The following is a 121,896-nucleotide window of genomic DNA, read 5'->3' as shown; positions in this document are numbered from 1 at the left end:
GGATCTCTTCAGATCCCGTGCAGCCATCAGCACCCACTCTCCATCGCAAGCCAAGAAGCACTTGCCTGTGCTGAGCCCAGGGAGCTCCACAATCCCTTTCCTGGAGGAGCTGATGCTGGTGGGACCCGCTGGTGCTGGAGACCTTCACACCTGGGTTGGTGGCGAGGCCATTCCAGGTAACATTACAGAATCATCTCGGTTGGAAAAGACCTTGAAGCTCCTCCAGTCCAACCATGAACCTCACCCTGACCGTTCTCAACTCCACCAGATCCCTCAGCGCTGGGTCAACCCGACTCTTCAACCCCTCCAGGGATGGGGACTCCCCCCCTGCCCTGGGCAGCCCATTCCAACGCCCAACAGCCCCTTCTGCAAAGAAATCCTTCCTAAGAGCCAGTCTGACCCTGCCCTGGCGCAGCTTGAGGCCATTCCCTCTTGTCCTGGCGCTGGTTCCTTGGCTCAAGAGACTCATCCCCCCTCTCTGCACCCTCCTTTCAGGGAGTTGTAGAGGGCCATGAGGTCTCCCCTCAGCCTCCTCCAGACTACACATCACCCACCCTCAACGCTATGGTGGTCTCTGGGTTGGTGCCAGGCTGTAATCCATGTGCTTGAAGACCCCCCGAGCAGCCCTTGAGCCACAGCCAGCCCTGCTCCCCCGCTGCCTGTGCATCATGTCCTGCCCAGCACCTCCCCAGCACCTTCCCAGCTGGGCACTGAGCTCTGGGAGGTGCTGGGATTCAGGAGAGGAGCACCCAACCACGGGGTTGGGCCCTGTGCGCCTTCCACCCCGGCCTGCAGCACGAGAGGAAGAGAGCCAGAGGCAGCACTTGGCACAAACAAACGTTGACGCTTTATTAGGAGGTGGGGTGCCTTGCTTCCAGCTCGGCCCCTTGCCGGCTCTGCCGAGCTCATCGTGCCAGGAGCAGCACCCAGCGAAGGGATCCCTCCGGCACTGGCTCTAACCCTGAGAAACAACGTAGTCGATCCAGTTTCGGAACAGGCTTACGCGGGTGTAGATGGCCGGCGTGCGGACGTTACAGTTGCTGTTTCCGAAGGAGACGATGCCGATCAAGGTCCAGACGTTCCCGTTCTGGTACACCAGAGGTCCGCCAGAGTCACCCTGGGGAGAAGACAACCTCCTGCTTCATCGTTCTGACACATGCTCCAGACAGGTCCCTGCCACCTGGTCCCCTGCTCACACCCGGGTGCTGCTCTAGGTTAAATCTTTGGCTCCACAGAGGCAAGACCCCGTGTCCTCCTCCTCCTCCTCCTCCTCCTCCTCCTCCTCCCCCCCGCGGTGCAGTGGGAGCTCAGCTCCTTACCTGGCAGGAGGAGGCGCCGACCCCGCCAGCACAGAGCATGGAGTTGGTGATGCGGTTGCCCCAGTACTGCATGCACTGGCTCGAGGAGATCAAGGGCAGCGTTACCTGCTGCAGGCGCGTTGCCAAGGCTTGGGCTAGGGGAAAGAAGCACCATTAAATCACCCCGGTCCTGGTGGGTCTCCTGGGGCCCTCAGGAGCGCACAGGCACCCTGGGCAAGCTCCCAAACACACGGGTGCTGCCGTGCAAAGCGCCTGGCCCCTCCACACCAATGTGCCCCATCTTCCCAGGTGGGATCGTCTCGTGCAAGCTTGTGCCCGCGCACACTCATCCCTGGGGCTTGCACGCATCCCCCTCCTAAGCACGCACCTACACCCGTGCTTGCACCAGCGCACACCTATGCACGCTTGTATGTGCGCAGACAGGGCTACTCAACCACCCGACTGCCCCCCTGCCCTGTCCCATGCACACAAGGTGTCACCCCCAGGGGCACCCCTGGCCCCTGCGGAGCCCCCAGGAGGGATGGCAGCCGCAAGCAGCCCTGCGCGAGGCTGCGGAGTACGTACAGTTGGGGTTGGTGCGTCCCCAGCCCGTGGTGACACACTGGAGGTTGGTGGGCAGCACCAGGTTGGCGGGGGGCAGGCAGACGGGGGACACACGGGGGCCCAGCTGGGCGGGTGAGGAGAGCCTCAGCAGGGTGATGTCGCTGTTGAAGGTGTTGGCGTTCCAGTTGGGGTTCGTGATGGCCTGCAGAGAGATACCGTAGCACTTCATTGCTGCCCTGCGGGAGCAGCCACAGCACAGAGCTGCAGCTCCGTCCCAGGACCGTGGCAGCGTCAGCCCGGCTCACCCTAGACACGGTCTTCACTTGAGTGGACTCTGAGTTGGAGTTGAGATTATATTCCCCGAGGACGACGACGTGGGAGTACGGGCTGTGAGAGGGAAAGGGAGTCAGGGGGATGCACGGCAACCAGCACCCGGGGCCAGGAGCAGCACCGGGGCCTGCCCGCGCACAATGCGCTGTGTCCCCACCATGAGGACAGCCGGGCAGGGAGCCCCGGGCTGCTCAGTTCCGCAGGTGCTGGTTTTAGGGGCTGTCCCAAACGCTGCTCGGTGGTGCCCAGCGTGCCCCAAGCGCCTGCCCTGGCTGGGTGGCACTGGCGTGGGCTGGCCAGGCATTGCTCCTCACTTGAAATTGCAGTGGGCAGCCGTGACGACCCAGTTCTCGTTGATCAAGGAGCCACCGCAGAAGTGGGATCCTGAGCGGGTCTGGGGGGGAAAAAGGGAGGAAGAGCTGGGGCTGGGCAGGCTGAGACCCCCCCAAAGGACAGGCAGAGGGTGTCGTGGCTCCCCTTGGTGCCTGCCCACCTCCCAGCCACAGCACCCGCTCGCCGTGCCGTGCCGCTGCGGTGCTGAGGACACCGACGCTGGGGAGCGGGACGGTGCTGTACCTGCAGGGACACCTGCCAGGGCCATGAGCCGGGCACCGCGTTCTGCCCGTTGACGATCCTCTCGCTGTAGTACACCGAGGGGCTGATGGCGGGCACCCCGCAGCCTGTGGGAGAGGCAAAGGGGCACAAGGGTGACCCCAACAGCTCTGGGCTCACACCTGGGGGCTGCCTGTGCTGGTGTGGGCGGCTCGGTGTCACCATCCCCAGGGTGCCCTGGTGCTGCTGCACCCTGAGACGTCCCCGTGCCTGCGGGCAGCACTTACCTGAGACAGTTGTGGCAAGGGCCAGGCAGGCAACTGCCCACAGAAACGCCATCCTGGCAGGAGACAGGGCCGTGTCCCCAGGGCCATGAGCTTTATAGCAGCCGGGAGCTGTGTGGCTCGTAGCCAGGCAGGGCAAGGTCCCCCTGCTGCTTTCTGCCAGCTGCAGGCAGCAGCGCCGGGCCAAACCTGGCACCTACCTTGTCGCATGCAAGTGGGGACGTGGGAACGTGCTGCCAAAAGGCACCCTGGGGTGCCTGGGCTATCGCCGTAATGAGTTGTGTCAGTTCTTACTACAGCCTGCGGAGCTGGAGAGGGGAGCACTGCAGGGCTGTGATGGGGGGCACAGGGGGCTGCTTGTGGGCACACAGCTGGGGTAGCAATGGGGCTGGATGTGCTGGGACAGGTGCCACTGCCTGGGGTGTGGGAGGTCACCCCATCCCCAGGTCTGTTTCAGATCTGTTGGCACCAGAGCTGTTTTCCCATGTGGCTGTGACACCCCAGCCTGGGAGAGCCCCGGTTCCAGCTGGCCATTCCCAGGGCCCAGGGCCACCCCTTGAACCTGGCCCTGGTGCAGGTGAGCCTGTCCCAGAGCCAGCGAGGGCAGGTGGGGAGGGCAGACGCCTTCCCAGGCAGGCTGGGAACTGTGGCCAGCGTGGCAAGCTGGGCAAGCACAGTGCGAGCCCCAGGCAGGCCAGTGGGCACCTCCCTGAGCTGAGGTTGAGCCCCACACTGCTGCAGCTGGGGGAACAGTACAGTCCTCTCCATCCGGGGGTGTACGTAGTGTCTCCATCATCCCCCGTGTCCCCGGGTGATGCTCCCGAGGTGGCACTGGGTGTAGGGAGCCATCTCTGGGGTGATGCTGTGCATGAGGATCAACCCCCCCCCCGCCTCTGTGTCACCCACGTGCCCCAATCCCTGCCCTGACCCACTGGGGAGCAGAGCCTGGACGCTGGTGAGTGATGGCAGAGCCTTTATTTCTGGCCGTGGTGCCACACAGGGACAGCAGGATCCAGCCCGCCACGAGGCAGGAAGCGTGGCAGAGCGTGGAGTGCGGCAGGGGCTGGCCATAAGGATGCAGGCAGAGACAGGCTTTGCTCCTGATCTTCACGTGGCACCTGGGGAGGAGATGACCAAGGGCTGGACAGCAGCAGAGGATGGAGGAAGAGCCTCCAGAGCGGTGCTGACCGTCATGGAGGAACCTTGGGACAGGAGGATGTCACATGCCAGACACAACCATGTGCTCCGAGAGGTTCGGCCTCCAGTCCTGTCTTGGATGCTGACAAAAAAGCTGGGGCCAGGAGTTGGGCAGGTCAGCAGGAACGTGGAGCTGCCCCTTCCCCCCGGCCAGGACAGGGCTGACGGTGCTACCCAGGGTGGTGAGACCCCCTTGTGCCATTCTCCTCTGCGGCCATGAGCCACGGTGAGCTGGCTGAGCCGCTCTCTGCGCTCTGTGCAGGGCCTGGGCTGGTGGAGATGCAACACCAGACCTCTGGGCTGAGCCAAAACAGAGGAAGACTTCCCGGGGCTAAAATCCTCCTGCAAGGCTGGGTCTAGCAAGGCTCCAGTCTGCCTTGGAGCTGGCGTGGTAACACGCTGGCTCAGCGGGTTGTCTGGAGACTCGGGGAAACCCAAATATCTCTGCAGCCCCATGGAGACGTGGGACTCAGCCCCGCTGCAGACTCCTGTCCTCTGATCTGCAGCTCCTCTTTCTTCTTCAGGCTATTAATAGGCCAGACTGGAGCAGCCCTCAATTACTGCCTCAGCAGGCCAGCTAAATAGCTATGGGTTGATTTTCTCCTGACCTGGGGCTCCCGGGACTGATCACAGAATCACAGAATCGCTCAGGTTGGAAAAGCCCCTCGGGATCATCGAGTCCAACCCTCAGCCCGACTCTACAAAGTTCTCCCCTACACCACATCCCCCCACAGCTCATCCAAACGACCCTTAAACACACCCAGGGGTGGTGACTCCACCCCCTCCCTGGGCAGCCTGTTCCACTCTCTGACCACTCTTTCTGGGAAACATTTTTTCCTCATGTCCAGTCTGAACCTCCCCTGTTGCAGTTTAAAGCCGTTCCCTCTTGTTCTGTCACTAATCACCTGTGAGAAGAGACCAGCACCAACCTCTCTACAATGTCCTTTCAGGGAGCTGTAGAGAGTGATGAGGTCTCCCCTCACCTTCTCCTCCTCACACTGAACAGTCCCAGCTCCTTCAGTCTCTCCTCACAGGATTTATTCTCCAGGCCCTTCCCCAGCCTCGTTGCCCTCCTCTGCCCTCGCTCCAGACCTCGAGATCTCTCTTGTGTTGAGGTGCCCAAAACTGGACACAACCCTCCAGGTGTGGCCTCACCAGTGCAGAGCACAGGGGGACTGTCACCTCCCTGCTTCTGCTGGTCACACTATTTCTAATCCAAGCCAGGATGCCGTTGGCTTTCTTGGCCACCTGGGCACACTGCTGGCTCATGGTCAGCTGCTTGTCAGTTAGAACCCCCAGATCCTTCTCTTCCAGACAGCTCCAGCCACACCTCCCCAAGCCTGTAGCCATGCAGGGGGTTGTTGCGCTCACAAGGGACAGTCGGCTTAGTGAGGCAAGACCAGAGGGTGGCACGTATCCAGACTGTCCCCAACACAGGGCAAGGTGCTGCACGCAGGGGATGCCACGTGCCATTTCCGTTCTCCCCACGTGCAGCCTCAGAGATGTCCCACGCGGTCCGTACGCCCGTGGGGCGCAGCGTCAGGCACACTTGCCCTTGCGAAGGCAGAGGGGCAGCTCCGGCGGGGGGACCAGGATGGTGCTGAAGATGGGCCGGTAACTCTCGGGCAGGACCTGGGGGTGCTGCGTCATCATGTCCAGCACCATGTGCCGCACCTCCTTGGAGACGTCGCCCCGGAGATCCAGCAAGGTGGAGATGTGCTCATCACTGGGCAGAGAGCGAGAGGTGAGTCTGGGTGCTGCTGGCCCACGGCACCGTCCACAGTGCTCGTGTCCTGCCTGCAAACCCCCCATGATCCAGAGAAGCTGAGCTGAGGCCAGGGGAGAGCTGGTACTTTGCACCAACCAAACTTTAAAATTTGTTTGAAAAAAAACCCTGACAAACTTTGTGACTTTGGTTTTGACATTTCATGGGTTTCGGCTGATTCTGACATTTCCAATTTGGTGATTTGTGATTTCTCACACTTTGTTTGGCCACCAAACACCGATAGGTGAATGCCACAGCAGAACTGCTTTCTCCTTTACATCTTTGCCCTTGGGACCTTGCAAGAACCCCTCAAATCTGGAGCAGGGGAAAGGAAACCTCAGGAAGGAGGGGGAAAAAGCCCAGGTTTCTGCCTGCTCTGCAGCACAACCTCATGGGGTCCAGCCCCAGCCTGGCTCCCCTGGGCAGACTCACACCTACCACATGTCGTGGGAGAGCCGAGCTGGGCTTCTTACCTGACATCAGGGTACTTGGTGACGAAGCCCAGCACCTCCAGGCTGAGTAGTGTCGGGTCTTTGAGGCAGATCAGCTCCCTCAGGGCAAAAACCGCCTCCAGGCTCTGCTGGCTCCGGTCCAGGCCCTGGGAAGGAGAGTGGCCAACGTGCGAGACTGGGAGGAGGCCACCGCGGTGGCTGGTGAGCTGCAGCCCAGTCCTCAGTGCCCACGTGGAGACCTTGTGGCTGGTGTCTCTAGCGTGTCCCCCGGGGCGAGAGGAAGGCTGTGCAGCCCTGCTGACCTGCTCTGCGCAGGGTGAGCGGTCCCATGAGTCCCTAATCCAGGCAGTTCCTGCTGTCTTGGCCTCACAACTGCCCAAGTGTAACAGCCCTGTCTTGTCTGTGGGCTGATAAACCCACCCCGTCTGCTGTGGGCCAGAGGGGAGCGGGAGGGTGACGGAGGTGAGCGATGAGCTCCTTGCACCCACCTCGCTGTGTGATACTCCCCTCCCGTGGCCCAGCCCCGGCTCCCCACTGCACCCGGGCACCTCTCACCAGGCCACAGAAGAGCTCCCGGAGCTGCGTGGCGTCCTGCAGCAGGCGGTCGCAGAGCTGGCCCCGCTCCTCCTTGCTCTTGCACACCATCTTCTTCTGCATGAGCGCCCGCAGGTACTGGCTCGCCACCAGGAACTCACTCTCCATCAGCAGGAGCTGGGCAGGGGAGAGCTGTTAGCACTGGGCACCGCCTGGGTGTTGGATCCCCATGGCCCAGGGAAGGAAGGGAAAGGGGCTGGATACGACACCAAGCTGTGGGGACAACCTGCTGGGAAGCCCCCTGGCCAGAGGAACAGAGAAAGTAGCTGAATTTGAGGGAAACTCTGCGTGGTGGTATCCTCTGGAGGATACAGGCTCTCCAGCAAACCCAGCAGCAACTGCACCCCAGCACGGCACCCAACTGCCCAACCTCCCTGCCCTGCAGACAAGCAGACATTTGAAGGACACCCCGCAGCAACCGTACCGTGAAGACAGGTTTCCTGACGCGGGAGAAGTCCTTTGCATACTTGTCAATCACTTCACACATGCTGCTGACAAGCTGGGACCCCGAGAGCCACTTGCGGGAAGGCAGCTGCAGGCAGAGGGGCTGAAAGGAGCAGAGGAGCAGCGTAGGGTGCCCGGCCTCGCGTCGCGCTCGCAGCAGCTGCCAGCTGCAGGGCGACACGACCTCCCGCAGCCCCTGCCTGCCTGCTGCCTGCCTGCTGCCTGCCAGCACAGCCACTTTGCCTTGCAACACCCCCAAGCACCCGCTGCCAGCCAAAAGTCAACATAAAAATAGAAAGAGTGGTCTAAATTAGGAAATTATGAAAATACCCAGGGGTTGCCCCTCCCTGACACCACGTTTCAGGGCTTTATCTGGGTCGTGATGCCCCGTTTGTGGGCAGCACCTGAGGTCTGGGCAGCAAGCTGCTCCTTGCACACTCGCTTTTGGCCTGTCCTGCTGTGATTTTATTTTTAATTTTCACTCCACTTCCCTTGCGTAGACATAACATGGTTTTGGTCAAGGGCTTTGACCTCCTCCTCCTCTGCTGTCTTTGCCTGTCTTCCTGCCTGCAGGCAGACATTCCCTCTGTGTCTCTGCTGGGGCCATGGCAGTCTCCAAGCTGCCTGTGAGCATTTCACCCTTTAGCTGCTCCTTTGTTCTTGTGGCATTCAAGCCCTAAATAGCAATGCCGTTAATTATTCCAGATTTTTGGTCCAGACTCCAGGAAAGCTAAATTTGACTACACTGGCAGGAAATGACTCGGGCAGTCACACATGGGCTTGCATCCTCCACACAGACATTGCCTCTCTCCTGTTGGTTTTCTGCCATGAAACAGCCATAAAAAGGAGCGTGAGGCAGCCGGGGGGGGCTGTGGCTCCTGGGCTTAGTTGGTAAATGGTTTGGGGGCCACAAGCCATCTCCCCCAGCAATATAGGGCAGTGCTGGCTGGCGACAGACGTTGGGTGAGCCGCAGACAATTTATCAAGGTCTGGGAGCCAGGCTGGCAGAGGTGGCTGCAGGATGATAGCAGGCCATGGGGTGCATGGCGGGGGTCCTGGGCAGGATTAAACCCATGCCTGGGGGTGTAGCAGTAGGGCTGTTCTTGCTGGGGCTGGGTTTGTTGCAGCCCTGCCAGCCTCAGAGGCTGGGGACAAATGTACCTGCAGGTCCAGGAGCAGCTCTTCCAGCAGCAGCTGGCAGGCTTTCTTCTGCATCCTGTCTAGAGCAGCCTGGAGGGATGCGGGGACTTCTCTGTGGGCCGTGTTGGGGTGCAGGGAGGAGACAGAGGAGCTAGGAGAGAAGAAAGGAGGGGACAGGTAGCCTGGGAATCATGGTGGGGACACTGGTCCTGCAGGGGGATGGGGAGGACATGTCTTCCTTGTGGGTGGTGGGGTTGCTACAAGAGCTACAAGGTGCTGGTGCACATTACCTGAGAGCCAGGTTGTTGTTGAGCATGGCCAGCAGGTAAGAGACATAGTACTTGGGTATGGTACGGTCCCTCTGGTGCTCCTTCCCACACTGCATGAGGGCTTCCCGCAGACTGCAACACAGCGAGTCAGTCACCGTGGGTGGGCAGAGCCCCAGACGTCTCGCCACAAGGACCTGGGGCTGCTCCGGGGGACACATGGACCTCCCACAACCCTCCCAGCTCACAGAATCACAGAATCATCTCAGTTGGGAAAGACCTTGAAGCTCCTCCAGTCCAACCATGAACCTCACACTGACCGTTCCCAACTCCACCAGATCCCTCAGCGCTGGGTCAACCCGACTCTTCAACCCCTCCAGGGATGGGGACTCCCCCCCTGCCCTGGGCAACCCATTCCAACGCCCAACAGCCCCTTCTGCAAAGAAATCCTTCCTAAGAGCCAGTCTGACCCTGCCCTGGCGCAGCTTGAGGCCATTCCCTCTTGTCCTGGTGCTGGTTCCTTGGCTCAAGAGACTCATCCCCCCTCTCTGCACCCTCCTTTCAGGCAGTTGTAGAGGGCCATGAGGTCTCCCCTCAGCCTCCTCTTCTCCAGACTAAACCCCCCCAGTTCCCTCAGCTGCTCCCCATCAGACCTGTGCTCCAGACCCTGCACCAGCTTCGTTGCCCTTCTCTGGACATGCTCAAGTCATTCTATGAGCTCACTTGGCTCTTTCCAGGTCCTGCCATTGGGTTGGAGAGTGACAGGTTGTTGGGCAGGGTGGGACAGTGGGACCCACTGTGGACCCCTTGGGAAAGCAGGGCTCAGCGCTATGGGAGAGGCACCTAGGGCAGCAAGCCCTGGGAGCTGGTGGCCCCAAGGCTGAGACAGTAGCCCTGTGGGTGGACAGGCTGCTGAGCCTTCCGGGAGCTGGGTGAGCACAGGATTCGCCACGGCAGGTCTCCACCATCAGCCTGTGGTGCTTGACCATGGGACCCAGGGTCTGTGAGGATGGGCAGGGGTGCGAGGGGCTTCACTGACCGGCCCAGAAATGCCTCGAGCTCCTCCAAGGCCATGTTGTAGATCTTCTGCTGCAGAGAGTCTGTGATCAAGGAGGCTACCTGGATATTCTCATTCAGCATCTGCAGAGGGAGAGAGGAGTGGAGGTGAGTCACTGAGAGGCTGCAGGCCACAGCCCTGTTTTGGGGGGCTCTCAGCATGGCCGTACCCCAGCTGCACCCACCTGCATGACAATGACAGGCAGGGCTGACTGGAAGAAGCCCTGATGGTCCGTCTCAGGTTCCTCTTCCCTGAACCACTCCTTGAACTCCACCTCCAGGGTCCTCTGCATCCACTCAAGCACACTAGCCTGTGGGATGGACACCCACCACGGTCAGCCCAAGAAGTCAGATACCAACTCCCCTGAGACCCAGCACATGGCACAGCAGTGAGTCCTGGGCCTTGTGCCACAGGCTCATGGTCTCCTGTTGCTCTCAGAGCAGATGCTGGCTCAGTGGTGGTCGCTGGGTCTCTGTACCCCTTTGACTGTCCCGCTCACTCACCTTGACTTTCACCACGTATTTCCTCTCTGTCTGATCCACGAGCTCAGGGGACATCAAGGGACCCAGAGCAGAAACGTCCACTTCTGGGAGAAGGTCAGGGTGACCCATCATCTCTGGGCTGGAGGGCAGAGGTGGGACAGGGCTGGGAAGATCTGTGTTTTCCAGCAGTTCCTACCTCTCCCTCTGCCCTCCCCGTGGTCAGCCCCAGGCAGCTGGGCTCTCCCAACCCACCCGTGTGCTGGAGGACAACCCTGTTCTCCACAACATCCCCTGCTTGGTTGGTGCTGGGCTGGGTGCTGACCTGTGGTACACACGAAGCGTCCACTCGAGGAGGAGGAAAAGCGCCTGTTTGTCCAGGTCCTCTCGGAGGATGTCCTGGAGGTGGCTGGTGAGGGCCTGGTGGTAGGTGGCAGTGCAGACGCTGAGGATGTTGTAGTGAGCTGGGACACACTGGACCATCAGGTCCTTCACCACACGCAGCTCAGACACGATGTCCTTCTGCAGCGCTGTCAGGTGCCTGGCCAGCCCTGGCCCCTCAGCGTCCATGCGGGCAGCATGAAAGTGGGCTCCTGTGATGGTCTCCTGGAGAACGTGGTAAAACTTCTGCCTCCAGCCCTTTGGGCGGCCAGGGGGCAGGAAGGTGGCCTCCAGGAGCAGCGTATCGTCTATTTTCTCCTCCCGCTCGATGATCCTTACAGCGGTGACGAAGAGAACTGGGTCCTCGCGCACCAGCCGCAGGCTGCTGCCCACGATGTCCCACAGCTGCTTGGCCAGGCTCTCATTGAGCTCCTGCAGGCCACCAAAGTAGGACAGCACAGTTGCCTGGGCACTGGAGAGCCCGCGGAGGTGCAGCTGGGAGAGGATGTCATCCCGGAGGTGCTCCATCATCATGAGCTCCGCGTGGGCCTCCAGGAGGTGCTGCCCACGGAGCAGCTGCAGGGTATGGGAAAAAACCTCGTGGACTGTGGGAGAGGGAGGAGAGATGCCAGGATTGAGTGCGGGGGGGCGAAGGGGCTTGGCAGCAGGGGCACGGGTGCAGGTTAGCAGGGAGATGGTGAGGGGAAGGGTCTGAGATGTGGGGCTCTGGGTCAGGCCCTGGGGAGGCAGTGGCACCTCCATCCACCCAACCAGAGCAACCTGCTCTAGCTTTGCTGCCAGTCCTGCGCAGAGCCTGGTGTTGGAGTGATGTTCTCCCCAGTGCCCTCCAGCCCAAATCCACGAGGACTGGGCCAGTACCTTACCTGAGAAGAGCTGGGGCAGCACCTGGACCACCGAGGCCAGCTGCACATGCTCCGCCATCAGCGCCCGCATCTGCTGGAGGCCCTGGAAGCGGTCCGCACCATCGAGCAGGGCCCACCGCGCAGCCCCCAGGTCCTGGCACACGCTCTGCACCTCCTGAGCCGCCGACCGCAGCTGCTCCAGCCCCGCATTTACCCCCTCCAGGTAGGACTGGACAGTTGACTGGGGAGCAGAAGAGGATGGAGGGGCAGTGGAGCAGCTCCCAAAGGCTGGAGGCCTCGCAGGCTCTTTGCCCCAGCCCTGCAAGGTCTCTCTTGCGTGCACTCTCCCAGCCCCACAGGGTCACACCTGCTTCTGCCATCACACGATTACATCCCTCAGATCTTTTGTGATGACCCCATTCCATCGGACCCAGCTTCAAGAAACCCGCTCTAGCAGCAGGAATGGCTCATATGGGGTTGGGGGAGATGGGGGGGGGTGGGGGCAGGCAGTTGCTGCTGTGCCTGAGGTGGGAGAAGGGCATCACTTTGAGGTGGCCAAGGCAGCAGGGTAAGCAGTAACCAGACGTCTCCTTTCATTTTTAAAAGATTACTTTGCTTTTGCAAAAGATTAGCAGGCCACAGGGCCCCCGTGTACCCCCCCCAAGGCATATTAATGGCATGAAGCGCCTCAGTGGCCAAATGAACCCTCCTCCCAAATGGATTTCCATCTTTTCCAGCCCTGCAGTGGCACTGGCACATCTCCATGCCCTGTCCGCCCATTTAACTCCTGGCGCCAAGAAGCACTTTTACCCAGTGTCACCAGAAGCAAGTTCTTTTCTCTGAGGCCACATCACTTGAAACAAGTTGCCTCCTGGACAATTCACCCGCATTCAGGTAGGAGAAACCATCTCCAAAATAATCAGGAGAAGGTTGGGGTGCTCAGATCGATCGGGTCCTGAGGTTAATCATTCCTCAGGTTATGCAAAAAGGGTCGCCCTGAGCAGGGAGGTGTGCCTGGGGACCGGGGACAGCCCTTCCTGATGTGTGTAGAGATGGAGTTTCTCCTGCAGGGATCTGCAGGCAGGGGCAGGCTGGAGCTCCCAGCCACGAGGAAGGGGCAGGTTGGAGCTCCCAGCCACGAGGAAGGGGCAGGTTGGAGCTCCCAGCCACGAGGAAGGGGCAGGTTGGAGCTCCCAGCCACGAGGAAGGGGCAGGTTGGAGCTCCCAGCCACGAGGAAGGGGCAGGTTGGAGCTCCCAGCCACGAGGAAGGGGCAGGTTGGAGCTCCCAGCCACGAGGAAGGGGCAGGTTGGAGCTCCCAGCCACGAGGAAGGGGCAGGTTGGAGCTCCCAGCCACGAGGAAGGGGAGCTTTCGGTGCTGGGGTGGGATGGTGCTGGGGAGCGCTGACTCCCGCACACAGGACACGCTGAACACCCTCGGGGTTTTGTTTTGAAGGATGGTCACGGGAGACTCATTTTAACACTTCAGACACTGCCCAGGGGTAGGGCAGGGAGTGGTGGTGGAGTTTGCCAGATCTTTTCCCCCAAACAATTGCATTTCTCCCACCAAGTGCCAACCAAAGGACAAGATTTTGCCAGAAGTGGACACAAAGATGATCCAACGCAGAAGAGGGGACCCTGGCTGGGATCCCTGCTTGGGTACCCATGGGGTGGGCTGTGGCAAACACCCACCTTCAGCCGGGACTGGATGGAGCGGTTCCTCTGTGTCTCTCGGTTCCGGTACTGCCCGAGCCCCTCCAGCTTCTCGGGGCGGTAAAACACCCCTGAAGCCCATTTCAGAGCAGCTCCTCTGGCCAACTTCTCAGCCTTCTCTGCTTCCGGCCACTCCTCATCTGGGGATGAAGCCAGGCGTTAATGAGCACAACGAAGCCTCTCCCGGTGGGGCAGGAAGGGCCCCTGAGGCCAGAGGCAGGAAGCTGGCTGCCAGCGCACTTCCAAGCACACCCAGATGTGGGAAACCAGACAGCGTGGCAGCAAGCAGGTCTTTCCGTGGGGCCCCCCCTGAGGTACCACCGCGGTGGACCAGGGTTGTCACAGTGGCTGTGGCAGCGAGAAGGCTGCCCCGACGAGCTGCCACCCAGCCTGCCAGCTCGGGCTGTCCCCCAGGCTGAGCGCGCATCCCCAGCGCTCCCCCCAAACACAAGGCTGCGTTGTCTGAGGGGGGTCTGATGGCACCTGGAGAGCCCTCAGCGGGGCTGAGGCTTTGGCAGTGAGTCAGCAGGAGGGATGGAGAGATGGCAGCTCTCGCATGAAGGAGAGGCAGGCTGCGGTGAGGACGGGAGGCTCACAGTCTCCTGAAAGCCCCCTCGCAGCTGTGGGGGGACCACGGTGTCCCCCTTGGCACAGGGTCCGAAGCCATGCCAAAGGCCGCCTGGCCAGAGCAGAGAGCTGAGAACCAGCACAGTTATCACATGCCAGCCCCCATCCCCAGCGCCCGGTTTCATCGTTTCCCCCTGCCCCATCCCCAGCAACTCTCTGCAGCCCTGCGAGGATGTCACCCAGTGCCAAGCCAGGCTCCACTCTGCTGGGGAGCGTGCCTGCACGGGCACCCTTGGGGACTGGGGGGCTTCAGAGGAGGTCAGTGGCTTTGAGGACGAGTTGTGCAGTGAGCAGCGCTGCCCCTGGCGCCGTTATCACCATCAGGAAGCAGAGCCGGGCTTCCATCCCCACAAGAGCACAAGGCACCAACCCCAGCACAGGGAAAAGGTCCAGGGGGTGGTGAGGCAGAGGGCAGGGGAGCCCCCAAAATGTGCTGCAAGCAGTAGCATCCCTCCCCTGCCCAGTGCAGCCAGCTCCCCGGGGAGTGACCGCAGCGTCCCCGTTACCTCTGGGGCTCGCGGCGTGCTCGTCCTCCGCAGACATGCCCATGGTCTCCAGGCTGTGTGAGCTGCGGGGGCCAGGGCAGGGCTGTGCGGAGGAAGCCGGCAGCCGTTTCCTCAGCCAGAGCAGCCGCGCTCCTCAGGGCCTCATTGTGTTCCCGCAGCCGCGCTCAGGACGTCAGGAACGGGGGGCGGAGGGGGGGGACACAGGGGAAGGCGTCGCGGCTGTCGCAGGCCTCGGGAGCCGACATCACACCCTGCGTGCCCTTGCCAGCACCCCCCCGCTTCCCGCCAGGCACACAGCCCCTCTCTGTGCCCCCCACCCACAGCCAGCCTGCCTCGGGGAGGACAGACAAGTGCCCAGGGTGCCCCTGACGGACACCGGCCCAGCGCTTTCGCTCCGCTGTCCACACCCACAGCGGGGACAGAGCAGCCGGGGAGGGTCCACGACAGCCCGACACGAAGGCGAGCGCGGGGAAGCAGGGATGGACCCTTCCCGGTTGGGGACGGACCTGGAGACATCTCCCCGCCACAAACCGCCTTCCCCAGGCACAGGCCGGAAGGATTCGCCCTCACGCTGGATGTTTTAGAGCTGTGGGCAAACCGCTCGTTTCCCTCGGGCGGGGGCTCAGGGATGGAGGTCAGGGTCAGGGTACCCCAGGGCGGCGAGGGGATGGAGCGATAGACGCACACCCCGGTTTGACCCTGGGGAGCCCCCCGGGGCTGCCCGAGGCAGACGGGGCCTCAGTGGGGGGGAGGAAGCCGCAGCGGGAGGCGCCGGGCCCGCACGGAGGGCGCCGGGTCCCCTCAGGTAGCCGCTGAGGGGCGCCCCCGCCCCGCGCCCGCCCCGGAAGTTCCCGTCGTGCCCCGCGGCCCGGAAGCGGAAGCGCGGCGGGGCCGGAGCCGGCGGCGGGCAGATGGCGGAGTGCGGGCCGCAGCCCCCCGGGGGTGGGAGCGGGGCTGCGGGGGCGCCGAGCCGGCACGAGAAGAGTCTGGGGCTGCTGACCACCAAGTTCGTGTCGCTGCTGCAGGAGGCTAAGGACGGCGTGCTCGACCTCAAGCTGGTGCGGGGGCTGCCGGCGGGGCGGGGGGGGGAGAGGGCCCCGCCGCCCCGGGGCTGGGCTCTGCCGGAGCGCCCGCCGCGGCCCGGGCTCCTCCCGCTGGGGAGCGGAGCTCCGGCGAGCCCGGTCCGCCGGGGGTTGAAGCAGGTTTTGAGTGGGGAAGTCGGGTCACGGCAGCGCCCGGTGCAAGCAGGTGCGGGGAAAGCGGGGTCCCCGGGGGTGCGGCGGGCAGAGGGACTCAGCACCTGCCGCCCGAATGGTCCCTCCCGCTGCTTCCTTCTGAGCAGTCGTCTCCAGCCGCTCTGCTTTCCCCAGAACGGAGGAGGCAGCGGGCCTTGCCTGACAGTGCAGGCGTTTGTGTGCTTCACTCGGCTGTCCTGTTCCCTTCTGCGTTCAAGCCCCACACCAAGGTGCTCCTTGGTCACCAGCACTGTAATGATCTAGCCCTACAAAACCTCTGAGACCTATAGAAGCAGATAACCTATAGAAACTGTTCCTTCCGACTGCCCTTTTCCCCCTGGCGTACAGGAAGGGGAGTGTGGTCAGATTCATCTCTGCCAAAGGTTGTCCCTGATGCCTTTAGGCTGTGGAGAAGTGCCCTGTGAACGTGCCTTGCTTCTGCATTTTGAAAATCTTCACCTAGAGGAAATAACTCTGGCCTTGTGGCACGTACGATGCTTAAACCTAGGTGTTTTCTCTAGGTGAAGTTCCTTCGCTGTGGTTTATACAAATACCTCTTAGGTGGGTACGTGTGCAAGGATGCTCTGACCCTCCACAGGCAGCAGGCAAATGCCAAAAAGCCCTGAAGGTGCAAGGGCTGTGGGCTTCTGTCCTCTGCTGTGCCAAATTGTTGTCTCTTTGGATTTGGACAATATTTTCCTGCTTAAAATGTCCATTAAGTGCATTTTTATTTGTTAGCGTGATTTGATCTGTTGTGCAGTGTCAGGTCTCCAGAGTCCCTGTCTGTTAGTGGTTGGTGAGGGGGAACTGATGCTGTTGGTCCTGGCGATGCCAGCATGCCGGTGCAGCACACGGTAACTCTGGCCGGTGCTAGGCTGTGGACACAAGCATCTGGGCACAGTCTGGTGTGTCCTGAAACCCGAGGGGAGGAGAGTCAGGTGAGCAAGGCAGGGAAGTCCCAGGGCTGCTCAGGAGCTCCTCCCTTACAGCCGTGCTTGCTCGTCTCCTGGCGTCATGTCTTTCAAACAGAGGAATCTGCCTCTTGAAAAGGTGTTGATTCTCTATCAAGCAGCATCAGATCAGATTTAGAAAAGACCTTTTGAATGTCAGCTCAGCTAAGCTGTTCTCAGTTTGTCAGTCGTGCAGGGAGCTCCCTGCATTCCTCTCTCTGTCCCCACCTCTTTTACCCTGAAGGAGCACTGAATTTTTAGGCTGCGAGACTGGTGTCTTCCAGCACTGCTTTGCTGCTGAGGAATGGTGATTTTGGGACCCGCTGTGAGTGAGATGGCTGGAATTTAGTTTGTGCTTAGTGGGGAGGTGGCTGGGTAAGAAAAGGAATGAAGGGTCAGTGGCTTCTTCTCGTGGTTGTAATGACGCTGAGAACACGGCTTTGTAATTTGAGGCGCTGGGACATGAGAGGTATGAGATGGTGAGCAGGGTGCTTGGCCAGGAATTAATCTGACAGGCAGGAAGGAGCAAAACATGACTGAGAGTTTGGAGTTCAGTGTCTAACCTTTTTGCAGGCTGCGGATACCTTGGCTGTGCGACAGAAGCGACGGATCTACGATATCACAAATGTCCTGGAAGGCATCGGGTTGATCGAGAAGAAATCCAAGAACAGTATCCAGTGGAAGTGAGTGCAAAGAAGGTCTAAATCTTTCACAGATCCCTTCTAGTCCAGGTCTTAGTGACACACTGGGGTTAAAATGCCCTGCTCAGAGCACAGTTCCTCAGTGGTCCGTGCATGCTTGTAGTTCCCCCAGCTGAGGGGGAGTAGTAAGGAGGAAAGCTGAAATATGTATGGCGTGTCTCTTTTTACAGTGGAGCTGTTATTTTGGTACAAACGAAGTATTTGCAGCACCTTGGGCTAGAAAAGATGCCTGTCATGGCACGGGAGATGGGGGAGAGCCCTGCCAGTCTGTGGGATGTAGGAAGATGTACCCAGCGTTGCTGTGCTGGAAGGTGGGGATCTAGATGAGGCTTTCTGGGTGATCTGGCCTTGACATATGACAGGGGTGGCACTAAGGGAGGTGACAGCCTCTCTGAGAGGTCGGGACTGGTCTGGGTGCCTCCAGAGGCTGATGCACGTCACTCCTTTTTACTTTGCCCAGAGGGGTGGGTCCTGGCTGCAACACACGTGAAATAGCTCACAAACTTATCGAGCTGAAGGCAGACATAGAGGACCTGGAGCAGCGGGAACAGGAGCTGGAGCAGCAGAAGATGTGGGTTCAGCAGAGCATCAAAAACGTTACAGAAGATGTGCAGAACAGTCGATATCCTTTGTGTGAACCAATTACTCTGTGTTCGCTTGCTGGGTTGGAAAGCAGAGACCTGAGGGCTGGGTTGGTGCTGCCCTGCTCAGGGCAGAGGGGTGGTGGTGACCTGTTGCTGCTGAAGGATCTGCACTGAAAGGGTCAAGAGGCAGTGTCTGACTTTGAAATTAGGGTAACTGTCTGGCATGGGAACCAGCTTTCTCTGTGGTGCACAGCTTCTTGTCTGTCTTTTTGAAGTAAAAAACACTGTAGTGTTTACCGTGATGAGAAAAGGGCTTCTTTCTGAGTCACAGGTGCCACTTTCTCGAGCGCAGGGCTGCTCTTGTGGCTTGCCTATCTTAGGATGTCAGCTCTGACTAGAAATGTAGCTTGCAGACCACTTCAGAGTGTGGCACAGAGAGCCTTCTGGGAATGGCATTTCTTGTGCTCAGGAAGGAAACACCAGGTGCCCTTTGAGTTCTTTGTCTGCATGGGAAGCTGCAGCCTTTCTCCTTAACCTTGGAAACATTAGCATATGTGACACATGAAGATATCTGCAAGTGCTTCACAGGTGAGGAAAGGGTGCTCTGTCAGAAAGACGTAACGCTGCAGTCCTGTCAGGCTGTCCCAGCTGCTCTCCTTCAGGAGAGAGGAGGCAGCGGACCACGGGCTGCCCAACAGCATCAAGTTAAATGTAGTGCAAGCTCTGATGCCATCCTGGGTTTGTGTACCACTGAGTTAGAGCTTTCTTGTCACCATCAGAGGGGGCAGGCAGTTTCTTTTACTTGTGCTTGAAGGAACATAGCTGCTATTGCTAAGGAAGTCTTTTTGCTGAGTGTCACCATGTGTGTGTTATGTTAGAAGCCCTCGATTTTAAGGGTTTGGGTGAGCAATATTCTAACAATCAGAAGCAAATTTTATTGCATGGTAGAAATCTGGGTGAAAATAATATAAAAAGTGGTCCCTCGGCTGTGTCATGCCCTCTACCAACAAGAGTGCAAGAGGGAGGTAGTGAACAGCAGGACAGAAGGGAATACACCGCTTGCTATGACCTCGCTCCCTTGTTTGTGTGCTATCTTCCTAAAGCTGTGAGGTGCCTTTATAAAAAGCTGTAGTGGAGCAAAAGTGAAGAAAACCCACAGGAGTCTCTGTTTCTTCTCTATTGCCAATTTTAATGATAGCTGTAGGACCAAAAAAAAGAAAAAATCCCCAGTGGCCAGCGTGCAGTACAGCAGCCTGCAGTCCCTAAACTGTTCTCAGCTGTGGCGGTGTGGAGTCACAGCTCCTTTCTGCTTCGGTGGGCACCTGACCCCTCCTGACCCCTGCATCTGCTTGCTTGAGCAGAGATTGAAGCTACTTACGCTGACCTCCCCCAGCCACGCGTAATCTCACCCTTGTCTGACTTTCTTCTCCTCTCTTCCAAGCCCTCTTCTCACTCTACACTTCATCAGTTCTTCTATTTTCATCTTTACCTTTGTGTGCTTTCTGTGCTCACCAGACTTTCCACTGCTCAGGTTCCTGCTGGTAACTTCTGCATCGCTGCTCCCTTTGCTTTACTGTTTCTTCTGATTTAAGGTAGTGCTTTTTAGGGGGCAGGGATTGTTTTCAGTTTGACAGTGCTTGGCGCCAGATAACTCATAACAGTCTGGAAGAGTTTACTGGAGACCAGCAGACAGCTTATTGCTTGGTTGATTGAGTGTTTTGCATTTTATTGCACCTGTTTTTTGTAAACTGTTTTGCATCTGAAGACAGACCTCACCAAAATGCAGAGATTAGATCTTACTGAGGAGGGCAGATCTGAATTCCTTCTAGAACAGAGGCTTGATCCATGTTTTTCCATTGTCTGTTCACTTTTCCTGTATGATTGTGCCTTACGTGACTTTTCCTCTGCTGACCATCTGGGCCTTGCGGAGATTCTTTGTTGAATCGCTTGTGTTCTTGAGCTATGGTGCAGGCTGAATTTCAGCTCCTGGTTTTTCTGACTGCTGTTGAATTCGCTTTCTCAAAGTGAGTTAGGGCTTGAAGATTTCCATGCTTGGAATCTTGTCAAATATGGATTTGTTATTTGTATTAATTAAAAAATAAAAAAAAAGGTAAGAATATGTTAGTTTTTAGTGACTGGGCAACGTAATTTTCCCATCTGTTGCTGTGATGCATTTTTCACTTGCAGAATCAAAAAGAAGTGGAAACACACTGTACACTGTTTTGTAAAAGTATTTGGGACGTAGCTATCAAGGGAGCTAGAAACAGGGCACCTGCATTTGAAACTAACAGGTCTTACAGCTTGAGCTTGTGTCTCTGAGCTTAATAAAGCATTTTTAGTGTCTCTTAACAATATTTGTCCTAAGTGCAGATTTGTTAAAAGAATCCCATCTTATTGACAAATGCTCTGGTATTTTTAATCCCTGTACCTTTTGCTGATCTGATCTTTGATTGCCTGCCTGAAATTAAAAGACACGCTCTTCTGCTGTCCACTCTCTCTCATCGCTCTGGGGATCTTCTGTCTTAATTATCAAGTGAAGCTTAGTGCAGAATACTGGTGAAGTGTGAATACTAACCACACTAAAGCTTAAACATTCAAAGCGAAAGCTGCTAACTGCTCGCTCTGAATATGTCTAATGTTCACAGTGCTGGTATTTCTCTGTTCACGTTTCTCTAAACCCAGATACGGACTGGAAGCTGCTCGCCCATGACTGTTGTGTTCTTAGGGGCGCAGGTCTTAAGGAGCTGCAGGGCTTGAAAAGGAAAGATGCTGCCAGCCTGGCTCTCAGCCCCACACATGCTGGGCTCTCTGCAGGGTCCAGTACAACTAATGCCAGGCAGCTCATGCCGTTAGAGGCTGGGGAGTGTTGGTTTCAGGTATTGGTACTTCACCATGAGGTTGCTATGCTGTTGGCAACCTGGCTCCTCAGCCTAGTTTGACACCATCTCCGCTGGCAGTGCAGCTCTTTGCGTGCTCTTTTGTTTATAATTCACATCTAAAAGCTTGTGACAACACGAAGGATCCTTCCTTTAGGAATCAGATGTTTTTAAGAGTGAATTTAAGCCAGCCCTTCTGAAGGAAAGAAAGCTTAGTCCGATTAAGGATGCTGCTAAAAACTTTAGGGTTGCTTTGGGAGCAACTTCGCAGGTTCTTTGTGCCCTGGGCATTTGGCACGTTGGCAGTTGTATGATAAGCTCAGATGGGTGTAAATGTCAGTCCTCCGGGGAAGGGAGCACAGGAGACAGGGGGCTTTGAGGAGGGGCTCTTTGTCAGTGCGTAATTATCGTTATCGTCAGGACAGTTTGTGCCCGCTGAGTGCTGACCAGTCTGTTTTCACAGGAGACACCCTCCTTGCGATTCGAGCCCCATCAGGCACGCGTTTGGAGGTTCCCATCCCTGAGGTGGGTGATAAATGTGTGAGCAGAGTGCAGGAGTGTGCGCGCGTGTGTGTGTGTCGGGGCGGGGGTTGTTCCTGGATTGACTAGGCTGGGAGTTGACAGTCAGGGGGTTGATGAAGTCAGAGGAACTGGCAATCCAAGATATTAAATAATTGCGAGGAAACTGTTGTTTGGAAGTACATGAGTAATTGCTGGAGCACCAGGGGAGAGGATAGTCCTGGGAGTCAGCGGAATTGCGTGTGGACCCATGCTGAACTGTCTGGACAGCATGTCTTGCCTCCGGGAAATTCCTGTTCTGTTTGAAAAGCACATTTAATGTATGGTTGTGTTTTGCTTTTGGCTTTTCTCAGGGCCTAAATGGGCAGAAGAAATACCAGATCCATCTGAAGAGCACAAGTGGTCCTATTGATGTTCTCTTAGTAAACAAAGATGCTTGGAGTTCTCCTCCTGTCGTACTACCTGTCCCTCCCCCTGAAGACCTCATTCAGTGCCAGGCAGTTGCACCCTCAAAACCACAGATACCACCACTCGCCCACTTCCAGGAGGCATCTGTTCCCAGCAGCACCCAGCCCTCTACACCGACACCCACCAGCACTCAGGACCACAGCCCTCCCACGCAGAAAGCCGCAGGCACGGGTGAGAGGAAGGCAGAAACAGGATGGTGGCTGACAAAGGAGGGTACATTCCTTGGCCTGGCTGGGGCTGGCACTGCTGGTCGTGCAGCGTTGTCAGCTCCTGGCAAAGGGGGTACCTCTGCCTTTGCTGCTGTGAGCCTTTTCTTTTTGTCTTGGTTAGCGGGACTGGCTCTGTTAATGAAAATAAGACACTTGGCTTGAGGGGGTAGTGCCAGCCTGTAGAAGCAGTGGTGGGATCCCACTGATCATGCAGATTCATCGATTAGCAGAAGTTTGTAAAAGGGTCTTTTCGAGCCTCAAGTTCAACTTTCAGTTTGAAAAAAGACTCAAAAATACTAGATTAGGTTGGTTTTGGCTTTGTCCAGCTAAAGTATGAAAGCCTCCAGCAGTGGAGATCCCCAGCTTCCTTGGTGAGCTCTTCCAGGGCTGCAGCACCCTCTCAGTGAATTCTTTTTCCTGAGGCCTGAATCCTTTGAGATGCATCTCCTGCCTGTTGTGCATGTTATATTGTTTGGCACCGCTGAAAGTTCTTTATTTTTATAACTGCCTTTTGGGTAGCTGCAAGCTACTGTTAGATTGCCCTTAGACTTCTCTTTGCCTGACTGAACAAGCCCAGCTCCTTGTAGGCCATGTGCCCTAGACCCTTGGCCAACCTGGTAGCCCTCAGCTGGATCTTCTCCACATCTTTCTTGAACTGGAGGATGGCCAGAGCTGGACACGGTATTCCAAGTGCAGCCTCAGCCCCAAGCAGGCAGATAGTAACTTCCCTCAGTGTGCTGGCCACACTTCTGGTGTAGCTTACTACCTGGCTTGTGTTAATTGCCATGAGAGCATGTTCTTGGCTTATGTGCAGCCTGGCACCACTAAGGCTGCTCTCCAACAGGACCTGGGAGTTTTTGCTACATGAAAGCAAGAAGCCTTCTTCCTGTGTCTTGTGCTTGGCCAACATTGCCAGTGAGGCTTGAGTCCGTGCTGCGGCTGCTTGCTTTGGGGCTGGTGGGAGATGACATTCCTGTGTGTGTCTGTGGCTCTTTCCAGAATGTGGTGTCTCGGCGGCAGAGTCCAAGAGCAGCGGCGACTTCGAGCCCCTGGGCAGCGCCGGGTTGGATACGCAGCCGCTGCAGTCCTCTGCCTCGCTGGACAGCGGCTCCATCCTACCCAGCCCCTCTACCTCCTTTGAGCCCATCAAACCTGACCCCACAGGAAGTGAGTATGCACCCTCCTTGCATGTGTCGCTCCAAAAGCCTGCTGCTTGGAGTGAGGGAAAGGCTGCTGGGCCTGGAGGAGGGACCTCAACTCCGTTCTACCTTTTCTGTCAGCCAGACTCTGCAAGGGATGAGTAGGCATTTCCCTGTGAGGGCACTGGGGAACCTGGTGAGAAGGTGACTGTGTCGTGTCTAGTGTCCTGCCACTTTCTGGGACATCAGTACTAGAAAATCTGCGAGGGACACTCGCATGACACGTGTCTCTGCTGTTACATGTAGGATTATTCCCTTTCGGTCCCTTTTTGAGACCACATGAAGCTATAGAATTTCCAGCTGTCACTGAGAGCACCTTTGTAACTCATGGGGAGTTTTCCTTTACTAGGAGAGTTCTTGTCTCTGTTTTCCTCCTTTGCTCAGGAATACTTCATCTATCTTTAGTGATCTTCTGGTCTTAATGATCTCGCAGTGTATATTTGGGGAGCTCCTTGATGTGCTTGGTGAGGTGAAATGGGCTTTAAAAAGGGAACATTTGAGCTTTATGCCAGGAAATGGCAGGCTGGCCCAAGGAGGGAAAAGCATCCTCTAGGTAAGACACACTACAGAAACACTCTAGGTTAGAGGGTTATGCTTAGAAGAGGAAATCGTACTCAAATGTAGCTCACGCGGTGCTTTTTTCACAGTTCTGCTGCTAGCGTGTCTGTGAGAAGCACGAACTGTCTGTCTTCATCTGGGAGTAGTCTTGATTGTGGAGTTAGGCCTTTGCTGTGTGCCTGGCTTACCGTGTCCCAGTGGGCCTGTGCTGACTCGAGGCATGCCCTCGCCTGACACAAGATGAATCGAGGTGGTGTACGGAAGCTGACACTGTGTGTGGCTTACATACAGGCAGTTACTCGAGAGCTGCTGACTGTGATAACTCCTGGGGCTCCTACAGATTTATTTTAAAGTAGTCGAGCTAAAGTATTGCTTATCACTTCAGCAGCAATATGTGACATGGGGTGTGGGAGCAGAGTTTTGTATCGCATGGATGATTTGGGTGTGTAAGGAGTGCACTAGGACAGTCGGTGATTACGCTGTAAAGCATTTCAGACTTCATGTAACAATGCAAACCATTTGGTTTGTTGTATTTGCAGTACTGGAACTTCCCAAAGAGCTGTCAGAGATGTTTGATCCAACGAGAGGTATGTTCACTCCCTGACCACAGCTTTGTTCTGTGCCCATCTCCGCGCAGAAGTGGGACAGTTTGGTTTATTCACTCCCTTTTGGATTGTTTTGGGGTTGTGGTTTTGTAAGGTGCTTGTGGTTGTCGGTGGCTGCTGGCTCTCTACTTGTAGTTAGGCACTGTTAAAATTACTGGTTTTGGTATGTATTTTTCTGTCTTCATGTTGCCAGCAACCTCTGTTAGAGTTTGCCCTACAGTGTGCAGATGAGAGCTTTCCTGTCCCCGTGCCAACGCTAATCTGTGCTCTGGCTTCCCATGCTCCTTCTCCAACTTGACTGCACCACGTAAAAGAAAAATCCCTGTTAGTCTTGATTCAGCTGTAGCCTGCCTGAGGCTAATCAAAGCAAATAATCTAGGGAAATAGTCTCTCTTTGAAATGTCCCTCAGTGGTTTTGGTGGTGCTAGTAATTTTGGAGCAGCAGAGGAGGGGATGCTGTTACTTGTGTTAGGGATTCTGCCTTTGCCCAAGGAATGTCAGGGTGTCGCTGCCTAACAATGGGACAGACTCTGGACTAAGGGCAGAGGAGGTGAAGAAATCAGGTCTAACGTGAGCCTGAACTGGGAAACGCTTTATCTGCACATTTATTCCCCTTCAGTGCTGGCGAAATACTTTCTAGCCCCGCAGCTAGGCAGAGCCGAGTACACGGAAGCACTTTTGTGGTGGTGACAGGGTATGTACAACAACAGTCCCTAGTTCTGTGCTCGAGCAGGTGCTTTGTGAAAGCGCTGCCTTAGTGTAAGAACCCCACAGTCCCAAATGCACGTGCGTGAGCCCCTGATCTGCGTGCTGGGAGCGCAGGGCTCTGCAGTCAGCCTGGAGAACACTCTTCCTCCTTGCTCAGCACCCGCTTCTCTAGGTAGTGGATGAGGTCTTGGTAATGACTGAGTACACCCGCAGAGTAAATTTGACTTCGCAGTGTGAGACATAAACTGCTGCAAGGCAGCCCGTGTAGAAGATCTAGCTTAACCCAAACTAACTGTATTATGTGACTTTGTGGACACTATTAAAAAGGAGATGTTTGCTGTCTACGGTAACGTATGTTGTTTTATCTTGCCCATTTGGAGGATGAAGGTAGAGATCCAGGAGTGAAGGACAACATGACGTGGCAAAGTCAGATTTTAACTGTGAGCCACTATTGAATTGTGAATGAAAGCGGTGTTCTGCAAGACAGAGTCAACAGCTACTGAGGCAAAGCTCAGAAAACCTCAGGACTGTAAAAAAAGCAACACTGCAGAGCTCAGAGAAATGGGCCTTGCAGCACTCTCCATGCAGCCTCTTTCCCCCCTGTGCGATCCCAGTGATGTTGCCCTGGCACTGGCAGCTGCTTTAAGGCCATGCAGTTTAAGCTGCAAGAGCCTGGATTTCTTCCTTAGGGTTTTGTTTGGGAATCACTTTCTCCGCGTGGTTTTCTCTCTCTTTTAAATGGGTGCTTGATAACTGCTTGTTTTAAACTCATATCCTGGGAAAACCCTGAATTTCAACACACACATATACACACCCTGCGATATTACCAGCCCTGATCTAAGAATGCAGGTTCTGCATTTAATTGCTATTTATTGAAGCTGGTGTTAGTCCTGTCTAGTCACTTGGTGTTAAAATTCTCATCTCACGCCACTGAATTAGACAGGTAGGTTCCTGTCCTCTAGGAAATGGCCTGCTGCGGATAAGTGTCTTGAAAATGGGCTCATCTGAGTTTCTTTTGTGAAAACTTATTTCAAGTGGAGGTAGTCTCATGAACCAGTTAGACTGAGTTAGATACTCACTGCTTTAACTTGGTAAAGTGAGAGAGGTATTCAGAAAGCTGTTTCCAACGCTTAGTTTCTTAAATAAAAGGGCTTGACTTGCACATACTTTGTCTGGGTGCTTGTCTGTCTACCCTTCAAGTCCCTCGTGAAGCTGCTAGCCAAGAGGAACAACCCTGGAGGAAGGAATTGCCTTTCAGAGATAATTTTTTTCCAGTTTTGTGCAGGCAGTAGAGGGGAGAGCAGAGTTACTGGCCCATTAAGGAAGGATATGCAGAGCTCAGATGTTCATTCTGTTTGGCAGTGGGCAGCTGGTGAATCTGCCAGGGCCTGTGGCTGGATTAGCCACAGCAGAGCTGTGGGACAAGGGGAGCAAATCAGGGGGACAAAGGACGAATCTGGAGGAAACTGGAGGCTTGTTAGTTCTACTGCTCCTGGAACAGCTCATTTGTTTTTTTCATTTTTTTCCCCACTCTTAGCAAAGTTGGGTATTTGAGGACTGTGAATACGTCAGGCTTTACCAGCTGAATTTCAGGTGCACGTTGAAGAGTTTCCCTTGGAGGAGTCTGGGGCACCAGCTAGCGTGGCAGTACAGGGCTAAGGCACAGCCTGTCACAGAAAGGAGACTGGTGTGTGGTTGAGCTAAAGAAAACAGAAACCTCATGCAGAATTTTTGGATGTGGCTTGAGTTGTCTGACACAGATTGCCCTTTGCCCGTGGCAAGAGGCCCAAGCCTCCTTCCGCCACTGCCTGCTGCACACGCCAGAGAAGGGATAACAAGGGTGAGGAGCACCCCGGGAAGGGTGGGGAACTACACAGGAACAGAGCAGGAAAGCAGAGTGCATTGCTAAACCATGCTTGTCTCTTCCCCAGAATGTATGAACTCTGAGCTGCTGGAAGAGCTGATGTCATCTGAAGGTGAGTCTTTGAGTCTCCCACTCATGGTGTGGCCTTCCCAGGGGAGGAAGACCATGCCGTGGGACTTTACCGAGCTGACAGCTTTGTGACTGCAGGCTCACCCTCCTCTTTCCTGGGCTCTGGACACAGACTGTGTTCTCACCGTCCTGCCAGTCGCCAAGAGAGGTGTGAGAACCAGAAGAGCCTGTCTCTTCCGTATCGCAAGGCTGATTTGAAGTAACCTCAGAGACTCTGAGGTGGCCTCCTCCTGGCTCTGCAGCTCAGCGCCCGTTGGCAGCTCTTGGCTCGGTGTGGAAATGCTGAATTTTGTAACCAACCGTGGGCTTCTCTTTCCCCAGTGTTTGCTCCCTTGCTCCGCCTCTCCCCTCCACCTGGAGATCATGACTACATCTACAACCTGGATGAGAGCGAAGGCGTCTGTGACCTCTTTGACGTGCCTGTCCTCAACCTCTGACTTCTCAGCGCGGCTGTGAGCCTCGCAAACACAGACAGTTTTGTAACTCTTTGCAAAGTGTCTATTTTTGGATTCCTTTTGTGCTAGAGCTCGATGAGTGAGCGATTCAGAGATGCTCTCATATGGACTCAGAACCAAGAGATGTGGACTTGCAGGCTGGGAGCCTTCCCGTAGCTTCTTCCTCTTCCTCTGTTGCACGCGCAAGGTGCATGTGCAACTCGCCCCGCCGCACCTCTCTCTCCACTGGATCCTGGGCCTCACTTCAAAGGGTCTGTGTTTTGAGTGTTCCCAGTTCACCCGTAGAGTTTGCCCGTGTGCCTCTCTGAGCTTCCTCAAATCTGCATGCCTTGGTTTTTCCTGCACTCCCAGAGGCACTTTGCACCTCCTAGGTACCAGCTGCTACAAGGAGCCCTGATATCGTGGTCAGTTCACAAGCCCGGAGGTAGTTAGCTAGATATCTCAATGTGAGCAGTTCAGATTGGGGTGGTTTTATTTCTGAATGACAACGAGGAAAAAAAAAAAATGGCACCAAAGTGTCCATTTCTTCCAGTGACTTCAGACCAAGCTAGTATGTTTTACAAGAAAAAGCACTTTTTTTAGCCAGCTGTGCCTCCTAGTGGGACTCAGGAGTTGAGCGTTCCTAGTAGGACCCAGGGGCTGAGCCTTTCCCTGCTTGTGCAGCAGCAGGAGCGCTGGTTCTGTGTTTGCCAGCCTGCTGATGCATGAGCCCAGGGGCTCAGCTCCTTGTACAGCAGCTGGGCTGTTTCTACAGGGCTAAAGAAGAGGTGCCAGTATGGCTTTTTAATTTTTATTTGTTTTTGCCTGAGTGAAGAGATGTTCGAAAGGATAAGACTGCTCCAGCTGGTGCCTGTAAGGTACTCCAGGCACATCAGAGCCTGCTCATATTTGCAAGTAGCTGTCTTCTCCAACCATTGCACTTGAGCCTTCAGCTGTCTAAAAGGCGACCAAGCAGTAACAATTCAGTAGTGCTTTGCTGTGGTAAGTTACATAGGTGTTGTCAAAATAGTGCTTTCCCCCCCACCACCCCTTTTTCTCTCAGCATCTGCTCAGGATCAGGCTTTCTGTATATTTGAATTTGCTCCCCTAGTGTCCCTACCCACACTCCCAATTGCTGATCCTGTGGCAGGTCGCCACTTACCGTGATGCTTTCTCTGCATCTTTTTTCCACAAGATTTTCTTCACTGCTTTCTCCATACCTTCTTCCATTGTAATGGAAGGTCTGCGGTTGGGTTATGATGGTCAGGTGGTACCAGTCTTAGACCCTGTGCAGTTTAGTTGGAGTAGAACGCCCTGACGGATTTGTGTTGTATTTTACAAGCCCCAACTTTGGGTTTTGGTCAGATTGTGTATTTTGAGTGTCCTGAGTTTTGCACATCTTCCTGCCAACGAGGTGGTAGCAGCTGTCCTGCCTCTCCTGCCTGGCACACTGCCGAGGAGAGGGCCAGGCCAGGAGCGTGGCTGGCTATTGCAGAGAGGTAGCTCGCAGCCATCCACGTAACCAGCTGATGTTTTAAGTTCTCTGCTTAGCTGCTCACCGCCTGTGAACCACACAACCAGCTGGAGCACCAGGAATAAGGGATGTAAAGTCTTCAATTCTTGGAGCCCACAGAGGTGAGAAGAGTATATGCCTGGGACCCGTGTCCCCGAGGTGGCTCCTCGGGCCATCCTGTTCTGCGTGGGCCTCCCCCAGAAGAGCTGTTCCTCTCTGCAGCCCCGAAGCACCGGCGGCCTCTTTGGGGAAAAGCCTGAAGAATTCAGGAGGAACAACGGGACGCTCTCTAGTTTGGCAGCAAGCAGCTGCAGGCAGGCAGCCGTGGTGTGGGACCCCGCCGGGGGGTGGAACCCTCCAGCCCGCATGCAGCCAGACCCCAAACCTTCCCCCCTTCGCATGGAAGCTGAAATCCCTCGGCCCCGCGCGCGCGTTAGCTAGGCTCCGTGGCTTTGGTGTAGTTTGAGCTCTCCGTGTACTGCCTGGCCCTCGCCCTCCTCCCACGTGTTCGTGTTCGCCACCAGTTAGACGACCTTGGGAAAAGGAATAATTTACAGTTGCAAATGAACTTTTGATTCATATATAAAGATTATTTTTATACTTTTTTTGCAAGGAAAGAAAATTGCCTGTAATATTTGTACAGTGTTCTCTGACGTGAATAAACAAAAAAAACTTTGCAGAGTTTCCCACCTCGCCTTGGCCTGCGCCTCCCTTCTGCTGAGCCCCCTCAGGGGAGGGGATGTCCCCGAAAAGCGGGGTGCCGGCCGGGCCCTTTACCGGCGGGAGGCCCCGGAGGTGGGTCCCGCCGAACCCGCGTCAGCTCAGGTGAGGGGGCCGGGCCTGCTCGGGGCTGGGTCCGGCACCGCCATCGAGACCGGCGGCGGTGGGGCCTCGGGGCCGGCAGCGGGGGCCCCTCCGGGAGGAGGCGGCGGCGGCGGCGACCCGGAACTGCGGCGCGGCGGGGCGGGGAGCCGTGCCGAGGGGTGACGGTGCGGCCGCGGGAGCCATGCCGCCGCCCAAGGACGTGGTGAAGATCGCCATCCAGATGGTGGGAGCCATCCCGCAGCTCATCGAGCTCCAGCAGGTACCGCCCGGGCCCCCCCAGGCCCCCCGCACCCCTGACCCCCAGCTCATGGCCGACCTCTCTCTTGCAGACCAAGCCCCTCGCCTCGGTGCTCAAGGACGTCTGCGACGCGTGAGTACCGGCACCCGCGGCTCCCCTCTTCCTCACAGCAAAGGCCAAAACTTCCCACCGGCTCGTGACAGCCGCAACTGGGCTGCCGCTGGCCCGGTGGCGACCGGCGGTAGCCACACGGTGCTGTGACCAGCCACCCGTCCCCACAGGTGGAGCCTGCCCAACGCCGAGCACTACGCCCTGCAGTACGTGGATGGACGGCAGACCTACATCACCGAGTCGGTGAGACACCCCCTGAGCTCTCCCCGGCCCCACCGGTGTGGCACTCACGGGCTCACCGCTTCCTTTCTCCTTACAGAATCGCGGGGAGATTAAGAACGGGAGCATTTTACGGCTGACCACCTCCCCGGTACATCCCTCTGTCCCCCCGTCTCCTTCTCTGCCGCGTGCTCTGGTGGGATGTCGCCCTGCAATGGGGCAGTGGGGTGCTCCGAGCCCTCTGCCGCTGCCTCGCTTGGTGACTTCTGGCTCATGATGGCTCCTCTCGGTGCCTCAGACCCAGCAGAAGTAACGCAGGGAGGAAACCTGTCTCGAGCTTCATTCTCCCTCGACAGAGCTTGGGGGAGTTTGAAGAGAAACTGAATCATCTTGAGATGCTTTGGACGTGTGGGCCAACTCATCAAGCATTCTTAGCGTCGCGCCAGCTTGACCTCCTTCCTCACCTCTTCCTGGTCTCTGCTCTGGTGGCTCTATCTCGGTCCAGCTCCTCACTGGGGCCGCTCTAGCCTGAGCCTCCTTCCAAAACTTGTGCTTAAGCTCTTCCAACCTTCTCCAAGCTTGCCGCTGTCTTTTGATGAGCACCTTTGGCTAGATTCTTTCCTTCCTGGTAGGACCAAGAAGCGGAGCGATTGTACAGCGGGATCCAGAGCAACAACTCGGATGTGAAGACTGACTCTCTGAAGAAGCTAGCAAACCTCTCCCAAGATGTAACCTTTGCTCAGGAGTTCATCAACAGGAATGGCTTGAAACAAATCTTCTATATTGTGGAAGAAGGGAACGAGTGAGTATCAGGAAAGGACTTTTCTTGCAGTTCTTGACTTTTCTTCTCCCTTGCTAATGCTGCGTGAGCTCTAAGGTGGGCATTGGAGTGGACTCTCTTCGTGGTCCTGGCTTGCTGATCCCTCTGCCTGCAGGGCAGTGCTGGCAGCAGGGCACTTGGCTCTGCAGGCTCCTTACCTCCAGGTACATGTGTCCCTGCACGTCGGCAGCCGGGGGAAGGTCCCCACGGGTCTGTGGTCCTGACCTCTCGTGAATGTGCCCAGACTTGAACCTCCTGGGTCATCTGCAGTCTCATGGGTTTTGCTACCAGGAAACCTCCTGTGATGATCCCACCCTCCACTGCTGCTCATTTTGCCACCCTGAATAGTCCCTCTGCCCCGAGGTTTTAGCTGTGAGAGAGCTACAGGCAGCTCGAGAAAACCCTGGATGCCAGATACTAGTGCTTACTTGACTCTTCCAGGATGTGATGGCACATCTCCTTCGAGCTCCTTACCTCACAGAGGGTGTGGAGCCTAACACCAGGCAGCACAGTGTGTGTTTCTTGGAAGCAGGGGGAGGGATTTGGGGTGGCTTGCCTTTCCCAAGGCCTTGACTGCAGTGATCTTTGTACCGTGGTAACGCAGCTTTCTAGAAACTGTGGAACTTCCCCTGCCTTGACTTCCTGGGATGACTAAGCGAGAGTCTGATTTCTTACCAGTCTCTTTCCTTTCTTCTCCTGCTCGCTGCTCCTCGAGCTGTTTCTAATGTACCCCCCAACATGCAGCTGTGCTCCCCTCTTATTGTGGTGACTGATGGTGGGGTATCTGGAGACATCCTCACTGCGTTTGCTTGTCTGTCCCTCCAGTACAGGGGAGATGCTAGCTCACACCCTGAAGGCCTTCATGGAGCTGATGGAGCATGATTTTGTTTCCTGGGAGACTCTTAGTGCAGCCTTCATCAAGAAGGTAAGCGCCTTCTGCAGGCTCCGCAGCCTGTACCCTTGGAATTCCTTGTTGGCCTTGTCACCGAGGCTCAGCCTGCCATTGACAGGTGGTTTTGTGTCTCATAGATAGTGAGTTACGTCAATATGAACATGGTGGATGCATCTGTCCAGCAGCTCTCCTTGTCCATCTTGGAGAACATGGTGCCTACCAGTTGCCTGCTCTTTGAACTAGTTAAAAAAGAAGTGACGCTGGATCGTCTTCTCACCCACCTGCAGGTGTAAGTGGAGAGGCCAGAGCACTGTTTGCCCCATCCCAAAGCCAGTGGGGATGAGACAGTGGAGGGGATTTCTCCGGGTCTTGGTGATTATCCCTGGCACAGTGTTGTATTGTCCCTTCCTAAACAACTTGTGAGTGGGCAATGAGTCCTGTCCCGCTGCTGGGGGAGGGATGGACCGTCCTGAAAACCATCCTGTTTCCAGGTCAGATTCCTTCATGGCTTCATTCGTGGCCTGCTTTGCTCAGATATCCTGGTTCTTTAGCCAGCTGGCATTTTTTCTGGCGTTGGCTCTTCCTTCCCTTTCCCCAGTGTATTTAGGAGCAGTAGTAGGTTCCCTGCAACTTGGGAGGGGTGATGCTGTACTGACCAAAGTTTGTTAAATCCCTCAGCTAAGGTGGGTTCTCTGTTCCCTCATCTGCATCTCTTCAGTTTGAAGGTTTTTCTTTCTAGAAAATAGAGAGGCTCATGCCCAGGGCTCCTGCCAGAGGGGAGTCTTCTGCTCATCCTGGGTTTTCCTGCAGCTCCAAAATGCTACACCCATGGGTGTGTGCAGAGCAGTATTTGATCCTTCTGTGGGTGCTCTGCAGTCACAGCTCCCTGCGAGGAGACCACCTCACTCCTAGCCCTGTTGTCGGCAGCTGCTTACTCATGGCTCTGGCCTCTCTGGGTCCCCCAGCTCTGTGCAGTGGGGTCCAGCAGTGAAGTGGGGAGAGGACTCTGCCTTGGGGAGGGCAAGACTACCCTCAGAGCTGGTGACTCTCCTCATCCTCCTCATCCTCCTCCTGCAGGACAAATGCCCAACTGCAGCTGAAGGCCATGGCCCTGCTGATTGCGCTGCTGCTGGCTGCGACCGACATTGAGCGGCGGGTAAGGGGCTGCTCTCTGCCCGTGGGCAGTAGCCAGGACCAGGTGATGGCAGGGTGGTGGGTGCTGCACATCCAGGCACCACCATGCCCCTGTCATGGGGGTGCTCTGCTGAGAGACCTCAGCTGGCTCACACCCCTTGGAGTAATTTGGGGGGGATGCAAGATCTCAAATGACAGAAGTATCATGGCTGGTGGTGGCACAGTGACCATGATGGCCCAGACCCAGTGCCTGGCACATCTGGGCCATCACAGCTGGGCCCCGCTGTGAGGTGGGGTCTTGGGCAGCTGGGTCCTCCGCTGTAGTGTTTGTGTTCTCTGGGATGGTGGGACTGAGAGAGGTGCCCGGAGAGGTTTCAATTCAGTGTCCTCTCTCTGCCTCTTCTCCTTGACTGACACAACCTGTCCTGGCAGCCTGGTGAGGCAGGGTCTGTTTGAGCTCCCCTGGGGTGGGCTAGGGCAGTGGAAGCTGGGGGCAGATCTCCTGCTCACCGGTGTCACTCCTGAGACTGCTGGTTCCTTTCTGTTCCCACCCTGCCTGTGGCCCCACGCCAAGCTTAGTGGGGATGTGAGGGCTGCAAAGGGAACACGGGTTTTTTTAGGAGAGAGTGGTGTGTGGAGCTGGAGAATGTCTCATAGCCTCTTCACTTCCTAGGACATGATGGACTACCTGAGGGAGAAGAACATCAGGCAGTTTATCCACAAGGTGAGGAGCTGGGGTTGTGCTTCGTCCTCCGCCCTTTCCTCCCCAGCCTCTGTCTCCTCAGCCCCAGCCTTTGGTGACCGTGCCTGGCTGGGTTGCCTGTGTGCCCCACACCCCTTCCTTGATGCTTCCTATGGGTGCTGCCACCCACGTGCCCAGGGTTGCACCCCTGGTTGCCCTGTGGTTCGGTGCACCCAGCTTTTGCTCAACCCTGAGGGGAGCTGCCCACTTCCTAACACCCCGTTGAGCAACAGGACCTGCCGGGCTTTGGCTGTTGGGCCCTGGGCTTGGAGGAACTGGGAGCAGCAGCCTGGGGGAAACCTTCTCACTCGCGGTCTCCTGTAGAACATCATCCACAGCTCGGAGCCACTGGGGGACGAGATGGCTCATTACCTGTACGTGCTGCAGTCTGTCAGCCTCAACCTGTGCGAGCGCCGCATGAGGACCTCCATGGATCCCTACTCACAGGTCTGCGAGCAGTCTGGCCCTGGGCTCTTCCACCAGTGGAAGTAGAGGCGGGTGAAGGTTCACCTTTGGGTGAACCCAGCACATCTGATTTCATTCCTGGTTTGTCCTGGGAGAACCTGCTTGTGGGGCACTCACCAGCACCCCCTCGTCTCCGCTCTCCCTCCAGGAACAGCGGGAGCTCCTCCAGTCGCTGCGTCAAACAGCCTTTGAGTCGGAGAGCGAGGCACCCGCCAGCAACTTCAGCACCGAGCGCCGGCGATCCCTGTGCGCCAAGGAGTTCCGCAAGCTGGGCTTCACGGTGCGTCCCCCACGTGTCCCCTCCCCAGCCTCACGCTGGATCCGCCACCCGGCCTCGGCAGCACCTCCTGATGGCTCCCCTAAGCCTGGTGTCCCTGTCGATGCCACCATGCAGTACCTGCCTTCCGCTCCCTCGGTACTCCTAAGTGCTGCGGAGCTGCTGCGGCTCGAAAGACGAACCCCATGACTGCGTCTCTGCTGCTCGGAGAAGAAAGCAGCAGTTGCTAAACTGCATCCTTTTGTGTCCTCCCAGAACAACAGTAACCCAGCAGAGGACCTCCGCCGTGCCCCGCCAGGACTCCTCGCCCTCGACAACATGGTGTATTTCTCCAGGCACACCCCCAACGCCTATAGCAGGGTGCGTGCTCTCTGCTGGAGAGCAACCTGGTGGAGAGGTGCTGGTGGATTTCCCCCTTTCTCCCCCCCTTTCTCCCCCCCTTTCTCCCCCCCTTTCTCCCCCCCTTTCTCCCCCCCTTCCTCCCCCCTTCCTCCCCCCCTTTCTCCCCCCCTTTCTCCCCCCCTTCCTCCCCCCTTCCTCCCCCCTTCCTCCCCCCTTCCTCCCCCCCTTCCTCCCCCCCTTCCTCCCCCCCTTCCTCCCCCCCTTCCTCCCCCCCTTCCTCCCCCCCTTCCCCCCCTTTCTCCCCCCCTTCCCCCCCTTTCTCCCCCCTTTCCCCCCCTTCCCCTGCCCCCCTTCCCCCCTTTCTCCCCCTTTCTCCCCCTTCCCCCCCCTTTCCCCCCTTTCCCCCCTACCTTCCCCCCCCTTCCTCCCCCTTCCCCCCTACCTTCCTCCCCCTTTCCCCCCCTTTCCCCCCCTTCCCCCCCTTCCCCCCCCTTTCCCCCCCTTCCCCCCCCTTTCCCCCCCTTTCCCCCCCTTTTCCCCCCTTTCCCCCCCCTTTCCCCCTTCCCCCCCTTTCTCCCCCCCCTTTCTCCCCCCCCTTTTTCCCCCCCTTTCCCCCCCACCTGTCCTTGGCCAAAGCCAGGCGAGGATGTCCCTGTTGGGCAGGTGTCCTACTGTTGCCCTGTTTCAGATGAAGCCAAGTCGTCCCTGTGGGTAGGAGCAGCTGTTTGAAGGCTGGTGGCACTGAAGAGTCCCCATAATTTTTAGTGTTTTGCCCACAGCTGGGTTTCCAGGCCTTGTTCGTGTCTGAGCAGACCAGGGCAATTTGGGCAAAACCAGCAGAGCGTGAGCCACGCTTCAACCTGCTGTGTCTGGGATCAGCTCCTGCACGGCGGCGGGGGAAGGAGGAGGCTGGGGCTGGACTTCGGGGCGAGATAACTACTTCTGTTAGGGGTGGCTTCACCTGGGGGGGACAGTTCAACTAGGAATTTCAGGAGGAGCATGGGATGCCTGAGCCCCGCCACTGGGGCAGCTTCCTGAGTCCATGGCCCATGTAACACAAAGCAACGGCCCTCTCCTCCAGTTTGTCCTCGAGAACAGCAGCCGGGAAGACAAACACGAATGCCCCTTTGCTCGGAGCAGCATCCAGCTCACCCTGATCCTCTGTGAGATCCTGCACGTTGGAGAGCCGTGTATGTGTGTGCCCCAGCTTGCCCACCTCCCTGCCCTGCTGCCGGCCGGCTGGCAGGAGCAGGAACAAGCTGCCAGGGCAGGAGACTGTGCATCTGGTGTGGCCGACAGCAGGGGAAGGGGAAGGAGGGCTGGGAAATGTCCTGGTTCTTCTGGGCACTGAAATCCCCTGGAAAAACTGGGGAGTCTGGCATCATCTGTCCTTTTCATCACAGGCTCGGAGACGGCTCAGGCCTTTTACCCTATGTTCTTCGGGCAGGACCATTTCTTTGAAGAGCTCTTCTGCATCTGCATCCAGCTGGTGAACAAGACCTGGAAGGAAATGCGTGCTACCCAGGAGGACTTTGACAAGGTGCGGGGGGATGCTGGGGCCTTGGGCTGTGCACAAATTCAGAGGCTCTGGGGAGCGTTACCAGACTGGGGGTGGTGTCCTGGGCCCCCGCAGGTGCTGCAGGTGGTGCGGGAGCAGATCACCAGGACCCTGTCCCTCAAGCCCACCTCCCTGGAGTTATTCAAGACCAGAGTGAACGCGCTGAACTACAGCGAGATCCTGAAGCTGCGGCAAACCGAGCGGCTGCACCAGGAGGAGACGCTGGCTGTGCCTGTGCTGTGAGTGGGCTGCGGGCAGGGAGCCGGAGCTGCGGTGTGGGACTGGGGTGTGGGGGAGACGCCGTGGGGCTGGGGAGGTCAGCGGGCACCCGTTGAAGTGGCCGTGCTCCCCTTCTGCTGGCTTCTGTCCTAGGGAGTTGCGTGAGAGGCTGAAGCCGGAGCTCCTGGAGCTGATCCGACAGCAGCGCCTGCTGCACCTCTGCAAGGGCACCCTCTTCCGCAAGATCAGCAGCCGCCGCAGGCAGGGTGGGTGCCAGCCCTCTGCTCCTGCGGGTCCTGGGAGGGGGGTAAAGGCTTGTCCCCACGTCCCCTGACGCTGGGAAAATCACAATTAATCTGTGGGGAGTACCGTGCCCGGCTCCCTGGACGGCTGGTGTGGGCTCGCCTATGGGGTGGGACGAGTGGGGTGTGCTCCGTCCACTCGGGGAGGGGGGGGACCTCAGCGGCAGGGGGCTGAGCATTTCCGAACGGCCCTTCTGCTGCAGACAAGCTCTGGTACTGCCGCCTGTCACCCAACCACAAAGTGCTGCACTATGGGGACGTGGAGGAGGGGGTGCACTCTCCCCCCATCGAGAGCCTGCCAGAGAAAAGTAGGTGATGGAGAGAAAGAGGGGGTGGGAAGGAGGGAGGGGAGCCCTCTGCCCACCCCAGCTCTGACGTGCTGGGCGTGCCTTAAGGTGGGAGTTGCCCCTCTGCCTGGCTGCCTGGCCCAATGCCCACTGGTACCATGGGTCTGGGAGCTGTGGGAGTTCAGGCTGGGGCAGGCTGGCTCTCCAAAGGACGCTGCAGAGTGGCTTGAGCCCCCCTCCCTGAGTTGCTGGTGGCTGTGAGCCCCCACACTTGGGCTCTGCGCACTGGAGACCTGGGGGAGAGGAGAGGAGAGTGGGTGCTCACGGATCCTCCGCTTGCCCCAGTTCCTGTGGTGGACATGAAGATGCTGCTCATGGGGAAGGAGTGTCCACACATGAAGGAGAAGAGCTCTGGGAAGCAGAACAAGGTCAGCACCTCCCACCCCGCCTTGCACAGGGGGCCCTGCACCCTCCCCTCTCCAGCTGCTGCTGATTTTTGGTGGTGGGTGGACGGTGACAGGTTGGGTGGTTTCACAGACCGTGGCAGGTTTTTCACGTGGCTTGAGGTTGGAGACCTCTTGAGTCTTCTGGGGCGCAGAGGAGGAGGCTGGGAGGCAGCTCCTGCTCTGAACCCCACTGGGGCTGGAGAGAATCCAGCTGAGAAGCTGGCTACCCACTGTGCTGTCCCCACAGGACGTCCTGGAGCTGGCCTTCTCCATCGTGTATGACGTGGAGGAATACTGCCTCAACTTCATTGCCCCCACCCGGTACGAGGTGAGGTCCAAGGGCCCCCTGGGGAGGCACACTGCGGCCAGACGTCCTTGCCAGGGGACAGCAGGCGGGGAAGGGAGTCATGTGTGCCCCCCAGCCCACCTTCCTGGGCTTCCCTGGGGTGGGACCCACGGACAGGGAAGAGGTGGGCTCTCCAGCTGCCCAGGGCTGGTGCCAGAGATGCCCGTGCTCTGCTTCCCTAGTTCTGCCTCTGGACGGATGGACTGAACGTGCTCCTGGGCAAGGAGATGACGAGCGAGCGAACACAGACGGACCTTGATGTCCTGCTGTCCATGGAGCTCAAGCTGCGGCTCCTGGACCTGGAGAACATCAGCATCCCTGACACCCCCCCTCCTGTCCCAAAGCCCCCCAGCAACTTAAACTTCTGCTACGACTTCAGCCACACAGAGCAGTGAGTTCCTCCCTGTGCCCCATTGCCCCCTCTACACCCCCCAAAATCAACCCCAGGCTCTGTCCTCCCATCTCCTGCCCAAAGGGGCGAGCTCAGATGCTGGCTGGGGGCTGGGGTGTGTGCTGCCTGCACCTTGCCCATCCCAGGGCAAACCTCCCACCCTTCCCTGCCTGTGTCCTGCCCTCCTGCAAGAGCTACTGAGCCTCAGACTCCTATTCGAGGAGGGGTGACCCAGCTGCTTTGCTCCCCTGCCACTGGCAGGTGAGACAAAATACTTTCCAGACAGCCGAGCCCCTCTGTGGTGGCACTGACCCCCCCCTCCACAGTCAGGCTTTGGGCACAGAGGGCGACCATATGGGCAGGAATAAAGGTAAAGGCAGCCCTGGACAGCTGGAGTGGGGGCAGCGCTACAACGGTACGAATCCGCATGGCCTGGTTCTTCTCGTCAGTGTAGGGGATCCTTTCTGACCAAGAAGGGGGTTAGAAGAAGGATAAAACACCCTTTCTGCTCAGTTTGACGAGCAGACAGCATCTCCAGAGCATGGTGTGCCTGCCCAGCCAGGCCTGTGCCGCACTGAAACGTTTTTCTGTGCTCCCACTCCTGGAAGGGGGCTGTTTAGGGTACAAGCCCCCTCTCCCAGTGCCATTCCAGCTGGGCGGGGGCTCGCTGCTGCTGTGCCTGGTGTGAGGAGGAGACCCTGGTCTGCCCTTGCTGCCCAGCACTGCGGCGCTCGTGCCAATCCTGGTGCCTTCCCCCGCCCCGGGCGGGTACTTGCACACTTCAGCCATCATGCTGCTGCACTACTGCACCACGACAAGCTACCTCCTTCCTGGCCCCCACGGCTCCCACCCTGGCACCCTGCACCTTCTTGTGCCTACAGCTTCTCCCAGGGGTGTTGTGGTAACAACTGCAGCCGCAGGTCGCTGGGGCTCCGACCGTGCCTCTGCCTCCCGTCTGTTGGGCCAATAAACGCTCGTGGAGAACTCGGGGCTGTGTCCTTTCCAAAGGTTTGGGGGTCAGGCTGACTGCGGGGCAAAAAGAGGCCAAAGCGGGCAGGACTGGGACTGTGCTGCAGTGCTGGAGGAGGGTGGAGAAGCCTGGAGGATGGGTGGCAGGAAGGTTTTGTTCCCGGTGCTGAGTAGAGGAGCAGGCATGGAGTCATGTCACCTCTGAGGATGGTGGCCCGAGGCTACAGCCAAGGCTCTTACCAGCCCAGGAAGGCTTAGGAACACTGCAGGTGGTCCCGGTGGCAAGTTGGGACAGGCTCAGCTCCTGCAGGTGGGCCAGTGCTTCTTGGGCTTGGAAAGCAGCAGGCCAGCCCTAAAAAAGGCTGTTATGAGGAAAGGTGAGGCTGCTGAAGGCGGCCTGTGGGGCTGCTGCCCTGCAGGGCCGGGCTCTGCGGCTGCACACGCTGAGCCCCTCCCTGCAGCCAGTGGAGGTAACTGAGGGAAGTGAGGGCAACGCGGCTCACGGGGGTTCAGGTCAGGCTCCCGCTGGCTGGGGTGCGCTGGGACATCTTCTGAGAGCCAAGGGAAGGCACCAGGGGCCGTCCGGGGAGGGGCTGAGGCGGGAAGGGCAGGCGCCGGCACCCCGAGCCGCAGTGGGGCCAGGGGAAAGGCCTCAGGGGGCTGGGACCCGCACAGCCTCCCGGGGATGGCCTGCAGGCACTCGAGCGGACCGCCGGGGCCTGGGGAGGAGGAGCCCGGGGCCAGGAGCGGGAGAGCCCCTTGGCTCAGGGCCGCCCCTTGGCTCAGGGTCTGCCCGCCCCGGCCCCGCCCTTCCTGTCCCGCCCCTTCCCGGGATCACTTCCGGTGGGGACCGGAAGTGGAGCGCGGAGCCGGCGCGGCCATGGCGGTGAGTGGCGGGGCGGGGGGTGCGGGGGCCCGGGGCCGGCCGGGGGCACTGACCGGCAATCTTGGCTCCGCAGCCCAAGGGGAAGGCGGGCACCAAGGGGAAGAAGCAGATCTTCGAGGAGAACCGGGAGACGCTGCGCTTCTACCTCCGCATCATCCTGGGGGCCTCCGTGAGTGCGGGCGGGGAGGGCCCCGGCGGGGCGCGGGGTCGGGCCGCGGGCAGGGCCGGGCCGGGCAGACAAGCCGTGCTGTGCTCTCTCCGCAGGCCGTCTACGCCGTGGTGAACCTGGTGATCTTCTACCCCGCTGCCTCCGCCTGGACGTGGGTGAGCGCCCGGCCCGCTGCCAGCAGGGCACCGTCTCCTGCCCCGGCCAGGGGCGCCTGGGCCTGTCCGGGCGGAAAGCTGGATCCTTTCCCGGTTATCGCGACAGGCAAGGCCGGCAGGCCCCTGCCGCTCTGCCCTGGGGGTTGTGGCTTTTGCGTCTGACAGCTCTTTTCTTGTTGCAGGTAGCGTTTGTCTTCAGCTCGGTCGTCTATGGCACCAGCTACCGGTCCATGAACTCCATGGCAAAGCCGTCTTTCACAGACGATGGCAGCCTTGCCGACGGGGGAATTGACCTGAATATGGAGCAGGGGATGGCAGAGTGAGTGTCCTCACCCGCACGAGTCCAGGTGAGCAGGACCTGCTGCCTGAGCGTGCACGCAGAGCTAGGAGAAGGCCAGGCCTCCGTGCCCACCTCAGCTTGCCCACTGGCGCAGGCGTCAGGGGAGCTGGAAGCCTGTAGCCATTTTTTCCAAGAACATACCTAAACTGTCCTTGTTATCTGAATTCTTGGCCTGGCGTGCGCTAGTCGTGAGCCATTGTGTGGGTATGTCAGCCTGGAACGGTCACTGTCCTTAGGGCTGAGGTGCACAAGATCCCAGATGGACCAGCTGGAGCAGCTTACAGCCGTCTTTCAGTGAAGAAGCAGCGCTGACACTGTGCATGCTTCTACAACACGCAGAGATATATGTTTTCTTTTTAAACCAGCGCTGCGTGTAGTGCTTGACAGAGCAGAAGGGCACACACTGCCAGTTACCCCATCCTCGCTGCAAGCTGCTTGTGTCTTGAACTACACTGAAAAACCTCTGTGTGTCTTACCCAGCTCCTCTCACCTCCTCAGCCTGTTCTGCCTCTTGTGCTTGTTCATTCCTTGTGTCTGTCCACAGACAGCACCAAATGTTGGACTGTGCAGTGTTCTTGGCGATGCTGTAACTTTTCCTCAGTCAAGGAACACACAACACTAATTCCTGCAAAGTGCTGATAAGTAGAATAAGGAGATGACAGTACTGAAGCAGCAGAAATACCTTCTAGATGTGTTTTCTAACAGCGAGCCTCAAACTAGTTACAGAAGACTTCTGGGCAGTTGTGGACACGTCAAGCTTTGCTCTCTGTCCTCCCTGCACTCAGCCTTCGTCTGTTGGCCCAGCTTTTGCTGGGGCTCTTCAGCATGTGCTCAGTGAGGTACCTGGGGTACTCGGCCCCTTCCCCCTGATGCCCTTGGCCAACTTTAAACTTTCACTGGTCGCCAGGCTTTTGAAACACAGCGGGGTCTTGTTTCTGGCAGAGCCCTCTGCATCACGTCAGTTCTTCTTGTGCTGGAAGAGCTGTGTATTGATTTATATGTTTTTATTTTTCTTAACAAGTTTTATTTCTGCAGCCAGCAGGTGCTGGGGGATGTTACCAGCAGGCAGACCAACTTGTGAGGCACAGAACGCACAGGATGAGCTCTCATCTTGTGTGTTTGTTAGTGGAGTAGTAAATTTTCTACCTGTAGCCAGAGTGACTCAGGTGTGCTGTGCAGAAGACTCAGCTGAGGGGCGAGGTGGCTGGGAAGAGAGAAAAGTATTTCTAGTGTGATTTGGGAGCCTGGTGCTTTACACCCTGTTCATCCTGTAGTGACTTCTCTTTCCTGCTGGTCAGCTGAGCATTTTTTCTCTTGTTTTACACTGCTTTGGGTCTCCTGGGTAGAAGCGTAGAGTATTTTGAATACATGGGACAGTTGAGTAAGGAAAATACAGAAGTTTGATGTTGTCTGGGGTATCCTCCCAGTTGTGAGAGATGCTCTTGGGAGGTGTGTGAGGCACTGAAGCAGTGTGAGTGCCCCAATAACTGCCCCGTGCGTGCGTGTGATGGCACGGTCAGGGGAAACGATTGACAGGTGTTAGCTGGGGGATCCCGTTACCTGCTGTGGAAAGGTGTCAGGCACAGTTGTAGCACTGCTGCAGTCCTGGTTGCAGACATCATCTTTCCCTTGCTACCAGGGCTCTGAGGCTTTTCTGCCTGAGCAGCACCCCGTTGGGGTGAGTTTTATGACACATTAAAATTAATTGATGCTTGTCAGAAGCACCGGCTGTGCAAAACACGGAGGAGGCAGAGCTATAAAAACAAAACCTGCACAGCTGAGTTCCCATCCTTACTCTGTACCTTTGTACCTGAGCCTGTGCAGAGCCCTCAGACATGAGAGTGCAAGTCTCATTAGTTTAACCCCGGTGTTAATGAACACTGGGTGCCTCTCCCTCTGACTGTGTCAGTTTGTCAGGTGAAGTGCTCTAAATTACCCCTCTGGGGATCGGGGCTCATTTACTTTCAGAAAGCAGGGGATGTTTTCCTGCCTCTTGGCTGAGCGTCCCGCAGCGTTTGCTCTTTTGGAGCCGCTTCTGGAACAGTGTGGATTTGACAGCGTTGCCCTCGTGCTGTCTGTAACTGAAACAGATGCTGTGTGTTGCTTTGGGGTTGAGGAAGGCTGATCCTGCTGGTCTCTGGGAGAGCTGGGTTCGGTGGGAGCTCCGCCGTGGCCCCTCTGTGGCTGCTGGTGATGCACAAGGTTTTGGAACCTCAGTGTCTTGTCATAGAGCTGGTGGTGGTGGATTCTGTAGTGTCTTGTGCTGATGACAGTCTCCCAGCCTAAACCAGTTGTTTCTGGTTGCTTTGCTTTGCACTGTGCTGCCCAGAATGAGAAGAGCTATTTCCATTGCCTTTGCCTTTGTTTTCCTGACTCCATTCCTTGCTGTGACTCGAGCGTTTTCACTCCAGCGGATGATGATTTAATGGAGTGAAGGAGTTGGTGTTTTTTCTAACCCACCATGGCACTCCCTGGGGCTTGTGTTGAAAACCCACCGCCTGTTTACCTCTCCTGGGTGGGTGGTGGCTGAGGCGTGGGCTGCTTGTTCCCCTCCACAGCTGCTCTCAGCTCTGCCTCGTGCTGGAGCGGAAGACCCTGGAGTCAGATAAGCAGGAGGGGAGGGGAGGGGGAGCTGTCTGCTGCTGTAGCTCAGCTTGCTGGCTTGTCCTTGCGGCACCCCAGCGCTTTGGTGACCCTGAGTGCGTCTGTCAGCCTGTGAAATGGCACAGGGGAGATTCGTGCTTCCCTTTAGTGCACCCAGCCGTGAGCAGCTATACTTTATGCCATGATATGTGTCAAACCAGTGGGTGCTGGCTGCTGTTGCAGGCTGCGGGGGTGGTGGTTTTGCTGCTGACTTCCACCCCCCCCTGCATTCCTCAGCTTTCTCAATGTCCCTTTTCAGAGGGAGCCTAGCTTTAACTCATCAGACTTTTGTTTACTGCTCTGATTCTTCTAGATTACAGCGTGTGGCCAAGCATAGCTGCAGGGACAGTCCTTCGGTTGCGCCGGGCAGGGTCGCTCCCCAGAGGTGGTGCAGATGGGCTGCGTTGGCAGAGGAGCTGGTGTGTTTGGCTGGGGCTGGAATGGAAGGTTAATGTTTTGCTTTTCTTCCCTCAGGCACCTGAAGGATGTGATCCTGCTGACAGCTATAGTCCAAGTGCTGAGCTGCTTCTCGCTCTATGTCTGGTACTTCTGGCTCTTGGTACGTAACTTCTGGCTCCTTGTTGCTCTACGTTGTCTTCAGGGCCAAGGACATTATTTGTCTATGTCATTTCATGGTGTCCTGTTTCAGGCCAAAGCTATTTGCTGATAAATTTTTTAATCTCCCTGTCAAATCTTGTTAAAAATGAGGCTGTACAAGGGAAAGAAGTCCTGATCCCTTTGAGTCAACCATGCAAAAACTAGGCTGGCCTTGGCCTTTCTCTCTGGTCCTGTGAAAGGGCAACAAGAAACATGAGGCAGATCAAAGCCATCTTTGTGCGTAGAGCCTTTTTGTGACTGTGACAAACAGACTGTGCTGCTGCTTGTTTGGTTTTCTCAGTCATTCACCAGCACGGACTGAGGCTGGGAATTGCTGGACACTGTGCCCCTTGGTAGATCAAATGCTGTAGGCTTTGATTTCCCCTTAACACACCAGACTCTTTCTACTCCTGAAACATTTGTCATGTGCCTCCAGCTAAAACTGCTTTTGCAGAAGGACAAAAAATCTCCAGTTAGTTAAAAAGATCCCACAGTTGCTTTGAGTATATCCCACAAAGGTGTATAAGGCAATCTTGGGAGCATAGAAAGTCATCTCATTTCAGTCCTTGCTCACACGTTCCTTTCTAGCTGGCCTGGCAGAGGGCAGCCTAGACTCTTGACTATCCCCTGGAGACCATCTGGATCGCTTTTTTTTTTTTTTTTTTTAAATTCAAAGAAATATGGGTGTGTTTTTTGAAGGAGGGAGAGGCAGAATGTCTGGGCAGTTGGATATTTCTGGCTAATTCGGACCTGATGCTGAGATTTCCATATATGAAGCGTAAGTGGTGCATACGTATGCAAGTTCCTAAACCATATGAAATCAGGCCATTTATTTTGGATGCCTGCCACTGCCTTTGATTTCCGTGCATCCTGTGATGCCCCTGATCCAGCCTGTAGAGATATTCCAGCTCCTATGACTTCCACAGTAGGACCAGCCCTGCCCGGAGCTGACCCCTGAGTGCCAGAGTTTGTGCCCCACGTGTTTTGCAGGCTCCGGGGCGCGCTCTCTACCTCCTCTGGGTGAACATCCTGGGGCCCTGGTTTACAGCTGACTCTTCGCCTGCCGGTCAGGAACCAAATGAGAAGAAGCAACGCCGACAAGAACGCCGCCAGATGAAGCGCTTCTAGCCCTGGCTGGGGAGATAGATGAACGCTGTCTCTCGTCTCCATGCTGTTATTTCATCAGGGAAGCAATCGAAACCATCGCAGTAGCTATGTTGCCCTCTGTCATTGCTGCCATTCCGCTAGAAAGGCCGCAAGAGACTTCCCTTGGTTGGCTCTTAGCGCCAGTCGAGGCCTTGCTCCTTGGGATGACAAGGAGGGGGTGATGCTGGGACGTGTGTAAATACCTTTTTAAAGCAGGGGCTGTATCGCATTTTAGGTCGGGGATTGCAATGTTGGAGGAAACAGTACATTAAAGAGCAGAGTCGAATTCACTGTGTTGGCAGTGTGTTCATACAGGGGTGCTTGCGGAGGGGAGCTCTTAAAAATGCCCAGAGGAAAGCAAAAATCCTCCAAGACAAGTGGTCTCATCCCTTCCCAAGCTGTGCTGCCCTGCCTGCAGCAGCATCTATACCCTGCACAAGGCTGCAGCTGCCCTGAGAGAGTGGGAGCGTGGGCAGCTGGGGGTGCTGTGAACTGGGCTTGTGGCCAAGCTCAGAGCTTTTGGGATTGAGCCTGGGCTCTCTGGAGCAAGGAATTGGCCTGTGCTACCTTTGGGTGAGCTCAGTGGCGTGGAAGGCAACAAGCAGCTAAAACCAAATCTGTGGGGTGGGTGGGTTGGTTTGTTTTTTTTTAAAAAAGGGCTCTCCCAGGGATGGTACAGCTGGAATGCCACGACTGCTGTAGAGACCATGTGTTAGAGACCAGGAACAGCTCAGAGCAGCTTCTGCTTTTGCCTACTTTGATTTATTAATGTTGGCCCTGCCCAGTGTGTTGTTTTAAACTCCAGTGACCCCTTCCAGCCCCTGACGCACCAGCTCGGAGCTTTGCCTGTGCAAGCGAGATGCAGGGTCAGTGTTCGCAGGGGTGCCAGCCTGGCTTTTGCTGCTCCACAACCTTTTGCCCACATGTTGTTTCCATTACATTGTTTTTATTACACGCTTTTTCCTTACATCAAGCCCGATCCCCACCTCGAATCCTCCTGTGCCTCAGAGCCAGGCAGAGTGGCTGTAGTTGGGGTGCAGAGCGATGGTTAATTGCAGGCAAATATCTACCGGAGGGGGGAGACCAGAGATTGGTATTGGGGGGATTAAAGTCCTTCCTGCTGCTGGTGGGGGGCATGAGGGAAGGAGGTGGGAGCAGGAAATGCATGCACAGGGTGATGGGTGGGTATGAGCCAGCCCTTATTCCCTGCCAGGGCTGCCAGGCACAGCCCAGAGCCCCCAGCCCTGTCTGTGGGCCCTGAGTAGGTGCCCCCTGCTCTGCTGGGAGCACCCCCTGGTAACCCTAAGGGCATATCCCCCCCCTCCCCGCCATTGCAACTACCCCAGCACAGCCTCCTGCACCTCTGGGGGACCAGCACATCTCCCCAGCTCTGCCCTCGCTCCCTCTGAACCCTCTTCTCCGGCTCCCCAAAGCCACGCGGAGCCGCGCAGCCGTCCCCAGAACGCACAGGGGACGGTGTGGGGGGGGGGGAAACACATCAACACTAACCACACCGGCCCTCTGGGCCGCGCTACCCTACACAGCGGTACATGCACAGTGGCCGCCCAGGCGCGGGGGGAGGCCCAGGCTCTGCCCCCTCCTCCAGGCTCCACCCCCAATAAATATCCAATAAATGGCACCAGTTACACCCTTGGGACGCTGGTTTGGGGGGGGGGATGCCCCTCAGTCAGGCAGCAGCTGCTCCAGCTCCTCCTCGTTCAGGCCATTGGTGGTGACGATGTGGTCCAGCTGCTTCATGTATCGCTCCAGGTCCTGCATGAAATGGGGGATTCGGGCCTTCTCCAGGACCCCAAATTTCTTCAGCCGATTCACATCTTCATAGGAGACCTGATGGGAAGCAGGGAGATGGGGTCAGCCCTCCCCCATCCCAAACCATGGCAGAGGGCATCTGGCCCTGCTGCAGCACACCTGGGTTCCCCCCTCCACTGCCCAAACACTCCTCCTGCCTGTGGGGAGGCACCAGCAGAGCTACCTGGGGGTGGGGAAGTTGTAGCAATTTGTGATTTTTTGGTCATTTTTTTGTCACTGCAGGAGTGCTGTGGCCGAGGCAGAGGGCCAGCAGCATGGCCAGCTGCCCAGGGTTAAGCCTCTCTGTGAAGGTCTCCTATGGAGGAGCAAGGATTGTCCCATCTTCCCTTGCATCCTACCCAGCCTCTCCTTGCCCCACCGAGACCCGTAAGCGCAGGGAAATGCCAAGAGCTGGTGGGCTGCCACAGCCCAGGGCTTGTTTTCAGGAAGCTGTGAGACCAGGGGAGCCCAGGTGAGCTTTGGGAGGGGATGGGGCTCAGGGATCAGCTACCCCCCCCACACCCAGCCATTACCTTTCCAAGCGCAGCCAGCAGCGGGAAGTCGATGGTCTGCCGATGGCGCAGGATGCGGAGAATCCCGTCCAGGTAAACCTGGTCCTTACTGAAACACCCTGGAAGAGCAGGAGAGGCCGGGGAGCGGGAGCCTGGCTCCCCACCACCCTCCACTCGCCCGAATGTCTCCCAACTGCGAAAACCAGAGCAATGGTGCTGGACTGAGGTGACACGAGCGTGAGCTGGAGCCACAGCCAGGAGCACAAGCGACCCGCGTGCTGGGAACGGCAGAGGCAGCTGGGTGCAGCAAGAGTCCAGGCACAGGGATGACAAAATATCTCACCAGGATGCTTTTACCCTTCCTCCTAGTGGATTTTTTTAATGGTAAACCACTGCAAGAATCTAAAGACATCCCCAGAAATGCTCATTTTTTTCCTCTCCTTTAGCTGCTGCCTCCCTGGGAGCTTGTGTGAGTCATTCCCATCACACTGCAACCACGTTATGGGGCTCCCAGCGAGGTGCCCATCCATCCCCACCTGACCCTGAGCAGCCAAAGAGCTGATGTGCCAGGACTGCGTGTGAAAAAAAAATAAATCACAAAGCATAAACCCATAGGAGAGCGACACCAGGGATGGGGAGGGATGCAGCGGGGCGCAGAGCCGTTTCAAAGGCTGCCATGGCCACAGGCACCCAGCAGCAAAACACGTCTGCCTACCTCTTTTTTTTTTTTTTTTTTTTAAATAAAATCCTTTCCAAAACCTGAAGGCTTTGCAGTACCTGGCTGTGAGGTGTCGGTCTGGCCCCGCTTGGCCCGCACGCAGTATTCCCACCGGACGCCGGCGTCCTGGACGTACTGCTCCAGGTCCTGGAAGAGGGCGGAGAAGGAGAGGCGGCTGGCTCGCTCGATGGTGTAGTAGAGCAGGGCTGCCCGCCACAGGAAGGGCTGCTTGCGGAAGAGGACGCTGTGCAGGCTGGCCAAGCCTTCCTCCGTGGGGTTGGCGGGCTTCAGGCTGTACTGCTTGCGGCCCTCGGAGCTGTGCCAGGGCTGGCGGGTGTTGTTCACCCCCCGGATGTAGTGGGTGCCTGGGGAGGGGGGATGGGAGCGAACGCCGTCGGCCACAGCCTCCAAAAAGCTCGACCCCTGGCCCCCTCCCTGAGTCGCTGGGGTTGGGGCTGAGACCCAGCACCCATGGGTGCCAGCTCCAGTCTCAGCTGGAGATGCTACCGTGGGACATCTGCTTGCTCTGGTGCCCAGGGCAAGGGGCAGACACCTTACTGATTGTTACTGATTTGTTATTAATTTGAGTTGATGATTTTTGGAGATTTTGATAAGGAATGATTAGGACTAATCAATTAAATGGAATCTCACAAAAATACCCATTTTTGTAGAAGCTAGTGGTGTAATGTTTTACGTAGTCACAGAGCTGTTGTGTTTCATTTAAAGTAACCATACAACCAGTTACGCTGCTGGATGAGGTACCATTGTTAGACTGTTTAGTAAGGATGATTTAGCGTCCTGGAGACTGGGTGTTTTAAAAGTTGTATTGTGAAAGGGCCTCGAGGCGTGTTAAAATTGCAATGTGAGCCAAAGTCCTTGAGTCAAGGACATTGGAGGGTCTTTCTTTTAGGTCAGCAGTCCGTGGCGGTGGGAAAAGCAGCTCCCTGACTCATTTCAGGACTCAAGTGTGCGTGACCGGAAAGAGGTGGGAATATGAACATGAGTTACAGGTATTGGCATGTTTATGTATGAGGACTTGATTAATATGTATGAGTGTGTCCAATATAATCAGCATGTTACACCAGTTAGGTGTGTGTTGGTGAGACGACTCCCCTGCGCACCCGGCTGTTCATAAAGGAGTGTCTGCTCATCTACATCCCATTGGGGTCAATAAGTTCTTTTATCCCGCTTTGGTCACAGACACATGGGTGCATGGGTGGGTGCCCGACACCCCCTGCCCCACACGCAGAGGGCCTCAGCTCCTTCTGAGACCTGCCCAGGAGCCCCCCCCCCTCCCCAGGATGCCTCCGTCAGGACATGGTGGGTATCCCCCGGCCCAGTGGTCCCCACAGCTCCCAGGCTGTTACCCCAGTGACAGCCCACAGCACCCCCCCGGCTCTGCCCGTCACCCACAGCCACCCCCCCACTGACCTATCTCGTGGCGCAGCATCCCCTCCAGCCAGTGCTGCCGGGCTCCGGCTAGGTTGATGGCCAGCGTCGGCCGGCTGTCCTCCACCATCATCACCGCCTGGGACAGCAGGTCATCGGTGAGCTGCACCACCACCTGCAGAGGAAGAAGAAGAAGGAGGCAACTGCCATCAGCACTGCTGCGGGAGGAGATGCTCAGAGGGCTCTTGGCTCTAAGCAGAGGCTGAGATGGTGGCGGAGGGTCACAAAAAGCCACCAACACCATGGGTGGCAGAGTCCGGCCCTGCTGCACCATCACCAGCTTGTGCTGCAGCTCCCCAAAGAAACACAGACAGCAGGAGCAGGCAGGGAGGGCGCTGCCGGCACTGAGGGGGTGCCAAGGGGAAAGAGATGATCCTACAGGGGGATAAAATAACTCCTTTAATGTCTTTACAGCCAGTAAAACCTGAGCGGGCACGTCCTGAGCAGCCCCCTCCAGCATCCCTCTGGCTCCAGCACTGCCCCCCCCTCCCCACCCCCGCACCCCCAGCTCCTTCCCACAGGCTCCCCACAACTTTATGGCCACACACGATGGACATCCTCCAGAGACCTGCCTGGTCCCACTCCTGCATCCCCACTAGCAACGGGACGGCGCAGTAAATTTGGTCACCAAAACAACCCTGCTCTAAACAACCACTCTCTACGACTCCCCAGTAAACATCCCACGAGGGACTCAAGGCTCTGGCTCCATTTTCACGGACACTCCTGCGGATTCTCCCTTTCAAGGCTCACGAGCAGTGAGGATGGATCCACGCCAGCCCACCCTCGCAGAAGGAACGGTGCATGCCAACCCACAGTTCACAGCAGGGACAGGCAACGCATGCGCAGGACTAGTGAATATCTTTAAAAAACTCAGCTATTTTGGGAAATCTGGCTATTGCAAGCACTGGAGCCAAGACAGCTGCTCTACGTTAACATGAGTTAATGTGCCATCCAAGCAGCATTTTTCTGACCATCCAACTTCAGCCGCAGCATCACCAGAGGAGACAGCCCCAGGATCTCTTGCATCCGAGTTTCGGCCGTGGCAATGCTCAGGACCTTCGGGCATGTACCAATTTAATCTCAAAACCATTCTGCCACATCCATACTAACTCTAAAAAAACCCATCTATTATTTCACAGCTGACATTTTTCAGGATGAAAATGTGCACACATGTTACCACACGACAATTCTTTTCTCTTATTTAAAAAAAAAAAAGGAGAGGAGTCTGAATGGGTTTGCTTTACCCCAGATTTATTATTGTGCAAAGCTGCTCATGAAAGCCAAAAGTGCAACGTAACAGAGCAGTCTACCAGTGGACAAACAGCCAGCATAAAATACTTACGGTGCAATTGCTTACCTGGATTAAAATATACCAGTGTGTGCATCCTTGAGCTTTATTTCTGCTCCAGTAAGCAAGTCAAAATAAGTAAGGGTTGCAGTTTCGCTGCCCTCTCCCACGTCCAGCCACAAACCTTGGTCAGCTGGGACAAACTGAGGCAGGGAACTGATCCGAACTAAAATTGGTTTTATGCTCTAGGTTAGTTTCCAGCAAGATCATCACCCTCGGCCACATGAGCTCCCATGGGGGGCTCTTGGCAGGGAGAAGATTTTTGGCAGCAGCACCAGCTTCTGCCAACAGCCCCGACTGGAGTTACAACAGGCAGGGAAGGTTACAGCTTCACCGCAAGCAGAAATAAGGAGGCACGAATGAGCCACATTTTGGTATGATTTTAACCAATTCCTGTCTCTTAGGTCAGCTCTGTGTGATGGGAATAGAGCCTGGACATCTGACATGGCAATCCCAAATGCAACTAGCGGAGGCTGAAATCCTGGGATGAGGGGAAGAGGAGAGCCAGGGAACAGAGTTTAAACCAAAAGAAAGATGTGGAATACATCTCATAGTTGCAGCACTCTTCCTGCTCCCCCGGAGATGCTGCAGCACGGAACTGGTGCCCTGGAACCTGCGACAGTCCCTGGTCCCCAGGTCTTTGCTGCCCAATCTCCAGCTCTCGCAGGGAGCGCTGGAGACGATGCACTGTGCCAGCCAGAGCTCAAACACCAGGATACAGGATGCTTGGCTGCCTGGGAGTGGTCCACAAGGCCAGGTCCACAACTTGCTGTCTTGTCATGCTTCATTGCCCCTATACAGGGAAAAAAATAAACCCCAAGGAGGTTGGAATTTAAGATACTAGATGCAGAAAAACTAAGCTCTTCCCTAGGATAAATGCTCATTCTTACACCTGCTTTCCCCCAACCTATTAAAAATAAATACCACCCCCCCAGAGTTCCTCCTCTCTGCTTTTTTCCATTTTCCAGTTGCTCACTCTTGGCTGTGTTATGCTGGATTCCTCCAGGCACCATCCCCCGGTGACAGGGATTCAGCAGCTCCAGGTCCCCTGTACCTGCTGCGGTGGGGTCAGCCCAGCCGGTGGGTTTTGGGAGGCTGGTGTTCGCTTGGCAGCCCCCCAACAGTTCAAGTTTCCCTCATGCAATTTCAAAAGCCATCTCTGAAAACAACACTCAGAGCACCCACGCAAGTGAAATATTGCATAAACCCAGGAGTTTAACTATACTGAGTGTTACATGGATAAATGCTCCACACAGCTCATCTCTGCTGTTCTGGTGACCTCCAGCTCTCCCTTCCCATCTGCACTGGCACCTTAATTCCCACCTCTTTTATTATAATCTGTCCATCACTTGTCCACGGCTTTTACCTCTGCTGTACTGGGAATGCCATGTCTCGCATCCTACACTGCATCTTCCCTGTGTTACCCAGGCCAGCACCCTGCCAGGACTGCACTTGTCTAAAGTAGAGATACTCCCCTCATTAAAAAGTGTTAAGCAACATTTGAGTGCTCTGCCTTTAAAAGAGCTGATTTTTATATTTTTTGGGGGGGTGGGGTGGGGTGGGTGGTTTATGCTGTCAATGGTCACCAGGCTGGGCATTCCTATCTTGTGATGGCACAGGGCTCCAGTGCTGAAGCCACAGCATCAATGATCTGCTCACACAACTCAATGTCAGCACCAAACGAGCCTAGCCGAATTGTGCAAAGGCAATTGCTGGCCCTCAACCTTCACTATTGTGCCTGAACAGTCCAAAACCAATTTTTTCCCATTTTCTTTCCCTATCTGATATCACCACGCACAAAGCGAGCAAAGAGAAACGCAGCAAACAGCTGGAAAATAAGAGGCGTCCGTGGATGCTGAGGATGTGATGCTCAGCACTGAAACCAGGTCTTGCATGAGTTCTTTTTAGGCAAGGCAGCAAGAGCTGAAATGAAGACTGAAGCATTCCCTGGGATATAGCATCTGGAGAAAGATCCAAGGGCACAGAATTCAGTTTGCAACAAGGTGGGACACTGCTGAAGGCTGAGCACAGAGGGAAGGGTGTAGCTGATGCAACTGATCTGTGTTTTCAGGAATCAAGGAAAACTCCACACAAAAACATCCCAGAGCCTTTAGAGGAAGAATTTAAGTCAGAGGAAGAACTGTCGATTTTTTTTTTTCCTCTCTAATGGTGAAGAAAAGGTAAAGGCAACACAGAAACAGCAACACTCAATGATATGGAATGGAAACTATCTTTCCCTGTACAAGAGCTCAACGGCATCAAGTGAAGTGATTAGGAAGCAGATTCAGGATGAGGAAGAATCAACAAACAGCGCAACCCACTGTATGAGGTTTGTGACAGTTCACGATCAAGTAGGCAAATTAACGGCAGGGCTTTTGCAGGCAGAAACATCCCCTGACTCAGGAAGACACAGGGCTGCCGTGGCCCGAAAGAAATTCCCTATCCCTGTTCTAAGGATCCTGGGACAGAGCTGGGCAGGGGAATGAGGGATGGAAAGGGACTGATCCAGGGGTTGGGAAACAGGATTAGACACTGCTTGGAGAGGCTGAGAGCTCCTGCAGCCACGGGTACAGCTGCAGGTTGCAGTCCCCCCATGAGAGCCAAAGATATGGATGCACCCAGGGGCCGCCACGGCGAGAAGATGACGGGCACAACCCCATGATGTCATTCTTCAGATGTCACTCTGATGACTTCTTAGAGGCATTGGCTTGGGTTATTTGATTTTTTTCGCCTTATTTGATATTGTGGTGATACAGTGTTGTCATTTAAACAGAGGTGCCAAGAACGGCCTTATGCCAAGCCAGACATCTGGGAGTGATGGGAAGGGACCCACAGCATCCCCAGACTGCAGCTTCACACACCTCCACTAAGCTGCAGCCCTTCTCCAGCTGCAGCAGCCCATCTGCCTGCTGAGCAGCACCACTTGCCTTATTTTGGGACCCTCCAGCTTTGCAGATGCTGTTACAACAGGGGCTGCGACTTCAGCCAAAGTCTTATTCCTGGAGCAACGCCAGCTTTCCAGGACTGTGACCTCTCTCGTTCCGAGCAGCATCCCCAGCGCATCCTCGTGGTCCGTGAAGCTTCTGCGCAGCTTTTGTGGATGTAATGGAGAAAGAGCTTGACCCCAGGAACCACGGGAAGGCTGCTGACGGCCCCCACAGCACCAGGGCACGGGCTCCTGCCTCTGCCCAGCATCCCGGCGCTGCTCAGGACCTCGCGTGCCAAGAAAGCGCCACCACTGAGCAGCTCAGAGGTGGAAGGGCACGACCGGTGGGATCCCAGGAGATGCTAGCTAGTGCTATTTAGGCTAACAGCATTTCACAACCCCAGGGGATGCAGCACTTACCAACGGGGCCAGGCGTTTCTCTGCTGCAAGCTGGGAGCTCACCAAAATCCATGTGGAGAAGTCTGAGCTCCAGCAGCGTCACCTCGGCCCTGAGCCAGAAGAAAAGCAGAAGAGCTTCAGGATCTGCAGCTCAGACCCCAACAAAGAAGCTTTTGAAGACAGAAAGTTAATTATAGTGCAAATACTTACCCACAAGCATGCTGCCTGCGGTGCCGGAAAGCGGGATCCTGCCTTCGCCAATCGGCGCCGGGGACAAAGGGCAGCTGTCTGCCACCAGCCTGGCCGGACTGCCTGCCAGGACTGCCTGCAGGCAGCACAGGCAGCTGACACATCAGCTGGTTGGTCTCTGGGCTAATGCAACCCCCTGCAGTAGAGTTTTTTGGGTTTGTTTTGGTTTTTGTTGGGGTTTTTTTTGAAGAAGAAAGCCATCACGCTTAGTACGTATCACGGAAGCAAATGGCACGGCAGCACAGACCAGGCACAGCAGGTGAAAGTCAGGAATTACAGAATTACAGAGGGAGATACACGTCTGAAACCACCCAGTTCCCCAACAGGGTGTTAAGTTACCAGCGACACAGAAGTTTCAGCCAAGTTTTTGTCCTGTACGGGGAGCAAGCTTTGCCAACATCACTGTATCGAGAGCAGATGAAACCCTTCCCTCTTCCCTGCCCCGGAGAAATTCAGCAAAATTTGTAATGGGTGTGAATGAACAAACCAATGCTTTAATGGTTTTCAGAGCACTTACCAAAAGTTTTGGATAAAAGGGCCGCGTATCTCGCACGCTGATGTGCAAACATAATTACTGAACCCTGTGTTCCCTTGAGCAAAGGGAAAATTACACAGGGCTGGAAGGAAGCCAGTTGTACACCAATAGGTAAGAAAAAAGATGGCTTTCTGCCCAGCCAGAGCTCGTTTCAGGCTAGATTAATGGAGAAGAGCAAAACAGCTGAATTTAATCAGTTAATAAAAATCAAGAGATAGACCACAACTAGCAAGCCATGAGCGTAGGTCTGTAAGTAAGACTGGCCAGCTGTTAGGTTGGGTATTAGGAATGGTTCTGGGTACTAAAAGGCAGCTGAATAGGAATATACAGATATAGGAAGAGATTTGCAGAGACCTTTTCCATCCCAAGCAAAGGCTTAGGAGGACCAAGGTGCCAAATCCACATCCCAGGGACACATCCAGGAGGGATCAGAGCAAACCAAGGGGACTGGAGGAGGAACATCCCCTGACCAGGTGACACCTCGGGAACTGCTCACTCCTGCTTTTGCAGGCATGAAACGTGCTGGGTACCACTGAGCAAGTTGATGCTTCAGGGAAATGCTTGTGAATAACCCTGTTTGGAGATGGAGGTGAAAAATCAGAGCTAGGAGAAACAGTCTGGCCAAGAGGCAGTGGTGAGGAAGCCCCTCACAGCCGCCAGCACTGCATGGCCTTCTGCCCTGCAGCCAACAGCCAAAGGCAGTCCTGCAAGCCAAAATAACCTAAGCCAGGTCCAGAAATCCTTCTCAGCACTTGAACCTAGGACGGTGGAAGTGTTTTGCCCACACCTTGCTGGCAGAAGAGGAAAGAAAGCCCCTTAACCGAAGCTGCAGGACATCCCACGCTGGATGCTGCTGGGGGCACAGACAAACCAGATTAAGAGATGATGAACTTACCCCTGCCTCCATCCTGCATGGCTACTGTTCTATCTTAACCACATATTTCCCAGCCTTAAAACCTGAGCTTGTGGTTTCAAAGCCCCGTAACCCGGCACATCCCGCAGGACAGCAGGAAATCTCTCCCCCCAGTTTTGGTTTTGGACATGTGAATGAAGGCAGCTGTTGGAGATGTCTGCCATACCACTGCTAACAGCAAGGTAATTGATGCCTCAGGCATGCAGCAAAAGGCTTCTCGCACAGCCACGCAGAAAAGCAGCAGCTCCTCTCTCTCTCTCAAGCATAAAAGGGAAAGAAAAGATCAGGGAAATTGGTGGGGAACCAGCACCCACATCCTAACGCTGGGTACAGCGAACAGAGCCAAGCTAGAGATGAAAGGACCCCACAGCTCAGAGTAGAAAAGTTTCTTCTCTGTACCCAAAACACTTCTCAATCTGAGTCCTTTTTATCAGAAAATAAGTATTTTGCAGCTGTATCACTTATAACAAGTGATAATGCAGGGACGCAGATTACCTCTCCCAGGCAGCCTTCCTTCTGCATGTACTTTCGGATCACGGACCAGATCTGGCACTTGCTCAGCAGCCTCCCACCCGTGGCGACTTCGAAGCTCTCGTAGGTCCCGTACTTCTCCAGGACAGCACGAATGATCCTGATTGCCTGTCGCACACAGAAACGAAACATCAGGGCAAACACCCTCCCCGCTTATAAACACATCTTAAAAAAATGCAATAAAACCCAGCGGAGATAATCCCTGATAAATGCCTATAAAGTGAGATGTGGTTTTGCAATACCTAAAAAACCGAGGAGGCTGAGCCAGCTGGAGGTGCTCACCAAGACAGATGGACACATAATGCAATCAGCATGACCCACAGTATATTCTTTCTGCTTTTTATCACCCTTGCAAGCATCTGTTGTGGGAACTGGGAGAAGCAGAAGTGAAACAGCATCATCACAGCATGCTGCCTCTGGACGTTAAAGCTGTGATTATTTTCATCTTTTCTGCTCTCGGTTCTCCTTTCAAACCCTAGTGCTTGCACAAAGAGGTCTCGCTTATCATCTTGCTTCTTTACTCTGAGAGTTTCTTATTGCAGTGCTGGATTGCAAGCCTGGCTCTAAGGCTGGGCATCCCCCTTTGCTGCGACGCCGCTTCCTCTTCAGCCAGGGCCTCAGCACAACCAGCCTGCTGCACACCAACAGCCTTCTAATAAAAGCAGCACGTGCTATTTTATTAGCATTAACATTTATGGAGCATCTATAAAATACGAGCAATTATTAGCACATTTCCTTCCCCAAAAGTGAGTTTTCATGATAGACATTTTCAAGCAATGACTTTCTCCAGCCTATTAATATATATTCTAAAGCAGATGACGATGACTTTGAACCAGTTCTGGAGTTTTTCCAGCAGTTTTATTGCATCTGTAAACCTGGCTGAGCTGCTGCCGAGCGTCCCAGCCCAGGACCAAGCACTACTGCTCCTGAACGGTGAGTGTTTTACCTCCTCCTGCCGAGCAAACCCCCTTTGCTCTTATCCAGGCTCCGGGCAGCAGCTGGAGCCCTGCAGAGGAGGTCCCATCCCCTCCCTCATCCTAAGGCCACCCAGGAGCAGGAGATGGGTGCTCACCACCAGTACCAGCGCTCAAACCACCCCACACCCCGCAGAGGGGCTCCGTGGTCTGCGTCTGGTAAGCACAGTCCCTTACCCCAGCAGAAGGTCCTGATTTTTCCATCCCCAAAGTTTTCTCTGTACAGCTGTTTTTTATTCTTGAGTCACTTATGGTGCCTTTCCAGGAGAAGCTGTGCAGGGTTTTTTTGTGTTGTTGAGTTTTGGGTTTGGGGTTTTTTTTTGGGGGGTGGGGGGGTGTTTGTGTTGTTTGCTGAACAATCAGGGTTGGTTTTGCAGTGCCACAAGGTACCTCCTGCTGACAGCAGCAGCAAAAGGACCATTTCTTTCTACCACCTCTGCTCAGCCACTTGCTTTCTGCTCCCAGGGGACCTAAAGCACCGAGCCAAGAGAAACCCAGCACAGCTGGTGCCCAGGAGTAACAACCAACGGGCACACTCCCTGCTGACCTCCAGCACATGTCCCGGCCAGCAAAATTCCTAAAATACCAAGTTTAGTGTTCTGAGAGGCTGCTGAGCATCCCCAGGCAGCCTGAAATCATGCACCCACCATATGCAGTGGGATAACAAATCCTCCAGCCCCAGCTCCATGCTGGTGCTGCTCACATTCCCATGACAAACCAGGGATGTGATCTCCAGAGTGATGAGCCTCCACAGGGCTAGAAGAATCCTTCCGGTTTATTTAAATTTTCTATTAAAAAAATAAAACAATCCCACCCAGCATGTGCAGAGCAGCTGGTGGAGCAGCAAGCTGGAAGCAGGGAGCTGGTGTTGGTTTGTCTACTCTTGTCCAAGGATGCTGGCTTAGCAAAATGTCTTGTTTATTCAAGCTTCATGATAAGTGCAAAGTTTTAAAATAAAAGCAGTTTATAGCTAATAGTTAGCTGGTAATGAAAAAGGTCTCCCAAAATGAAAGAGACTGGAAGGAGGTTACTGCAGGGTATGAGCAAAGGAACAGTAACACAAATACCATCTGATCGCAGTGACACCAGAGGACTTGGGGAAACATTGGTAGAAATGCTCAACACTTGGTATCTCTTGCAAAGGGTTTTAGGATCCAGGATGAGACCATTCACGCTGGTTATGAACACTTAATTTCATTCATTCAAAGTAATGCACAGGGCAAAATAATCTCAATTACTAACCTTTTACTACATGGTAAGTCAACTGTACCGAAAGAGAAAACAAGGGGGGAAACTGCTCCGAGCGACTCCTTTTACCACATTACTCAGAGGATAGAATGCACTTAAATGCAGGAAGAAAACACTGAAAAGCCAGTGAGGTCTTTATAGAAGTCAGACAGCCTTCCCTGCAACAGTATCGCTGGCACCAGTTTATCGGGGGCAGAGGTAGGGCAGGCACTGGAAATGACTAACTGCTTAGGAAGCTGTTTACAGAAAGAGCCTGAATCATCTGGATAATAATTCAGGCAGAGATATAGGAAGTAATAGAAGAATAAGAAAACATTCAAAACCCAATAAATGAATCGGTGACTAAGTTGTTATTTGAAACACCAGCCAAGTAGGAGACACCTCTTGCGTGCAACCCTGAATTCGGGGTAAGAGGGTTTTTTATCTGCTCACTCGGATGTGAGCGCCTTAAGCGGAGTCTACACCAACTATTACCATTACTAACCACGCTTGCTGATGTCTTAAGGATGCTGCCACGCAAGATGGCCTTCCAGAAAACAAGCCAGACTTAACCCACCAAGGTTCTCCAGGCTAAGGACCGCTTCCCACACGGTGACCCACACGCTCCAGCTCCTTGTGTGTTATTTCTACAGCAAAAAGTGTAAAAAAAAAAAAAAAAAATAACAGCAAGGTGTCCCTGATGGAGCATCAGCTCCTGGCCGCCAAGGGGCATCCGTAAGCAAGAGCCAGTTTGATGCTGGTAGCATCACTCAGCACCAGTATGACCATCACCCAGGTCAACCATGGGGCATGTACGATTCCTGCAGGTGCGTGGGTAAGTAAAGAAGAGTTTAAGGAATAACAGGGCGAGCGTGCTGAGGGCAGGCTACAAAAGACAGTAAGCGGAGCAAGATGGGGCGGCAGAAGCTGGGGAGGAAGGCAGGCCACGAGGTTCCGTGTGGACCACGGACCAGATCCGGGCTGGTCCGACCATGGAGCTGTCCTGTCACGATACATCCCACTGGCACCCAGCGGGTGACACCGCCCTACGCGAGGACACCCACACCTTCACACCCGCCGGGCTGCTGCCCTCCCGGGGCGGGAGGAAGGCGGGAGCGGGCGATCCGGCATCCCCCGGTTCCTCCTCCTCCCCCGCGGGCCAAGCATCCCACCCCGGGTAGCAGCTCAGCAGGCAGCAGTAGGAACGGAGGCACCGGGGGCTCCGGCAGCTGCCCGCAGCGATGCGCGCCCCGCGCAGGCAGGAGGACACACCCAGGCGCGGGCAGCGCGTGACCCGCCGGCCCCGCCTCACCTGAGCCACGAAGCGATCGGAGGCGGCTCCGTACTTATCCAGCACGGCGGCGGGCACCGGCTCGGCGTACTCGAACTGCGGGTCGTAGGCGAAGCTGGCGCGGAAGAACCGCTCCCGTTCCGCCTCCACGTTGCGGGGCCGCAGCGCCACGAGCAGGCAGGGGCTCCGCCGCCCGCCGCCCTCCTCGCCCCCCCGCCCCCGGGCGATGTGGGGCAGGGAGGCGGCAGCGCGCATCCCCCCGCGCCCCCCCGCGCTTTCGCCCCGCCGCATCCCGGCGCCGGTTTCCGACAGACGCCGGGTTCCCCGCGGGTAGCGGGGCGCGGGTGGCGGTGCCGGCGGCGGCGGGAGGGGGGTGGGGGGGGACGCCGGGCAGGAGCAGAGCGGCGGGTCATGGCGGTGGGGCAGGCGCGGGGCGGCGCTGGCGCCCAGCCCCGCAGCCGCCGCCGCCCCCGGGTCCAGCACCATGGCCTCCAGCGCGGCGGCGGCGGCACGTGGGCTGCGCCGGGCCGACCCCCGCGCCGCCGCCCCGAGCACGCGCCGCGCCCCGCCAATCGGCGCCGCGCCCGGCGCGCCGCAGCCAATGGGAGAGCAGCGCGTTAGGGAAAGGCCCGCCTCTCCGCGCCGCGCCGCGCCCCGCCCCGCCCCGCTCCGCGCGGAGCCCGCCCTGACCGCGGAGGGGAGCGGAGAGGGGCGGAGGGGAGCGGAGAGGGGCGGTGGGGGGCGGAGGGGAGCGGTGGGGGGCGGAGGGGAGCGGTGGGGGGCGGAGGGGAGCGGAGAGGGGCGGAGGGGAGCGGTGGGGGGCGGAGGGGAGCGGTGGGGGGCGGAGGGGAGCGGTGGGGGGCGGTGTCAGAGCCGGGCCGGGCAGCGCCGGAGCGCTGCGTTCCGTAACGGGGGGCTCGGGGCGGCCCCGTCGCGTCGCCAGTCCCGGCTGCGTGGCTGCCCGGGTTGCACCGCCACCTTCGGCTGCATCGCCAGCCCCGGCTGCACCGCTGCCCCGCTTGCATCGCCAACCTCAGTTGCATGGCCATCCCCAGCAGCATCACCGGTCCCGGTTGTACCGCCCGTCCCTGTCACATCGCCATCCCGGGTGTACCACCCGTCCCTGTCACATCGCCATCCCAGTTGCTTTACCAGCCCCAGTTGCATCACCAAGCTGGCTGCATCCCCATCCCCAGCTGCATTGCTGCCCCAGTTGCACCCCCAGCCCCAGTTGCATCGCCACCCTGTTTGCATCACCAACCCTGTGTCCCCAGTCCCAGTTGCATTGCCACCCCGGTGACATCGCCAACCCCAGCTGCATCACCACCCCCAGCGATGTCACCAGCCCTGGTTGTGCCGGCAGTCCCAGCTGCATTGCCAAGCCCATTGTGCTGCCATCCCAGTTGCATCGCCAGCCCCAGTTCCATCACCAACCCCAGTTGCGTTGGCCAACATGTGGCTTTTCCCAAAGCCCCAGCCCCTGGGGTGCTGCCGAGCAGTGAGCGCCTCCATTTTTGGTTACAACTGGCTTTACTAACCCGCCGTGCAAGGACAAGGCAGGCTCAGCGCTCAGAAGCAAAGTGTGTTTATTTTGTAAATCTGCTGATTTTGAGTCGGTCTTGCCCGAGGAGCCTAGCTTGCTGCCTGCATGCTGGCAGCTGGCAGAGGTGCTCTCGTAAGCCACACCTACCGTGCCACCCCCGTGCCACCGCCGTGACCGCCCCAGTAAGTCAGAGCCCGCGCTCGTTACGTGAGTTGCTCTGTCTCAAGTGAGCAGAGGCTACAGCACCGTGGGCTCCGTAGCCTCTAAAGTGCCTAAACGTGGCTTGCTAGCGACGAGGGCTTGTGCATACGCCATAATTCACAAGTGGGATGTTAATGAGCTAGCAGCGCAGTTAATTATCCACCCGCTAGTGGGAAGTTACAAGCCTCTGAAGTATAATTAATCGCTGTTCCCGAAAGAAAAAACAGTCAGTGTGGAAGTGGGTGCCAGCCCATCCACCTGAGCTGTTCGTCTTGCTCCTTTTCCTTCCAAACTCAGCTCCGAGTCCTTTGCTCCCCTGCATGGCAGCTTCTGGTGGCTACCAGCACAGAGGGAAGCTGGCCCTCATTCCTTTCAGTTCTTTTTGGGCTCCTTAAGGAACTTCCACCCAGGTAGGATCTTCCCCACCTTCCCTGCCCCTGGGCTGAATCTCACCTGCCCCAGCTCCCCCTGCTCCTGTGGGCTCCCCAGCAGGATTTCGTTGATGGAACTAAGTGTCAGGTTGCTGAAGACCATGTTAAGGTGGTCGACGCCTCGCAGCTCCTGGACGTGCACCTTCTGCTTTTGCTGGTCGCGCCATCGCTTGCACAACTCCAAACTGCGCGTGTTGACGGTGTCGTCCCCGTCGCCATAAATCATGTCCACAGGGTCCTCGTAAGGGAAACGCTCGTCATATATATAAGTCTCCACGGTGGGGTAGCCTGTGCCATAGAGGCAATACGTGTCCACCCCAGGAGGGGGTAAGTCCTTCAGCAAGTCCTTCATGTCCTCCCACATGTACCAGCCATCCTCCAAGTTGACGTCAGTGAAGAAGCGTTGGTAGTCCCGGTAGGTGTAATTGTAGGAGGGCGTGGAGATGAAAACATGGTTCTCGGGCCAGGCCAGGCTCGTTGGGAACATCCAGGGGCTGGTGGTGGTCATGCGCTGCTCTTCACGCAGCTTGATGTTGGACATGAGTGGGATGCCCTGATTGTCACCTGCAGGACACACAGGGGCTCATCACAACCAGCACCAAGATGTACCCTCACAAATGGTGCCCCTTGGGCGGCTGTGCCGGGACCAGCCCGTCCAGCAGCGACTCACGGCTGTCGTCTTGCTGGGGTATGGTTCCATCTCAGGTCTTCCCCTGCCTACCCCTGCCCTGCCCATAATGGTACGTCCTCTCCTCACCCCTCTGGCTGCAGATATCCAGACTCTTCTCTGGTATCACACCTCTAGCTGCTAGGAAGGGCTGAGTGTAGACAATCCTGGATGTGTGCTGGCCCTGAGCAACCCAGCCCTGGACTTTCCCTGCAACCCTGGCACTTCCACACCTGCCTGCAGGGACAGGAGTGGGCTGAGCCCGATGAAGGTGCTGATAGCAGGTGGCCAACCTGCATGTCTCCTGCAAGCCTTGGCATTTTTAGTGTGCAATGATCGCAGATTACCTTAAAAATGCCTTTGGCCCTTGTGGCAACAGAGAAAAACATGAGGAGGTGACTTAAGGGTGATGCAAGGGGCCAGATGTTAAAATCATCAAGCACATGATTTTTAATTCCATGCATTTTTGGAGGGTCAGCTTGTGACTTGTAGATATTCTGGGCTGTCAGCATTAGGCAAGTGATTGTGGCTTTCTGGGCTGCAAAGAGACTAAAGAGGAACTGGGCGAAGGGAGATTAAAGCCTGAAGGCAGCAAAGCTTATGGGGGATGGGCTTTGAGATTGGGGAGATCCAAGCAAGTGGTGCATGAGTGTGTGAGTGTCCCTTGGGTGGCCTCTGTGTCCTCTGCTGCAGAAGAGCTGTATGGTTTGCAGCAAAGGTCCAGCAACCTCACTGTCCTGCGTGGACAGAGGGGGAGCAGATGTCTGGGGAGGTGCTGACAAGGGGTTGAGCATGCCCCGGAGTGCTTTTCTGGCTGCAAGATTTTTGGGTGGGTATTTCAGCTTTCCAGGAGCCCCGCTAGCTCAGGAGGTGGCCCTGCCCATGGTGCAGGCTGTGCAGAGGCAAGAGCTGGTGCGGAGGAAGAGGGATGGCCAGGCTGCAGGTGAACCCTTCTGACAGCAGTTTTCCATACACACAAACCCACCAGCCCCGATCATGGAAACTCGAGCAAGCTCCAGAGCATGCCCTGGGCCAACTCTCCCGCTGCCGGGGCTGTGGCAGGTCTCTCCGTGGTGCTTTTCAGCACTGCAGAATGCAGCGGGATGCAGTGACACCAGTACCAGAGCACAAGTGCTGCCTCCACAGACCCCTCGGCCATCTGTCCCCCAACTCTTTCACCACCGTGCCCTTTCCTCGCCCACCTCCACCCTTCCATTTTTGCAGGAGGGAAGGAAAGCAAAGAGGTGGCTGCACACAAGGAGTCACCCACCGGATGCCAGGACACGCAGGGGCTTGACAGACCCTCCCCAGGGGGCACCCAGGGAGATGAAGCCCCCAATGTACTGATCTTTCCAGGCTTGCGTCTGCTGTAGCAGGAAGTAGAGGATGTTCAGGTTGCCCATGCTGTGCGCGATGAGGAAGACACGTCGCTGGTACTCGTCGTGCATCTCCTCGATCAGTGCCTTTAGGTTCTGGAAGTACTCAGGCTGCTCCTCTGTGGACAAGAGGGGCACCAGCTCTTGGCCACCTCACTCATGGTCACAGGGCTCCAGGGCTGACCCTAGGAGCCCCAACCAGAGAGAGGTGTGGGTGCAGAGGCCGCCAGTGCCACCACGCATTCACACAAGAGCACTGTGAGTGGCCGGGCACCCACTACCGTGGGCAACCATCCCTGTCCAGGGGTCCTTCCACACCGGCTGGCTCACCCAGCCCGTGAAAACCATCCTGCTTCCCTCCCTGCACGGGTGACCTGGCCACAAACCCCAGACTTACGGGGCCCGACCCTCCAGTCGTAGGGGGCTGCCCGAACCGTCTGGTCCCTCACGTAGCCGTTGTTCACCAGGTTCTGCACCAGGGTGTGCAGGTAACCTACGGGCAGAGAAAACAGGTGGGAATTAGGTCTTCAGTCTTCTCCTGTCAACCTTTTTCCAGGCTGAAAAGCCCTGTGGTGACTCCAGCCAGAGGTAGTGGCTCCATGCGTCCCATGTGCGTTGGGGTCAAGGACGGGGTGGTCCCTGATGGTACTCGAAGGGAATGTGTCTCCGAGGCCAGTGTCTCTCACTCCCAGGTGACCTGGGCTCTCTGTGGAACTGGTCCACACTGGAGACACAGGGACAGCTCTCCACTTGCAGGGAGCACGTGGGATCCCCAAACACCCCGCGCCTCTCCTCCTCTCACCTGCCAGCTTGCTCTGATCCAGGTATTCCACGGAATAGGTCTTGCCGAAGCCAGGCACGCGGATGTGCACCCCCGGGGCATTGGACATTTTCCGAGAAGTTCGGTTGTACACCACCCTGTGGGGAAATGGCAGAAAGTAGCAGAAGAACCATGTCCCCGTGGGGGATGTGGGGCTGGGGTGGAGATAGCTGAGTGGCAGCGGCTGTTTCCAAGTTCTGTGTGGATAGGGAGGTGGACTGGAGCCAAGCCAGCATCTGTGCCAATCGCCCTGCATCTTGGGGCAGGAGGCTCTGATGGAGCGGGCTGCAGCAGCCCCCTCACCCTGCGACCCTCCAGTGGGTGCCGAGGATGATCTGGCTGGGCATGAGCATGTGGCAGGGACATGGGAAAGGGATGGGCGCTTGGAGCCAGCCAGCTGTGTTCTCAAACAGTCCCGTGGTGCTCCCATGGTTTTCCATGTGTGCTAAGTCATGGCTGGAGGGGGGTAGGAGAGAGGAGGGAGATCCCTGGTAGGTCATTTCCCCAGGGAGCTCCCGGGGTGGAGGTGAGCGGTACCTGGTGTTATCGATCCAGCAGTCAACTCCCACTGGCAGGAAGGTGTTGAGGTTGAGCCAGATGGTGAAATAGTCCTCCGTTTTGCGGTAGCACATCCAGTTCACCACATCCGGCTTGTCTAGCTTTGCTTCCAGCTGGTTCCCCAGACACCCAGGCACTGGAGGCACCGCAGAGAGGGAGAGCAGAGACAGCTACAGACCCCATCCCACTGGCCCACTGCTTGTCCCAGCCCCCCAGGCAGGGGTCCCCTGGGGCTGCCTGGCTGGGGACACCTGGAGACCTGCTGGAGCAGCATCCCTGGAGAACAGCCTGCTCTGTGCAGGAGCAAGGGTGCTTGGAGCCGAGATGCAGGGTGAGCATGGAATTGGCACAAAACCCACATCCTTAGGGATCCCCCAAGCTGCCTTTCCCACGGGATGACCCCCAGAGCTGCCACCCTTGGGCCAAACCAACCAATCCCCACCAGCACGAAGCATCCTGGATTATTCCCCCCTTCCTGGCTGAGTTTCCATCCTCCTCTGCTCGCTATAGCCTGGGGGAAGGAGTCTGTGCTGCTTGGGGCTGCCCAGCCCTACTGCACCCCCGGCACCTTGTTCTGGGGTAGTGGGACAACTCAGGGATGCACAGACTCCCCAGGGAGGTGAAAGTCATCCTGGTGCTGGCTTCCGAGACCCATGAACTGTTTTCCTGAACTTTAAACCTTCTGCACAGGCTGAACAAGGTCTCTGAAATGGCTCAGCGCCGAGCGGAACTGTACCCTGAGGGAATTCAGTGCAAACAGTGCGTACCGTAAACATAGCATGGTTTTAAACAAGTTCATAGTCTGACATGTGTGACCTGGGCTCCCTTGATGGAGGGTTACTATCACTGGGGCATTTGGTCTGCCTCTGGGATCTTCAGTGTGGTTCCTGGCAAGGATGGGACAACCGTCCTGGTGCCACCTCGCTATAGGTGCCTGTGCTGGGGGCAGACACCATGGAGAGTGGTCCCAGCTGGTGTGCAGGAGCCAAGAGCTGGCTCCTGGTGCCAGCGCTGACCCCGAGGGTGAAGACAAGGTGTGAAAGGACTGCAGGGGACAGTGGCTGTGAGCCTGGTGAGATGGGAGCTCTGGGTGATGAACCCCATGGCCCCAGTGGGTCTGAGGACAGGCCTGAGACACACGACTGGGGATGGTGTGGGCTTTCAATGCCACTGCAGGCACTGTCTGCTATGTGGCTCACTACATGTCCCATGTAAGGCTCTTTCCCAAAGGACACCATGAGCTGCTCTGTGGTCTAAAGTCCCTGTAGATGCCTGCCCTGTGTCGCTCTGGGACCCAGACCCTGGCTCTGCTGTGGCTGTGGGACCCCACAAACATGGCAGGGCGGGAGACACACTGCCTGACACAGGGGCTGAAGGATGCAGGCTGGGAGCAGCTTTGACCTGAGAAGGATGTTCCTCATTTCCCCTGGTCCCCACCAGCCTCAGGTGTCCCTGCACCCCTGGGTCCATGGGTGCAGGTGTTTTGGGGAACCGCAGTGCTGTTCCTGTCACAGAGTGCGAGGGCATCTTGGCCTGGAGATGCTCTGCCTCCATCCCACCCACCATGGCCCTGGCGCCTGCAGCGTGGCAGGGACATGGCCAAGGGGTGCATGGGCATGGCTGCAGACTCCGAAAGCCTTGTCCCATGCGAGAAGGGAAGGAGAGGTAGCAATGGCATCCCTCAACTTGCTTTACAGCTCCCTGACCTCTGTGGCATCTCCCCAAGGATACAGGGAGGGTCTAATCCTGCCTTCAAGACACCTGGTTGGGGATCAGGCATAGGAAAGCCCAGGCAGGGAGTGGGCAGGGAGGACCTCCCTGGCCAGCAAGAAAAGAGGGACCACAAGCTGCTCTGATGACTCCTGAGGGTGCACAGCCAGCACCCCTGCCCCCGGCGTGCAGCCCTGAGCTCTGCCTCCTTTTCCAGAGGACATTAGGTAATTATTAAGGGAGATCCTGTGGGGGCAGAGGGGTTATCAGCGGTCCCAAGGGCACTGGGGGTTTCTGGGACACCCAGCCTAGGGGGATGGGCTACACGTGGATGCTGAGCAGCACATGGGACAGCCGGATCCGGCTGGGCATGAGACAGGGGCTGAGGCTGGTACCAGGGGCATGGGAAGATGCTCCAAGCATCACAGATCATCCTGAGAAGAGGCACCCGGTGACGGCCACCTGGGTCTCCTGGCCATCGGCATGGCCAAGCAGGACCAGCCCCAGGACACTGGGGCTCCAGATACTGTCCCCTGCTCTCTGATGGCTCTTGGAAGGCAGTTTGTGGGGTCAGCCCTCGGTCTTGCAGCAGGGATGTTCTGCTTTTTCTCTTCTCTTTTTAAAGGGGAAATTCGGCTTACTTCAAGAAAAAGGAGAAAAACCCCAATTCCGCTCAGTGCAGGTTTCACGGCAAAATCCGAGATTGAGTCTCCAGTGATTGCAGAGGGGCAAAGGAAGGCAGAGATGTGCAGAATGGAGGTGGTGGCTGCTCCCACCTCCCCGAGGTGATGCCCCAACCTTTCACCTCCCTGAGCATCTCTGCCAAAGGCTCGCTCTCCTCCACGCCATCCCCCAGGCAGGGGGGATGTTGGGTGAGACGCGAGTTGGATGCCCTTCTGCAGCAGCAGAGGATGACTTAACCATCGCCAGGAAGTGGCAGAAGACATGGGATGGGGTGGGTTTTGTGGGATCGTGGTGGTGGATGCTGGCCCGCCACACTGACGGCAGCAGCTGTGGGAAGCAGCAGGCGAGTGTGTGCTGCAGCCCCCATCCCTCTGCCAGCAGAGCCCCTTCAGAACCAAGCAAGCCCTAAAACACCCTCGGGGCCAGCTGTGAGATATTAGAGCCCCATGTGCTTTCTGGGGTGCCCAGCCTGTCCCCCAGGCTCCAGGCAGCTGCAGCTGGGCATGGCCAGCCTTGCATCCCCAGCCCAGTGGATGGGAGGGGACCTGGGAGCTGTGTCACCCTCCCTTGGTGGCTCCAGCTCCAGACTGCAAAGGGCCATCGCAGCCAAGAGCCACCGAGCTGCTGTCAGCGTGGCACCCCAACCTCACCGCCGGCTCTGGGGGGCTACACGGCACCCGGGGTGCCCACCCGTACCCCGCATGGTGCCCACGCTGGTGTGACCTTACCGAGTACCACAGGCGGCGTGCTGTTGGTTGGGGGAGCTTCTGGGGTGGTGGTGGGTGGAAAGAGGACGTTGAAGAGCCAGAACTGGGACGTGGGCTGCAGGAGCAGCGACAGCGTCAGCAACGCAACCCCGGCGCGGCTGGTCCCCATGGCAAGCTCGGCCGGGATCCTCCGGACGTCTCCAAGCAAAACAGCCTTTTATATTTTTTACGCAGGTCCAGCCAAGAGGCACTCGGGCTGCAGGGGAGGGGAGAGCTGCAAGGGGCTGGCCGTGATGGGGAGGAGGGACGGGGAGGGCCGAAGGACTGGCCTTGCGGACATGCCATGTCCTGCCAAAGCAGTCCAGTGGTGCCCAGGGGCTCTTCGTGCCCTGAGAGCCCTGCTCAGGGCTGCCAGCAGAGTGGGCATATAAATTTAGCAGCTTCCCTGTGCCTTGGCATCCCTCCACTGTGCGCTGGGTTGTGGCTGCCATGCACTTCCCCCTGCACGGTGCTCCCGGAGTAACCTCCCGGGGCTGCCCAGGGCTGACTGCTCCCTGCCTGCTCCCTGCCTGCTCCCTGCCCGGGCTAATGCAGCACCTCTCTGCTCCTCCTGCCCTTGGCAAGTGGGGCTGGCACTGCTGATGTGGCCAGGCAGAGCCTAAACCTCTGGGAGACATCGGGGCTGGGACAGGTGAGGACACATCTGGGCAGCCCCTCGTGCCACAGAGCAGCAGCATGTCCCCCGGTGCCACCCACTGTCCCTGCTCTGTGCCCCCATGCCCAGGCTGCCCTGGGACCCTGCTGTGGGCTCCTGGTCCCCATGGGTGCCCCCCCCAGCACCAGCCCCAGCTGGGGGAGCCCCTGCAGCCCCCATCCTGCATGGGCAGGGGCTTCAGGTGGCCCTGCCTGCACCAGGGACTGGGGACCCTCCGGGACTGGGAGGCACCCAGGGAAGGCAGGGTGACCCAGGCTGGCAGCGCCTGGAGGGGCACGGAATGGAGGGGGCTAGAGTGCAGGGGGGTGAAGAAGAGGTGAGCCATGATAATAGAGCAGAACCCAACTGCTTGTGAGCTTGGTCCAGCCTTCCCAGTGTGCCCCAGCCTTCCCAGTTTGCACCGGTGGGACAATGGGCTAGAGCACAGCAGTGCTGAGCAGCGGGATGCTGTGGGGGTTCTTCAGGCTCACCTGGAGCGTGGCCTTTTGATCCTCTGGGTGCAAATCATTCCTACCCAGCATCTTCTCTGGAGCTGAGCTCTGGGACAGAAAACTGCTGCCTCCCACCTCCTCTTGCTTCGTGGGGAAGGGAGAAAGGCACACAGCCTTTCCAGGGAGGCTTTGCTCCCAGCTTGGCCAGGACAGGAGTAAAGAGCTCCAGCAGAGTGGGTTGGCTCCAGAAAAGTCGTGCTCTCCTACTGAAGGGAAGACGTCTTCTTCCTCCCAGGAAAGGGCGAGTGGACTGGTGGGTGGGCTGGGCTGGCAGGGTGGGTTCCCCACGGAGCAGAGGGGCCCCTTCCCGCAGAACCGGGAGGAAGGGCAAGAGAAAATGACGGGTGGCCTTTAGGAGCCCGTGGCCCCCTCCGAGGGCACCGGCACCTTTGCAAACCGCCCCCCTCCCACCCCCAGCCCGGCCTTCCTGAGCCCCGACACCGAGGGCTTCTCCTCCTCCTCCGCTTCGCCCCTCTGGCTTTTGGCTGTCCCCGGGAGGATAAACGTGCTGGTTGTGCCTCACCTTCCCCGAGCGACCCTTCTGCGCCCGAGGAAGAGGTGCCAGGGCAGGGCAGAGGTCCTGGCCGTGGTTCTCCTCCTGGGAGGCCGCCCTCCACTGCGGTGTCCTCGCCGGGGCAGCGTGGGGGTGGAAAGTCCCCTTATCGTCCCTCTGGTGACACAGTGAGGTGGGGTCCCTGCTGCCTGTCCTGGACATCCCCAAACCCCCAGATGTGAGCCTGGATAGCTCAGCTGGGAGAGCATCAGACTTTTAATCTGAGGGTCCAGGGTTCAAGCCCCTGTTCAGGCGAAGGCTTTATCCTTTAGGAGCCCAGGGGCAGGATTGGCACCTTCTCCTGCAGAGACAAGTCCCCTCCTGTGACAGCTGAGATGGGCATAAAGCAGGGGACTCTTATCTCTTCTGCTCCTTTCCTCACTGAAAGGTGTTCAGGTGCCTGAACTGACCATCTTCAATCATCTTCATGCTGGCACCTGCTTTTTCTGTTTGATGACCTTCGTGAAGATGATGAAGGGACTGCAGCATCTCTCCTAGGAGGAAAGCCAGGCCTTTCTCAATGGTGCCCAGTTCCAGGGGCAACGGGCTCAAACTGGAACATAAGGAGATGCTTTTTCACTGTGAGGGTGACCATGCACAGGTTTCTCAGGGAGGTCGTGGAGTCTCCATCCTTAGTGGTATTCAGAAACTCTCTGGACATGATCCTGGGCAAGCAGCTCTGGGTGGCCCTGCTGGAGCAGGGGATTGGACCAGATGACCTCCAGAGGTGCCTTCAACATCAACCATCCTGTGATTCTGTTGCCTGTCACCCCAAACCCACTCCAACCAAAGCAGAGCCCTGCATCGTTTTAAGGGCAGATGGTTCATGTGAAAGCAGAGGCTGCAGCAACCCACGGGGCCACCACGCTGCTTCAGCCAAGCCCTGAATTGCACTGTGTACATGTATATACACTTCAGGTTATTTTGGCAAAATAGAAACTATTCTAACAGAAAGTCGAGTAATTGTGGATGAAAAATATCCCCTTTGGGATTCTGTCTTTTTTTCAACCTGAACATACATCAGTTATTCAAGCACAGTATGTTATTCTTCAGATAAGCTTAATGGCCTTAAACGCCAAACTGATTTTTGGCAGGGTGGAGGGGAAAGAGGGATGGAGAAATTATGTGTTTCCTTGTGTTTCTGCCTCTCAGCTGTGTAAAGGTGGGACAGGTACTGCTGCTGCTAAAGGACGACTTCTCTAGATGTTTGTCTTCTCTTCCTCTGTATTATCTTTAGAAGGGAAAATGCTTTTTCAGATTTCTCTGGGTAAAGAAATGTGTGTTTTCACTAAAACAGTAAATGAAGATTGGAGGAGTGTGAAGTTGTGCAATTAGTGCCCTATAAACTGCAAATCCTAAAGGTAAATGCATAATGAATTTTTTCTCTCTGTTTCTTGCTGTGGATAAGGTATGAAAGAAAAATAACTGATTTTGTACAGTAAAAAAGCCTCCCTCTCCCCTCCCCTCCCCAAGCACAAGCCCTGCAGACACCTGAGCCAATCTGCCTGAGTACTGGCAGCCCTCTGCTACCTTCAGTTACTCCCAGTGGTGAATAAATTGAGACGTGATGCTTGGGTAGTGTCTTCTTCACCAGCTGAGCCCCGAGTGCGACCTGTGTGATACCTTATGCAGCTTGTTGTAATTTCTTTTTTGAAAGCTGCTGTCCAGAGTGAGTTCTGCACAGCTGTCAGGAGAGGGCACCAAGAGCAAGCAAACAGGGTGTCTCCATGGTCTGAAGGTTCCTGAAGAGTAAAGGAAACAGTTTAAAAGGGTTCCTCAAGCTGAAGCACCTCCTGGGGCACCCCAGACATCTCCACCTGCCTCTTGGTGCCTGTGAGACCTCTGGTTCCCAGAACCGCAGTGTGTCAGGCTCATCCCTCAGCTCCGGATGGGTTTTTGTCTCTGCTGTGAAAGCATCCCTGGAGGTCCTGCAGCCAAAATCCTGTTCCCAGGAGCTGGGAGTGCTGGCAGCAGGGCTTTCATCAGGTTGATCTTCTTCTTTGGTGGTTGCTGTGGCAGATCCTTCCTACCCTGGAGGCCAGGAGGGGGGAGCTGAGCCCTGGAGCTGCAAGCTGCCACCCCCCACCTCCTCTCACTCTGCAGGACAGCCACAGCGTCTTCTGGTCCTCTTTTTGCAAAACTGGAAGGAAGGGTGAGGGAAAGGTGGAAAGCAGGGTGATTTCTCCTAATTCTCAAGCTTTGCCGGGAAAATGGAGAAGCTGGGGTGTTTTCCCAGAAGTGTCACTGAAGCCCCACCGGAGAGACCCTGCGAAGTGACTATAGGTTGGGAAATCATTGTAGGACTGAGCCCAGTCGCTCTTAGGAGCAGAGAGCACATCAGAGCTTGTGACTCCCTCCTCGGGCATGGCATCTTTGCAAACCACCCTCCTTGCAGATGCCTTCCTTCCATCTGCAACCCAGCCTCTTCATCCAGTTGGCAAAAGTGTTGCTGTGACTCGGATTCGAACCGAGGTTGCTGCGGCCACAACGCAGAGTACTGACCACTATACGATCACAGCAGACATCCTGCCACACGCCGGGACCACGGGGAGGAGAGTGCCTGCACCGTCACCTCCCGTGGCACGGGGCACCCAGCATGGCCCGGCAAAAAAAAGCCCACTACTTTATTAAGGTGTCTACAAACGGACTTGGATGCTGCTGCTTGGAGACTCAGCAATCTGGAACGGGGTCCTAAATTGTGCAAAGCACTGACAATGCTGGGCTGGCACTTGGGGACCGAGGTGGCTGCAAAGGACAGCTCTGTCGAGGGGCTATCGTGCCATGGTGGCATGATGCAGTGAAGGCATCATGCTATAATGCAGCGAATTTAGAGTTATAATAGTTTCAGCTAAGTCTAAGTTATACAAGTGTGCATAATTAAGTAATTATAGCGTCGTAAATGCCTGATACAACAGGTTTGTGGCAATTCAGCTTAAAATACAACAAATGGCATGAGGATCTCCATGGGGAGCTGAGTGATGCTGTGGGAAGGCCCTGGGCAGGGAGGTCCAGGTAACCTGGGATGTCCCCAGGGCCCCTCAATCTAACATCCAGCATTCCCAGCCCTGCCACCTCCCTGTCTGGCCATGGTCCCTGCAGAGAAATCCTTCATTGACAGCATCGCTCAGGCACAGGGAAGCCCAGGGCAGGTGGTGTGGTTGGGCTGAGCCTCTTGACTGGGCTCAGCCTTGCAGGGCTCCTCAGTGTAGGGTCTTTGTCCTTCAAGCTTGTGTGTCCAGAGCTTGCGCTGACACTGGGGTCTGCCTTTCAGCCCCTGGTTTTCACCCAAAGCCACCACTCCAACTGCTTCTGTGATGCTTAATCCTCCCCCATCCCATTTTTGCCCTCTGGTAGCTCAGTTGATGGAGTGTGTTGGTCAGTGCTTTCCTCCTCTAGGCTTTTTCTTCCTGCCTGGCTTGGAGAGGAAACTTCACTTTCTGTCATTTTAACCTGACTGGGTCTGTGTCACAGAGACATGAGCGGGTGGTACGAGATGGTCTGGGGTTAAAATTGGCCAAGAGAGATGGATCCAATGCGTCTGATCCCCTCTTCCTCCACTCCCCATCGGGGCTTTCTGCTCCCTTGGGCATGCCAAAGTGGCCTCACCCTGGTGAGGATGAGGAGGGCCAGGAGTTTGCTCTCCCAGAGCCATCCTGCCTCTGCCTTTCTTTCCCCTGCTGATGTTTGCAGGCTTCCAAAACACCCCAGGCGCCCAAACAGGAACGTCAAAATGTGCCCTGCGTTGGGACCACCCTGTGTACATCCCACTCTGCTGAGGTAGAGGGCACGGTTGAGGGTCCTGTGGTCTTCATCCATATATTAAAACACAACCTTTGTTGATGAAAGAGTCCTCTCTATGTTCCCCCTAATTTTATGCCTTTGAAAGGGTGCTTTGGTGACTCTGGAGTTGCTTTTGCTGTTTCTGGCCCCAGCACAAGTTGGGCTCAGTGCTGGTGGAGAGGAAAGGACTCAGTGAGGGCAAGAGCTCCCTGCTCCATGTCCCTGGCAGCCTGCTGTTCCTGGGTACCATCCCACCACCTTCCTCCTCCCCATCCCTCCATGCACCACAGGATATGCAGTGGGTGAGCCCTTGTGCCCCCAAGCCCTGCATGAACCCATCAGGTCCCTCAGCCCACTCCATCAGCCCCATGCTGAGTCCCAGAGCCCCTGTGGGAATCTCTGCTAAGCCTGGAGCCCCCAGAGCCATATGTGTCCCACAGACATGTACATGGCATTGACAGCCCGTCCTGGTTCTGCATGCTGGCTCAGGAGAGGGAGTGCAGCCACCCAGAAGAGAGGTGGAGGCAGGATTTAATAGAAATACAGAAGAGACAGAGATGGGGGGGCCTCCCATTCCTGGGAGGTTTCAGGACCATGTTTACAGACTTCTCCATCATCTTCACATGTCCTCTGTTCTGCCAGAAGATACCTTTCCCTTGGAACCCAGAGAGTCGTCTGCTGTCCAATGCCATGGTGTTAAGGAGAAACAGTTTGGCTTTATCGCACAGGGACGAGGGTGCAGAAATGGTACAGGCTTAGTTCAGGGTGGATATTATGGGATCTGCTTCCTCTGGCATCTCCATACTTTCTATGACAGGACACAGGACCTCGCGTCTGAGGCAAAGACAAGATCCCATGTGCAGACAGTCAGCCTGGGGATGGGTTGGGCAATGGATGAGATTTTGGACCAAACAGGCATTGATCCACAGGGCAAGGCATCTCGGTATCTAGTTAGAAAACACCAGAGGAATCCTTGTGGTTTTGGCCACCCACAACTTTCTGGTCCCACCTAGAAATCCTACTGAAGTGCCCAGCAGCTGGCCCTTGGATGCCAACCTCCCACAAAGGGTGCCAGTAAGAGACCCCCTTCCTGTGAGTGGTCCTGGTTGTGGGGGGCAGGGAACGGGGAGATACCATCCATAGCTGGAGAGATTCACCAGAATAACTGATTCTCTTCGTAATTCCTCTGCTGATTCAGCTCTACTCCTGCTCCACTCTTCCTGATGCATGTGGTAAGTCTCCAAGAGTTGCAGGGCATAGCTCGCTCGCACAGAAAGCTGGCTGCAACATCAAGGGAAAAGTCTCTCTCACCTTCTGGCTGAGACTCTCCTGCCTTCCCCCTGCCTTCAACTTGGAGGCAGCTTGGGGCTGCTTGGCATCAGGGTCTAAGCCAGGTCGTGGGAAAGTGGAGGATGGTGTACCCAGTCCCAGAGCTCAGAGTTAGAGTCCTTCATGCCTCGGACAGCTGCTGCTCCTAAAGTTTCCTGGGCTGAGGCTGATGGACATGTTCACTCTGGGTAGCTCCTGCAGACTCTTCCTCTTCACCGTGGCTCTGTGCAGGAAGGGAGCAGTCCTCTCCCCTTTCCCAACTGGTGGCAGCAGTGAGCATGACCAAACATCTGTTGATGTTTCATGAGACCACCTAGCCTGCATTGAATGACTTTCAGGAGGCTTCTCACCTCCTTCAGGTGCTTCAAACATTCAGCATTGGAAATGCCAGTAGCTACAGGGTCTGTGCAGCCCTCCAGCGTGGTCTGCTCCACACTCAGGAACCCCTGTGAGATTAATTGCCCTGGGCAGGGGCCTGCAGCTGTAGCAGAGGAACCAGGAGAATCACCCACAGCCCATGCGGGTTGGGGAGGACATCAGTTCCCCACTGGCCCCACGCTCTCATGCTGACATCACTCATAATGAGGTAAATGGGGATTGAATGGCCATTTGTCAGAGCAGGAACTGTGAGATGAAATCCTCCAGCAGGTCAGAGCACATCACTGAACCAGGAAGATGGCTTGGTTGGAGGAGTTGGAGGCTCTGAGGGCATCAAGGACCCTCAGTGACTCTGTCCAGCATCCTCTGGGACCTCCACATCCCATTTCAGCCTCTGCTGGAGCTGATCCAGACCCTGACCTGCAGACCGGTTTCCTGGTTCTGAAAATGGGAAGTGCGGTTTGAGGTCTGACACTGAGAGTTTGCTTGTGCTTGCCGTCCTTTTCCACCACCAAAAAGCTCTCCTGAATCCGTGGCATAAAGCTGAAAATACCCAAGAGGCTGAGCTGATATGGGTATGGGATGAGGCTGTTCTCCACCTTGTGCTCACGAGTAGCTCAGTGCCAGCCTCTGCAGCAGACAGCAGTTCTGCCAGAGAATTAGGTATATTTGGCTACTTGGTTTTGTGCCAACAGTGAAGGAAGAAAACTTTGAGTTGTAGCGCTCACATGAGCTGTAACACCCACATGTGGTCCCCGTCTTGAGGGAACAAAGAAAACAACAGTGTCTTTTGCAATAACCAAAGCCTGGAGGAAGCATGACCCTCTTTCCTGTGAACTGCACTGTGGTGGCCACACACCAAAGGCTGTGTTTTGGGGGCAGTACAGGAGAAGCAGGAAGTGTCTGAGGGAGAAAAGCAATGCTGGCAATTAGGCCTCTCTGTCACTCTTCCTGTGGCAGACAACCCCCCGTGACTACCAGATTTGGAGTTAGATCAGCGTCTTCCAGTTGACTGAAACTGAGGTAGAAAACACTGAACATAGACACTGCTCTGTCTTGCTGGGGGAGGATATTCTGAATTTCATTTTTCCTTGAAAAGCAGCATCATTTACGCTGAAATGAGAGGAGGTTCATAGACATCAAAAAGGAAGGAGAAAAATTTCCTCAGCTCCTGGAGTAATTCTTCTCACAAACATCAGTCACCATGACAATTCTGAGCAATCCTTCAGAGACAATACCGACACTGCGTACAATGGGAACAACTCATTAGGGAAGTGATCTTACCCCTGTACTCGGCACTGGTGAGGCCACACCTTGATGAGTGGGTTCAGTTTTGGGCCCCTCACTACAAAAAGGCCATTGAATGACTCGAGCGTGTCCAGAGAAGGGCAACGGAGCTGGTGCAGGGTCTGGAGCACAGGTCTGATGGGGAGCGGCTGAGGGAACTGGGGGGGTTTGGTCTGGAGAAGAGGAGGCTGAGGGGAGACCTCGTGGCCCTCTACAACTCCCTGAAAGGAGGGTGCAGAGAGGGGGGATGAGCCTCTTTAACCAAGTAACAAGGGATAGGACAAGAGGGAATGGCCTCAAGCTGCACCAGGGAAGGTTTAGACTAGATGTCAGGAAGTATTTCTTTACAGAACGGGTTATTAGGCAGTGGAACGGGCTGCCCAGGGAGGTGGTGGAGTCCCCACCCCTGGAGGGGTTTAAGAGTCGGGTCGACATAGCGCTGAGAGATATGGTGTAGATGGGAACTGGCAGTGTTAGGTTAATGGTTGGACTAGATGATCTTCAAGGTCCTTTCCAACCTAGTTGATTCTGTGATTCTGTGATTCTGTGATTCAAGCAGTCCAAAAGCACAGGCTCATCCTCATCCATTTCTCCATGAGGCTCACCTGCCAGGTGACCTTCTTTCTTTGCCTTTCCACCCCTTTCCTTTCTTTGGGCCAGAGAGTGTGGACGGAGACTGAGATCACCTTTCTTGAGAAAGGCGACGTTCAGTAGGAGAATCTCTGGAGCTATATGAGCAGAATAATCTTCAAAAAGCATCTTTGGGGCTATTGAAGAAGAATGACAGGTAAATCAGCTCCTGCATCTCATAAAATGATCCAATTCCCTTGACGCCATCATCTCAAAGAGGTCTCACTCTCGAGGAGGTCTTTGGCACAGCTTAGTAGCCTTTTAAAAGTCATCTTCAGGCAATTTTTCTCCCCACATTCAAGTGCACAGGATCTATAAGAGAGACTGCTCAACCCTTGGTAGATCAAGGCAGAGCCTCCTAAAATGAAGGAGCAGCTTGCAGTATATACCAGGTACAGAGCCCTGGGGGAAAGTGTGTTACCATGAGGTCTGCTTCCATGGGTGACTTGAGCTTTGCTGTGTACAGCGAGGCACAAGAGATGCAGCCTTCCCTTCCAGGGCACCATGTTTTGTCCTTGTCTTCAACCACCTACTGCTGAGGACTAAAGGAACACCCGCACACAACACCTATGCTCACACACACACAGCTCTCTCACAAGTCAGATTAACAATGCGGTCATGGAGAGACTTGAGGTCTCTCAAGGCTGTTGCTTTCCATAGCAGAATATGAAACATCCTTGAGAGCTCTGATAGGAAACCGAGTGACACAGTCAAGACCTCCATAGATCAGAAACACATGAGAGGTCCCATCAGCCTGTTCCAGGGCTTCCCAATCCTAACTCTGAGTAAGTTTACTCCCTCACTGAAGACCATATCTCATCTCCTCTTCCTGTTCATGGACATGAAGAACAGACTACTCTCTATGCAACTGGCCAAGGTTGGCTTGAACTCTAACCCTGCCCTGCAGCTCACTTGCAGACCCTCTCAAGCTCATGTCAGGGCATCTGTAATGCAAAACCACCATTCCCATGGCTATTAAGGACACTACTGAGCAGCCCCAGGCTCAGGTCAGAGCTCTGAGGAACTCCACTCAAGCACAGGAGGGGAAATCACTCCTCCTGTCCCCCAGAGACTTGGGAAGCAGGCATTTAGGGACACTTGGGGCCCTCAAGTCTCACCAAAGGCATGGCTATGTCACAAACATAGGACTTGTATGAATCTGGAACCCACTCAGGGACACTTTTCCTGTATAATTCTTGTGCATGAAATTCTGGGATCTTTTCATTTTGAAATTGCACCCAGAAGAGAGGAATCAGGGGAAACCTTATGGAAAATGTTGCCTCAGTTCCTCAGCCAATGGGAAGCCAACATACTGTGACAACCCGAAGATGCCACCAGGACCCATGTGAAAATCAGGACTTTCTCTGTCTGATACCACCAGATGTCTTCTCCCTGGGGTCTGAAACAGAGACAGAGATATGTGAGAGCATTCTAGGGACACTTTTACCTTGTTTATAAAGTCTTTCTTTTGTTCAGAGAAGACACGGCCATGCGAACGTCCTAGAACAAAGTTTTCTTTGGTTAATATGAGTCCCTCAGCTTTTCAGGTAGAAACTGCACAGCTCAGAGGTGACAAGGAGCAATGACACTGCCACGTGTTGCGCCATGCAAACTGCAGCCTCTCAGGTTCACAATAGGAACACGGGGAACTGCAGCCACTGCGCCTGCTGCCCCAACATCCCAAACATGGTCCAAGAAGTTGATTCAAAGCCAGTAAGACCACCATGACTGTTAGCAGGCAGGAGAACTAAACCTTGGCTTTCTATGAGGGGGAAAGTAGGATGGGACATGCAATGGGCATGTCCCTGTGCCTTGGACTCTTTCCCTAAGCACTGTCTACTTTTGAACTCATCAAAGCCTCTCCATTATCATTTCTAGGGCAGAGAGTGGGATGCTGGGCTAGGTATAGCCTTGATCTCACTCAAGGTGACTCTTCCTGGAGTTTCCTATGTCAGCTGAACCACTGTGTAGCAGAGCAGGACACCACAGAGTTGGCATTGCTGTAGACCATGATTGTCCCAGTGACCGGGAGAGTCCTGACAGGCCACCAGAAATCAGTGCAGTCATCCTTTGACATGTGTCCAGAAGGATGAGATGTAGCACAGGGAAGGGATCAATTTACACTGAGAAGGGCTTCCAGCAGCTTTCCAGTGCCATCCACAGTGAGAAGAAAGTCATCAAAAAATCTCATAGTGACTTTCATGTTTCGTATGGAAAGAATAAAACAAAGCCCATGTCATGTCTTTTAGACTTGGCCCAAAAGAATAATTAATGGTCTCATATACACAACATTGCACCATTATAAAAGGTAGTTGGGTCCACATGGAGAGGTCCTCACACCTCAGAAGGACAACTGTTACATCAGCCAGAGAACAGAAAAAAAAGAACAAAATCACCTCTGTAGCAGGACAGCTTATGTTCCAAGAAGGTGTCAGCAGCTTCAGGTAGGACATTGCTCCAGAGCAGTCTGTTGAATTCCATGCCAACAGGTCCTAAGAGTGCCTGGGGGATGAACTCTGTGTGGAAGAGTAGGGGAGGTGGGTGCAGATCCCATGATGAAGTCCATGGTGCTCAGCCACAAGCGTGCCCACACCTAGTGCACTCCAGTTAAGTCTCTGCCAGACTCATGGAGAAGAAACAGAGGAGCAAAATGCAAGGACTGCACAGTGGCATACTTCTGTCTCCCTGCCCCTCATACCTATGCACTCACCTGGTGTTTCAATCACAGGGAAGATGGGGTCATCTGAAAGAGAAGAACGCCTCCAAACACAGATCCAAACTCTTCCTGCCCCCCAGCATCATTCATGTCACACTGCAGCTGCACTGACCAGAAGTCATGGCAAATCTGTCCATCCACAAGTCCTTCTATAAACTCTTGTCCCCATCTTTGGTTCTGGCATGACTACAAGTGACTTGTACCCACTTTGCTCTAGCAGGAGCCTGTAAGAGTCAGCAGGAGCTCTGGCCTTTGCCCTTACAAGTAGATGGGCAGCACCATAAAGGCAGAGCATGAGCTTTATCTCAGTTTCATCAGGAAAAGCAGCTCCAGTAAACTACAGTCTGAAAGCAGTTGTCCTAACACGGCATAATTCCGAATAGTATGGAGCCAAGCGTGAAAGTGATTAAAGAAGAGATCCTCTAGCTGAAGGTATATCATCAAAAAAGGACACCCAATGGGTCTTTATAAGAAATTGCTCCTTGGTGGCCTATTCAGCTTGAACAAACTGAGGTTGTTCTCAGGACACCTTTAGGCATTCGGTCATGCCTTAACAGTGTCAGCATATGCCTCAAGGGTGGTGCAAGGGCAGGCAAAGGTTTTAATCCACCTTCTTACCAGGAACATCTTCTTCAGTGTAGCTGAGGTTGCATTCATCTGCAACCATCTTGGACATACAAAACATGAGTTTCCAAACAGTCAAAACCTCACTGTTCACAGTGCACATGTAGTCTAAGAACATAGAATGTCCCGATTCCTAACAGTTGGACACCCTGAGAGCAATGGAGGTAAAAAGAAGGAACAATTGTAAGTATCCAGTGACTCGTCAGAGCATGGGGATGCTGCCTTGTGCACTGCCCACCCTGAGCCTACAAAGGCCAAGATGAGGAAGCTTTGGAGAGAAAGCACATACTCCAGGTCTTTTTTGCTCTTTCTCCTCTGCTCTGCTCAAGAAAAGTATTGGGAAAAGTGACAGCAGAGCTGACATCCCTCCCCTAGATATAGGGACAAACCCTTAAAGAGGTACCAGGGTATGGTCTTCCCATTCTGGCAGTGGAGATGAGAGGAGACCCAGAAAGTGCTTAACACTTTCTTCTACTTCATCTGGACTTTCATTTTTATCACCGGTGCCAGAGAAGCTGATCTGTGCCGTGTTTGTTGACAGCAGTGTCCTGCTGGGCAACTTTCTGCTTTCAGAGCAGGGAAGTGATGGCACTCGATGGCACAGCATTGTCTGGACAAGGCAAGCTCTCAGATTTCATGAGGGGAGGAAGAGGCTGCAAGACCTGCCCTGTACTGTGTCAAATGCATTCAGACACGCTATCCCAAGCCATAAGGATCTCTGGAAAGAAAGTGAAAAATGTGTCATGCTCCAAGTCAGCAAGCTCACAACCCTTCAGCATACTCTTACCCAAGGAGATGAGTGAGATTAAATGTATTGTCACCTCAATTAAAAACATGTAAGGCGCTCCACATGACAGGAGATGTGGAATCGATGTCCACACCAGCGAGAGGATGGTGTGACGTCCTCAGAGGGCTCGGAGGGTCAGGGGACACTCATATATCTCCCCTGCAGGGACCACTGTCAGCCCTCTCTGTGCTCATCTCCAGGCTGGGTAATCACCAGGTGGGTAATTCCCCTTTGCAAGGCAAGCAGCAACCCTTAGTGCCAGGGGCTTCGACCTGGGAAGTGGGCAGCAAGGCAGGGGTGGAGGAAGGTCCTCAGGAAGAGGACTCAGGAGTCCTGGTTGCCAAACTGATCCCTGAGCCAGGAAGGGGTGATCAGACAGGGCTCTTGCTGCACCCATCAGCTCTGTTCAGTCCTCCTGCAAAAGCCCCGGTGTTTCCACAGCTACTTTCATAGCTAATATTGTCTACAACATTCAGAAAATAACTTCTGCGAGCCTCACCACCAGGGGTGAGTTTCTTGAGCGTTGGAAACACATTTGGAGATAGATTTTCCATCTTTGTCCCCCTCCTCCCTGTGTTTACTCCTGTAGTAGGAGAGTGAGAAGGAAACGTCTTCTCCACGATCTCTACCTCCTTCTTTGATTTCACCAAAGGGCCTCCAGCTCCATCCTGACATGGAATGTGACCCCAGATCATGTCACCGAGGGGCTACAAGACCTCCCTGACCCCTCCTTAACCCCCTCAAATGCTGCCAAGTTTTGCCCTATAAGAAGGAGAGGAGGTGTGGTGAGTGTTGTGGAGTGTTATCCCCACCTCACTGCCCATTCCTCAAGGAAATGGGGGGGCACTGAGAGCCCTGGGGGTGGTCCCCAGGCAGGGGCTCACCCTGTGCACTCCAGGTCAGCTCATTGGTCCCAACTGGAGAGGCTGTGCCAACGTTGCTGGCATGCGCACACAGAGGTGTTCCAGTTCCTGGGATACGGGCAAGGCTCGGAGATGGACGCAGCATCTTCAGTCCTGGGATACTGCGGGGGCTCAGTGACCCCTTTACAGGGTTTCCCTTTGTGTGAGAGAGCAGCGGGAGTGCGTGGAGCTCTGCCTGGGGATGGCTGATGAGCCAACTGGGAGCTTATGGGTGAGGATTAAGGGGAAGACTGGGATGGGTGTCACTGTAATGGGTGTCTGCTGTAGGCTGCCGGATCAGGAGGAACAAGTGCATGAGGCCTTCTACAGACAGCTAGAAGTAGCCTCATGTTTTCAGGTCCTGGTCTTCATGGGGTATTTTAACCACCCTGATATCTGCTGGAGGAACAATGCAGCAGGGCAAAAGCAACCCAGGAGGTTCCCAAAGGGCACTGGTGATAAATTCCTGGCATACTTGATAGAAGAGCCAACGAGGAGCAGTTCTCTGCTGGCCCTTGTACTCACAAAGAAAGAAGGGTTCACTGGGAGGGGTGAGTGATGCAGCAGAAGGTTGTGGTGCCATTCAGAGGGAGAGCTGTGGGATGAGCCCCTCTGTGCTCAGGGAAAAAGCCCTACCAGGATGATGACCAGGCCCCCGGACAGAGGAGATCAGACATTCAGATCATCTTAGTGCAAGTGTATTGAGAAATAACTCTGAGAAGTTTTCTCAAAGCACTAGTGGATACTCTCACAATAATAGTTAAAAGGAGTTCTAGCAGAAGGCTCAGACAGGGATACTTACTGTTTACAGACACAAATTTATTAAGACACAGGCACAATTTGGTGCAGCAGCAAAGGGACCTGCTGACATCTCACCAGGGCACAACTTTCCCCTCCCAGTCCAGGAATGTCCCAGTCTCCTTCTCAGAGAGGGAGGAGAGCACCTTCAGCATCCCTCCCACGCTCTCCTCCACTGTCACAGGGGGCTGCGGGGCAGAAGGAGAAACACAGACATGTGTCAAAGGCCTGGCTAAGGATCATTGCGCAGGGCTTGGGGCTCCCTGGAGTGAGAAGAGGCCAGCACAGGGCAAGAAGAGTTCCCCATCTCTCATCTCCTTCCTTCATGTGCCTCCAGCTCAGAGTAACTGCCAAAGACATCCCCCAGAGCCCAGCACGTCTGGGACTGTTCAACCCACAGAAAGCTCTGCATTCCCAAATAAAAAGGTTCTTCCAAACCTTGGCCCAAAGCTCTCCTACCTTTTGTGATCCTGCGCCCCCCAAGTCGGTTTGCACCCAACCAGGGTGGAGAGCAACGCAGAGGACGCCGTGCTGCCGGTAGCCCAGGGACTGGCACTTGGTCAGCATGTTCAGAGCAGCCTGTGAGGAGACAGGGCAGGGACGGCGGTGGGAGGGGAAGGGTGGCTGCAGGGGGACATGTGCAGACCCCACGGCTGGGGCAGAGCAGGGCAGGTGGAGGCAGCTCCCTGAGGCACAAGGTGCTGCTGCACTATCCTCATGCGGTTGCCCAGCCCAGCAAAGGGCCTGTCCCAGCACGTCCCTCCGAGGCACACCTCAGGCATGGGAATGTGCCCTGAGAGGGACCCATAGGAGCTCAGTCACAGTGCAGAGAGGTAAAGGGACTGAGGGGAGGTTGGAAGGCATTTGAGATCATGTGGAGAGGAACATGTCTGTGCTCATGCTCAGTGCAGTGTGGCAGTACCTTGCTGCAGCGGTACGAGACAACGTGTATCTGATCCCACAAATAGACTTCCTCAATGGAGCCCCCAGAGCTGGACATGTTGATGATGGCTGCCTTGCTGCAGCTCAGCGCTGAGCTCGGGCTCCCCTGAGCAGCCTTCTTCAGCAAGGGCAGGAACGCCTGCGAGGAGAAGAGAGGACACAGGGCCATGCACAGAGATGGCACAGGGGAGAGGACCAGCTCGTTGTTGGCATCAGCACTGAACCATCCACCATCCCCTTCCCAATGACCCAGCCCACCAGGCTCCAGCTCCTGAGCTCCAGTCCATGCCTGCATGACGTTGTTCAGTGAGAGTCCAACAGCACAGGAGCGGAGCCAGGACCCTCTCCCAGTGGCCCTTCGTGTCCCCTGGGACAGCCCAGCTCAGGGAGGCAGGGCCACAGGAAGGGATGCTCCCTGGAGCTGCACTGCAGTGCTGGGGGTGAGGGTCTCACCTGGCCTAGCAGCAGGGGCCCAACCGTGTTGGTGGTGTAAACCTGGGTCATGTCCTCCAGTGTCTCGTTATCAAGTGAGTTCGGCTTTACAATTCCAGCATTATTGATGAGGAGGTTCAGTCCTGACCCCCCCAGGTGCTCCCCAACTCTGGCTGCAGCTGCCTTGATGCTGGCGGGGTCAGACACTTCTGCAGAGCCAACACAGGGCAGGTCAGCATCCCCATGATGGATTGGGGTCCCCCGTCCCCCCCCCAGACACATGCCCTCGTGGCTAGAGGTGGGCAGGAGGGATGGCAGTGCCCGGTGTGCCAACAGGCACACACCTGTCACCATGGCTCCATTCCCAGGGTGTGCGCAGCGCCTGGGCACTCGCCAGAAGAACCAGGGCAAGGGACCCCCACCTCGGGGCACCTACCGAGCGGGATGATGACCAGGTTGGGGTGCTTGGAGGCCAAATTCTGTAACTCCTGCAAGAGAGGGGACCACGTGGGCATGGAGAGGCTGGGCCACCTGTGCAGAGGCTCAGCCTTTCCCAGGCAAAGCTCGTGTTGCTCTGACTCCATCCCTGGTCCCTGCACCACCTCACACCCAGCACCCTGCTCCGGCTGCCCCGCTCCCGATGGATGGGGCTCCGTGCCTCCCGCACACACCATGTGCCACTGTCCCCTCCACACATCCCACTCATGGCTGGTCCCACAGCCGTCCCAGCCTGGCTGCCCTGTGCCGCGGGTGCCCGGCTGCAGCTCGAGCCCTTTGCAAACCCCCGCCCTGCTCCAGCCTGCTGCCCTGGCACCGAGTGCTCCCGTGCCCCAGCACAGCCCACTGCGTCCCAGCCCAGCCTCACCTGCGCTCGCTGTCCCTTGGGGTCCCGACAAGCCGCAAAAACCCACTTGGGTGGATTTGGCATCCCCAGGAAATGCCGGACAAACCCCAGGCCGATTCCCCGGTTGGCCCCAGTCACCAGAACGGAGTGGATGCAAAGCTCTCCCATGTTGCTTCTCCTCTCTCTGCTCCAGCTGGCTTTGTTCGCTCAAATCCCTAATGCTTCCTCATAGCATGTTCCACAGCCACCCCACCCACTCAGGGCTTGCATAAATGCTTGGCCAGCAGCCAACCCTCCTCAACAAAGAGCAAAAAATCACTTGGCTTTTTCAGGCAAAATCAGATGACCTTAGGAAACCTGGCCCCATCATCCGGGAGCTACTGGCCAGTCTGGCCAGGAGAGGCTGTTGTGGGTGAGGAGGGAGGGAGCAGCATGTGAGATGGCTATGGGATACTCCACAGCTTGGGTGGGCTTCACAGCTTCACAAGATGGGCTTTCCACATCATACACACATAACACTGGAAACAGGCTGATCTCATTCCTCTTCCCTGGGTTCCCCGAGCCACATCATGCCTCAGATGTCCATGACCAGACATTCTCTGCCTTGCTCTTGCCTCTTCCAAGCCAGTGCCCATTCACTGATTGTCCTGTGAAAGACCTGTGGAGTGACACAAATCCAGCGTGGTGTACTGGTGGAAGGATGTGGTGGTTTGACCTTGGCTAAATGCCAGGTACCCACCAAGTTGCTCTATCACTTCCCCCCCTTTCCCCTTTTTTTTTCAATAGGGCAAAGAAGGGAAAGAAAATAAGATAGGAAAACAAAACAACCCTTGTGGGTAAAACAACAGCAGTTTTAATGTAAGCAAAGCGAAGCAAAGGTCCGCGCGTGGAAGCAAAAAAAGAAAACAGATTTATTCTCTACTTCCCATTAACAGGCGATGTCGGGCCTTCTCAGGAAGCAGGGCTCTGATACGCGTAGCGGTTGCCTCGGAGGACCAAGGGTGACCCCCCCCCTTCCTCCTTTCTCCCAGCTTTATACTGAGCAGACGTCATATGGTCTGGAATATCCCTTTGGTCAGTTCGGGTCAGCTGTCCTGGTTGTGTCCCCTCCCAAGATCTTGCCCACCCCGTCCCACTGTGGGGGGGGAAATGTCAGAAAGAGCCTTGGTGCTGTGTAAGCACTACTCAGCAGTAGCCACAACACCAGTGTGCTATCAACACCCTGCCAGCTCCCAGCATAAAACATAGCACCATGAGGGCTGCTACAGGGGAAAACCAATTCTGGCTCAGCCTTCACGACCTGCCCATCACCACGCTGCTGGTCATGCACTCCATCCCCTGGCCTGCTGCTCAACAACTGCCCCACCACTCCTGACATGCTGAGGCCATCGCGGATGTCATGACCTCCACTTTCTGCCTTCCCACTTTGCAAATTAACTCATGTTATTGTGCCTCACATTTGTGCTTTTCTCACGCTTGTTTGGGGAAGGATAAAAGGTTAGGGTTTAGCCCAAAAGCTTGAGTGAGCTTACCCAGCCTCAGGTGTGTCTGAAGGCTCTGTAGTCTCATCTGAGGGGCCAAGACCTTAAACTCCTCATCAGCATGACAAGTGTCAATTCCCGTGGCACGCTGCCGCCTGTGAATTCACTACATGCAGTGTCACCTCAGCTGGGTGGCCTCTCGCTCTCTCGATCAAGACAGACTGATGGGAACAAGGCCATGACCGTGGTTGTCCTCTGCCCACCCAGAGGGGCAGGGAGGAAGTCCAGCCCCAGCATGTCCCACGCTTCGCTCCTCCCAGCTGCAGCTCCTGCCCACCCTGCGCTGGCTGTGCCGGCTCACTCCTGCCCTGGGGCAGGGAAAGGCTGGAGCCTGGCCCCTCCTTGGGGCGTCCTCCCCATCCCCTGCCCTTCTGCTGGGGGTGTCTGTCCAGCCGCTCGTCCACGGTCCGCGACAGAGGCCTCCAGGGCCCCTCAAGCCCGGGGCTTGTCACGTATTGACAAAGCCTCGGTGTCTTTGTGCCAGGAGTTTCTGCCGCTCCTGGAGAAGGCAGCGAAGGATGCGGGGAAGGAGGGGCTGAGCTGCAGCAGGGCCGCGGTCATCAACGTCTCCACCAAACTGGGCTCCATCGGGCTGTGCCTCGGCGTGCTGGAGGCCCCCATGTACCCATACCGTGCCAGCAAGGTGAGGTGCCAGGGGAGGTGCTGGGGATGCTCTGCTGTGCACCGTGCCCGAGGAGGGGAGCCCATGGGGCACCCCCCGCCCCAGGCCACCCACCCCCTGCCTGGCTCTCCCAAGCGTAAGCACGGACACTGAGACAGCAGCACCCGGGACTGAGCCTTTCAGGTGGGTTGTGCCGATGCTTTAGCCCAGGGCCAAGCCCCATTGCCCACCTCCACAGCCATTTTCTGCCTGGGAAATGTCCCCCCTCCTGCCCACCCGTGCCCCGAGTCGTGCTGGCATGGCGGTGCCTCTTCCAGGCTGCCCAGAACATGGTGACGAGGTGCATGGCTGCGGAGCTCCAAGACAAGGGGATCTTGTGCACAGCCATCCATCCTGGCTGGGTGAAGACCGACATGGGGACGCAGAAGGTACTGGGCTGTGCAGGGGAGGGTCAGCAGGACCCTCGCTGTACCCCCAGCTCTCGGGGAGGGCAGGGGCACTTGAACCTGGAGCCCCAAGATCAGCTCTGAAGTGTGCATGTCTGTGCACTTAGGGGTGCAGGTGCTGGAGCCAGGCAGGGGCAGGGAGGGGGACCATGAGCCATGGCAACCCTGCAAACATTGGATCCATGAAGGTATGGAGAAGAACATCACAGCAACGTGGGGATTTGTCATGTGGTGCCAGGCCTCCTCCACCCCAGGCTGTCATGGTGGTGAGTGTGATCATCCAGATGAGTGTCACATCCCCACCCATCCACAGCCAAAATGGCCGGTGGCCCCTCAGCCCAGGGCCACGTCAGGAGCCCTTCCTGGCAGTGCCAGCCATGCTGGTCCAGTGCCTGGCCCCTCTCTGGAGGAGGCAGCTGCCTTCCCACCTGAACCTCCCACCCTGCCTGGGCCACCCCTCAAAGCCCGGGCTCCTCCAGGCCTCAAGAGTCACTCCCTGTCAGACCTGTCCTGGGTGAGCTGGGCTGAGGAGAGAGCAGGAGGGAATGGCACAGCCTGACATGATAGGCAGGGCCCAGCCGAGCCTGACAGCCACTCCCCATGTGCTGCCTGCATGCTATGTGTCCGTCTGTCCCACCTGCAACCAACCATCCCCCAGCTGAGGGGAGAAGGCAGCTGGTCCCTGCCACCCCCAACCCTTCGAGCCTCCCTGGGATGGACCAGCATCTGCATGGCCCCGGGGGTGCCCCACAGCCACGCCACCCCGAACCCCCAGTGGCAACAGCCCACCCAGGGAAAGGGGCTCTGCCCCGGCTCTGGTGCCTCCTGGAGGGCACATCTCCAGAGGGCGGTCACGGTGCCACAGCACCCGCACACTGTCACTTGTGGGGACCCCAGCGACAGCCGTGGGTTGGGTGGGTGGCTGCAGGCTCTGCCGCGGCCCGGGATGGGGAGTGGGGACACTGGGAAGGGGCCACCCCCACAAGCAGGCAGCACACATCAGAGCCGGTGGCTCTCAGGCAGGGGTTTATTGAGGACGTGGGGCAGGTGGGAGCAGCGGCACAGAACCCGCTGGCAGGAGACCCGGCTGGTGTCTCACCAGGGCACAACCTTCCCTTCCCAGTCCAGGAAGGTGCCGGTGTCCTTCTCAGAGAGGGAGGAGAGCACCTTCAGCATCCCTCCCACGCTGGCGTCCACCGTCAAGGGGGGCTGCGGGGCAGAGGGGGAGAGGCAGCTCGAGCCCAAGGCCTGGCTAAGGGCTGCCCTGGAGCAGCCGGGACCAGGGGAAGGAGCCGCTCGAGGGCAAGGGGAAAGCTGCCAGCCTTGGGCAGAGGGGCCGAGCAGGGAGCCAAGGGGATGGGGGCACCAGGCACCCAGGGCCAGGGCAGGGGGAGCTGCCCAGGCAGGGATGGGGCAGGCAGGGAGGTCGTGGTCAGGGCTCAGGGCAGCAGCTCCCTCCCATGGAAAATCAGCACAGGGGCTCTGAGGGACCCGCCATGGGGAAACTCCTACCTTTTGTGATCCTGCGCCCCCCATGTCAGTTTGCACCCAGCCAGGGTGGAGAGCAACGCAGAGGACGCCGTGCTGCCGGTAGCCCAGGGACTGGCACTTGGTCAGCATGTTCAGAGCAGCCTGTGAGGAGACAGGGCAGGGACGGCGGTGGGAGGGGAAGGGTGGCTGCAGGGGGACATGTGCAGATCCCACAGCTGGGGCAGAGCAGGGCAGGTGGAGGCAGCTCCCTGAGGCACAAGGTGCTGCTGCACTATCCTCATGTGGACGCCTAGCCCAGCCGAGGGTCTGACCCAGCATTTCCCTCTCAGGTATGACCCGGGGCCAGACATGGGAAAGAGCCATGAGAGGGACCCAGTGACTGACAGGAGCTCAGTCACAGTGCAGAGAGGTGAAGGGACTGAGGGGAGATTGGAAGGCATGTGAGATCACGTGGAGAGGAACATGTCTGTGCTCATGCTCAGTGCAGTGTGGCAGTACCTTGCTGCAGCGGTACGAGACAGCTTGTCCATAATTCCACAAATAGACTTCCTCAATGGAGCCCCCAGAGCTGGACATGTTGATGATGGCTGCCTTGCTGCAGCTCAACGCTGAGCTCGGGCTCCCCTGAGCAGCCTTCTTCAGCAAGGGCAGGAACGCCTGCGAGGAGAAGAGAGGACACAGGGACGTGCGCAGAGATGGCACAGGGGAGAGGACCAGCTCGTTGTTGGCATCAGCACTGAACCATCCACCATCCCCTTCCCAATGACCCAGCCCACCAGGCTCCAGCTCCTGAGCTCCAGTCCATGCCTGCATGACGTTGTTCAGTGAGAGTCCAACAGCACAGGAGCGGAGCCAGGACCCTCTCCCAGTGGCCCTTCGTGCCCCCTGGGACAGCCCAGCTCAGGGAGGCAGGGCCACAGGAAGGGATGCTCCCTGGAGCTGCACTGCAGTGCTGGGGGTGAGGGTCTCACCTGGCCTAGCAGCAGGGGCCCAACCGTGTTGGTGGTGTAAACCTGGGTCATGTCCTCCAGTGTCTCGTTATCAAGTGACTTTGGCTTTGCCATTCCAGCGTTGTTGATGAGGAGGGTCAGTCCTGACCCCCCCAGGTGCTCCCCAACTCTGGCTGCAGCTGCCTTGATGCTGGCGGGGTCAGACACTTCTGCAGAGCCAACACAGGGCAGGTCAGCATCCCCATGATGGATTGGGGTCCCCCGTTCCCTCCCCAGACGTGCCCTCGTGGCTAGAGGTGGGCAGGAGGGATGGCAGTGCCCGGTGTCCCTGCAGACACCCACCCGTCACCACGGCTCCATTCCCAGGGTGTGCGCAGCGCCTGGGCACTCGCCAGAGGAACCGGGGCGAGGGACCCCCACCTCGGGGCACCTACCGAGTGGGATGATGACCAGGTTGGGGTGCTTGGAGGCCAAATTCTGTAACTCCTGCAAGAGAGGGGACCACGTGGGCATGGCGAGGCAGGAGGGGCTGCGCAGAAGCTCAGCCTTTCCCAGGCAAAGCTCGTGTTGCTCTGACTCCGTCCCTGCACCACCTCACACCCAGCACCCTGCTCCGGCTGCCCCGCTCCCGATGGATGGGGCTCCGTGCCTCCCGCACACACCATGTGCCACTGTCCCCTCCACACATCCCACGTATGGCTGGTCCCACAGCCGTCCCAACCCGGCTGCCCTGTGCCGCGGGTGCCCGGCTGCAGCTCGAGCCCTTTGCAAACCCCCGCCCTGCTCCAACCTGCTGCCCTGGCACCGATTGCTCCCGTGCCCCAGCACAACCCACTGCGTCCCAGCCCAGCCTCACCTGCGCTCGCTGACCCTTGGGGTCCCGACAAGCCGCAAAAACCCACTTGGGTGGATTTGGCATCCCCAGGAAATGCCGGACAAGCCCCAGGCCGATTCCCCGGTTGGCCCCAGTCACCAGAACGGAGTGGATGCGAAGCTCTCCCATGTTGCTTCTCCTCTCTCTGCTCCAGCTGGCTCTGTTCGCTCAAATCCCTAATGCTTCCTGATAGCATGTTCCACGGCCACCCCACCCACTCAGGGCTTGCACAAACACTTGGCTCCAGGTACAACCTCTCCAGCTCTTTGACCTCTAGGACATAGATCCTGGCTGGCAGCCAGCCCTCCTTACCAAAGGGCAAAAATCCCTTGGCTTTTTCAGGCAAACTCAGATGACCTTAGGAAACCTGGCCCCATCATCCAGGAGCTACTGGCCAGTCTGGCCAGGAGAGGCTGTTGTGGGTGAGGAGGGAGGGAGCAGCATGTGAGATGGCTATGGGATACTCCACAGCTTGGGTGGGCTTCACAGCTTCACAAGATGGGCTTTCCACATCATACACACATAACACTGGAAACAGGCTGATCTCATTCCTCTTCCCTGGGTTCCCCGAGCCACGTCATGCCTCAGATGTCCATGACCAGACATTCTCTGCCTTGCTCTTGCCTCTTCCAAGCCAGTGCCCATTCACTGACTGTCCCGTGAAAGACCTGTGGAGTGAAATAAATCCAGTGTGGTGTACTGGTGGAAGGATGTGGACCTTCATGACCTGCCCATCACCACGCTGCTGGTCATGCACTCCATCCCCTGGCCTGCTGCTCAACAACTGCCGCACCACTTCTGACGTGCTGAGGCCATCGCGGATGTCAGGACCTCCACTTTCTGCCTTCCCACTTTGCAAATTAACTCATGTTATTGTGCCTCACATTTGTGGCTTTTCTCACGCTTGTTTGGGGAAGGATAAAAGTTTAGGGTTTAGCCTAAAAGCCTGAGTGAGCTTACCCAGCCTCAGGTGTGTCTGAAGGCTGTGTAGTCTCATCTGAGGGGCCAAGACCTTAAACTCCTCATCAGCACAACAAGTGTCAGTTCCCGTGGCACGCTGCCGCCTGTGAATTCACTACATGCAGTGTCACCTCAGCTGGGTGGCCTCTCGCTCTCTCGATCAAGACAGACTGATGGGAACAAGGCCATGACTGTGGTTGTCCTCTGCCCACCCAGAGGGGCAGGGAGGAAGTCCAGCCCCAGCATGTCCCACGCTTCGCTCCTCCCCAGCTGGAGCTCCTGCCCACCCTGCGCTGGCTGTGCCGGCTCACTCCTGCCCTGGGGCAGGGAAAGGCTGGAGCCTGGCCCCTCCTTGGGGCGTCCTCCCCATCCCCTGCCCTTCTGCTGGGGGTGTCTGTCCAGCCGCTCGTCCACGGTCCGCGACAGAGGCCTCGAGGGCCCCTCAAGCCCGGGGCTTGTCACGTATTGACAAAGCCTTGGTGTCTTTGTGCCAGGAGTTTCTGCCGCTCCTGGAGAAGGCAGCGAAGGATGCGGGGAAGGAGGGGCTGAGCTGCAGCAGGGCCGCAGTCATCAACGTCTCCACCAAACTGGGCTCCATTGGGCTGTGCCTCGGCGTGCTGGAGGCCCCCATGTACCCGTACCGTGCCAGCAAGGTGAGGTGCCAGGGGAGGTGCTGGGGATGCTCTGCTGTGCACCGTGCCCGAGGAGGGGAGCCCATGGGGCACCCCCTGCCCCAGGCCACCCACCCCCTGCCTGACTCTCCCAAGCGTAAGCACGGACACTGAGACAGCAGCACCCGGGACTGAGCCTTTCAGGTGGGTTGTGCCGATGCTTTAGCCCAGGGCCAAGCCCCATTGCCCACCTCCACAGCCATTTTCTGCCTGGGAAATGTCCCCCCTCCTGCCCACCCGTGCCCCGAGTCGTGCTGGCATGGCGGTGCCTCTTCCAGGCTGCCCAGAACATGGTGACGAGGTGCGTGGCTGCGGAGCTCCAAGACAAGGGGATCTTGTGCACGGCCATCCATCCTGGCTGGGTGAAGACCGACATGGGGATGCAGAAGGTACTGGGCTGTGCAGGGGAGGGTCAGCAGGACCCCCGCTGTACCCCCAGCTCTCGGGGAGGGCAGGGGCACTTGGGGCAGGGGATGCTGTATGATGCTGTGGGCTGCCAGGGCCATCTGCTGGGGTGGAGCAGGCAGGGAGCAGGCAGCAAGCTGCCAAGCGTGGGGGATTGCCAGCCCTGTTCCCCCCACCCAGCACAGAGAGCAGGGGGGTGGCAGTAAGGAAAAAATACCCGCAGGAGCACCAGGGGTGCTGCTCCCCAGGCTGTGCACCCTCTGCTCTGCCCAAGCCCGGCAGCTTTCCGTGCGGGTCGCAGCCCGCGGCAGTGATGCTGCGCCTTCTCCTTCTCTGCAGGCGCCGCTGACAGTGGAGCGCAGCGTGCGGGGCATCCTGGCTGTGCTGGCCAGCCTCTCGCAGGACACCTCCGGAGCCTTCCTTGACTGGGAAGGGAACAGCCTGCCCTGGTGACGGACAGACGGACGGCGCCTCTTGCCCCTGCCGCAGTCTCCCCCCGCTCGTCGGCTCGGCCCTCTGCGTGGTCCCCCTGCTCGCCCCCAGCCCGCCCCGGGCTGCCAGGGAGAGAGGAAGGCCACGGGAAGCAGCTTCTGCCCCCTTCCCCACCCCACGCACGGCCCTGCAGTGCCCCTGTACCCCCCGCCTCTGTAAACACCGGGAGCTGATGCCTCTCTGCTCCGTCTCCACACTCCCAGCCTCAAACCTCCCGGCGGAGCCCGCCGCACGCTCCCTGTGCCCTGTGTCCGTCTGTCCTGCCTGCGACCAGACATCCACCAACGGAGGGCAGAGGGCGGCTGGTCCCTGCCACCCCCAGCCCCTCGGGCACCCCAGGCTGAGCACAACCTTGGCAGGGGGGTTTCAGAAGATCTCTGGTGCCAGGAGAGGGGCTCTGCCCCGGCTCTGGTGCCTCCTGGAGGGCACGTCTCCAGAGGGCGGTCACGGTGCCACAGCACCCGCACGCTGTCACTCGTGGGGACCCCAGCGACAGCCGTGGGTTGGGTGGGTGGCTGCAGGCTCTGCCGTGGCCCGGGATGGGGAGTGGGGACACTGGGAAGGGGCCACCCCCACAAGCAGGCAGCGCGCAGCAGAGCCGGTGGCTCTCGGGCAGGGGTTTATTGAGGACGTGGGGCAGGTGGGAGCAGCGGCACAGGACCCGCTGGCAGGGGGCTCGGCCGGCGTCTCACCAGGGCACGACCTTCCCTTCCCAGTCCAGGAAGGTGCCGGTGTCCTTCTCAGAGAGGGAGGAGAGCACCTTCAGCATCCCTCCCACGCTGGCGTCCACCGTCACGGGGGGCTGCGGGGCAGAGGGGGAGAGGCAGCTCGAGCCCAAGGCCTGGCTAAGGGCTGCCCTGGAGCAGCCGGGACCAGGGGAAGGAGCCGCTCGAGGGCAAGGGGAAAGCTGCCAGCCCTGGGCAGAGGGTCCAAGCAGGGAGCCGAGGGGACGGGGGCACCAGGCACCCAGGGCCAGGGCAGGGGGAGCTGCCCAGGCAGGGATGGGGCAGGCAGGGAGGTCGTGGTCAGGGCTCAAGGCAGCAGCTCCCTCCCCTCCCATGGAAAATCAGCACAGGGGCTCTGAGGGACCCGCCATGGGGAAACTCCTACCGTGTCTCCGCCTGAGCTGCCCATGTCAGTTTGCACCCAGCCAGGGTGGAGAGCAACGCAGAGGACGCCGTGCTGCCGGTAGCCCAGGGACTGGCACTTGGTCAGCATGTTCAGAGCAGCCTGTGAGGAGACAGGGCAGGGACGGCGGTGGGAGGGGAAGGGTGGCTGCAGGGGGACATGTGCAGACCCCACTGGGGGCCAGGCATGAAAATGTGCCATGAGAGGGATGCAGTGACTGCTGGGACCTCAGCCACAGTGCAGAGAGTTGCAGGAACCAAGGGAGAAGACATTGGAGGGCTTGGGCAGTTGTTTGCTGAGAATAGAAGGTTGGACCCATATTCAGCACAGCACATACCTTGCTGCAGCGGTACGAGACAGCTTGTCCGTAATTCCATAAATAGACTTCCTCAATGGAGCCCCCAGAGCTGGACATGTTGATGATGGCTGCCTTGCTGCAGCTCAACGCTGAGCTTGGGCTCCCTTGAGCAGCCTTCTTCAGCAAGGGCAGGAACGCCTGCGAGGAGAGGGAGAGGGCAGGGAGAGGAGAGGAGAGGAAATAGGGCTGTGCAGAGAGATGGCACAGGGGAGAAGACCAACTCCTTTCCAGCGGGCAACATTGGCATCAGCACTGAACCATCCTCCCTCCTCTTCCCAATGACCCAGCCCACCAGGCTCCAGCCCCTGAGCTCAGCCTGAAGCTCCATCACCTCTCACTGACTGAGAGCCAATTATGCACCAGAGGGGAGCCAGGACCCCGTCACACCAGCCCTTTGTGCCTCCCTGGAACAGCCCAGATCAGGCGAGGCTCTCACCTGGCCCAGCAGCAGGGGCCCAATCGTGTTGGTGGTGTAAACCTGGGTCATGTCCTCCAGTGTCTCATTATCAAGTGAGTTCAGCTTTATAATTGCAGCGTTGTTGATGAGGAGGGTCAGTCCTGAGCCCCCCAGGTGCTCCCCAACTCTGGCTGCAGCTGCCTTGATGCTGGTGGGGTCAGACACTTCTGCAGAGCCAACACAGGGCAGGTCAGCATCCCCATAGTGTCTTGGGGTCCTGTTTTCCCCCCCAGACATGTGCCCTCATGACTAGAGGTGGGCAGGAGGGATGGCAGTGCCCGGTGTCCCTGCAGACACCCACCCGTCACCACGGCTCCATCCCCAGGGTGTGCGCAGCGCCTGGGCACTCGCCAGAGGAACCGGGGCGAGGGACCCCCACCTCGGGGCACCTACCGAGTGGGATGATGACCAGGTTGGGGTGCTTGGAGGCCAAATTCTGTAACTCCTGCAAGAGAGGGGACCATGTGGGCATGGCAAGGCAGGAGGGGCTACGCAGAAGCTCAGCCTTTCCCAGGCAAAGCTCGTGTTGCTCTGACTCCGTCCCTGCACCACCTCACACCCAGCACCCTGCTCCGGCTGCCCCGCTCCCGATGGATGGGGCTCCGTGCCTCCCGCACACACCATGTGCCACTGTCCCCTCCACACATCCAATGCATGGCTGGTCCCACAGCCGTCCCAACCCGGCTGCCCTGTGCCGCGGGTGCCCGGCTGCAGCTCGAGCCCTTTGCAAACCCCCGCCCTGCTCCAACCTGCTGCCCTGGCACCGATTGCTCCCGTGCCCCAGCACAACCCACTGCGTCCCAGCCCAGCCTCACCTGCGCTCGCTGACCCTTGGGGTCCCGACAAGCCGCAAAAACCCACTTGGGTGGATTTGGCATCCCCAGGAAATGCCGGACAAGCCCCAGGCCGATTCCCCGGTTGGCCCCAGTCACCAGAACGGAGTGGATGCGAAGCTCTCCCATGTTGCTTCTCCTCTCTCTGCTCCAGCTGGCTCTGTTCGCTCAAATCCCTAATGCTTCCTGATAGCATGTTCCACGGCCACCCCACCCACTCAGGGCTTGCACAAACACTTGGCTCCAGGTACAACCTCTCCAGCTCTTTGACCTCTAGGATATAGATCCTGGCTGGCAGCCAGCCCTCCTTACCAAAGGGCAAACATCACTTGGCTTTTTCAGGCAAACTCAGATGACCTTAGGAAACCTGGCCCCATCATCCAGGAGCTACTGGCCAGTCTGGCCAGGAGAGGCTGTTGTGGGTGAGGAGGGAGGGAGCAGCATGTGAGATGGCTATGGGATACTCCACAGCTTGGGTGGGCTTCACAGCTTCACAAGATGGGCTTTCCACATCATACACACATAACACTGGAAACAGGCTGATCTCATTCCTCTTCCCTGGGTTCCCCGAGCCACGTCATGCCTCAGATGTCCATGACCAGACATTCTCTGCCTTGCTCTTGCCTCTTCCAAGCCAGTGCCCATTCACTGGTGAAATGTGCCCATGAAAGACCTGTGGAGTGACACAAATCCAGCGTGGTGTACTGGTGGAAGGATGTGGACCTTCATGACCTGCCCATCACCACGCTGCTGGTCATGCACTCCATCCCCTGGCCTGCTGCTCAACAACTGCCGCACCACTTCTGACATGCTGAGGCCATCGCGGATGTCAGGACCTCCACTTTCTGCCTTCCCACTTTGCAAATTAACTCATGTTATTGTGCCTCACATTTGTGGCTTTTCTCACGCTTGTTTGGGGAAGGATAAAAGTTTAGGGTTTAGCCTAAAAGCTTGAGTGAGCTTACCCAGCCTCAGGTGTGTCTGAAGGCTGTGTAGTCTCATCTGAGGGGCCAAGACCTTAAACTCCTCATCAGCACAACAAGTGTCGATTCCCGTGGCACGCTGCCGCCTGTGAATTCACTACATGCAGTGTCACCTCAGCTGGGTGGCCTCTCGCTCTCTCGATCAAGACAGACTGATGGGAACAAGGCCATGACTGTGGTTGTCCTCTGCCCACCCAGAGGGGCAGGGAGGAAGTCCAGCCCCAGCATGTCCCACGCTTCGCTCCTCCCCAGCTGGAGCTCCTGCCCACCCTGCGCTGGCTGTGCCGGCTCACTCCTGCCCTGGGGCAGGGAAAGGCTGGAGCCTGGCCCCTCCTTGGGGCGTCCTCCCCATCCCCTGCCCTTCTGCTGGGGGTGTCTGTCCAGCCGCTCGTCCACGGTCCGCGACAGAGGCCTCGAGGGCCCCTCAAGCCCGGGGCTTGTCACGTATTGACAAAGCCTTGGTGTCTTTGTGCCAGGAGTTTCTGCCGCTCCTGGAGAAGGCAGCGAAGGATGCGGGGAAGGAGGGGCTGAGCTGCAGCAGGGCCGCAGTCATCAACGTCTCCACCAAACTGGGCTCCATTGGGCTGTGCCTCGGCGTGCTGGAGGCCCCCATGTACCCGTACCGTGCCAGCAAGGTGAGGTGCCAGGGGAGGTGCTGGGGATGCTCTGCTGTGCACCGTGCCCGAGGAGGGGAGCCCATGGGGCACCCCCTGCCCCAGGCCACCCACCCCCTGCCTGACTCTCCCAAGCGTAAGCACGGACACTGAGACAGCAGCACCCGGGACTGAGCCTTTCAGGTGGGTTGTGCCGATGCTTTAGCCCAGGGCCAAGCCCCATTGCCCACCTCCACAGCCATTTTCTGCCTGGGAAATGTCCCCCCTCCTGCCCACCCGTGCCCCGAGTCGTGCTGGCATGGCGGTGCCTCTTCCAGGCTGCCCAGAACATGGTGACGAGGTGCGTGGCTGCGGAGCTCCAAGACAAGGGGATCTTGTGCACGGCCATCCATCCTGGCTGGGTGAAGACCGACATGGGGATGCAGAAGGTACTGGGCTGTGCAGGGGAGGGTCAGCAGGACCCCCGCTGTACCCCCAGCTCTCGGGGAGGGCAGGGGCACTTGGGGCAGGGGATGCTGTATGATGCTGTGGGCTGCCAGGGCCATCTGCTGGGGTGGAGCAGGCAGGGAGCAGGCAGCAAGCTGCCAAGCGTGGGGGATTGCCAGCCCTGTTCCCCCCACCCAGCACAGAGAGCAGGGGGGTGGCAGTAAGGAAAAAATACCCGCAGGAGCACCAGGGGTGCTGCTCCCCAGGCTGTGCACCCTCTGCTCTGCCCAAGCCCGGCAGCTTTCCGTGCGGGTCGCAGCCCGCGGCAGTGATGCTGCGCCTTCTCCTTCTCTGCAGGCGCCGCTGACAGTGGAGCGCAGCGTGCGGGGCATCCTGGCTGTGCTGGCCAGCCTCTCGCAGGACACCTCCGGAGCCTTCCTTGACTGGGAAGGGAACAGCCTGCCCTGGTGACGGACAGACGGACGGCGCCTCTTGCCCCTGCCGCAGTCTCCCCCCGCTCGTCGGCTCGGCCCTCTGCGTGGTCCCCCTGCTCGCCCCCAGCCCGCCCCGGGCTGCCAGGGAGAGAGGAAGGCCACGGGAAGCAGCTTCTGCCCCCTTCCCCACCCCACGCACGGCCCTGCAGTGCCCCTGTACCCCCCGCCTCTGTAAACACCGGGAGCTGATGCCTCTCTGCTCCGTCTCCACACTCCCAGCCTCAAACCTCCCGGCGGAGCCCGCCGCACGCTCCCTGTGCCCTGTGTCCGTCTGTCCTGCCTGCGACCAGACATCCACCAATGGAGGGCAGAGGGCGGCTGGTCCCTGCCACCCCCAGCCCCTCGGGCACCCCAGGCTGAGCACAACCTTGGCAGGGGGGTTTCAGAAGATCTCTGGTGCCAGGAGAGGGGCTCTGCCCCGGCTCTGGTGCCTCCTGGAGGGCACGTCTCCAGAGGGCGGTCACGGTGCCACAGCACCCGCACGCTGTCACTCGTGGGGACCCCAGCGACAGCCGTGGGTTGGGTGGGTGGCTGCAGGCTCTGCCGTGGCCCGGGATGGGGAGTGGGGACACTGGGAAGGGGCCACCCCCACAAGCAGGCAGCGCGCAGCAGAGCCGGTGGCTCTCGGGCAGGGGTTTATTGAGGACGTGGGGCAGGTGGGAGCAGCGGCACAGGACCCTCTGCTAGGAGGCTCGGCCAGCGTCTCACCAGGGCACGACCTTCCCTTCCCAGTCCAGGAAGGTGCCGGTGTCCTTCTCGGAGAGGGAGGAGAGCACCTTCAGCATCCCTCCCACGCTGGCGTCCACCGTCACAGGGGGCTGTGGGCCAGAGGGGGAGAGGCAGCTCGAGCCCAAGGCCTGGCTAAGGGCTGCCCTGGAGCAGCCGGGACCAGGGGAAGGAGCCGCTCGAGGGCAAGGGGAAAGCTGCCAGCCCTGGGCAGAGGGTCCAAGCAGGGAGCCAAGGGGATGGGGGCACCAGGCACCCAGGGCCAGGGCAGGGGGAGCTGCCCAGGCAGGGATGGGGCAGGCAGGGAGGTCGTGGTCAAGGCTCAGGGCAGCAGCTCCCTCCCCTCCCATGGAAAATCAGCACAGGGGCTCTGAGGGACCCGCCATGGGGAAACTCCTACCGTGTCTCCAGCAGTGGCCCCCATGTCAGTTTGCACCCAGCCAGGGTGGAGAGCAACGCAGAGGACGCCGTGCTGCCGGTAGCCCAGGGACTGGCACTTGGTCAGCATGTTCAGAGCAGCCTGTGAGGAGACAGGGCAGGGACGGCGGTGGGAGGGGAAGGGTGGCTGCAGGGGGACATGTGCAGACCCCACTGGGGGCCAGGCATGAAAATGTGCCATGAGAGGGATGCAGTGACTGCTGGGACCTCAGCCACAGTGCAGAGAGGTGCAGGAACCAAGGGAGAAGACATTGGAGGGCTTGGGCAGTTGTTTGCTGAGAATAGAAGGTTGGACCCATATTCAGCACAGCACATACCTTGCTGCAGCGGTATGAGACAACATGTAGCTGATCCCATAAATAGACTTCCTCAATGGAGCCCCCAGAGCTGGACATGTTGATGATGGCTGCCTTGCTGCAGCTCAATGCTGAGCTTGGGCTCCCTTGAGCAGCCTTCTTCAGCAAGGGCAGGAACGCCTGCGAGGAGAGGAGAGGAAATAGGGCTGTGCAGAGAGATGGCACAGGGGAGAAGACCAACTCCTTTCCAGCGGGCAACACTGGCATCAGCACTGAACCATCCTCCCTCCTCTTCCCAATGATCCAGCCCACCAGGCTCCAGCCCCTGAGCTCAGCCTGAAGCTCCATCACCTCTCACTGACTGAGAGCCAATTGTGCACCAGAGGGGAGCCAGGACCCCGTCACACCAGCCCTTTGTGCCTCCCTGGAACAGCCCAGATCAGGCGAGACTCTCACCTGGCCCAGCAGCAGGGGCCCAACCGTGTTGGTGGTGTAAACCTGGGTCATGTCCTCCAGTGTCTCGTTATCAAGTGAGTTCAGCTTTACAATTCCAGCGTTGTTGATGAGGAGGTTCAGTCCTGACCCCCCCAGGTGCTCCCCAACTCTGGCTGCAGCTGCCTTGATGCTGGTGGGGTCAGTGACTTCTGCAGAGCCAACACAGGGCAGGTGAGTGTCCCCATAGCGTCTTGGGGTCCCCTTTTCCCCCCAGACACGTGCCCTCATGGCTAGAGGTGGGCAGGAGGGATGGCAGTGCCTGGCGTCACCATGGCTCCATCCCACATTGTCACTCGCCAGAGGAAGCAGGGAGAAGGACCCCACCTCGGGGCACCTACCGAGCGGGATGATGACCAGGTTGGGGTGCTTGGAGGCCAAATTCTGTAACTCCTGCAAGAGAGGGGACCATGTGGGCATGGCGAGGCAGGAGGGGCTGCGCAGAAGCTCAGCCTTTCCCAGGCAAAGCTCGTGTTGCTCTGACTCCGTCCCTGCACCACCTCACACCCAGCACCCTGCTCCGGCTGCCCCGCTCCCGATGGATGGGGCTCCGTGCCTCCCGCACACACCATGTGCCACTGTCCCCTCCACACATCCCACTCATGGCTGGTCCCACAGCCGTCCCAGCCCGGCTGCCCTGTGCCGTGGGTGCCCGGCTGCAGCTCGAGCCCTTTGCAAACCCCCGCCCTGCTCCAACCTGCTGCCCTGGCACCGAGCGCTCCCGTCCCCCAGCACAACCCACTGCGTCCCAGCCCAGCCTCACCTGCGCTCGCTGACCCTTGGGGTCCCGACAAGCCGCAAAAACCCACTTGGGTGGATTTGGCATCCCCAGGAAATGCCGGACAAACCCCAGGCCGATTCCCCTGTTGGCCCCTGTCACCAGAACGGAGTGGATGCGAAGCTCTCCCATGTTGCTTCTCCTCTCTCTGCTCCAGCTGGCTCTGTTCGCTCAAATCCCTAATGCTTCCTGATAGCATGTTCCACGGCCATCCCTCCTACTCAGGCTTGCACAAACACTTGTCTCCAGGTACAACCTCTCCAGCTCTTTGACCTCTAGGACATAGATCCTGGCTGGCAGCCAGCCCTCCTTACCAAAGGGCAAAAATCCCTTGGCTTTTTCAGGCAAACTCAGATGACCTTAGGAAACCTGGCCCCATCATCCAGGAGCTACTGGCCAGTCTGGCCAGGAGAGGCTGTTGTGGGTGAGGAGGGAGGGAGCAGCATGTGAGATGGCTATGGGATACTCCACAGCTTGGGTGGGCTTCACAGCTTCAAATACATCCTGTGGGCTAGAGAGGCTTTCCACATCACACGGGGTGTGCCTCAGATGTCCATGACCAGACATTCTCTACCTTGCTCATTCTCTGATTGTCCCATGAAAGAAAGACCTGTGGATTGGGGCAAATCCAGCGTGGTGTACTGGCCGAAGGATGTGGACCTGCATGGCCTGCACATCACCACGGTCTTCATCACGCGCTCCATCCCTTGGGGTGCAATTCTAAATTGAGCTGTCCCTCTGCCCAGAGCCACAGAGGTCTCAGGTGCCTGGGACACTCTCCTGCAAAGAGAAATGTGTTGGTCAAAGCCCAGAGGCACGGGGCACTGACAGTTCTGTTCTACCACCAGTGAAGCCCAGTGTTGCCCAGTACCTCAAGTGAGGCATTACAGATTTGCAGGGCTGGGACTGGTGTGCATGCACATCACGTGTTCCTGCTCCACTGCAAGTGAAGACATATCCCCAGAAACCTCTTCCCAAACCCTTGCTTTCAAGCACTGTGTCCCAGAGCTGCTGCACAGGCTGCTGGGCCGCAATGACACTGCTGTGTCACCTTCTGCCCCAGGGTGTCTTGGCAGTAGCATTAACCAGAGCCTCTTGCTTCCAGCTGCAGGGGCCCATTGAGCCCTTGTGACCTAGCAGCTGCTGCTTTCCTCCTCCCCACTCCTTTTGGTATTCTGGGGCTCTGCTGGTGGACACCACGAGGCAGGCATGTCCTCCCCACAGACGTGGCACAATCCTGCTCAGGGCACCATCCCCAATCCCGGTCAGGGGGCACACAGCTTGGGACTGTGGTAAGGATGCCCATTCGATGGCCCAGCTCTGCCATCCTCTCATTCCTACACTTGCCTCTGACTTGGTTCTGCTCTGAGCTCATACTGCTGCTGCGCTCACCTTCCCCCCAAACAAAACTACTTTAAAGTACAGATATGCCAAGGTTTGGTCCCGGGGAGCCCTCTGCACCTCAGGCCAGTTGCGTGGTCACCACGGTGCCACCAAAACAGGCAGTCCTGCCCTGCCTCACTCACCTCCTCATGTCGTATTTGGGCAGCTGACTCGAGGGCCAGTCATGGACCCGACCATGCTCTGGCTCCTCTAGTTGCAATGGAGGGGAGGATGCTGCCACCAGCCTCTCCCAAAGAAGGGATGAAGCCCCATTACAGTGACAGCATCCACTGTGCCTCTTCTGTGTCTGGCGTGGCATGGTCCAGCTGCACGAGGGACGGAACCTTCCATCCCACCATGCCTTCCCTAGGCTGTCCCCCAGGCTGCGGCTCACAGAATCATCAAGGTTGGAAAAGCCCTTGAAGCTGCTCCAGCCCAACCATGAACCTCACCCTGACCATTCCCAACTCCACCAGATCCCTCAGTGCTGGGTCAACCCGACTCTTCAACCCCTCCAGGGATGGGGACTCCCCCCCTGCCCTGGGCAGCCCATTCCAACGCCCAACAGCCCCTTCTGCAAAGAAATCCTTCCTAAGAGCCAGTCTGACCCTGCCCTGGCGCAGCTTGAGGCCATTCCCTCTTGTCCTGGCGCTGGTTCCTTGGCTCAAGAGACTCATCCCCCCTCTCTGCACCCTCCTGTCAGGGAGTTGTAGAGGGCCATGAGGTCTCCCCTCAGCCTCCTCTTCTCCAGACTAAACCCCCCCAGTTCCCTCAGCCGCTCCCCATCAGACCTGTGCTCCAGACCCTGCACCAGCTCCGTTGCCCTTCTCTGGACACGCTCGAGTCATTCAATGGCCTTTTTGTAGTGAGGGGCCCAAAACTGAACCCACTCATCAAGGTGTGGCCTCACCAGTGCCGAGCACAGGGGTAAGATCCCTTCCCTGTCCCTGCTGGCCACGCTATTGCTGATACAAGCCAGGATGCCACTGACCTTCTTGGCTTGGGCAGTCCCAGTACACATCAATCCAGCACAGAGGGACTGGTGAGTGGTGTTCATCAAATCACCACAGAGCACATCTAGATCAGGCCTTTGTGGAATATTCTCATCAACAGCAATCAGTTCTTTCCCAGATATGTTAAAAACTAATTGAATGGACATGAAGCATATTCCTTTTTCAAACGGCATATTTACCAAATAGCAGTGTTTTAAGGACATTTTTTACAAGGAGAGACATGCCACAAATCACAGGTGGAAACTTCTCTGATTTGTTTTTGCTAGGCTCCTAACACAGAAATTTGCAGTTTCTGCTGTGGTAGTGTTGAAATATCATCACCATGTACTTGTTTGAGAGAGAACTGAATTTTGCACAACCCATCACAGCATCTCAGCGTAAGATACTAAATCCCTTTGATATTTCTGCTCTGCCAGACGGACCTGGCACGTACATCTCTCTCCAGCTCTAAGGGGTTTTGTAGTTCCCCCTGTACCCCAGGACACGCAGGTTGGCAACAGCCTCAGCCTTCCTCTGCTGCTGTAGCAAACTTTGTCAGCAGCTGTTCATTTGCTTTCACATCCTCAGAGTAAAATTTACCATTTTGTTTGCTTAGTGTAAATCCTGAGATAAAGCCCAGAGCACGTGACAGAAATGCACACAAACACATGGTGCTTTCTGGCATGGCAAATGAAAAAAAATCTTTGTGGGCAGGTGATAGCCAGTGTTTCCCCTTCTGGTTCCTGTGGAAAATGTTCCCTGCTAATGTATTTGTTTAGTTCCTCTGTTGTTATTCATGAGACTTTGCGTACAGGTACAATATCAGCATGTTGAGCACTCACACATTTCAGTTATTTGGACAACTTCATGGCAACCAAGACTGTGGTTTTACCCTTCTCCCTTCTACTACCTGTAGCTTTTCTTCCATGGCAATGTCCCTTTTTGTGGTTCCGCAGTACGTTCTGCACCAGCAACAAGTGCTCTTGTTTTGATGGTCACCTAGTGCTGTGCTGTACAGCTTCTAGGTGAAATATTCCTCCATGGGAACACAGCAGCAGCAATTGGCTCTTTCCCTCCTGGGCATCTGCAGTTGTACTTGGGAGCTGATCTTCCCTCTTCCTCCTTCCTCAGCCCTGCCAAGTCTCAGCCTCTCCTGAAGTTCTACCCATTTCATTTTTTTTCCATTTTCTTTCCTGAGGCCAACCAGACCTCCTGCTTTTCTGATTCTCCACATTGGGTTGAGAGACTCATTTTTCCTTGTGAGTTCCTACCACTGATCAACAGTGCAAAGCTCTGGGTCTTCCAGCTGTCTCAGAGTGATCTCTCACTGAAAATTCTCCCCACCTCAGCACACCTCCCAGATTGCAGGACTGGCTTTCAGGCTCTGATAAGATCATTTCAACAGCCTTTTCTATATTTTTACTTTTTATTGACCACAGACCACAACTATACTTGTTGATATATGCTATTTGCATGAGAGCTCTGCTCCTCCAGACAGACTTCCACGGTTTTCCTCTTCTAGGTGAAGGATGAGGCCATCACTCACAGCCTGTTGGAAATTTCCACAGTGCCTCAGAACCAGACAGCATCAGAAACAAAAAATTAACCTTTTAAATCTCCTATTTTTGAAGTGCCACCACATTTTTGTAACCTTCCACTGGTTTGGATTGGTAACTTTATAACGTTGACTTTGCTCTGGGGCCCCATGCTGCATTGTGGATCATTAAAGCTTTAAGTTGATCATTAGAGTTTAAACAAGCACTGCTTCTCCAGGAGTCAGAGTCCAACCTGGCACAAAGAGGCGGAGGAGGAAGCAACCAGCCTTGCCTGACTCACAACTCAGCCTCTTCACAAGTGCTGCTGCTGTCCCTAAGCCTCTGGAAGGGACCTCAGACCAGCTCCTAAGACAAGGGATTCAGATGGTTCTTTTGCTCTGAAACGTTCTTGCATGGTCTACACCTTAAGCTGAGCATTAAGGTCCTTCTGTACACGTCTCTCCCCTAACCCCTCAGACATTCGCATGTGGGTGCTTTCCATCTCACCACACTAGGAGGACTCAGAGCCAGTTTTCCAAGACGCAGTCACACGTCCTCCACTGTCAGCAGCTGAAAGCTCAGGTGTGCTCCCACTCACCTAGATGTTTGCACAAAGGGCAAGGATGGTGCTGCTTGCAGAAGTATTGAGAAATATGCTTTTCTTTGTTTAACGAGGGGAGTGGGTGTGTGGCACAATTATCTTTAGTACATTTAATCCACTGTATAAGTAAGATAAAACTCAATACTATTTATCAAGTCCATTTGCTCCACGATGTATTCAGGGCTGATCTGGGCCATGTTATCACTTGCTGAAGAATCACTAGATAGTGATGAATGAACTGCTAATCAGGGGGGGTGAGACCTACCCAGCCCTGTAACTGTTTGAAGCTGGGCAGGTCATGTTCACCCTCCATGACTAATTTTCTTTTTGGCTGGAGAAGACTAGTGACACCCCATTGTGAAGGGATCCTGCAGGAACTGAGGGTGAGAGCCTGAGCTTAAATGTAGCTCCCAAGCGAAGTGAAGAGGTCCCAAGTAAGGCTTCTCATGGTCTTTTTTCATAACTTTGCTATTTTCCCGGCAGACTGATCCAGGTTACACCTGCATTACATCAGAGCTGGCCTTGAGCCCAGGAACCCAAATGGCTGGCAGCAGAGAAAGCAGATGCAAAGCACTCAGGACCCTGGCACAGCAAATGGTGTCTTAACGTGAGAAGAAACCAATGCTGAGGCAGGTTTCCAAGCAGCCTCTGCCCAGGGCAGAGGACAGCTACAGCAAGTGCTGGGTTTCTTAAGATCCAGATGAATCTGTGGGGAACCATATCCCACTTGTGGCTACCTCAGGCATGGAGGAAAGGCATTTTTCCTTTTCCAAGCTTATAGTGTGTTATCTGGTCCAGACTCCAGAGAATCCCACCAAAGCCCCTGAGCCCGTGGTTTCCTCTAAGCAAAGCATTTCTGAAGACCTCAAACCAGTTCATCTGAACTATCAAGCACGGAGGCTTAGATGGAAGCTGGGCTGGATGATCAGTGCTGGCAGGAGTCGAACACAATGCAAGAGAGGCACAAAGCACAGAAAACACCGTCACTCCCCGCATGCATGCACCAGACCCAGGGACAAGTTGGTAGAGCAGGATGGGGGGACTCTACTTGTGGGAGAGAGCACAGAGGAGCCAGTTTTCCTTCAGTGCTGCTGGACTTGGGCAAGGTGAAGTGGCACAGCCACCTCATCCCCATCACTGCTGAGCTGGTGGTGGAGGCCTGCTCAAGCCCCACTGCACTGCTGATCAGGCAGTGGGAGGAGAGGGGGAGGACAACCAACCAAGCCTTTTGTTTCCCCTTCCAACCCAACAGCTTAAAAAATGTTGGCCAATGTACTTTTCATAGTCCAAGAACAGACAGAACACAACCGATTTGTACTGCGTGTCTGAGCCTGTGAGCTTGATTCAGTTGCCCAAAGACAGACACTGTCTCAATGACCATGGAATTCTTGTAAGGTACTGGACTGTACTGGCCCTGTTTTAGGACTGTTAGGAAAGGTACATGGAGAAGGCATGGAGACAGAGGCTTCCCTGCAAAGCCTCTGTCTATTAGCATCTAACTCTAAGAGATGTGCAACAGGCTCCAGCTAGGTCACTGCTCACTGGTTTTTCAGGAATTGACTTCTCATTGCAAGAAAAAAAAAACAAAATCAAAGGTGGTTTGGGTGCTGTCGACTCTGCAGAGGCCACACAGCCACGTTCCCTGTGGGACTCCCCCCACGCAGCATGAGAAGTCTCCTGGACACAATTACGATCAGGCCTAACGCCCAGAGATGAGTGGTACCGAGGATAATGGAGAGCCCACTGCAACTGCAGAGCCTTGAATCTCTGCAGAGACCTCAGCAAAGGGGATTTTTTTCCCCAGTAAATCTTTCCCAGAGGAGGATTTTAAATGCTCAGACTCTCCACACAACCTCACTTAGACCACAGCGTTTGGACCCGGTGTCAGCTAGGGCCCTCAAACTGGGTTCAGAAGCATTTTTCTGGGGATATTCCTCTCATGAGAGCAGCCAGAAGACCTCAGTTACCTGGGTGCAGCAGTGCTGGCAGCACTGACAGTTGACCACAGGGACAGAGCCGCATTGTCAGGGCCCATGGGGACACCACAGATCCCCGCTGGCCTCTTTCCTACCACCCTCTGGGGACAGTTGGCTGGGTTATCCTTCCTGCTTCAGCACGATGCCCTGAAGAAGGACCTCAGAACCATCAAGAAGGACAAATTTGCTAACAGGGATGCTTGAGAAGGGGCTCTCATACATGACATAGAGATATGCCCCATCTCAGAAGCACTAAGGCACAGGCGAAATGACCAGTTTGCGAGTGGCTTGGCTTGACATCCATGTGTTGGAGTGAGAAGAAGAGGCAGAGCTAAAAAGAGCACTGATGGGTGCAACGGTGCTGGGAAAAAACCCCAACAACTTCTTTCCAGCCCCTCTTCTTTGTTAAAGCCAAAATATATGACCTTCCTCCTAAAACTGTGTTACCTACAAGTCCCCAGCAGCTGCTCCATGATGAGACCCCAACCTCTCAACTGGCAGGACCTGAACGTTTGACTGGCACCCTAAGAAACCAATATAAGGCACAGGAAAAATTCTTAAGCCTGCAGTGAGACTTGCTCCTCCATAGGGAACATCTCGACTTCACATCATGTTTCTGAGGGATGCGGCAGGACAGGACATTAGCTGTAAGGGTCAGGCAGACCACAGCAGGGGCTGCTGCACGGAGACAGCTCTCACAGCGGGCAGTGGGGCGTCTGTGGAGAGAGCAAAGCTGTGTCCACAGGACACCAGTGCTCACCAAGCTTAGGTAGGGGCTGAGGGCAGCGTGGCAGCAAACAGGCAGAGCACGCTCGTATTTATACACTCAAGCACTCCAAAATTCAGTAATGTCAGAATGAGGCTTTACCAGGCAGCAGGAAGTCAGCAAGGCCTGTTGTAGAGAAACAAAAACACTTGTGTAACTTTTTTGTTTTTTTTTTTTTTTTTTTTACATTTGTCTTTATTACCTTTTGGAAGCCTCATTTAACTAACAAGGTTTTCAAAAACTTGATAATCCCCTATTTAGTGCATGGGGAACTGAAGCATAAAAGTGGGTCAAGCAGTGTCCATATTGGGAAGTATCCAATTACAGATGCTTAGAGCTTGTCTTTTTTCACAGTTCACATTTATATTCAGAACAGGTTCCTACTGACTTCAGCCGCGGCTGCACATTAACTGTTTCTGTACAGCAGACCACAGGGAATCCCCATTTCCAGGGCTCTTTGAAGCAAGCACCTAGGAAGAGTTAGTTAACATAATTTGCCTGCAGTGTGCAGGATCTGCGTGGAATAGGCAGCCAAAACCCCATTTCTCAGTGTGGTTCACCGTGACTGTTTGTACCTTCCCATCCTCATTTGCTACGTATCTGCAAATCTTTGCAACAGATGGAGCAGCACTTCTGGTGACAAGTCACCCAACTGATGGCCTGAGCACAGAACGAGGCAGGAAGAGAACGGGACCTTTAATTGAAATATATGCTATAAGGAGGGTTTCTGCTTTTTAGTGTTGATTAGTATAATCAAAGATTTATTCCTAGTAAATTCCAATTTCTGTATCGATGTTCAAAATGTTCGCAAAGCATTTCTACAGCCCAAGGCAAACTGGGGAGCAGAGGCTCAGCCATGTAGTTGAACCGCAGTGGAGCAGGATAAAGTTAGCACAAATCACCTGATGCTCTCACCAGATCGACATCATTATTTATTCTCTGATTTATTTATTGGTATCGATGTTTTGTCTAGTGTTTGTCAAACAAGGATGAAAATAAGCAACAGAAACAACAATGCTTATATCAATCAGAGTTGCTCAGTCACTATTGAGCTCCTGGTTGTGCGCTCACCATAATGAGATTTTAATGTTGTTTGCGCATCTGGTTTCCCATATAATAGCTGCAAATAAAACGTCAGCATCCACCTCCAGAGCTGGTACGTGCAGGTCCCCTCCAGACACAGTCCTCCAGCTGACACTGATGGTCTCTTTTCTGTTTTCCTTTTCCCCTCATGCCATATTTTCCGATCCTGAGATGCCACCAAACCTTTTTCTTGCTTTACGCCTTTCCACGCCTTTGGTTCAGCTGTTGAACCAGGTACCTGACACCCATCAACAAAAATCCTCCCAAACACCTGCATCCCCACGCTGCAGCCTACTCACCCAATTTCCAGCATCTGACCGTCGTGGATTTGGTATCTCCCTGATAGATTGGATCAATGCTGGGATTTTGGGGGTCCCCCCCAAGTCTAGGGGAAACATCACATTGCTGTGCCAAAGGTGCTGAAGACCCCACCCCAGAAATGCTGTAAGCCCTCTCCCCTGCATCCCAGCCTCGGGAGGAGATGGGAGTCTCCTCTCGCCCCCCGCCCCTCGAGCATCGCTCCGGGAGCCGTCCCCCGTCCCCGCGGGGATGCCGGGGCAGGCGGGGGTGGGGATGGCGGTTGGTGTGTTTGTGCTGGGTATGAGATGGGAAGGAAAAAAATACACCCCGCGGTGGCTGGGGCAATCCCCTCCCGGGCAGCCCGGGCCCGGGGAGGCGTTGCCGGTCCGGGCCCGCCCCGCGGGGGGAGCGGGCGGGCGGCGATGGCGGCGGGGCGGGCGCGGACCGTGCTGCTGACCGGCTCCAACCGCGGCATCGGGCTGGAGCTGGTGAAGCAGCTGCTGGGGGCACCGCGACCGCCCGCCTGGATCTTCGCGACATGTCGGGACCCCGAGGGGCCGCGGGCCCAGGTCAGTGTGGGGCGGGGAGGGGGGGGGGTGGGTGGTCAGCAGCACCCTTGGGTGCCGGTAGACGCGATTAGTTAGGCGCTCGGTTAGCTTCGCCGACGTGAAAAAAGCGTCGCGGTCACAGGGGGATCCGGCGTTTGTGAAAGTCCTCCGGAGGTCCGCTGTGCTTCGGGTGAAGAATAAGCCGTGGCACCCTTAAAACTGCGCTGCTGGGCTATTTGAGGCTGCCTTGGCTGAGTCCCAGCTGGCCTTCCATCGCCCAGCCTTCACCCGTGTGCCGCGGGCACGGCGTGCGGAGCTGGGTCTGAGAGGGCCGGACTCGGTGGTTGTGGCTGGCTGAGCTGGTGTGAAAAAGATTTTTCAGAGAAAGAGTGGTCAGAGAGTGGAATAGGCTGCCCAGGGAGGGGGTGGAGTCACCATCCCTGGGTGTGTTTAAGGGTCGTTTGGATGAGCTGTGGGGGGATGTGGGGTAGGGGAGAACTTTGTAGAGTCGGGCTGAGGGTTGGACTCGATGATCCCGAGGGGCTTTTCTAACCTGAGTGATTCTGTGATTCTATGATTCTATGAATCGCAGCGATGCTGCTCTAGCCGGCGCTGCGATGTGTTACCAGTCCCTGCAAAATCTGGGGGTTCATTAAGTGGAGCTGTGGAATCCTCCTTCCCCTGCTTTCCACTTCACTAAAATGGAGAGACTCACATGTGTTGCTTCAGCAGCAAATCACAGGAGCATCACTGTACTTCTAGCTTTCCTGAGGTCCAGCCTTGGTTTTCCTCTGCTTACTGTGACCCGCTGAGATACCAACGGGGAGACATTTGCTCTCTGACAGACCCTGGCTCCAGCTGACTCGTTTGCTGCATCTTCTCGCAGCTTGGCTGCGTGCAGGGATCACGCCTTGAGAAAGTCCTTGAGAGGCTCTTTGTGTGCTCGCTATCAGCGTTATTCTGGCTCAGGAGTAATCACAGTGCAGTGAGAATCCGCCCTGCCACCAGCCCAGGGGTGCCCAGCTCCTGCTGCTGCTAGTGCCCAAGCTGGCCGAGTCAAAGCTAGCTCAGGGCTCTTATTTTCACCCTGTTCTTCCCCCCACAACTTGCTGGGCTCGGGCAATAATGAGATTGCTGGGCTGGAGCCGGTTTCCCCCCAGGATGGTCCATGAGCATCTCTCTCAACTGTGGGATGCTTCTCTAAGCCTTGTCCAGCTGTGGTAGGATGAGGGCAGCATCTCCAAGGTGTTGCTGCTGAAGTCCATGACCACAGCAGACCAAGGGCAGAGTGACCCTCCATCGGGCTGGTGCCACCTCAGGAGCCACGTCGCTCCTCCTGCCCCTTTGTGCCTGGATCTGCTGTTGGGCTGGGTGAGGCTGGACTCACGCTGGGATGGTGTGAGGCTGTTGAGGCCAGCAGCTGGGCAAAACAGGGGAGGAGAAATGTTTGTTGGTCATTGCAAACCATTTAAGTGGATTTTTCCATAATTTCCTCTGCCCAGGGGGAATGTGGGAACTTGTGACCTGGTGGGGAAGCCCAGAGATAACTGAAGTTGGACCACAGCCAGCGCCAGCAGCTCTCCTGCTCCATGCTGGTAGGACAGGTCCCCTCACAATAAGCCACCAATTTGCATTTCTCCCATAGCAGTCTCTGTGGGCTTGTTTGTAAGAGGTTTTTACTTCTAAAAACAATCATTTTTTGGATACATTGAGTGTGGTGTTTTGGTTTCTGTTACCTAAAACCTGCTATAGTTGAAGAAGGCTCAGAGCAAAGGAGCTGCTAGGAACTATGGAGTTGAAAGTTTCCTTTTTGGACAGGGCTTCTGAATCCTCTGCGTTTGGTGAAAATAATCAATAAAAATGTGCAAAGTGGTTCATTTCACTTGAGTGGGTGAGACGTAGTGTCCAGAGCAGAGTGGATCCTGGAATTGAGCTATTTGGATCCAGATGTGTCTTCCCCAAACGTCAAGTCTGATGTTGGCACTCGCAGCCATTCCTCCTCCATCTGGCTTCCAGCAGCCTCTGGGAGATACTTCTGGCCTGTAGCCCTGGCCAGTTGGCATTATTTCCCAGGTGAGGTGGTCCTTAATAGTTTGCTCTCGTCCTTTGCTGTGGCTCTGGCTGGGCTGTGCACGTAGACCCTTTGGGAGAGTGTCCATAATATCTTGCAGCTGTGGCTGTGCCGCGCTCTGAGCACATGCACGTCGCTTTGTGGAGCCTCGAAGAAGCCCGAGACACTAGGCAGGTCCCCAGGCCAGCCATTCAACAAGCACTGAGTAACATCTGGAAGATGTTTCCCTCAGGATGGACTGTCGCTGGTGCCCCAGGATGATGCTTGGCATCACCTCTGCCTCACGCTGATTGTTTCCATGTCTCTCTTTGTAGGAGCTGAGGGATCTGGCATCCAAACACCCAAACCTGGTTCTTGTGAAGCTGGGTAAGTGTGCTCTGCCTCTGAGCTGGTAAGCTTGTGGCTGCCGGCCGCACTTGCCCCGTTCTCCTTCCCTCCCTCCCTGCCTTCAGGCTCTACATGGGGATACAGTTCTTCAGAGCTGCTTCAAGTCCTGCAGCCAAAAGCCCAGCTTCTTCAGACCTGTCTCAGCCCCAGTACCCCATTCCTCCAAGACTCCTTGCCCTGTGGCCACAGGACCAGGAGGTCCTTGAGACCCATCCTGGGTGGCCACCAACTGCCCCAGCCGAGTAGCCGCGTCCTTGCTCTGCCACGCAGCCGAGCTGCCTTGATCCCAAGTCCCAGGCGAGACCAGGAGGGCTCCGGGAGGGCAGCTCCTGTGGGAGTGCTGTGCAGTTGGCCCAGAGCCTGGGCAAGAGCTGTAGGACCTTGCAGAGCCATCCTGCAGCAAGTCCCAGCACAGCCCCCGTGGGGTCCATCCCCCCACCCTGAGACTGCCCTGGGTTCTCCCCAGCTTGCTCAGGCCTGGACTTTGGCCACTGACAGGAGACTGTGGCTGCTGTCAGCACCACAGCGCTTTGCCACCACGGGGCTGTCCCCAGAGTGGCTTTGCCCGGAGGGTTGCCCCAGGGCAAGGTCCTTCAGCTGCTGGTCGTGGCAGAGGAGGCAGTTTTGGGATGAGCTGGGGCCTGTGGGTGCCGGGGTGCTCTGAGCTGGTTGCACAGCACCATCTGGTGCCCACAGAGGGAAGCCCACACAGGTCGGGAGGCAGAGCTGTTCCTCAGCATCTTAACCTCCCTCTCCTCCCCGTGCACTCCGGGAGCTCTCAAACCCTGTTCTCTTCCACTGCAGATGTTGCAAATCCCTCCGCTATTACTGATGCGGCGAAGATCGTGGAGGGGAAGCTCAACGGCATGGGCTTGAACCTGCTAATAAACAACGCTGGCATCTACACCCCGACAGCGTCGCTGGAGACGGTAGATGCTGAAGAGATGATAAGGACGTACAAGACCAATGCGGTGGGGCCAATGCTGATGGCCCAGGTATGGATGAAGCTCTGGGGATGGAGCCCACCATAGAGGGGGAATTTGGCCCAGCTTGAGGGTATCTCAGGCTCACTGTGGTCACATTGGAGATCTCAGAGGGCTTTGCCACGTTTCCTGGAGCTGTGGGAGGGACGGAGCAGTGCTAGGGCTGTGCTCCCAGCTCAAGCCCTCTGTAGCCCCCCTGCATTGTGCTGGGCTAACTGGGAGCAGGCAGGGTCACTGCAACAAAACACTCAGGCTCTCTTGGCTTCCAGATGTTCTTCCTCATCCTCCCTGCTGTAGGCAGGCTGGGTTGTAGTTGCCATAAGTGGGGCTGGCTCAAGGCACAGGCGTCCCACAAGGTTGCTTCTCTCCAGGCGTTCCTGCCCCTGTTGAAGAAGGCTGCCCGGGAGAGCACAGAAAAGGGACTGAGTTGCAGCAAGGCAGCCATCATCAACATCTCCACCATCATGGGGTCCATCGAGAAGACTTCTGAGTCCTTCTGCAAGCCTGTCATCTCCTACCGCTGCAGCAAGGTATGGAGACTGGGGATCTGCTTATGCTTGTGAGCTTCTTGGGAGTCAGAGCTGCTCCTTGCCAGGCCTGATCTCAGGGAAGCACCTGAGATCACAAGATGGAGGGACTGATCCATGCTGATCACTGCCCAAGCTCCCTGGGCACCTCCGTGCTCACGTAGGGCAGACACACACCATCTCTTGAAGTCCTGGTATTGCTTTTTCTCCCTCACCATGAGGCAGTGATGGGAGGGGAGCCTAGTTCGTGGAGCTTTCCACTGCCCATGGCTGATGCTTCCTTCCTCCCCCAGGCTGCTCTCAACATGCTCACCAAGTGCCAGGCTCTGACCTACGGGGAAGCCGGGATCCTCTGCGTGGCACTTCACCCCGGCTGGGTGAAAACCGACATGGGCAGCCAGGAGGTAGGTTCCAGATGAGTGAGTCAAGGTGGGGACCCACGAGTGGGACCCAAGCCTGTGATGGGAGGTGGCTCGGGTGGCTGGGATGGCTCTCAGGAGGAGGGATCCATGCAAGAATGAGTTGCTTCTCAAGCTGCAAGTTGCCCGTGTTTGTGCTGGGCTGCTGCAGAACATGTGGGTGCTGCCTGAGAAATAACATCAGCACGTATCCAGGGTGAGCAGGAGGCCTGTTCACGGTGGGGAAAGACTTTGGGCAGCCTGGAGATGTGCAGAGAACCTGAATCTGCCAGAGCAGAGAGAGGAGCAGCATCATCCCACCCTGCACCCTCTTCCTCGGAGAGCTGCAGGCCCAGGAGGTCTCCCCTCACCCTGCAGGATCTGTTTTGGAGTGGAGCTGGTCCCTGCAACCCTGGAGTTTTGGGAAGGCTGCACATAGCATCCTGCTTGCAGCGGGGATCTTTTCCGTGTCCTATTGATTTGAGCCTGGAGCTGGCTTCCTAGCCTAAGCCACCTCCATCCAAGCCATCAGTGAGCACGCAGACACCCAACCATCCTCCCACCTAACAGACCCATCCCACCTCCTGTGGCTTTCAACTCATTCTGGGTGGAAGAAGCCTTGCTGCCAGCACGCATGAGCTGAGTGGGTGCTGGTGGATGGTCAGGAGTGATGGTGAGGTCTCGGTCCTGCTCCTCACTTGTGCCCATTGCAGGCTGACCTGACGGTGGACACAAGTGTGCGGGGGCTGCTGTCTGTACTGCCGATCCTCTCCGAGAAACACAGCGGGACTCTGCTCAACTGGGAAGGTAAAGCTATTCCTTGGTGACCACTCTCTGTTCCTGCGAGGGACCCCGCAGTGCCAAGGGACTCTGGGGGTTGCCCTGGAGCACCGGGATGCTCAACGCTCTGTGCTCTGCAAGGGACCTCCTTGGGACTCCACCGGGCGTGCAGGGCAGCCTGTGATCCCTGCCTTCGTGTTGCTAAGAAATAAAGTCAATTAGTACCTGTGCCTTCGCTCAGCTGCAATGCCCCTGCTGAGACTGTCTCTGCCCTGGCCTGGAGCTGGCCCCTGCAAAACATAACGTGGCATTATAGCAGTCTGCCTGCCTTCCCCTCGGCTGCCCTGAGCCAGAGGGAGCTCCCAGGGGCACGTAACCAGCCCAAAGCCCTGCTGTCCTACCTGGCCACTGGATGTGCCCAGGTCTGCCTGGTCTGTGCCATGCTTCCACCCAAAGCATGGTGTCTTTGCTACAGATTTCTTGGGGGGACTTTGTGCTGGACATGGTGTCTTTGGGAGCGGCCTTGGGGCTGGAATGGGAGGACCAAGCACCACAGTCCAATTCTTCAATCCCAGGCAGCCAGCTCTTCCTATAGTGGAGCCCCCACTGGGCATGGTACCCCTGGGCAGGGGAAATCTGGTCCTGTGGGGGAGCACAGCATGGGAATGGCACTTCTGCTGGATGGAGAAGTTGAAAACTTTAATAAGATGGGCCAGGCAGCCTTGTTCTGCATGGATTTGCCCAGGAGGTGGTAACACCCCCAAAGAAAGGGACTTTGGGGTGGTGCTGGGTTTTCTCAGGAGGGTTCTGTCCCTTCTGGAGTTTCTCTTTGGGGAGTACGAGGAAAAGGAGCTGGGGTCCTGCAAAACTAAGCCTGGTCTCAGGTGGGCAGAGCAACCTGGCTTGCAGGAGAGGCAAACCCACTGCTCCTTCCCTCAGAGACCACTGCCTCCTCTCTCTCATCTGGCTGCTCAGCTGAAGCACCTCTGTCCCTTTGGGTCTGGCCTTTTCTGGGGTTGTACCTCTCCCCTGGAGCGGGGGCTTGCCCGGCAGCACCAGCTTTGCTGGGAATCTTGAAGCCATGCGCCGCTCTGCACGGGAGCCCTCCCATTTCCCAACCAGGAGCACAAATGCTGCAGTCCCCCCTTCCCAGGCAGACAGAGCATCAGGGCAGACTCCTGGGCTGGGGCCACATCTCTGCCCCACCGAGACGATCTGTGCCCCAACAAGCCCTGGTACCTGCAGCCCAGTGAGTCACAGGCACCAGTGAGTTTTTCTTCCTCACCAGCTCCCGTTCCTCCCAAGCCAGTGGCATTTTGGTAGCCAAGACTTTGGAGAGGCTGGGAAAGGGGACAGCAGGGAGCGTCTGCAACCTGGGTGCCAGCCTGGGCCTGGGGACAGGGTGCCGGTGGCTGGAGGTAGCAGTGCTGTCAGAGCTTGTGAGCTTGGATCCCTGGCTCCTTGTACCCCCTTCTTGGGGATGCCAAGCAGCCCAGGTGCCCAGCCAGGGGTAGGAGGAGAAGCAAGATGCCCCTGTGAAGTTCAGGGATGCTCAGAGCATCCCCAGGTGGAAAGGGGGTCCCTTATGCCACAGGCACTTTCCGTAATGGATGGGCAGGTCCTTTCTGGAGCAATTGCAGGAGCTGGGATGCCTGGGCCCAGCCTGAGTCCCACAGCTCTCCTGGAGTTGGGGCTCTGCTGCCCCATCCCTGGAATGGGGCTAATGCCAACCACCACCTGGCTGTGCCAAAGGGACCCAAGCCCGTGGCTGTTTGAACCTCACTGTCTTCCCCATGCCCAGGCCAACATGGACTTTTCCAAGCCCGGGCTGTGCTTTCCGAGGCCCTCGGCAGACTGCACTGCCAGCGTGGCTGCGGGGAGCCGTACCCACACGAGACACCCAATGCTGCGTGGGTGCTCCCTGGCAGGGAGATGCTGGCCTCAGCTTTCCTCTCCTGAGCTCAGCATCTTCCCAAACAAACCGAGCCTGCTGGGGATGAGGAACAATGCTGCTGCCCCAGCTGAGGGCTGCTTCATCCTCAGGGAAGTTCCGAACCATCTGGGCTCTTCCCAGCCACCTGATTTCCCATGCAAATGCTCATTTGTCTTTGCTCTTTTCCTTCCCAGCTCGTATCTGTGGCCAGAGGAGTCAGTGCCCACCTGGGCACCTCCCCGGGCATTTGTCAGCACTGCGATGGTGGCAGGAGGAGAGAAATCCCTTGTGAGGAATGGCTGAAGGACAGGAGCATGGGTGAAGGGCCTGATCCTGCAGCTGTATAGCTGTGCTCAGCCCAGCGCTGGCTCAGAGTCATGGCCAAGCCTCCACCGAGCGGCCTTCCTGACCCTTGGCAGAGGTTCTCCTGCCCCAGTTGCTCCACACAAGCCAGCTGGAGCCTGGCCAGTCACCATGGGCTGGCTCCATGCCCATCTCTCTCCTTGTTTCTCCCTTCTGCCCCATGCCACGCGCTGGATCCTGGGAGATGGGCTATGCCAGGGATCCCACCACTGCTTGCAGGCAGCTTATCATTGCCAGCCCCACGAGATGGATGCAGCTGCTCCCTTGGGAACATGGGGAGAAACGGGACTCCTAAAAGCTGGAACAAGCTCCGTCAGTGTGGCTGATGATCTGCACAGGATGGTTGCCCACCTGCTGTGGCAGGAGGGTTTTGGCTGAGCTTGGGAGGCTGATAAATCTGTGAGCATCTCTCTCCAGCCCCCCACTGCCATGGTTTAACCCCAGCCAGCAACTAAGCCCCACGCAGCCACTCGCTCACTCCCCTGTGGTGGGGTGGGGGAGACAATTGGAAGGGTAAAAGTGAAGGAAATTTGTGAGTTGGGATAAAGACAGTTTAATAGGTAAAACAAAAGCTGCTCACACAAGCAAAGCAAAACAAGGAATTCATTCACCACTTCCCATGAGCAGGCAGGTGCTCAGCCATCTCCAGGACAGCTGGGCTCCGTCACGCGTAACAGTGACTTGGGAAGGCAAACACCATTGCTCCGAACGTCCCCCCCTTCCCTCTTCTTCCTCTGGCTTTATATGCTGAGCATGACGCCATATGGTGTGGGATATCCCTGGGGTCAGTTGGGGTCAGCTGTCCCAGCTGTGTCCCCTCCCAGCTCCTTGTGCTCCCCCAGCCTGCTCGCTGGTGGGGTGGGGTGAGAGGAAGAAAAGGCCTTGACTCTGTGTGTGCACTGCTCAGCAGTAATGAAAACATCCCTGTGTTATCAACACTGTTTTCACCACAAAATCCAAAACATACTCCCATACTAGCTACTATGAAGAAAATTAACTCTATCCCAGCCCAAACCAGCACACCTTGGACCTGGGACATCACAGAGTGGGCAGATCGCCCAGGACTGTGTGCCAGAGGTGGTGGGAGGAGTAATAAGCTCTGCGGTTGAAGTCCATCCTGGAGTTACTAGAAGCCCAGCTGCTGGACCTGACAACAAACCTCAAGGGGCTGCTGGATGTTGAAGCACCGTGAGCATCAGCCTGTAGGAAGCCTGGTGCAGTGGTTTCTCCTTTGGGTGCTGGGACAGCAGGCTAATTGCTGTGCAGAACCAAGTGGCAGCAGGCCCATTTTTCAAGCCAACAGGAGACTGGGGCAGGATGACCCAGCTTGGACCTCTGCAACTGGGAATCACCCTTGGTGAGTGCTTTGTCATCACAGGTGAGGCCATCCTGGGGAGCATCATCCCTTCACCCTCCAAGACAAGGCTCATCCCAGAGAGCAAATGCTGCCAGGGACGGCGACAGCCATGGTAACTTGGAGGCCAGGGATGTCTGAGCACCTTAAGGTGCTTCAGGACATGTGTTCCTCAAGAAGCCTCAGTGAGGGGCCAGATGGGCAGGTCTCCCTGCTCAGATGCTGGCCAAGTAGCGTCGGTTTTTCCTTTGCACAAGTTCCGGGTGTTTGTGCTTATGCAGCTGATTATCTCCCTGTTTCCTCTCCTGCCTGATGTTTCCTGCCTCGTTCACTCCCTTTTGCTGGCTTTGCCCGTTGTGTCAGGCTTATCTCCTGGCTCTGGGCAGCATCAGACCTCAGCGTGCCCCCTGCCCACCGAGATGGCAACACGCAGCCCTGAGCACCATGCCCACAGGGCTGCAGCACAGTGCCCCAGGAGACACTTGAAGTGCCAGCCCTGCCTGGCCATCTAGCAGCCCCTTGGGAGCACGGGCAAGCTGGGACAGAGCAAGGATGATTTAGGATCCATCTGCTTCTAGCAGCTGATCCATCTCTATTCTGAAGCTGTGGGACGGGGGCCAAATGGACCAGCACATTGCTACAGGGGGCTACTGGGTGTCCAGCAGTAGGGAAATCTGGACAACTCCCTGGGGACGCTTCATGCAGGGGCTGCACAAGGGTATGGAAACATGTCTGGGGACTTCCAGGGACTATGGGTGGGGAGGTTGTCACCCAGAGCAGCTCAGATTGCCTCCACCAGCTCCTGTGGAGTGATAGTAGCATCTGGGGGCAAACATATCTCTGCTCTGGGGAGCCCAGCAGATCTCCAGGCTCCAGGGATTGAATTCAGTGGTGGGGAAGACCCATATTTTCCAGGCTCTTCCACCAGCTGCCTTCTTTCAGACCAATAGCCACTGGCAAAGACTTGTTTCAGAAGGAGCTGGGTCAGGACAAAAACAGGGAGGACTTGGGGAGTCCTGGCAGGACTTGCCAGGATCAGGGCAAGACCCGTTTCGATAGGCAACCTCCCGTGT

General features: G+C 56.6%; 13 protein-coding genes and 2 non-coding genes across 28 annotated transcripts; 6 read left to right on the top strand and 9 right to left on the bottom strand.

The window, feature by feature from the left end:
* Positions 1-825: 825 nt before the first annotated feature.
* CTRL (chymotrypsin like) lies at positions 826-4,099 on the bottom strand. 3 transcript variants are annotated; one of them, XM_074839750.1, is made up of 7 exons: positions 3,961-4,099; positions 2,769-2,872; positions 2,507-2,586; positions 2,168-2,249; positions 1,884-2,064; positions 1,320-1,453; positions 826-1,117 (listed from the first exon to the last, which is right to left on the bottom strand). In XM_074839750.1, exons 1-7 carry the CDS (start codon positions 4,097-4,099, stop codon positions 956-958), a joined length of 882 nt encoding a protein of 293 aa, XP_074695851.1. In that variant the 3' UTR covers positions 826-955. The 3 variants fall into 3 exon arrangements, with proteins under 3 accessions (XP_074695851.1, XP_074695852.1, XP_074695850.1); XM_074839751.1 differs by having other exon boundaries at positions 3,032-4,053; XM_074839749.1 differs by having other exon boundaries at positions 2,769-4,053.
* On the bottom strand, positions 3,989-15,322 carry EXOC3L1 (exocyst complex component 3 like 1). 2 transcript variants are annotated; one of them, XR_012625105.1, is made up of 13 exons: positions 14,512-15,322; positions 13,358-13,518; positions 11,688-11,907; positions 10,748-11,408; positions 10,447-10,564; positions 10,128-10,253; positions 9,926-10,026; positions 8,911-9,021; positions 8,642-8,771; positions 7,461-7,583; positions 6,998-7,153; positions 6,464-6,617; positions 3,989-5,951 (listed from the first exon to the last, which is right to left on the bottom strand). XR_012625105.1 is itself a non-coding variant. In XM_074839717.1 (13 exons), exons 1-13 carry the CDS (start codon positions 14,552-14,554, stop codon positions 5,765-5,767), a joined length of 2,262 nt encoding a protein of 753 aa, XP_074695818.1. In that variant the 5' UTR covers positions 14,555-15,322; the 3' UTR covers positions 3,989-5,764. The 2 variants fall into 2 exon arrangements, 1 of the variants encoding a protein (XP_074695818.1); XM_074839717.1 differs by having other exon boundaries at positions 6,464-6,588.
* A 75-nt stretch (positions 15,323-15,397) lies between these two features.
* E2F4 (E2F transcription factor 4) lies at positions 15,398-29,740 on the top strand. 5 transcript variants are annotated; one of them, XM_074839740.1, is made up of 11 exons: positions 15,398-15,569; positions 17,270-17,379; positions 17,568-17,708; positions 17,858-18,021; positions 18,528-18,569; positions 21,321-21,382; positions 21,730-22,015; positions 23,053-23,220; positions 24,350-24,397; positions 27,055-27,099; positions 27,438-29,740. In XM_074839740.1, the coding sequence occupies exons 1-11, from the start codon at positions 15,423-15,425 to the stop codon at positions 27,551-27,553; spliced, it is 1,329 nt and encodes a 442-aa protein (XP_074695841.1). In that variant the 5' UTR covers positions 15,398-15,422; the 3' UTR covers positions 27,554-29,740. The 5 variants fall into 5 exon arrangements, with proteins under 5 accessions (XP_074695841.1, XP_074695844.1, XP_074695842.1 ...); XM_074839742.1 differs by lacking the exon at positions 15,398-15,569 and adding an exon at positions 16,757-17,021; XM_074839743.1 differs by lacking the exon at positions 17,568-17,708.
* A 133-nt stretch (positions 29,741-29,873) lies between these two features.
* ELMO3 (engulfment and cell motility 3) lies at positions 29,874-39,661 on the top strand. Of its 5 annotated transcripts, none has more exons than XM_074839730.1 (20): positions 29,874-30,147; positions 30,218-30,258; positions 30,408-30,480; positions 30,557-30,607; positions 31,089-31,258; positions 32,102-32,201; positions 32,306-32,457; positions 33,246-33,324; positions 33,976-34,026; positions 34,369-34,491; positions 34,658-34,789; positions 35,042-35,146; positions 36,210-36,318; positions 36,532-36,668; positions 36,762-36,925; positions 37,059-37,171; positions 37,411-37,515; positions 37,840-37,922; positions 38,188-38,268; positions 38,469-39,661. In XM_074839730.1, exons 1-20 carry the CDS (start codon positions 30,070-30,072, stop codon positions 38,679-38,681), a joined length of 2,160 nt encoding a protein of 719 aa, XP_074695831.1. In that variant the 5' UTR covers positions 29,874-30,069; the 3' UTR covers positions 38,682-39,661. The 5 variants fall into 5 exon arrangements, with proteins under 5 accessions (XP_074695831.1, XP_074695832.1, XP_074695833.1 ...); XM_074839731.1 differs by having other exon boundaries at positions 38,188-38,261; positions 38,469-38,664; XM_074839732.1 differs by lacking the exons at positions 30,557-30,607; positions 31,089-31,258.
* Positions 39,662-40,474: 813 nt separating this feature from the next.
* On the top strand, positions 40,475-45,868 carry TMEM208 (transmembrane protein 208). The gene is made up of 6 exons (XM_074839763.1): positions 40,475-40,532; positions 40,606-40,701; positions 40,797-40,856; positions 41,039-41,175; positions 44,314-44,398; positions 45,427-45,868. The coding sequence occupies exons 1-6, from the start codon at positions 40,527-40,529 to the stop codon at positions 45,562-45,564; spliced, it is 522 nt and encodes a 173-aa protein (XP_074695864.1). The 5' UTR covers positions 40,475-40,526; the 3' UTR covers positions 45,565-45,868.
* A 640-nt stretch (positions 45,869-46,508) lies between these two features.
* On the bottom strand, positions 46,509-60,949 carry MATCAP1 (microtubule associated tyrosine carboxypeptidase 1). Its single transcript, XM_074839746.1, has 6 exons — positions 60,485-60,949; positions 56,936-57,079; positions 50,053-50,185; positions 48,681-48,986; positions 47,925-48,022; positions 46,509-47,430 (listed from the first exon to the last, which is right to left on the bottom strand). The coding sequence occupies exons 1-6, from the start codon at positions 60,947-60,949 to the stop codon at positions 47,266-47,268; spliced, it is 1,311 nt and encodes a 436-aa protein (XP_074695847.1). The 3' UTR covers positions 46,509-47,265.
* Positions 60,950-62,032: 1,083 nt separating this feature from the next.
* Positions 62,033-69,399, bottom strand: LCAT (lecithin-cholesterol acyltransferase). The gene is made up of 6 exons (XM_074839739.1): positions 69,182-69,399; positions 66,039-66,195; positions 65,484-65,599; positions 65,079-65,174; positions 64,576-64,800; positions 62,033-63,202 (listed from the first exon to the last, which is right to left on the bottom strand). Exons 1-6 carry the CDS (start codon positions 69,327-69,329, stop codon positions 62,580-62,582), a joined length of 1,365 nt encoding a protein of 454 aa, XP_074695840.1. The 5' UTR covers positions 69,330-69,399; the 3' UTR covers positions 62,033-62,579.
* A 1,702-nt stretch (positions 69,400-71,101) lies between these two features.
* On the top strand, positions 71,102-71,174 carry TRNAK-UUU (transfer RNA lysine (anticodon UUU)). The gene has a single exon. It is a non-coding gene; the product is annotated as a tRNA-Lys (tRNA).
* A 2,192-nt stretch (positions 71,175-73,366) lies between these two features.
* Positions 73,367-73,438, bottom strand: TRNAH-GUG (transfer RNA histidin (anticodon GUG)). Its single transcript has one exon. It is a non-coding gene; the product is annotated as a tRNA-His (tRNA).
* A 10,786-nt stretch (positions 73,439-84,224) lies between these two features.
* Positions 84,225-86,567, bottom strand: LOC141929814 (C-signal-like). The gene is made up of 6 exons (XM_074839758.1): positions 86,390-86,567; positions 85,961-86,012; positions 85,546-85,733; positions 85,073-85,231; positions 84,610-84,729; positions 84,225-84,338 (listed from the first exon to the last, which is right to left on the bottom strand). Exons 1-6 carry the CDS (start codon positions 86,534-86,536, stop codon positions 84,225-84,227), a joined length of 780 nt encoding a protein of 259 aa, XP_074695859.1. The 5' UTR covers positions 86,537-86,567.
* Positions 86,568-89,990: 3,423 nt separating this feature from the next.
* On the bottom strand, positions 89,991-92,472 carry LOC141929815 (C-signal-like). The gene is made up of 6 exons (XM_074839759.1): positions 92,275-92,472; positions 91,853-91,904; positions 91,440-91,627; positions 90,967-91,125; positions 90,490-90,609; positions 89,991-90,186 (listed from the first exon to the last, which is right to left on the bottom strand). Exons 1-6 carry the CDS (start codon positions 92,419-92,421, stop codon positions 90,073-90,075), a joined length of 780 nt encoding a protein of 259 aa, XP_074695860.1. The 5' UTR covers positions 92,422-92,472; the 3' UTR covers positions 89,991-90,072.
* A 2,950-nt stretch (positions 92,473-95,422) lies between these two features.
* On the bottom strand, positions 95,423-97,776 carry LOC141929813 (C-signal-like). The gene is made up of 6 exons (XM_074839757.1): positions 97,579-97,776; positions 97,157-97,208; positions 96,743-96,930; positions 96,286-96,444; positions 95,931-96,050; positions 95,423-95,622 (listed from the first exon to the last, which is right to left on the bottom strand). Exons 1-6 carry the CDS (start codon positions 97,723-97,725, stop codon positions 95,509-95,511), a joined length of 780 nt encoding a protein of 259 aa, XP_074695858.1. The 5' UTR covers positions 97,726-97,776; the 3' UTR covers positions 95,423-95,508.
* Positions 97,777-98,045: 269 nt separating this feature from the next.
* On the top strand, positions 98,046-100,090 carry LOC141929626 (uncharacterized). The gene is made up of 4 exons (XM_074839359.1): positions 98,046-98,247; positions 98,988-99,214; positions 99,511-99,621; positions 99,977-100,090. The coding sequence occupies exons 1-4, from the start codon at positions 98,046-98,048 to the stop codon at positions 100,088-100,090; spliced, it is 654 nt and encodes a 217-aa protein (XP_074695460.1).
* Positions 100,091-100,726: 636 nt separating this feature from the next.
* Positions 100,727-103,079, bottom strand: LOC141929812 (C-signal-like). Of its 3 annotated transcripts, XM_074839755.1 has the most exons (6): positions 102,829-103,079; positions 102,407-102,458; positions 102,030-102,217; positions 101,595-101,753; positions 101,240-101,359; positions 100,727-100,931 (listed from the first exon to the last, which is right to left on the bottom strand). In XM_074839755.1, the coding sequence occupies exons 1-6, from the start codon at positions 102,973-102,975 to the stop codon at positions 100,818-100,820; spliced, it is 780 nt and encodes a 259-aa protein (XP_074695856.1). In that variant the 5' UTR covers positions 102,976-103,079; the 3' UTR covers positions 100,727-100,817. The 3 variants fall into 3 exon arrangements, with proteins under 3 accessions (XP_074695856.1, XP_074695854.1, XP_074695857.1); XM_074839753.1 differs by lacking the exon at positions 102,407-102,458; XM_074839756.1 differs by lacking the exons at positions 101,240-101,359; positions 102,407-102,458.
* An 8,817-nt stretch (positions 103,080-111,896) lies between these two features.
* Positions 111,897-117,402, top strand: LOC141929816 (C-signal-like). The gene is made up of 6 exons (XM_074839760.1): positions 111,897-112,048; positions 114,413-114,464; positions 115,290-115,480; positions 115,840-115,998; positions 116,289-116,399; positions 117,107-117,402. Exons 1-6 carry the CDS (start codon positions 111,902-111,904, stop codon positions 117,218-117,220), a joined length of 774 nt encoding a protein of 257 aa, XP_074695861.1. The 5' UTR covers positions 111,897-111,901; the 3' UTR covers positions 117,221-117,402.
* Positions 117,403-121,896: the final 4,494 nt, after the last annotated feature.

This window comes from Strix aluco, chromosome 14 (assembly GCF_031877795.1).
Source record: "Strix aluco isolate bStrAlu1 chromosome 14, bStrAlu1.hap1, whole genome shotgun sequence".
In the NCBI taxonomy this organism is placed as follows: Eukaryota; Metazoa; Chordata; class Aves; order Strigiformes; family Strigidae; genus Strix; species Strix aluco.
This window is presented reverse-complemented; position numbering and strand designations above follow the sequence as displayed.

Excerpts from the sequence above, each read along its gene's own strand:
- CTRL (XM_074839749.1), bottom strand. The coding sequence starts at position 3,083 with ATGGCGTTTCTGTGGGCAGTTGCCTGCCTGGCCCTTGCCACAACTGTC. Across the intron at positions 2,587-2,768 it reads CCTGGCAGGTGTCCCTGCAG|ACCCGCTCAGGATCCCACTT; the intron begins GTACAGCACCGT and ends TTTCCCCCCCAG. Across the intron at positions 2,250-2,506 it reads GCTGCCCACTGCAATTTCAA|CCCGTACTCCCACGTCGTCG; the intron begins GTGAGGAGCAAT and ends TCCCTCTCACAG.
- EXOC3L1 (XM_074839717.1), bottom strand. The coding sequence starts at position 14,554 with ATGGGCATGTCTGCGGAGGACGAGCACGCCGCGAGCCCCAGAG. Across the intron at positions 11,908-13,357 it reads CCATCCAGTCCCGGCTGAAG|TCAACTGTCCAGTCCTACCT; the intron begins GTGGGTGTTTGC and ends TCTGCTCCCCAG. Across the intron at positions 7,154-7,460 it reads TCAGGAAACCTGTCTTCACG|CTCCTGCTGATGGAGAGTGA; the intron begins GTACGGTTGCTG and ends TCCCCTGCCCAG.
- E2F4 (XM_074839740.1), top strand. The coding sequence starts at position 15,423 with ATGGCGGAGTGCGGGCCGCAGCCCCCCGGGGGTGGGAGCGGGGCTGCG. Across the intron at positions 22,016-23,052 it reads GCAGAAAGCCGCAGGCACGG|AATGTGGTGTCTCGGCGGCA; the intron begins GTGAGAGGAAGG and ends GGCTCTTTCCAG. Across the intron at positions 23,221-24,349 it reads CAAACCTGACCCCACAGGAA|TACTGGAACTTCCCAAAGAG; the intron begins GTGAGTATGCAC and ends TTGTATTTGCAG.
- ELMO3 (XM_074839730.1), top strand. The coding sequence starts at position 30,070 with ATGCCGCCGCCCAAGGACGTGGTGAAGATCGCCATCCAGATGGTGGGA. Across the intron at positions 30,608-31,088 it reads TACGGCTGACCACCTCCCCG|GACCAAGAAGCGGAGCGATT; the intron begins GTACATCCCTCT and ends CCTTCCTGGTAG. Across the intron at positions 32,202-32,305 it reads GTGCAGCCTTCATCAAGAAG|ATAGTGAGTTACGTCAATAT; the intron begins GTAAGCGCCTTC and ends TGTGTCTCATAG.
- TMEM208 (XM_074839763.1), top strand. Across the intron at positions 40,857-41,038 it reads CTGCCTCCGCCTGGACGTGG|GTAGCGTTTGTCTTCAGCTC; the intron begins GTGAGCGCCCGG and ends TTCTTGTTGCAG. Across the intron at positions 41,176-44,313 it reads ATGGAGCAGGGGATGGCAGA|GCACCTGAAGGATGTGATCC; the intron begins GTGAGTGTCCTC and ends TTCTTCCCTCAG.
- MATCAP1 (XM_074839746.1), bottom strand. The coding sequence starts at position 60,949 with ATGGTGCTGGACCCGGGGGCGGCGGCGGCTGCGGGGCTGGGCGCCAGC. Across the intron at positions 50,186-56,935 it reads AGGAAGGCTGCCTGGGAGAG|GTGGTGGTGCAGCTCACCGA; the intron begins GTAATCTGCGTC and ends CTTCCTCTGCAG. Across the intron at positions 48,023-48,680 it reads GACCGACACCTCACAGCCAG|GGTGTTTCAGTAAGGACCAG; the intron begins GTACTGCAAAGC and ends CTGCTCTTCCAG.
- LCAT (XM_074839739.1), bottom strand. The coding sequence starts at position 69,329 with ATGGGGACCAGCCGCGCCGGGGTTGCGTTGCTGACGCTGTCGCTGCTC. Across the intron at positions 66,196-69,181 it reads CACGCCGCCTGTGGTACTCG|TGCCTGGGTGTCTGGGGAAC; the intron begins GTAAGGTCACAC and ends CGGTGCCTCCAG. Across the intron at positions 63,203-64,575 it reads CCTGCGTGTCCTGGCATCCG|GTGACAATCAGGGCATCCCA; the intron begins GTGGGTGACTCC and ends TGTGTCCTGCAG.
- LOC141929814 (XM_074839758.1), bottom strand. The coding sequence starts at position 86,536 with ATGGGAGAGCTTTGCATCCACTCCGTTCTGGTGACTGGGGCCAACCGG. Across the intron at positions 85,232-85,545 it reads GGCCCCTGCTGCTAGGCCAG|GCGTTCCTGCCCTTGCTGAA; the intron begins GTGAGACCCTCA and ends TTCTCCTCGCAG. Across the intron at positions 84,730-85,072 it reads TCTCGTACCGCTGCAGCAAG|GCTGCTCTGAACATGCTGAC; the intron begins GTACTGCCACAC and ends GTCTCCTCACAG.
- LOC141929815 (XM_074839759.1), bottom strand. The coding sequence starts at position 92,421 with ATGGGAGAGCTTCGCATCCACTCCGTTCTGGTGACTGGGGCCAACCGG. Across the intron at positions 90,610-90,966 it reads TCTCGTACCGCTGCAGCAAG|GCTGCTCTGAACATGCTGAC; the intron begins GTACTGCCACAC and ends GTCTCCTCACAG. Across the intron at positions 90,187-90,489 it reads GGGGCGCAGGATCACAAAAG|CCCCCCTTGACGGTGGACGC; the intron begins GTAGGAGTTTCC and ends TCTGCCCCGCAG.
- LOC141929813 (XM_074839757.1), bottom strand. The coding sequence starts at position 97,725 with ATGGGAGAGCTTCGCATCCACTCCGTTCTGGTGACTGGGGCCAACCGG. Across the intron at positions 96,931-97,156 it reads CCTGGTCATCATCCCACTCG|AAGTGTCTGACCCCACCAGC; the intron begins GTAGGTGCCCCG and ends TTGGCTCTGCAG. Across the intron at positions 96,445-96,742 it reads GGCCCCTGCTGCTGGGCCAG|GCGTTCCTGCCCTTGCTGAA; the intron begins GTGAGAGCCTCG and ends CTCTCCTCGCAG.
- LOC141929626 (XM_074839359.1), top strand. The coding sequence starts at position 98,046 with ATGGCTATGGGATACTCCACAGCTTGGGTGGGCTTCACAGCTTCACAA. Across the intron at positions 98,248-98,987 it reads AAGCCAGTGCCCATTCACTG|AGGCCTCGAGGGCCCCTCAA; the intron begins GTGAAATGTGCC and ends GGTCCGCGACAG. Across the intron at positions 99,215-99,510 it reads ACCCGTACCGTGCCAGCAAG|GCTGCCCAGAACATGGTGAC; the intron begins GTGAGGTGCCAG and ends TGCCTCTTCCAG.
- LOC141929812 (XM_074839753.1), bottom strand. The coding sequence starts at position 103,042 with ATGCTATCAGGAAGCATTAGGGATTTGAGCGAACAGAGCCAGCTGGAG. Across the intron at positions 101,754-102,029 it reads GGCCCCTGCTGCTGGGCCAG|GCGTTCCTGCCCTTGCTGAA; the intron begins GTGAGAGTCTCG and ends CTCTCCTCGCAG. Across the intron at positions 101,360-101,594 it reads TCTCATACCGCTGCAGCAAG|GCTGCTCTGAACATGCTGAC; the intron begins GTATGTGCTGTG and ends GTCTCCTCACAG.
- LOC141929816 (XM_074839760.1), top strand. The coding sequence starts at position 111,902 with ATGGCGGCGGGGCGGGCGCGGACCGTGCTGCTGACCGGCTCCAACCGC. Across the intron at positions 112,049-114,412 it reads CCGAGGGGCCGCGGGCCCAG|GAGCTGAGGGATCTGGCATC; the intron begins GTCAGTGTGGGG and ends CTCTCTTTGTAG. Across the intron at positions 114,465-115,289 it reads CCTGGTTCTTGTGAAGCTGG|ATGTTGCAAATCCCTCCGCT; the intron begins GTAAGTGTGCTC and ends CTTCCACTGCAG.